The sequence below is a fragment of the Pan troglodytes genome, chromosome 7, assembly GCF_028858775.2.
Source record: "Pan troglodytes isolate AG18354 chromosome 7, NHGRI_mPanTro3-v2.0_pri, whole genome shotgun sequence".
Classification (NCBI taxonomy): Eukaryota; Metazoa; Chordata; class Mammalia; order Primates; family Hominidae; genus Pan; species Pan troglodytes.
Window position 1 is genome coordinate 19,291,064 of NC_072405.2, and position 138,692 is coordinate 19,429,755.

At 44.5% G+C, this 138,692-nt stretch overlaps 1 long non-coding RNA gene and 2 pseudogenes across 1 annotated transcript; 2 read left to right on the top strand and 1 right to left on the bottom strand.

Annotated features, from left to right (window-relative positions):
• The first annotated feature begins 13,173 nt into the window (after nucleotides 1–13,173).
• Nucleotides 13,174–15,709, top strand: LOC129135654 (small ribosomal subunit protein eS1-like; annotated as a pseudogene).
• A 24,755-nt stretch (nucleotides 15,710–40,464) lies between these two features.
• LOC134810659 (uncharacterized) lies at nucleotides 40,465–79,638 on the top strand. The gene is made up of 2 exons (XR_010159161.1): nucleotides 40,465–58,860; nucleotides 70,877–79,638. It is a non-coding gene; the product is annotated as an uncharacterized LOC134810659 (long non-coding RNA).
• Nucleotides 79,639–81,987: 2,349 nt separating this feature from the next.
• On the bottom strand, nucleotides 81,988–93,556 carry LOC129135652 (small ribosomal subunit protein eS1-like; annotated as a pseudogene).
• Between the last annotated feature and the right edge of the window lie 45,136 nt (nucleotides 93,557–138,692).

The following is a 138,692-nucleotide window of genomic DNA, read 5'->3' on the forward strand; positions in this document are numbered from 1 at the left end:
TTTCGTTGAGCAGTGGTTTGTAGTTCTCCTTGAAGAGGTCCTTCACATCCCTTGTAAGTTGGATTCCTAGGTATTTTATTCTCTTTGAAGCAATTGTGAATGGGAGTTCACTCATGATTTGGCTCTCTCTTTGTCTGTTATTGGTGTATAAGAATGCTTGTGATTTTTGCACATTGATTTTGTATCTTGAGACTTTGCTGAATTTTGGTATTTTTTAGTAGAGATGGGGTTTGCTTAATGCAGCCCCCAGTCACATACTCCCTGCTTGGTCAATCGATCACGACCGTCTCATGCAGACCCCCTTAGAGTTGTGAGCCCTTAAAAGGGACAGGAATTGTTCACTTGGGGAGCTGGGGTGTTGGAGATGTGCATCACCATGCCCAGCTAATTTTTGTATTTTTAGTAGAGACGGGGTTTCACCACGTTGATTGGCTAGGATAGTCTAGCTCTCTTGACCTCGTGATCCACCCACCTCAGCCTCCCAAAGTGCTGGGATTACAGGCATGAGCCACTGCACCCAGCCCAGAGAAGGCTTTTCATACTTGCTTCGCAGCCTCCTGCAACCTACACCAGCACCAGTCTCTCACCACCTGTGGGCTGCGCTCATCTGTGATCATCTCTCCCCAGGCCTGCTGTTCCTCGAGAAAGGAAGTTGTAATGGACAAAATTCTAGGACAGCCCCCAAGAGACCCACTCCCTTATATCTGCTCCTTGTTTCATCTCCTCTTCCTGAGTGTGTGCAGAGCTTGTGATTTGGCCAAGGGGAAGGAATTTTGCAAATGTGATTAAGGTCACACTTGCTTTGTTAAGCACATTTGCTCAGCTGACTTTGAGTTCATCCAAAGCAGGATGATCTTAGGTGGGCCTTTTAAAGGTCACGTTTCAGAGATTCAACCTTAGCCTCCAAGGAGACACAAATGGCCATGCTGTGAGCTGTCTTTTGAGGTGGCAGCTCTAGGAGCTGAGGGCCTTCGTTCAACAATTGCCAGAAAATGAATTCATTCCACAAACTGAATAAGCTTGGCAGAGGACCCTGAGCATCTGATGAGACTCCAGCTCCAGCTGACACTCTGGTTGCAGTATTGTGACCCTGAATAGAAGACCCAGTTAAACCCTGCCCATGAAAACAGATAATAACTGAGTGGTGTTTTAAGCTGCTCAGTTTGCACTGGTAAATCCACCAACAGGAAAGTAATATAGAAGTTAAGTGGGCCAGGCGTGGTGTCTCATGTCTGTAATCTCAACACTTTGGGAGGCTAAGATGGGTGGATCACGAGGTCAAGAGATCGAGAACATCCTGGCCCACATGGTGAAACCCTGTCTCTATTAAAAATACAAAAATTAGCCAGGCGTGGTGGCGGGTGCCTATAGTCGCATCTACTCAGGTGGCTGAGGCAGAAGAATCGCTTGAACCCAGGAGGCGGAAGTTGCAGTGAGCTGAGATTGCACCACTGCATGCCAGCCTGTGTGGCAAGAATGAGACTCTGGAAAAAAAAAAAAGGTCTCTCACTGTGGTCTCATAATAAAAGGACACTCCATTTCCCATCTGGCCCCTGCTCCTTAATATTAGCCCTCTGCTGTGGGGAGGAGGGGGTGACCTTCATCTCAGGTTCAAGCATTCCCAGGGCTGGCTCTTATCCCGATAAAGCCCATCATCATGAATGAATGCCTCCCTTGCAGGTTATTCTAAGTATTGTAAATAGTGCACGTGGAGCTTCCTCATGATGCCTGGGATGGTAGTGAATATTTATAGGTTTCTTTTAGTGCCTTTTTTTTTTTTAGTGTTTTCCGTAGTCCCATGTTTCTACAACCCTTAGGAACATCAGAATCGTGTGTGTGTGGGTGCTTATTAAATACACCAATTCCTGGAGCTCACTCCCAGTGACTGCCAGTCTGATGATTAGGGGCTCAGCTAGGACCTATGTTTGCAAAAGCTCCCAGGTGATCTCATGCAGCCAGCCTGGCTCTGGCTCTGGCTCTGGCTCTGGGAGCTGGGTTGGGAACTAGTCTTTGGTGCTATTCTGCTGAAACTTCAAGTTGGGCTCTTTGACTCCGTCTTGTATTGTCACCCCTTGTATTCAGATCTGTTTTTCCCCTGTATTGTAAATTCCTTGATGTCTGGGTCATCTCAGCTCATGAGCTGAGCTTTCAGTGGGTGCTCAGTGGAACAGGTGCTGAGTGAAGTCAGGCTCTAGGGAGGCCAGCGTGTGTTGGTAAGTGAGAGACAAAAATCATTTTAAAAAGAATCTTTTTGCCCTTCAGTTGTGTTTGCCATGAGTTAATGTGACTTACTCTAGTGGAAGCCAGTGCAGCTTAAGTGGAGGTCTTGCCCTGAAATGGAGCCAGGTTATGGATCAGCAAAGCTGCCAAAAGCATTTTGGGGGAATTGTTTCTGTGTCACCCTCAGTTGATTGAACTCAAGTTTTCACTCCCTTTTAACACCACGTGGGGGCCATTCTGACTTCTGCGGAGTGGGTATGATCAGATCTTCTGTAAAAGTGTCAGTGAGGAGGCTGGGCACGGTAGCTCACATCTGTAATCTTAGCACTTGGAAGGCTGAGGTGGTCAGATCACTTGAGGCCAGGAGTTTGAGACCAGCCTGGCCAACGTGGTGAAACCCTGTCTGTACTAAAAATACAAAAATTAGCCAGGCATGATGGCGCATGCCTGTAATCCCAGCTATTCAGGAGGCTGAGGCAGGAGAATCACTTGAACCTGGGAGGTGGAGGTTGCAGTGAGCTGAGGTTGCACCACTGCACTGCACTCCAGCCTGGGTGACAGAGCATGACTCTGTCTCAAAAAAAAAAAAAAAAAGTGTATGTGAGGAAACTGGGATAGAGCTTGGGGATATTGGGGGATGGAGATACTTCATCTACTGAACAAAAACCATGGGATACCAATGCTGGAGGATGAAGCATCATCCTCAGTTTCTACTAACTCAACCACGCATGAGATGGGGACTTGGTGTCCAAGAGTAGAGCCTCTTTTTAGGTCTTCAGCCTTGATCAAACCATTTCTGAATTCCTCATACACATATAATCAGGTGCTATGAGTGGTACTGATTGGATAATCTTTCTGTCGTTTCCTGTGCTAGGAAGGAAAATACATGTACAGCTAACTTCCTTGAGGGTTCGTTCTTTTGCATCAGGGTGTCTCAAACTCCTGCTCTGAAAACACCTGCAAGAGAATCATCCAGGCGGCTTGCTCGCTCTGCATGCAGGCCCTTTAGAATCAGAGTCAGAATCCCTGGGGCTGGAGCCACAAAATGAAATGACATTTCAACAAGTTTGTCATCACGTGAGAGAGAAGAGGTGAGTATTTGGATACCTATAATACAAAGTAGATTCAAAAAGAATGATGATTATTTTAAATGTTGTGTTTTTAAAAATTTAATACAGAAAAGGCTGGGCACGGTGGCTCACGCCTGTAATCCTAGCACTTTGGGAGTCCAAGGCGGGTGGATCATTTGAGGTCAGGAGTTCAAGACCAGCCTGGCCAACAAGGTGAAACCCCACCTCTACTAAAAATATAAAAATTAGCCAGGCGGTAGTGGTGCGCGCCTGTAATCCCAGCTACAGGGGAGGCTGAGGCAGGAGAATTGCTTAAGCCTGGGAGGCGGAGGTTTGGTGAGCTGAGATTGTACCACTGCACTCCAATGTGGGTGACAATTGTTTAAACACCACCAAAATGGGTTCTGAGTCCAAATATTAATATGAAGGACATTGGTGACATTGTCTCAAAAAAATTAATGAATACAGAAAAGTACAAAAAGGGAGAGAAATCACCCCAAATCTCACGACCCCAAGAAATAAACCTCCTAATATTAAGTGAACAACATTCCTTGCTATGCACAAAGATGGCTAGAGACATGAACAGACACTTCTGATCGCACAATATCAGATTTTAAAAAGAAGAAGTAGCAAATTTAATGCTGTGTAAATTTATCAGAAGAAAAAGAAATGGAAGTGAAACTGAAGGAACTGGTCAACTCAGATAAATGTAGTTTTTCCTCACTAAAAATCAGTTTCTAGAACGTCTAAGAAATCAAAGACGATGAAAAATATTAAGATGTTTTATATATATGTAGAAGTCTTTACAGCTTATTAATCATCTCATGAAAAATTTGTACAGTCACTGCAAATAAAGTCATTACAAAATCTTTACTCCTTTTGCTTTTTGCCAGCACTGACATTGACCTTTGCAGTCTCTTGACTTCATTCTGCCCTTGCATTCCTGTTGCTGTTTTCTTGAGGTCATCTTCTTCTCATGCCAGCTGTGTCTTGCAAGTCTATGTTTGAGCTCATTTTTCTTTGCATAATTCAAAGAACCAGATAGCATGCCAAAGCCCATTGTTTAACCACCACCAACATGGGTTCTGAGTCCAACTATTAATATGAAGATGACACATATTGTGGTCTTGTACATTTTGTTGTCTTTCCGGAGTGAAGGACATTGGTGACCATTTGTTTCCTCTGGAGTGGTCGATTGGTCATGAACTTCCTGGTCCAGATAGTTACTGTGCCATTCATCATGGTGGTTGATCCTCTGGTAGTTAGGGAGGAAAATAAACAAGAAGTTATATATTTAAAACCATGTTTCAATTTAAGGTTGACCACCTTCTCTTTCTGTTCTCCAATCATAGTCCTATTTTTAAATGGATTCACCTCTCATCATTAGCCTTTTGTCATGGTCATTCAATTCACAAGTTGCTTATTTTTTAATTCCTTGGCTGACTAAATTTTATTATGAAGACTTTTTTTTTTAAAGAGCTCAGAAATACTGTATTCTTTAAGTTCTTTGACATGTGATCATGTCTTTTGCCTATTTTGATTGGGCAATAATTTAGCTGGCTATAAAATTCTTGGATTATACTCTATTTCCCTTAGAAATTATAGGCACCCATCCACTGACATTTCATTGTGCTTTATTTATTTATTTATTTATTTTTGAAATGGAGTCTTGCTCTGTCACCCAGGCTTGAGTGCAGTGGTGCAATCTCGGCTCACTGCAAGCTCTGCCTCCCGGGTTCACACCATTCTCCTTCCTCAGCCTCCCGAGTAGCTGGGACTACAGGTGCCCGCCTCTGTGCCTGGCTAACTTTTTTGTATTTTTAGTAGAGACAGGGTTTCACCGTGTTAGCCAGGATGGTCTGGATCTCCTGACCTCGTGATCCGCTGGCCTTGGCCTCCCAAAGTGCTGGGATTACAGGTGTGAGCCACTGTATGAGCCCAGCCTCATTGTGCTTTGTACTAACCCCCTTTCCCTGGTCTCTTCCAGCTTGTCTTCTTCTCTCCCAGTAATTTCTTCATGAAGAGGCCATGTGCTATATTCCGTGAGATATTTCACACTCAAAGAAGACTTCTTTTATACTCTTTTGATAGTTTGTCAGGGAATCACTGTCTTGATTTATAAGAGAGTTTGTAATAAATACAGTAAAAGAGAAACACAACATATTTTGAGACATCAGAGAAGGGAGAAACCAATTCTATTAATATTTGGGGTTAGCAGGGAAGGCTTAGTTAAGAGGCAACATTTGACCTAAGTCTTGAAATAAGGGAAGGATTTGGATATGCAGTAATGTGGAGAGAGTAGAAGCAAGACATGATGGTTAGTGTTATGTATCAATTTGACTGGGTTGTGGGGTGCCCAGATATTTGGCTACACATTATTCTGGGTGTGTCTCTGAGGTATTCTGGATGAGGATAACATTTAATTGGTAGACTGAATAAAGCAGATTGTCCTCCCCAATGTGGGTGAGCCTCATCCAATCCATTGAAGGCCTGAACAAAACAAAAAGGTAGAGTCACAGAGAATTTGCTCTTTTTACCTGATTATATTTGAGTTGGGACATCAATCTTCTCCTGACTTTAGATATGGACTCGAGTTGGAACTATATCATTGGCTGTCCTGGGTCTCCAGCTTGCTGGCTGCAGACTCCAGGTCTCCTTAGCCTCCATAACCATGTGAGTCATCCCTTACAACTAATCAATCTGTCTCTCTCTATGTGTATAGCTCTACCTCTGTCTCTCTGCTCTTTCTCTGGAGAACCTAGAATAATACACAAGGTTATATTAGAGAAGAAGATGACCCAAGGAAAAGCATGGAGTCAGAAAAGTGCAAAGAGGGTTTGGGAAGACTGGGGTCCTGATGGGGAGTTTGGATTTCACTGTGTGTAGCATGGAGAATCCTTGAAAATATTCAAGAGGTGAAAATTGTATTTGTGGAAGAACACCAGGAGTATGTGAAAAGAAAAACATTCACTCCGTTTTAACTCCACTGAAGGGGGCATCAAAAGGATGCACTGGGGACATGGGTTGGAGGGTAGTTGAGGCCATATCTGGAGGATCTTTACTTCTAGGCTGAGTCTGAAGTTATCTTTCTGGGGAGTGGGAGATTACAAATCTTTGAGCTCCACTCAAGAGATGGTTTTGCTAACAATGGCAGGGCGACGGTGGTGGTGGTGGTGGCGGTGGTGGTGGGAAACTGGTAGCATGAATTCTAATTGGGCTTCTGTTATTCTAGCCGAGAAAGTTGGGGAATGGACTTTCAGTAGAATAATACAGACCTGGGAATCAACTGCGTGGAGGAGGTAGTTATAGGTGATGAGATGTCTCAGGGACAAAGTTGTGTAGAAGGAGAAAAGATACTAGTCTGGTACAAAAATAATTGCTGTTTTTGCCATTACTTTTAATGGCAAAATCCACAATTACTTTTGCACCAACCTAATTAGGATGCAAACTTCGGAGTCATCTGCAACAGAGGGATTGATGAAGATCAGCAAAGTTTGGGAACACAGGAAAGGAGCGGGGAGGTTATTGACTTGAGGGCATAGGGCATAGCAGGGATAATGAAGGTTTTTCTTGTTGGCATGTGGAGACTTAAGCATGACTATATGTTACACTCCTGGCACATACAGGGTGCAAAATATTTATGAGTGAAATGACAAGTGAAGGTGGTGAGTCATGGGAGTTCCAAGGGAATGGATGATAAAGGGAGGTCTCAAATGAGGCACAAGTGGAGAAGGTAGCTTGGGAAAGGAGAATGATGCTTCTCCTTATAAGATGGGAAAGGCAGAGGAAGAAGGTCAAGACACAGTGATCTAGGGGTGAGATGGAAGTGAGTTGAGAGAAATCAACTCTGGGCTCTGAAACCCCTAGGGATGGGTTTGGGGGGCTTTGAGATATGGAAGAGGTTTAAAGTTAATTGTTATGGCAAATATGGTTTGGAATTTATTTGTGATGCTTAAACATATTGCTGAACAGAAGTGAAGTCTACCCTAGAGTTGAATGGTGAGATTATTTAGTGGAACTACCAGATCCATGTTGTGATTCTTCCCAGTGTCATTCAGCAGCCGTTGGGCAGTTGCTAGGCAAGTCATCAATGGGGTATGGAGATTTTCCAGGTGGGTGTGGTTGAAGGCAAGGAAGAACGCGTTTAGGAGCACATTACAAGAAGGTGACTGTAAGGTTCAGGCTGAGCAGGAAGGTAAAGCAAGAAGGAAACATGAGGTTGTGAAGAGAAGTTTAGAGGGATGAGGAGGCAGGAGAGGTGAACAGTTGCAGGATGTAGCTAGAGTGGCGATGTTAGATCTAGGGGCCAGAGAGCTTTACAATGATGATGAAGATCAAAGGGCATTAGAATCAAGCTATAAAGAGCCACTGTTTGCTGTTGGGATGTGAGGATGCTGCAGGTGGATGTCTGCACATTGATGGTGAGAACATGGTCACCCTGGCCCTGCTGGGTCTTTGCTAAAGAGACTGTGCTCTGTTCTTGGGGCCGTTTTCATCACCTGATTAGAGCAGTGGTCCCCAAATGGTGTTCTTTTGATCATCTGTATAAAATGTTCATAGGTCAAGGATAAAATGGAAAAACAGAAAATGTCACAGAAATGTGCCCACTGGTGAAAGACCACCAGCTGTCCTTTTTGGAGGATTGTTCTTTATTCTAAAAATGTATATATTCTATTCTATTACAACATTTTTGTATTTGCATTTTTTTCTCCTTTATGAAATGCCATGGGGTAGAAATTTGTAATGTATCCAATTCTCCTGTCTTCATGCATTGCCCTGTGGTGGGGGAGGGGTTGTGGCTAGTACTGGCCAAGAGGCTGGGGGCAGAGGTGCAGTGTTAGACTTCTAGCCTGGAGTATTTAATTCCTAGTACAAGACTGTCTAGCATTCTTCTCCCTCTGTTCCCTGCTTGGTGATACTCGAGGTATTGCAGCCCCCATTAGCCTTAGTCTTAGGGCAAGTTTGATGGGAAACAGAGCACCCCACACCTCCCTGCAGATGTAGCATGAGTGAGAAAAACAACTTCTGATGTTTGAAGTTACCAAGATTTTGGAGTTGTTTGTTATTGCAGCAAAACCTCACCTATTCTGACCAATCATGGTGGAATTTCTGTGTGTATGTGGGTGTGTGTGTGTGTGTTTGTGTGTGTGTGTGAAACTGGTAGTTTAAAAAAGTTCCTTCTTACCAAAAAGAAAAAAAAGTAGCAACCTTATGTTGGTTCTCAAATTAAAAAAATATTTTTACTGGTTTATAAAATAGAAAAATCTGAGAATCTGTAGCTTAGAGAACTACAGTGTGGGATGTCTATAAAGGCCAGGTTATTTTATCAGCTCCTAACACCCCTTAATAGAAGCTTAGCCAAGACTTGGACTATTTCAGCCTTTCCCATTCCACATTCCATGGACTCTTGAAGAGACATTGATGAAACGGTGCAGCCATGAACCACCCTCACTCAATCCTAGTGGCAGAACCCCCCCTTTTACTGCAGAATGAGCTTCTTGCTACAGTGATACTTGAAACCCTTAGATATATCCTGTACTAATTATATTAAAACACGACCAATGCTTTTGCTTTGTTGTCCCCCAAATTAAACACCTTAATCAAGAGAACCCAGAGAATTGGATTTAGTGTGATCGATTCCAAACTGTCAGTAAGAACACAATGAGGTTATATTTTTCTCCAGTTCAAATAAAAGAAAATTGACAATAAAATGCTGATCAATACGTGTAGCTCAGGAGGTAGAGCCTGCTTTGAGACGCAGAAGTGTTTGTTTTTTTTAGATCTATATTCTTCAGTAAAGAAAAAATCCATCTCTCTTTCCTAGAGGGGAAGACTTTCAGAGCTGGGCTTGGCAACAGCCTATCAGAGGCTGAGTTAAACAAATAGGTACCTCCCTGGAGTGAATGGTGCATTTCTCCTATTTGGGGAACCGTGCTTTTATGGTGGAGTTTGCTTTCTGTCTTGGTCTCCGGATGTGTGTATCTGTGTATTGATGTCTGCATGTAAATGGCAGTGTATACCTGTGTGGGTGTGTACAGAATTCCCATGTGAATCTCAGCTTTGTGGGGATCTCCAGGTCTTGAGCCCAGCAGATGCCAGTTGAAGAAAAATCACTTGAAAATGAGACAGAAAGAATGGAAACTAAATCCTAGCTCTAAAGGCACCAGGCTGATTAAAAACAAAACTCTGGATCTTCTTTGTTTTGGACTCTACCTACCTCCAAATGACATTTCTGTTTCCTATGAAATGATTAGAATGACAGAGATCCTGAGCACGAAAGAGCAGATACTGTGTGATTCTGTGTATGTCAGGCTGTCAGCTGTGACGCTGCTGACATTTCGGCTCAGCAATTTCTCTGTTGTATGTGTGGGGGTTCCCTGTGCATTTCAGGATGTTGCGCGGCATCCCTGGATCCCTGGACTCACTGGATGTAGTAACACAACTTCCCCCAAGTACAGACAACCCCCAATGTCTCCAGATATTGCCTAATGTCCCCAGGGAGCAAAATAGCCCCATCTGAGAACTGCTGCTTTCATAAATTACGATGTCTGGTGAAATAGGTAGAGGGTGTTTGTAGTCAGGGGTTAGTAGAGATGGAAGAGACCCCAGGAACATCCTGGAAGGGGCTGTAATGTTCTGTTTCTTGAATTGGGTGTCGGTAATATGGAGACGTTCATTTTTTTTTTTTTTTTTTTTTTTTTTTTTTTTTTTTTTTTTGGCAGGATCTTGCTCTGTGACCCAGGCTGGAGCACAGTGGCACCGTCTTGGCTCACTGCAGCCTTTCCCTCCTGGGCTCCAGCAGTCCTCCCACCTCAGCCTTCCTGAGTAGCTGGAACTACAGGCAGGTGCCATCACTGTTGCCTAATTTTTTATTTATTTATTTTTTGTAGAGAGGAGTGTCTCACTATGCTGCCCAGGCTGGTCTTAAGCTCCTGGGCTCAAGCAATCTGCTCACCTCGGCCTCCCAAAGTGCTGGGATGACAGTCATGAGCCACTGCGTCTGGCCAGTATGTTCAGTTTGTAAGAAAAGTACTGTGTTGACCTCTTCTATGTGCACATTTCTTTAAGTAATAATTCAATAAAGCGTTTAGAAAAATTGGTCATAATAGGAGTGATTTGTAGAGTGATTGGCATGAAAGCTGATCACCTTAATTTGAAATACTCTGAAATGAGTACCAGGGGCCACCAAGTGGAACTTTTCAAGGTGTCATAGCCAAGGATAGGAGTGTGCTGTGTTCATCTCTGCATAAAGGATTTGCTGGTTACATGGAAGGATGAAGCCTCCTTCTGAGGACAGAGGCAGCAAGGCAAGTGGAAGCCCAAAGCATTGAGCTTTCTAAATGGACTTTGCTAAAATCTTGTGGATGACTCATGCTCTTAACATACACCCATGTACATATTGTCCATATAAACATTAATTCTGTAACAAGCCCCACACATAAGGGTATTTTTTTCTTTTGAGACAGTCTTGCTTTATTGCCCAGGCTAGAGTACAGTGGCATAATCGTGACTCACTGCAACCTCCACGTCTTGGGTTCAAGCAATGCTTGTGCCTCAGCCCCCCGAGTAGCTGGGACTACAGTTGCACAACACCATGCCTGGCTAATTTTTGTATTTTTAGTAGAGACAGGGTTTCACCATGTTGGCCAGGCTGGTCTCAAACTCCTGGCCTCAAGTGATCTGCCCACCTCAGCCTCCTAAAGTGTTGGGATTACAGTTGGGAGCTACTGTGTCTCCAGCCACACTTAAGGTTTGAGTTGAGATAGAGAAACTCTGGCAGGACTGAGGAATTTGGCCACAGTCTCTGGGAAATATGCACAATTTCTGGAATCTTCTCTACTTGCAGAATTCCCACTTTCTATCTGTCTCCTATTTATTCAACAAATTTGTATGGAACCAGAGTGTGTCTAGAACTTGCCAGGCGTGGAGGATAAAAGATGACTGAGGTCGGGCATGGTGGCTCATGCCTGTAATCCCAGCACTTTGGGAGGCCAAGGCAGGCGGATCACTTGAGGTCAGGAGTTTGAGCACAGCCTGGCCAACATGATGAAACGTCTCTACTAAAAATACAAAAATTAGCCAGGCATGGTGGCACGCACATGTAGCCCCAGCTACTTGGGAAGCTGAGGCAGGATAATCGCTTGAACCCAGGAGGCAGATGTTGCAGTGAGCTGAGATCACCCCACTGCATTCCAGCCTGGGAGACAGAACGAGATTCCATGTCAAAAAAAAAAAAGATGACTGAGATACAGACTCCATCAGAGTTGACTCTGACACAAATTTGGTAAGAGCCCAAGGTCTGTTTGGGCAAGCACCTTGATTGGCTTCATCCTGCAGCCTCTACTAGAATGAAGAGCACTTTTTCCTTTACTCATGAAAATGTTTTGTGCTTCGTACCTACAAGTACAATTTGTGTTAATTCTGCAAAATTTGCCACATAACTCTGCCTGTATTCTTAGCATTTTTCCTTTGAGAGATTTCTCAGCACATCATCTTTGGACTATGTGGAATTGGAAATTTACTTATAGTCAAAAACAAGTACAGGAAAGTCAGTTCTTAGTCAAGAGTTAGGTTTTCAAAGACAGTGGATAAAATAAACAATGTAGTACAGTCAAGATTATACGTGCAAATCGCCTCATCATTCATAAAGTTTAGCCGTCAGTCTTACCGTGGCTCACCAGGTCCAATCCATACTTCTTCCTCCACGATTGGAGCAGAGGGTGATTTTTTTTTTTATGAGCAACTGATGAAGTCATTTAGAGACAATTTGCAGTAGGAGCCCTGTGTACTAGAGACCAATCAATGTGCCCTCATGGCACCATTTCTGCCTCTCTCCCTCTTTGTTCTTGCCAAGTACCCATAGTTCATTTTCCATAGATTAAAAGAGCCCAAGTTGGGCGTATACCTAGGAGTACAATTACTGGGTCATTTGGTAACTCTATGTAGAATTGTTTCGGAAGTTGTTAAACTGTTTCTCACAGTGGCTACACCATTTTAATTCCTACCAGCAGTGTATGAAAGTTCTAGTTTCTCTGCATCCTCACCAACACTTGTTATTTTCTGTATTTCTTTTTTTTTTTGAGACAAATTCTTTCTCTGTCACCCAGGCTGGAGTGCAGTGGCACAATCTCAGCTCACTGCAACCTCTGCCTCTCAGATTCAAGTTACTCTCCTGCCTCAGCCTCCCGAGTAGCTGGGATTATAGTCACCTGCCACCATGCTTGGTTAATTTTTGTATTTTTTTTAGTAGAGACACGGTTTCACCATGTTGGCCAGGCTGGTTTCAAACTCATGGCCTCAGGTGATCCACCTGCCTCGGTCTCCCAAAGTGCTGGGATTGCAGGCATGAGCCACCACACCACGCCAATTTTCTCTATCTTCAATTCTAGCCATCCTTATGGGTATGGAGTGGTATCACATTGTGGTTTTGATATCTGTTTCCCTGATGATGAATTTCATTGAGCATCTTTTCATGTGCTTATTGGCCACTTGTATGTCTTCTTTGGAGATGTGCCATATTTTCATATTCAAAAAGGAAAGCACAGGTCCACACAAAAATTTGTACATGAATAATTACAGTAGCATCACTCATAATAACCCACAGAGGGAATTAATCCAAATGCCCATCACCAGATGAAGAGATACACCGATTGTTGTCTACCCACATGGTGGAATATTATTTGACCACAAAAAGGAGGAAAGTACATATGCTACAGCGTGGATGAACCTTCAAAACAGATGAAAGATCACATTCTACATGATTTCATTCAGATGGAAATCTATAGAAATAGGAAGTCGATTAGTGGTTGCTTAGGGCTGGTAGGGGCATGGGAGGATAGGGGGTGTTAGCTAAAAGGTAAGAGGTTTCTTTTTGAGGTCATGAAATGTTCTAAAATTGACTGGTAATGTTTGCGTGTATCTCTGAATATATTAACCATTGAAATGTAAAAAAACTCAAAGAAAAAACAGCCCAAGATGCAATTTTATTCAACACTTGATTGGCTTTAGAAATAGATTCCAGGCTGGGCACGGTGGCTCACACCTGAAATCCCAGCACTTTGGGAGGCTGCGGGGGGAGGATTGCTTGAGGCCAGGAGTTCCAGGCCAACCTTGGCAACATGGCAAGACCCTGTCTGTACAAAAAAGAAAAAATAAATATCAGCTGGGTGCAGTGGCTCACACCTGTAATCCCAGCACTTTGGGAGGCTGAGGCGGGCAGATCACCTGACATCAGTTCAAGACCAGCTTGGCCAACATGGTGAAACCCGTTCTCTACCAAATATAGAAAATTTAGCCTTTTGGTACTCCAAGCAGCACCATGGCGGTTGTTAAGAACAAGTGCCTTATGAAAGGTGGCAAAAAGGGAGTTAAGAAGAAAGTAGTTGGTCCATTCTCTAAGAAAGATCAGTATGATGTGAAAGCACCTGCTACATTCAATATAAGAAATATTGGAAAGACTTGGTTACCAGGACTCAAGGAACCCAAATTGCATCTGATGGTCTCAAGGGTCTTGTGTTTGAAATGAGTCTTGCTGATTTGCAGAATGATGAAGTTGCATTGAGAAAATTCAAGCTGATTACTGAAGATTTTCAGGGCAAAAACTGCCTGACTAACTTCTATGGCATGGGTCTTACCTGTGACAAAATATGTTCCAAGGTTGAAAAACGTTCAACAATGACTGAAGCTCATGTTGATGTCAAGACTACCGATGGTTACTTCTTTCATCTGTTTTGTGTTGGTTTTACTAAAAAACACGACAATCTGATACTGAAGACCTCTTACGCTTAACACCAACAGTCTGCCAAATGCAGAAGAAGATGATGGAAATCATGACCTGAGAGGTGCAGACAAATGACTTGAAAGAAGTGGTCAATAAATTGATTCCAGACAACATTGGAAAAGATGTAGAAAAGGCTTGCCAATTTATCCTCTCCATGATGTCTTCATTAGAAAAGTAAAAATGCTGGAGAACCCTGGGTTTGATAGGCATGGAGCTTCGTGGTGAAGGTAGTAGTTCTGGAAAACCCACTAGGGACGAGACACATGCTAAAGTTGAATGAGCTGATGGATATGAACCACCAGTCCAAGAATCTGTTTTAAGTTCAGACTTAAAACAGTGGCAAATAAGAAGTCCTATTTGTGAAAAACAAACAAGAAACAACAATGAAAAAAAGCAAAATTAGCCTGGTGTGGTGGTGCATGACTGTAATCCTAGCTACTCAGGAGGCTGAGGCACGAGAATCACTTGAACCCAGGAGACAGAGGTTGCAGTGAGCCAAGATTGCACCATTGCACTCCAGCCTGGGCAACAGAGTGAAACTCTCTCCAAAAAGAAACAGGAAAAAAAAAGTATCGGGGCTTGGTGGCATGCGCCTGTATTCTCAGCTACTCTGAAGGCTGATGTGGGAGGATAGCTTGAGGCCAGGAGTAATTTGAGCCTGCAGTGAACTATGATTGTGACACTGCACTCCAGCCTGAACTGGAGAGCAAGACCCTGTCTCTCATACATACATACATACATATATGCATACATGCATACATACATACACACATGCGCACATACATACATACCCAGCCTCTACCTCTGGTGATTCTGACTCAGTAGGGTGGGGTATCCCCTAGGGATCCTGCTGTTCAGCCTGGTCTGGGATCCACTTTTCATTGGGAACTGAGACACTGGCTGTGAGCCTTTCTGTCCTGTGATGTAGAGGTCATGGCGACGCAGGTTCAGGCTTAAGGACACCTGACTGTGCGTTAGGTATTATGCTGAACATCATCTCTTACTCTCACAGCAACATCCTTAGAAGGTTAATGATGTGTCCCCGCTCTACAGATGAGAAACTGAGCTTTCAGAGGAGTTTAGCTTGTTCAAAACTTAGTCTTCCTATTGGAAACTTTGTACCCTTTGAGCAGTGTCTCCTATCCGCTACCTTTCCTTCACCCCAGCCCCTGATAACCACTGTCCTACTCTCTATTTCTGTGAGTTCAACTTCTTTAGATTCCACATATAAGTAAAATCATGCAGTATTTGTCTTTCTGTGCCTGGCTTATTTCACTTAACACAATGTCTTTCAGATTCATCTATGTTGTTGAAAATGACAGGATTTCTTTCTTTTTTAAGGGTTAATAGTATTCCGTTGCGTGTATATAGTACATTTGCTTTATCCTTTCATCAACTGACGGACACTTAGGTTGATTCTATATCTTGGGTATTGTGAATAGTGCTGCAGTGAACATAGGAATGTAGGGATCCCTTCGACATATTGATTTCGATTTTTTTTTTGTCTATACCCAGAAGTTGGGTTGCTGGATTATATGCTTTGAAATCTATAGCACAGCAGCGTGACTATAGTCAATAATAACGTATCTTTCAAAATAACTAAGAGGCTACATTTCAAGTGTCTCATCATAAAAATTGTCATTAAATTAGGGGATGGACATGTTAATTAGTTTGATCTAATCATCCCACATTGTATACACATATCAAAACATCACATAAATGTGTACAATTATGATTTGTCAATTAAAATAACGTTAGTTAAAAAAATAAGTAACTTGTTCAAAGCCCCAGTTGGGATTGATGGAGCTTGGACATGCACCAAGGCTGTTGCTCTCAGGCCCACAGAGTCCTTGGTCCACGAATGTTGAAGCCCTACCTGAGATTTCTACTGAGATCAGTGTAGGGATTCAATGCCTCAGAATCATCCCATCCTCCAGGGCCCACAAGTCCATGACCGTTGCCTCTACCCCCAACCCTGCTGACCTTAAATGTGGCCCCTGCTTTCATTTCCAGGAGCATACAACACTTACACCAAGCATTGATGGGTTTTATTGACTTCATTTGAGATTGGGGCCGTGGAGAGGGTCCCATGATCCTTGCTTGGTGTTGGCCAACTCATTGACTTCTGTATTTGACTTCACCCTTCCGTTTTCTACTCACCTCCTCTGTCATGGATTGCTCTGGGAATTCTGAGCCCTAGTTCCTTTATTTTGCAGATAACCTTCACTCTTCTCTGCAACGAATCCCAAAAGTATGTAGTTCAGCTGACTGCAAGGTGCTTGACACGCAAGAGGCTCCACAAATGGGATTCGGCCTCTGGAACGTGGTGGTAGTTCCAGATTTATGTGTATGTTACTTTGTTTTTCCCTATAAAATATATTCTTTAAACTATCAAGCTCTTGGTTCCTGGATGCAGTCCTTTGCTGGTGGCAGTTGGCTGGGTACTGTCACTGGGGAGAAAAGCTGCCCACTTAGAGAAAGAGAAACTGGTTCTCTTTAAGAGGCAGAGGAAGTTTTCCAGTGCCAGTTTGTTTGGAGGCAAAATGGCTGTTGTATTAAAATTGCCCAAACTTGGGCTGGTGCCTTGTGTGTTTAGAGCTCAAAGCCACGATTGTTTTCATTTTTTTTTTTTTTTTTTTTTTTTTTTGGTGGTCGGGTTTACATCCTTTTACTTGGTAGGTTTCTGCTAATAGCTTCAACCTCAAGAGTGCCATTATACAGACACTAATAGCACCTACTATGTGTCAGGCTTTGGAGATAATATAATGATGAACAAGATAAACATGGCACTTGGAAAAGAGAGTCTATTTCCCACTCTCAGCCCACCCCAAAGAGAGGCCAGAATTGGGCTTCCAAAGATCTCAGATGCCCTTGCAGCACCTCCCTGAAGAGGTCGGGTGAAGCTTTGGTGTCTGAAGAGAATTTGGCTGGACAATCCCCAAGGTTTGGAACGATGGGAAAGAGCTGCCATCTGTGTTTAAGGTGAGAAGGAGGGAGTGGCTGGATATCAGAGGAAGCCAAGATGAAGAGAAGGTTTTTGTGAGTTCCTATGCATAGTGGAGACCTGTTACAGTGAGGGTCCCTGGGGCTGAGCCTGTGGGTCAGTGGAATGATGCTGTGAGGAGGGTCTTGTTATAGCAGATGGCCCAAAAAAGGCTGATGGATCATGAGCAGCTGGAAGAATGGAGAGTTCGGGGGAAGTAGTTCCTACCTGGCTTTCCAACAGTGTGTAAGCCCAGAATTCTTACATAAGCCCATGGAGAAGGGAAAGCAATGATGGTAATGACAAGATTGAATTCTCCACCTGCCAGGCATCCAGGGACTCAGAGCAGATTTAACTGAAGTTACAGAAATAGGAATGTGACATTTCCTACATCCGGATGTGCTGGAGCAAAATGTATTCCCTCTCTGGTTTGTGAGGAAGGAGAATGCTAACAGACAAGACTCCAGGTTTTCGCTCTTAAACCTGGTGCCTAGAAATGCATTTTCTACTGGATGTAGACAGAAGCTCCATATAGACATATCCATCGCTGCATCTCTCATGCCTTGTGTTCTCCCTAATTTTCCCTTTTTAACCCACAGAGGAAGAAATTTCAAGCACCACTTCTGGCCTCTCAAGAGTGAGTTTGGTGGCCAGGTGGGGTTATTCATGCCTGTAATCTCATAATGAAGGGGTGGCCTGCCCCTCCACACCTGAGGGTATTTCTAGTCAGGTGGGATGAGAGACAAAAAAGAAATAAGACACAAAGTATAGAGAAACAACAGTGAGCCCAGGGGACCGGCGCTCAACATACCAGCGACCTGCACTGTCACCGGTCTCTGAGTTCTCTCAGTTTTTATTGATTATTATCTTCATTATTTCAGCAAAAAGGAATGTAGTAGGAGGTCAAGGTGATAATAAGGAGAAGGTCAGCAACAAACATGTGACTAATAGAATCTATGTCATAATGAAGTTGAACGGAAGGTACTATGACTGGACATGCACGCAAGCCAGATTTATGTTTCTCTCCACCCAAACATCTCAGTGAAGTAAAGAATAACAAGGCAGCATTGCTGCAAACATGTCTCACTTCTCACCATAGGGCGGTATTTCTCCCATCTCAGAATTCAACAAATGTACAATCGGGTTTTATACCGAGACATTCAGTTCCCAGGGGCAGGCAGGAGACAGTGGCCTTCCTCTATCTCAACTGCAAGTGGCTTTCCGCTTTGACTAGTCCACCTCAGCACAGACCCTTTATGGGTATCGGGCTGGGGGACCATCAGGTCTTTCTCATCCCACGAGGCCACTTTTCAGACTATCACATGGGGAGAAATCTTGGACAATACCCAGCTTTCAAGGGCAGGGCTCCCTGCGGCTTTCCACAGTGCATTGTGCCCCTGGTTTATTGAGACTAGAGAATGGCGATGACTTTTACCAAGTATATTGCTTTCAAACATTTTGATAACAAGGCACGTCCTGCACAGCCCTACATGCCTTAAACCTTGATTTCATACAACACATGTTTTTTTGAGCTCCAGGTTTGGGCAAAGTGGCTGGGGCAAAGCTACAGATTAACAACATTTCAGCAAACAATTGTTTAAAGTACAGGTCTTTTTCAAAATGGAGTCTCTTATGTCTTCCCTTTCTATGTAGACACAGTAACAGTCTGATCTCTCTTTCTTTTCCCTACATATCCCCCTTTTCGTTTTGACAAAACCACCACCATCATCATGGCCCCTTCTCGCTGGTCGCTGTATCTCTGGAGCTGCTGAATACACCTGTAGACTAAAAATAGAAAGGACAGACATACAAGGATTAATATAAAATTTGCAATAGTGGAATTTCCGGTGGTTTTATCCCAAGTGACAGGCGGCAAGAGGACGGTGTGGGTACTTCGGCACCCAGGCAGTCTCCCACCTCCTTTGTGTCTTAGTTGCTGTTTCTCATAGTTTTCAGTCTTTCTCCTCACCTGCTGACTCACACCTTTTATCTCTTTGTCTCCCTTCTCTTATGGTCTCTCTCTCTCTCTCTTTTACACTATCTCTCTCCCCAATCTCACTTTCTGTGTCTGTCTCTGATCTCTGTCTCTTTTTCTTTCTATTCTTCTCCCTGGCTCTCCACATGTGCCATTTTCTTGGTGGATGGTAACTTCATCTCTTCTTCTGATATCACCATTTTGTTCACCCTGCGAGTCGATGATGGTCGATTGCGGGTTTTCTGTCTCTGCGGAGGCACTTTCATTTGCATCTCTGATGGGTTCATTGTAGAACTTCAAATGTCTAGTGGGTATCCAAACAGGAAGCTGATTTTCTTCTGGTGAAACATGAGCAAAACCTCTCCCCCATGTTATCACCTTACCTATTTCCCATGTTTTGTTTTGTTGTCTTTCCACCAAATCAGTTTTCCCTCATGTGGGCTGTTCTTTTCACCAGTAAAATGTTCTGCAGAAGTAGTGGTCTCATTTCTATGTATGTCTAGAAAATCTAAAGTATAGAGTGTTAGATTAAGTTGTATCTGGGAACTGTTATACTCCTTACTGTCTTTTTCCTTTTTTTTGTTTAACCAATTGAGCTTTGAGTGTTCTAAGCAGGACAGGTAAGATCTACGTCTGGCACAGCCAGCCAGGTCTCCTTACCCTCGGCCTCCCTTTCTGCCTGTGACTGAATGGGTATGTCAGGGTCGAGTAGGGGATCCAGGAGGAGGAAGCCTCATTAACTTCCATCCTGCAGCAATTGATGGCCACCCAACTTGAACAGTGGGGGCTTATCACCTCATGTACTAAGACCGGAGATAGCTGATGCCAAGGTTGGCTAAATTAGTAGCTTGAGATGTTAGGTTTTTCTTTTGAGGTTTCTATGCTGCTATTGTCTTCTGCTCTTGGTCAGAGAGGCTGCCACAATCCGCATGTCAAGTCCTCCTGTGACAATATCCAGACACAGCAAGGAAGAGGTACAGTGTGTTCCTGCATGTTTCTTAAAAAAATATTTTTGATAGAGAATAATTGTACAGATTTTTGGGTTCCATGTGAGGTTCTGGTACATGCATGCAATGTGTAATGATCAAATCAGGGTCTTTAGGATATTAATCACCTCAAACATTGATCATTTCTTTGTGTTGGGAATATTTCAAATCTTATTGCTATTTAGAAATATACAATAAATCCATTTATCAGGATACAAAATCTATGTACACACATCAGTAGCAGTGCTATACACCAACATCTACCAGGCTGAGAATCAAATCAAACCCTTTTATAATAGCTGTAAAAATAAAATACTTAGGAATATACCTAACCAAGGAGGTGAAAGACTCCTACAAGGAAAACTACAAAACACTGTTGAAAGAAATCATAGATGACAAAAACAAATGGAAACACATTCCATGCTCATGGATGGGTAGACTCAATATTGTGAAAATGACCATACTGCCAAAAGCAGTCTACAAATTCAATGCAATTCCTATCAATATACCATCATCATTCTTTATAGAACTGGAAAAAAGAAATGCCAAAATTCCGTTGGAACTAAAAAAGAGTCTGCACAGCCAAAGCAAAACTAAGCAAAAAGAACCAATCTAGAGGCATCACATTACCCAACTTCAAACTATATTACAAGACTATAGTCACCAAAACAGTATGGTGCTGGTATAAAAATAGGCACATGACCAATGGGACAGAGTAGAGAAGCTAGAAATAAAGCCAAATACTTAACAGCCAGCTGATCTTCGACAAAGTAAACAAAAACAAAGTAGGGAAAGTACACCCTATACAACAAATAGTGCTGGGATAATTGGCAAGCCACATGTAAAAGAATAAAACTGGATCCTCATCTCTCACCTTATACAGAAATCAACATAAGATGGATCAAGGACTTAAATCTAAGGTCTGAAACCATAAACATTCTAGAAGATAACATTGGAAAACGCTTCTACACATTGGCTTAGGCAAATAGTTCATGACCAAGAACCCAAAAGCAAATGCAACAGAAACAAAGATAAATAGATGTGACTTAATTAAACTAAAAGCCTCCTGCACAGCATAGGAAATAATCAGCAGAGTAAACAGATCACCCACAGAGTGGGAGAAAATTTTCGCAAACTGCATCTGACAAAGGACTAATTGTCCAGAATCTACAGGGAACTCTAATCAGCAAGAAAAAATAATCCCATCAAAAAGTGTGCCAAGGACATGAATAGACAATTCTCAAAAGAAGATATACAAATGGCCAACAAAAATATGAAAAAATGCTCAACATCACTAATTACCAGGGAAATGCAAATCAAAATCACAATGCAATACTACATGTAAAATAAACAAAAATAGGGCCGGGTGCGGTGGCTCACGCTTGTAGTCCCAACGCTTTGGGAGGCCGAGGTGGGCTGATCAGGAGGTCAGGAGTTTGAGACCAGCCTGACCAACATGGTGAAACCCAGTCTCTACTGAAAATACAAAAATTAGCTGGGCATGGTGGCAGTTGCCTGTAATCCCAGCTACTCAGGAGGCTGATGCAGGAGAATTGATTGAACCCGGGAGGCAGAGGTTGCAGTGAACTGATATGGCACCATTGTACTCCAGCCTGGGAGACAGAGCAAGACTCCATCTCAAAAAAAAAACAAAACAAAACAAAACAAAAAAAAAACCAAAAAAAGCAAAAATTGGTGTTGACACGGACGTGGTGAAAGAAAATGCTTTTACACTGATGGTGGGAATGTAAGCTAGTACCAGCACTATGGAAAGCAGTATGGAGATTCCTTAAAGAACTATAAGTAGATCTACCATTTGATCCAGCAATCCCACTGCTAGGTATCTACCCAGAGGAAAAGAAGGCATTATATGAAAAAGATACTTTTGCACACATGTTTACAGCAGCAAAATTCACAGTTGCAAAACTATAGAACCAGCCCAAATGCCCATCAATCAATTAGTGGATAAAGAAAATGTGTATATTATATATATATATATACACACACACACATACATATATACCATAAACACAAATATACACATTCACAAATATACACATATATATACCATAGAATACTACTTAGCCCTAAAAAGGAATGAAATAATGGCATTCATAGCAACCTGGATGGAGTTGGAGACCATTATTCTAAATGAAGTAACTCAGGAATGGAAAACCAAACATTTCATGTTCTCACTCGTAAGTGGGAGCTAAGCTATGATGATGCGAAGGCACAAGAATGAAACAGTGGACTTTGGGGGCTCAGGGGGAAGGTGGGAGGGGTTGAGAGATAAAAGACTGTGCATTGCGTAAACCGCTTTGCTGATGGGTATGCCAAAATTTCAGAGATCACCACTAAGGAATTTATCCATGTAACAAAATACCACCTGTTCCCTAAAAACTATTGAAATTAAAAATATATATATACAACAAATTGTTGTAGTCACTTTCTGTGATAATGAACACTAGATCTTATTCCTTCTATTATATATTTTTATACCCATTAATCAACTTCTTTTCAAACCCCTCCTACTCCCAGCCTCTGGTAACTATCATTCTATTCTTTATCTCCATGATATCAATTTTATATAGCTCCAGGGCACACAAGTCCATAATTGCAGTCTCTATCCCTGATCCTACTGACCTGAAACATGGCCCCCACTTTGATTTCCAGGAGCATAAACTGCTCATATAAGTGAGAACATGCAATAGTTTTCTTTCTGTGCATGGCCTAGTTCACCTAACTTTATGACCTTTAATTCCATCCATTTAGCTGAAAATGACAGGATTTCATTTCTTCTTTATGGCTGAGTACTATTCTCTTGTGCGTATATTCCCATTTTCTTTATCCATTCATCCATTGATTGACACTTAGATTGATTCCATATCTTGGCTACTGTAAATAGTGCTGCAGTAAATATGGGGGTACAGATATCCCGTTGATACACTGATATCCTTTTTTTTGGGGTATATACCCAGGAGTGGGATTGCTGGATCATATGGTAGATCTGTTCTTAGTTTTTTGAGAAATCTCTGTACTTTTTTTCATAGTGGCTGTACTAATTTACATTCCCACCAACAATATACGATAATTTTCTTCTCTTCACATTCTTGCCAGCATTTGTTGTGCTTTGTCTTTTTAATAATAGCCATTCTAACAAGTGTGAGATGATATCTCACTGTGGTTTTGATTTGCATTTCCGTGATGATTAGTGATGTTGAATATTTTTTCATAAACTTGGTGATTTGTATATCCTCTTTTGAGAAATGTCTGTTTATTTTTTGATAGTTTCTTTTGCTGTGCAGAAGCTCTTTCATTTAATTAGATCCCATTTTTCAATTTTTGCTTTTGTGGCAATTGCGTTTGGCATCTTCACCATGAACTCTTTGCCCATCACTATGTACCGGATGGTATTGCCTAGGTTGTCTTCCAGGGTTTTTATAGTTATGGGTTTTACATTTAAGACTGTAGGCCATCTTGAGTTAATTTTTGTATATGGTGTAAGGGAGGGGTGTTGTCTTTTCACTCTGTTGATTGTTTTCTATGATATGCAGAAGGTATTTAATTTTATATAATCCCATTTGTCTGCTTTTGTTGCTTGTACTTTTTAAGTGTTAGCCATACAATCTTTGTTCTGAAGCGTTTCTCCTGTGTTTACTTCCAGTAGTTTTATAGTTGTGGCTGTTACATTTAAGTCTTTAATTGATTTTGAGTTTATTTTTGTAAGTGATGAGAGATAAAGGTCTAGTTTTATTCTTCTGTGTTTGGATATCTAGTTTTCCTGGCACCATTTAACGAAGAGGGTGTCTTTTATTCAATGTACGTTCTTGACACCTTTCTTGAAAATCAGCTGTAAATATGTGGATTCATTTCTGGATTCTTTAGTCTGTTTCCTTTGTTTTTGTGTCTGTTTTAATACCAATACACGCTGTTTTGGTTACTATAGCTTTACAGTATATGTATATATATATATATTGTTTGTTTGTTTGTTCGTTTTTTTGAGACAGAGTCTTTCCTTGTCACTCAGGCTGGAGTGCAGTGATGCAATCTCGGCTCACTGCAAGCTCCGCCTTCCGGGTTTACGCCATTCTCCTGCCTCAGCCTCGGCTAATTTTTTTTTTTTTTAGTAGAGACGGGGTTTCACCGTGTTACCCAGGATGGTCTTAATCTCCTGACCTCATGATCCACCCGCGTTGGCCTCCCCAAGTGCTGGGATTACAGGCGTGAGCCACGGCGCCCAGCTGCTTTGCAGTATACTTTTAAATCAGGTAGTGTGAGGCTTCTAGCTTTGTTCTTTTTGCTCAGTTTTGCTTTGGCTATTTGGGGTCTTCTGTGGTTCCATATGAATTTCAGGGGTTATTTTTTTTTTTCCTGTTTCTGTGAAGAATATAATTGATAGGGATTATACTGAATCTCTAGATTGCTTCGGGTAGTATGGTCATTTTAACAGTATTAGTGATTCCAACCCATGAGCATGAGATGCTTTTCTATTTGTTTGTGTCCTTCTCAATTTATTTTATCAGTTATTTGTGGTTTTCATTGCAGAGGTTTTTTTTTTTTTCTTTTTCCCCATCCTTGGTTAAGTTTATTCCTAGGTATTTTATTTTTGTAGCTATTGTAAATAGAATTTCTTCCTTGGTTTCTTTTTTCGCTAGTTTGTTACTGGTATATAGAAACATTACTGATTTTTGTATGTTGATTTTGTGTCCTGAAGCTTTACTGACTTATACATCTGTTTTTTTAAAAATTTTTTGTTTTTTATTTTTTGAGATAGAGTCTTTCTCTGTTGCCCAGGCTGGAGTGCAGTGATGCAATCTTCACTCACTGCAACCTCCGCCTCTGGGTTTCAAGCGATACTCCTGCTTCAGCCTCCCATGTAGGTGGGATTACAGGCACCTACCACCATGCCTGGTTAATTGTATTTTTAATAGAGACAGGATTTCACCATGTTGGCCAGGCTGGTCTCAAACTCCCAAGCTCAGGTGATCCGCCCACCTTGGCCTCCCAAAGTGCTGGGATAACAGGCATGAGCTACCATGCCCAGCCTAATTTATCCATTTCAAGAGTTTTTGGTGGAGTCTTTAGGTTTTTCTGTTTACAAGTATAAGATTATGTCATCTGCAAAGTGAGACAATTTGACTTCCTCTTGTCTAGTTTGGATGCCTTTTATTTCTTTATCTTGTCTGTTCACTCTGGCTTGGATGTCCCATACTGTGTTGAATAAGAGTGGTGAAACTGGGCATCCTTGTCTTGTTCCAGTTCTTGGAGGAAAAGCTTTTCATTTTTTCCCAGTGAGTAGGATGTTAGCTGTAGATTAGTCATATATGCCTTTTCTTAGGTTGAAGTGTTCCTTCTATGCATAATTTGTTGAGAGTTTTCATCATGAAGGAATGGTAAGTTTTACCAAGTGATTTTTCTGCATCTGCTGAGATGATCAGATAGTTTTTGCCTTTCATCTTGTTGATGTGATGTATCACATGCATTGATTTTGTGTATGTTAAGCCATCTTTGCATTCCTGGGATAAATCCCACTTGATCATGGTATATTATCTTTTTCATTCATCATTAGATTTGGCTTGGTAGTATTATGCTGAGAATTTTACCATCTGTGTTCATTAGGAATATTGACCTGTAGTTTTCTCTTTCTGTTGTGTCCTTGTCTTGATTGGATATCAGGGTAATGCTGGCCTTATACAATGAGTTAGGAAGAATTCCCTCCTCTTCAATTTTTAGGAATAGTTTGAGAAGAATTGGTGTTTGTTTTTCTTTATAAACTGGGTAGAAATCAGCATAAAAGCCTAGTCTAGGGCTTTTCTCTTTGGAGAGACTTTTTGTTACTGATTCAAACCTGCTATTCATTTTGAGTCAGTTCAGGTTTTCTGTTTCTTCCTAGTTCAATCTTGGTAGGCTGTGTATGTCTGGGAATTTATCCCTTTCCTCTAAGTTTTCCAACTTGTTAGGGTATGGTTGTTCATAATAGCCTCTAATGATCCTTTTTATTTCTTTGGTAACATTTGTAATGTCTCCTTTTTCATTTCTGATCGTATTTATTTGGGTCTCCTTTCTTTTTTTTTTTTTTTTTGGTTAGCCTCACTAGTGGTTTATCAATTTTGTTTAACTTTTCAAAAAAACAACTTTTCTCTTGTTGATTCTTTGCATTTCTTTTTTGTCTCTGTTGCATTTGGTTCTGCTGTTATTTTTTTTTTCTTTCTACTAATTGTGTGTTTGGTTTGTTCTTGCTTTTGGAGTTCCTTGAGGTGCATCGTTAGGTTGTTTATTTGAGATCTTTCTACTTTTTTAGTGTAGGCATTTATTGCTATAAACTTACCTCCTAGTACTGCTTTTTTCTGTATCCCATAGGTTTTGCGTGATGTGTTTCCATTTTCTGTTTAAAAAATTTTTTTGATTTCCATCTTAATTTCTTAATTGACCCAATGGTCATTCAACAGCACATTTAATGTTCATGTATTTGTACACTTTCCAAATTTCTTCTTGTTATTGGTTTCAAGTTTTATTCCATTGTGGTCTGAGAAGATAGTTGATATGATTTTAATGTTTAAAATTTTGTTGAGCCTTGTTTTGTGTCCTAATATATGGTCTATCCTGGAGAATGTTCCATGTGTTGATGAGATGATTGTGTATTCTGCTGCTGCTGGATGAAATATTCTGAAAATATCTGTTAGGTCCATTTGGTCTAAAGTGCAGCTGAAATCTAATGTTTCTTTGTTGATTTTATGTCTAGACGAACTGTCCAATGCTGACAGTAGGATATTGAAATTCTCAACTATCATTGTATTGGACTCTATCTCTCCCTGTAGATTTAATAATATTTGCTATGTGTGTCTGGATGCACTTGTGTTGATTGCATGCACATTTAGAATTGTTATGTTTTACTGCTTAATTTTTCCCTTTATTACCATATAATGACCTTCTTTGTCCTTTTTACAGTTTTTGACTTAAAGTCTGTTTTATCTGATGCAAGTTTAGCTACTCCTGATTACTTTTGATTTCTGTTTGTGTGGTATATTTTTTTCTATCCCTTCATTTTCAGTCTGTGTGTGTCTTTACTAGTGAAGTGAGTTTCTTGTAGATGTTGTTGGGTCATTTTTTATCCAGTAAGCCTGTCTGTATCTTTTAGGTAGATAATTTAACACATATTTGAAGTTATTATTGATAGGTGAGGACTTATTCCTGTCATTTTGTTCATTGTTTTCTGGTTATTTTGTATATTCTTTTGATTTGGTTTGGCTGTGTCCCCACTCAGATCTCATCTTGAATTCCCATGTGTTGTGGGAGGGACCCAGTGGGAAGTAGTTGAATTATGGGGGCAGGTATTTTCCATGCTATTCTTTTGATAGTGAGTAAGTCTCCTGAGATCTGATGGTTTAAAAGGAGGAGTTTCCGTGCTCAAGCTCTCTCTTTGCCTGCTGCCATCCCTGTAAGATGTGACTTGTCTCTCCTTCACTTCCACAATGATTTTGAAGCCTCCTCAGCAACAAAGAACTGTAAGTCCATTAAACCTCTTTCTTTTGTAAATTTCCCAGTCTTATATGTGTCTTTATCACCTGTGTGAGAATGGACTAATACAGTAAATTGGTACCAGAAGTGGGGTGTTCCTAAAAGATACCTGAATATGTGGAAGTGACTTTGGAACTGGGAAACAGGCAGAGGTTGGAGGGCTCAGAAGGAGACAGGAAAATATGGGAAAAGTTGGAAGAGATTTCCTAGAGACTTGCCTAAAATGCTTATGGTTATATGGACAATAAAGTCTAGGCTGAGGTGGTCTCAGATGGAAAGGAGGAACTTGCCGGGAACTGGCACAAAAGTGACTCCTGTTATGTTTTAGCAAAGAGACAGGTGGCATTTTGCCCCTGCTGTAGAGATTTGTGGAATTTTGAACTTGAGAGAGATGATTTAGGGTATCTGGTAGAAGAAATTTCTAAGCAGCAAAGCATTCAAGAGATGACTTGGGTGCTGTTAAAGGCCTTCAGTTTTATAAGGGAAGCAGAGCATAAAAGTTTGGAAGATTTGCAGCCTGACAATGCAATAGAAAAGAAAATCCCATTTTCTCAAGAAAAATTCAATCTGGCTGCAGAAGTTTGTTTAAGTAACGAGGAGTCAAATGTGAATCTCTAAGACAATGGGGAAAATGTCTCCAGGGCATGTCACAGAGCTTCATGGCAGCCCCTCCCATGAAAGGCCCAGAGGCCTAGGAAGAAAAGATGGTTTTGTGGACTGGACCCAGGGACCCCTGCTGTGAGCAGTCTCGGGTGCCTGAGTCTTAGCCACTCCAGCTGCAGCTAAAAGGAGCCAAGGTACAATGTGGGCTGTGGCATCAGAGGGCGCAAGCCCCAAACCTTAGCAGCTTCCACATAGTGTTGAGCCTGTGGGTGCACAGAAGTCAAAAATCGTGGTTTGGGAACTGCTGCCTAGACTTCAGAATGTGTATGGAAATGCCTAGTTGTCCAGGCAGGAGTTTGCTGCAGGGGCAGGGCACTCATGGAGAACCTCTACTAGTGCAGTGCAGAAGGGAAATGTGGGGTCGGAGCCCCCACATAGAGTCCCTACTGCAGTACCACCTAGTGGAGCTGTGAGAAGAGGGCCACAATCCTCCAGACCCCAGAATGGTGGATTCACTGACAGCTTGCACTGTGTGCCTGGAAAAGCTGCAGACACTCAATGCCAACCCATGAAAGGAGCCAGGAGGGGGTTTATACCCACAAAGCCACAGGAGTGGAGTTGTGGCCTTTTTTCTCCCAAAGCCATGGGAGCCCACCTCTTACATCAGCATGACCTGCATGTGAGACATGGAGTCAAAGGAGATCATTTTGGAGCTTTGAGATTTCACTGCCCCACTGGATTTTGGGCTTGCATGGGGCCTGTAGCCCCTTTGTTTTGGCAATTTTGTCACATTTGGAATGACTGTATTTACCCAATGCCTATATCCCCATTGTATCTAGGAAGTAACTAACTTGTTTTTGATTTTACATGTTCATAGGCGGAAGGGATTTGCCTTGTCTCACATGAGACTTTGGACTGTGGACTTTTGAGTTAATGCTGAACTTAGTTAAGACTTTGGGGGACTGTTGGAAAGGCATAATTTGTTTTGAAATTAGATTAGGCAAGGGCCAGGGGCAGAATGATATGCTTTGGTTGTGTGCCCACCCAAATCTCATCTTGAATTCCCACATGTTGTGGGAGGGACCTGGTGGGAAGTAATTGAGTCATGGGGGTAGGTCTTTCCCATGCTGTTCTCGTGACAGTGAATACGTCTCACAAGGTCTGATGGTTTTAAAAAGGGTAGTTTCCCTGCAGAAGCTCTCTCTTTGTCTGCTTCCATCCAGGTGAGGCATGACTTGCTTTTTCTTGCCTTCTAACATGATTGTGAGTCTTCCTCAGGTACGTGGAAATGTAAGTCCATTAAACCTCTTTCTTTTGTAAATTGCCCAGTCTCAGTCAGGTATGTCTTTATCAGCAGTGTGAAAACAGACTAATACACCTTTGTTCCTTTTTTCTCTCATTATTTATTGTTGCAGTTTGGTGGTTTTCTTTAGTGGTGACGTTTGAATCCTTTCTCCTTTGTGTGTCTGCGCTACCATGAGTTTTATACTTTCATGTATTTTCATGATGGTAGATATTGTTCTTTTGCTTCCCAGTGTAGGATTCCCTTAAGCATTTTTTTGTAGGACCACAACAAACAAGACACAAACAAACAGTGTTTTGCTGATCTGGGAAATATTTTTTCTCTTTTTTAAGCACTGGAGTCTCACTCTGTCACCCAGGCTGGAGTACAGTGGCATGATCATAGCTCACTGCAGCCTTGAACTCCTGGGCTCAAATGATCCTCCTGCCTCAGCCTTCTGAGTCTCTGGAATTGCAGATGTGAGCCACTGTGCCAGTCTCCTTCATTTGTGAAGGATAGCTTTGCTGGTTATAGCAATTTTGCCTTACATTTTTTTTTTTTTAACTTGTAGTATACATCCCCTTTTCTCCTAGCCTGTAAGGTTTCTGCTGAGAAATCCCCTGTTAGCCTGATGGAGATTCTCTTATAAGTGACTTGATGCTTTTCTCTTGCTGTTTTTAGCATTTTCTCTTTGTCTTTTGACAATTTTACCATAACGTCCTTGGAGAAGACCTTTTTGAGTTGTGTTTATTTGGTAATCTTTGAGATTCCTTTATTTGGAAGCTTTCAGGAAGTGTTCAGTTATTATTTGATTAAATAGGTTTTCTATGCTTTTACCCATCTCATCTCCATCCAGAACTCCCAGAATTTCAGTTTTTGGTCACATATGTGTCCCATATGTCATCTAGCCTTGCTTCATTCTTTTTTCTTTCTTTTTGTCTGACTGGATTATTTTAAAAGACTAGTCTTCAGGTTCAGAAATTCTTTGTTTTGCTTGATCTAGTCTATTGTTAAAGCTATCAATTGTCTTTTGTATTTCTTTCAATGATTTCATCTCTTCCAGGATTTGTGTTTGGTTCTTTGTTATGCTGTCTATCCCTGTTGAATTTCTCATTCAGATCATGAATTGTTTTCCTGATTTTTTTGTATTCATTATCTGTGCTCTCTTATATCTCCCTGAGTTTCTTTAATATCATTATTCTGAATTTTTTTCAGGCATTTCATAGATTTTCTTTTCATTGAAATCTGTTGCTGGAGAATTATTGTGCTTCTTTGGAGATTTTATGTTTCCTTTTTCATATTTCTTGCTTCCTTATGTGACTATCTGTGCCTCTGACATAGCAGTCACTTCTTCCAATTTTCTGGGTTGGCTTTTATATGGGAAAGACCTTTTCTTATAGCTGTATCTACAGTGTTCATTGGATATCACACTTTGGCTTTGATTCTGGGTGGGTACAGTGGTATAGGCTGCATATGATTTCTTCAGCTGTAATTGGCATGAGTGATGTCTGTGAGTTATTCAGTGGCTTAGACTGCAGTTTTTTGTTTGTGTGTTTGTGATTGAGATGGAGTCTAGCTCTGTCACCAGGCTGGAGTGCAGTGACACAATCTAAGCTCACTGCAACTTCTGCCTCCCAGGTTCAAGCGATTCTCCTGCCTCAGCCTCCTGAGTAGCTGGGACTACAGGCACCTGCCACCACGCCCAGCTAATTTTTTTATTTTTAGTAGAGACGGGGTTTCACCACGTTGGCCAGGCTGGTCTTGAACTCCTGACCTCTTAATCTACCTGCCTCAGCCTCTCAAAGTGCTGGGATTACAGGTGTGAGCCACCGTGCCCAGCCAGACTGCAGTTGTTATTGGAGGCTGTGGTGAGTCTTTGCTGAGGATGGGGTTGCCTGGAAGTCTTGTCCTTCAGCATCAATGGTAGTGGTGGTGGACCAGGTGTGTCAATACTAGGGACCATGGGCAGTGTATGTGGGCACTGATGATAGCCTGTCTGCATGGGCCAATCCCTGGGCCTCCAGTTGGCTTCTTTGGTTGCTGGCAGTGGCAGCACTGGGCCAGGTGGGCAGGTGCACCACTGGGCTCCTGGGTGGTGTGTGTGGCAGGCTGATCTCTAGTTCTCCAGGTGACGTGTGCAGCTTCTGGTGGTGGGTAGGCAGGTGTTTCCTCAGGCCTCTCAGTAGTAAGTGTGAGCGCTAGCTCTGGAGGCAGTGTGAGTCAATCTCCAGGCCCCCAGATGGTGCATTCAGGCACCAGCATATTCCTATGCATTTCTTGATAAAAGTATTTTTCAGAAAACCTGAGCATATGTCCTATTAATACAACTTACCCTCATCAGCTCTGCATGAGATGAAGGGGGATTTCCCTCAGTAGAACAGTCAGAATGGAATCACAGTCTTGTTTTGAGCCACTCACTGGTATGTGGGGGTAGGCTAAAATGATAAGCTCAGAATCTAAACCTTAGACTAGGGAATGGCTAACTTTTTCCATAAAGAAGCAAACGGTAATATTTTAGGCTTTTGGTCTAAGTAACCTCTGTTTCAGTGACGCAGTGGTGCCATCGTAGTTTAAAACATATGTAGACAAGGCATAAATGAATGGACCTGGTTTTATTCCAGTAAAACTTAATTTATACAAGCAGTCAGAGGGCCGGATTTGGCCCTTGGTCTATAGTTTGCCAACCCTGTTTAGACCAGTCACAATTTATTCCCTGGGGCTGGGCCAATTTTTTCTAAAAAAAAAAAAAAAGAAAGAAAGCAACCCGCTGTCAGAATAAAATAGGGTTTCTATTTAAAAAGAAGAGGCTGGGTGTGGTGGCTCATGCCTAATCCTAGCACTTTGGGAGGGTGAGGCAGGAGGACTGCTTGAGGCCAGGAGTTTGAAACCAACTTGGGCAATATAGTGAGATCCTGTCTTTGCAAAGAATAAAAAAATTAGCCAGGCATGGTGGCACATGTCTGTAGTCTTAGCTACGTAGGAGGTTGAAGGGCAAGATCAGGGGAGCCCAGGATTTTGAGGTTACAGTGAGCTCTGACTGTGCCACTTGTACTCTAGCCTATGCAAAGAATAAGACTCCATTTCAAAAAAAAGAAAAAAAATGGTTTGTTGGGGTGGGTTGGAGAAGAAAGTATTTCTGAATTTCTGGGTAGGTAACTGGTAGTGTCAGGCCAAACTAGCTCTACAGTCTTATTCATTATAAATAAAGGCAACTAGAAGATCTCCACCTAGCTATTAAAAATTGGTTAAAATCTACAGAGATAAAGATGGTGACCCTTGTATCAGTTAGTTATTGTCACAAAATGCTGCATAACAAGTCACTCCAAATCTCAGTGGCGTAATACAACAGTCATTTATTTTCACGGATCTATGGGTCAGATGAGGATTGGTTAATCTAGCATAAGCATGTCTGGGAAGCTCTACTTTGCTCTTGGTGTCTCTTATCTTCTGCTGGAAGCAGCAGTCTGGCCTGGGCTTGTTGTCATGGTGATAGCAGGAGTGAGTGAGCACAAATGAATGCACACTTTCCAAGTTTTTGGTCATGCAGATTAATATTCCAGTGGCCAAAGCTAGACACATGACTAAACCCAACATTAGGGGCTGGAGAAATATACTGATTCTTCAGTGGGAGGAACTGCAGAGACAAATGGCAGAGTCTTGGATACAGGGAGGACATGGATCCATTAATGTACCTTAATCAACAACAACCTTCTAACCACCAATACAATTAAATAAGTATTTGTTGAAAGCACATGTGCCTGAATGCTTCTGGCTGCAGCCCAGGCAATGGGGGCCTGACTGGGGAGGGACAATAGCAGGGACTCGATGTCCTGCAGGTCTGCATGTAATTGTGTACGGCCGACTCCACATTGGTCATGGCTGATTTGCTTTGTCCTGCGACCCCAAGGAGCAACGATTGGCTGATTTTATTTCTGAACAGTTTTGACAAAGTTGTTTTCAGGAGCCCAGGAAGCAAATCAATTGTAGATTTGAATTTTGCAGGGGGTCAGAATTGTTTAATATATATATAGTCTTTTACATGCTGATAATTATTTCCATACCACAAAGAAGGCTAGCTATTAGGAGGCTGCTGTTCAATTCCTTTGCCCCGTGAGCTATGAGCTGTGTCTATGTGGGGGGCACTCACTTGTTAGAGATATTTCCCTTCAGAATAACATTAGCCAATATTCTAAATAAATGCAGGAAATTAAATAGTCTTCCCCAGACAGGTACTTTGCCCTTCTGAAGTGAATTACACATTCTAAAATAAAACACAGTCACATTAAAAAACCAAAAGGTCTTTGTGTTAGGTTGGTCTGGCATCAGCAAAGATATTTTCCTCCAGAGTAGAAGATCCTTGTAATGCACGATATTGCGTGTGGCAGCCCCACATCTCGTTTCCTTTTGTTGTTGTTGTTGTTTTTAACTAAAAGAGTTGACAATTTTATTTTCACATTTCCCAATACAAATGGAAACTGCATCTTTTTTGGTCCCACTTCTCCCCTCCAAAACTATTCTCTTTGATAGGGCAAGGGGGCAAGACTTCCTTATGCTGTTAAGAAAACCCGGCATCACAGCAGCATGATCTCCTGGTGAAGGGAGCAGGTAAATATAAAATTCATATAGGCCGGGCGCAGTGGCTCACACCTGTAATCCCAGCACTTTGGGAGGCTGAGGCGAGCGGGTCACGAGGTCAGGAGATTGAGACCATCCTGGCCAACATGGTGAAACCCTGTCTCTACTAAAATAAAAAAAATTAGTCGGGCATGGTGCGCACGCCTGTAGTCCCAGCTACTCAGGAGGCTGAGGCAGGGGAATCGCTTGAACGCAGGAGATGGAGGTTTCAGTGAGCTGAGATCGTGCCACTGCACTCCAGCCTGGGCGACAGAGGAAGACTGTGTCTCAAAAACAAAACATTACAAACAAAGAAAACACAACAATAATAACAACAAAACAACACTGATATAATGAGGCCTCCCCTCTATCCTTATCTGTCTGGTTGAGTCATTCTGGGCTGACTGGGCACCATCATGAGATAGGCAGGAGGTCTCATCATTGGGCACCCAGGCATCACATGCATGTTGCCTTCCATGGGTGGCCTCATTCCAGGAGCAGGTCCCACTGGCATCATCCCAGGAGGAGAAGGGCCCATCATTGGCATCATGGGAGGGCCCCCCATATGGGGTGCTGCCATCATTCTGAGATGTGCGAGAAGTGTCCAATACACATTAGATTGTGAAGACTTAATATAAAAAGAAAGCAAAGTATTTTGTTAATGTTAAAATATTTTATACTTGTAGACCTGGTATTTTGGATAGATTTGTTTAAATCTGTGATATTATTCCAATTACCTTCACTTCTTTTGTTTTACTTTTAAAAATGTGGTTACTACAAAATGCAAAAGTAAATATGTGGCTTCCATCATCATATTTCATCACATTTAGTGTGGACCCTGAGGATCTAGGGGAGTTATGAGCCTTAAGTTGAGGGTGACCCAGGTCAACATGAATTGCTCTGAAAGAGAAGCAAAGGGCATAAAGAGAACGTATAAATGGAGAGAGGGAGTGAGGAAAGGCTTTCTTTCTTACACAGTCTGGCACTTCTTCAAAAGCTTAAACACAGAGTTCTATGACCCAGCACTTCCACTCCAGTTTATGAAAGAAATGAAAATATATGTCCGTGCAGAAACTTGTACACAAATGCTCATAGCAGCATTATTCTTAATAGCGCCAAAGTGAAAACAACACAAATTCTTGTCTACTGATGAGTGGAGAAATAGAACATGGTTTGACCATGCAATGGAATATTATTCAGTCATCAAAAGGAATGAATACTAACACGTGCTACAACATGGATGAACTATGAGAATATTATGCTAAGTAGAAGAAACCAGTCACAAAAGGTCACATATTAGAAGATTTCATTTATATGAAATGTCCAGAACACGCAAATCTATGAAGACAGAAACCCTGTCTCTACTAAAAATACAAAATTAGATGGGCGTGGTGGCATATGCCTGTAATCCCAGCTACTCGGGAGGCAGGAGAATTGCTTTAACCCGGGAGGTGGAGGTTGCAGTGAGCCGAGATTGTGCCACTGCACTCCAGCCTGTGACAGAGTCTCTATCTCAAAAAAAGTAGATTGTCAGGACTTAGTGGGAGGAGGAAATGGCAGGCACCTGCTCATGGATACAGGGTTTCTTTTGGAGTGATGAAATGTTTTAAAATTGATCATGATGGTGGTTGCCGAGCTCTGTGAATGCACTGAAACTATTGATTTGTTTACTTTAAATTGGCAAAGCATACGGTACCTGAATTGTAATAGTAACATTAAAAAATAAAATCTTCCTTGAAGAGATGACACTTAAGGAGAGGCCTAGGTGGTGGGATGAGTTCACTATGTGGAGAAATGAGGAACAGCATTTCAAGGTGAGGAACAGCATAGTGAAGTCCCTGAGGTTGACAGGCATAGAGCAGATTTAAGGGACTTTTGTTTTTGAGACGGACTTTCACTCTTGACGCCCAGGCTTGGGTGGAGTGGTGCGATCTTGGCTCACGGCAACCTCTGCCTCCCGAGTTCAAGCGATTTTCCTGCCTCAGTCTCCCGAGTAGCTGGGATTACAGGTGCCATCCACCATCTTCCTTGGTGGGAAAATTCTCCAAGGGAACATAAATGCTTCTACTATCTAGTTTGTCTCTTTGAGAATTAAAACTTTTTATTTTTCATTCCAGTAGCTTTTGGGGTACAGTTTGGCTCTTTGAGAATTGCATACTAATTAATTTTAGGGGCCATCTGTACACATCTCTATATTCCTGAAACATGGTAGAAACAGCCAGCAGTCAGGCGACAATCTACCATGACTACTAAAATATCCCCAAAGTAAACACTAGATGTGATCCACTAGGTTTAGTGGAGGTGGCTGGCTCGAGAGTTGATTATATTTATTATTGTCACTGTGGTGATTATGGCCACAACATTGTGATGCGTGTTGGTCTTCTTTTGGTGAGTTGCAGTTTGGAAGGAATAAATCCATTTTTTTTTTTTTTTTTTTTGAGTCTTGCTCTGTCACCCAGGCTGGAGTGCAGTGGTGCCATCTCAGCGTGCTGTAAACTCTGCCTCCCAGGTTCAAGTGCTTCTTCTGCCTCTATGGCCAGGCTGGTCTTGAACTCCTGACCTTAGGTGATCCACCTGCCTCAGCCTCCCAAAGTGCTGGGATTACAGGCGTGAGCCACCATGCCCGGCCCCATTATTCATTTAACCAATATCTATTGAGCACATTGGGTGTGGTGGAGGATGAACTGCAGGGGAGAGAGGAAGCCTCCTCCTGCCACTATGTTTTCAAGTTGTCCTAATACTCCACCATGACACGCAGGCTTGTGGGTCCCAGAGCTCCAGAAGCATCTCCCGACCACAACATCCTGACCCAGATTCTACTGAAAAATACGCGAGTCTAGGAGAGCCATCTCTGACACTTCCCTTCTTTTGAACGGCTGATCTGTCAGTCATGGGGAGCCCTTATGAAAGTGCAGTGTGTTTTGTGAAATTTGAGGTTGATCAAAGAATACCATTAAACTTTGTTAAGAAATCTACATATTGATGACATATGCAGTGGGGTGGAGGTGGGGAAATTCCGAAATACCTTTTAGGAATTATCTCAGAAGGAGGTAATAGTCAGAACTCTTGGTTGTCAGTGACAGAAACTCGTCTTACTAGTCTGGAGTGGAAAAGGGATCATGTTTTTCTCCGCATTCCCCAACCCCAACCCCAAGCAGATCCTGAAAGAGGGACAGGATTGCAAGTGGATTATTTAGGAGATGATTCCAGGGATCACCAATAGGGGAGTGAGGAATTGATTCATGGAAAGGCAGGAGGCCACACAGAGGGCTTCAATGAGCAGCTTACCACTCCAGGCAACTAGGATTTGACCCCACTGGGGACCTCTGGGAAGTGATGTGGAATACATTTCAAAGTTGTTCCATCCAGGGGGCAAAGATATTGAAACATTTATATCCTGGCTCCCATCCGTCACTGGCTGTGGACTGGTCCCAGGGCATCAGCTCTCTGGCTTTGCTTTCTTCTTCTTCTTTTTTTTTTTTTTTTTTTTTTGAGACATAGTCTTGCTCTGTCACCCAGGCTAGACTGCAATGGCATGATCTCGGCTCACTGCAACATCTGCCTCCCAGGTTCAAACGATTCTCTTGCCTCGTATTCCTGAGTAGCTGGGATTACAGGTGCCTGCCACCATGCCTCACTAATTTTTTTTATTTTTTGTAGAGACGGGGTTTTGCCATGTTGGTCAGGCTGGTCTCGAACTCCAGACCTCGTGATCCACCTGCCTCGGCCTCCCATTGTTGGGATTACAGGAGTGAGCCACTGCGCCTGGCTTCTGTGGCTTTTCTGACATACTCTATGCCTGACTTTGAGAAAGCCCTCAGGTGAAAGTCTTGGTTGTATGCAGTAGCAAGCATGTACTAGAATGATGAAAACCAAGGGGCTTACCACAAGATCTCTCTCTCTATCTCTGTCTCTAGCTTTGTCTGCATACTGGCTTAATTTCTTCTTACTCAAGCCTTTTCTCCATAAGGTGAGAAACGTGGCCACAAAAGCTCCTGTATTTCTCACTACACACAATTCCTGTCGTCACAGAGAATGATTAACTTGGTCTAGTTTCAGTTTCGAAAAATATTCAAGGGAAGAATTCTGATTGGCCAATTTAGGCCAGATTCTCATCCCTGAACCAATCAACTGAGGACAGAGGGGTGGAGTCATTTGAGAACATGGCAGCCCCCATGAGAGCCACATGACTGGAGTAGGAAGTGTGAGTCTCTATAGAGGGGAGGGTTGCTAGGCTGAAAAGGCAATAGATGTCTGCAGTGAAAGGAATAGATCAGGAGATACATTCTGTTAAACCTGTTAATTATTTGAAAAAAAGAGAAACTTTCAATATACTGTCACAGTATATGTGAGCCAGTGGCTCACGCCTATAATCCCTGCACTTTGGGAGGTTAAGGTGGGCAGATCAGAGGTCAGGAGTTTGAGACCAACCTGACCAACATGGTGAAACCACGTCTTGTGCACCTGTAATCCCAGCTACTCAGGAGGCTGAGGCAGGAGAATTGCTTGAACCAGGGAGGCGGAGGTTTCAGTGAGCTGAGATCATGCCACTGCCCTCCAGCCTGGGCAACAGAGTGAGACTCCTCAAAAAAAAAAAAAAAAAAAAGTTACACTGTGGTTCCCCCAGCATGATTTATCAGAAAGGAAAAACTTACAATATGTGTATTTCCTATGCACAGGCTACTCCTATGAATTGAAATTCTTAAATTCCAAAGATTAATTATAATGTTTCTCAAGACACATAAACTGTTAGAATCTGCTTATAATGAGGCTGAAGTTGAGTAAGAAGAGAACTGGCATTTAGGACACTAATTTTCTTCTGTCGAGTACCGTCAAGTTTTGGTTCTGCCTGGAAGTAGATGCACCTCAAGGGAGGGTTGCATGTAAAGCTGTGTGTGTGTGTGTGTGTGTGGTAGTTTCCAAAGATGGGTACAACTTTCTGCACATGCTCGTGCAGTATAATTGAACCAATCTTTCCTTTAAGAGGTAGAGTTTATACTCCTCTACATGAATCTGGGCTGCCTATGACTTGCTTTGGCCAGTGGAATGCTGCCAAAGTGATGGTGAACAACTTCTAGCCGTGAAAGGAAAATAAACCTTGGGGCCTCAAGATCAGTAAGCTAGGCTGGGCTCGGTGGCTCACGTCTGTAATCCCAGCACTTTGGGAAGCTGAGGCGGGCAGATCACCTGAGGTCAGGAGTTCAAGACCAGCCTGGCCAACATGACAAAACCCCGTCTCTACTAAAAAATATGAAAATTAGCCAGGCGTGGTGGCAGGCGCCTGTAATCCCAGCTACTTGGGAGGCTGAGGCAGGGAAATTGTTTGAACCCTGGAGTTGGAGATTGCAGTGAGCCGAGATCGTACCACTGCACTCCAGCCTGGGCAACAGAGCGAGACTCTGTCCCCCCACCCAAAAAAAAGTTACTAAGCTAAAGAGAAAAGTCAAGCTGGGAACTGCTTAGGGGAAACCTGCCTCCCATTCTATTCAGTCACCCCTTTGCTCACTGAGATAAATGTATATCTGATTGCCTCATTTGGAGAGGCTAATCAAGAACTCAAAAGAATGCAACCATTTGTCTCTTAACTACCTATGACCTGGAAGCCCCTTCCCTTTGTCTCACCTTCACCTTCACCTGGAGTTGTCCCGCCTTTCCAGACTGAACCAATGTATATCTTACACATATTGATTGATGTTTCATGTCTCTCTAAAATGTATCAAACCAAGCTGTGTCCCTACCACCTTAAGCACATATTGTCAGGACCTCCCGAGGCTGTGTCACAGGCATGCGTCCTCAACCTCGGCAAAACAAACTTTCTGAATTAACTGAGACCTCAGATTTCTGGGGTGCAAATAGTCTTAGGCTTTGAGAGCCTTCTGGTAGTTTCCATATTTTTGCCCTCTTGGATGCTGGCACCAAGCAAACCTTGGCTATCCTGCTTAAAGGGACATTTGAAGAGGGGTTCTGGAGGGCGAGGGGCCACATGGAGGACAACAAGGTTCCCCGGCTGACAACCAGCACCAACTGACAGGCACATGCATGAGGCCGTCCTGGATGCTCCACCCAGCTGGTCCTCCAGCTGCAGGTAGCCACACAAATGAGCCCAGGTTAAACCAGCCAGGAAGTCCCCATGCAACTCACGGGGTCATGAGCAATAATGGCTTGTGGTGGTTTAAAGTTTCTAATTTTAGGTGCAATAGGTAACTGAAACAGCCCACAAGGGTGTGAGCCTGTGGAGGGTGCATTTCCCACCTGCTGAAGCTTCTCAATTCCCAGGATCCAATCCAGATAAGACTCCTGTTCTCAGTGTCCTTGATGGAAATGGCAATGAACTTTTGCAGATTGGACCATCTCAGGGGAATCCCAAAGATCGGAAACTATTTTCTTTCTCAGAATCTTCCACACAGTATTGAGCCTTAGGAATTTCTAAGAAGGATCTGGAATGAAAAAAAAAATCTTTTGAAAAGGTATTTGTATAGCTTCACTTCAGCAAGATTCATGGTGGGTATTAGACTAAGTGCTGGTGTTAAGCCAAACCATGTTTTTCAAAGACTCATCTGGCCTCAAGTTTGGCAGGATCAGAGTGGCCTCCCAGGATCTATCCCATCCTCAGAAGAGTTGGTTCAACTGGCATGTACCCAGATCTCTTTGAGCTACGATGATACTCCCTTGAGTCAAAGGCTGCCACATCACATCTCCTTTAAGTCCCCCTAAGTACGACCCCAGAAGTATTGACAAAATAGTGCTATTCCTGAAGATTTCAGGAGGACATAAATGAAGAGACTAAACTGCAAGGTACCAAAACTTCCATCTTTGCTAAAGACCCTCATCCAGGCTGGGCACGGTGACTCACGCCTGTAATCCCAGCAATTTGGGAGGCCAAGGCGGGTGGATCACCTGAGGTCGGGAGTTCAAGACCAGCCAGACCAACATGGAGAAACCCCATCTCTACCAAAAATACACAATTAGCCGGGCGTGGTGGCACATGCCTGTAATCCCAGCTACTAAGGAGGCTGAGGCAGGAGAATCGCTTGAACCTGGGAGACGTAAGTTGCGGTGAGCTGAGATCGTGCTATTGCACTCCAGCCTGGGCAACAAGAGTAAAACTCCATCTCAAAAACCAACAAACAAAAAGCTCTTATCCAATGGTCATGCCACTCTATCTGGCCATGTAATTTCTCCTCCTGGCTTTCTGTAGCAACAGCCTTCTGGGGAACCTCACTCTGTCTTTCAAAACCCCTTCACCTTGTACCCTTCATCAGCAAAGTACTTAGCTCAACATGTATGCCTCTGGGGGTACTCATCCACATGCCATTTCAGGATATTTCCAGCAACATCATCTTCACTACCCCAGGATGGCATTTTAGAGTGGATTGCATGCCTGCTGGATGTGTTGTACTTGAACGAGTTAGAGAAAATGCCACACTTTGAGACAAATTAATAGTCTGTTCATTTAGCCGATGGCTAAGAAATGGCTAACGTTTTAAGTTCTCTCGGCCTCGAAGAAGGGGCTAGATTTTCTTTTATACTTTGGTTTAGAAAGGGGAGGGGGGTCTAGTTAAAACAAGTTTACAGAAGTAGGCAGAAAAGTTAAAAGGATAAATTGTTGCAGGAAAGTAAAGAATTCTAGGTCTAGGGGCTTTAAGACTATTATGAGGTGATAGAAGCGGGGCTTTGGGCGCTATCAATTGGACGAATTCCTGGGTACTGCGGATATTGCTCGCCACAGTATCTTATCAGTTAATTGCATTCTTCGATGTGCTGGGAGTCAGCTTGCACAAGTTAAGTCCTTGAGGAAGGGGCTGCCAGTGAAAGAGCCAAGATGGAGTCTCTCTGGCTCTCTTAGCTAAGGGAGAGTCAATTCAGTTGGAAACAATGCTAGGTGATTCAAAGAAAGGGAAAGTCTAAGAACAGGGTTAGTAAAAATAAGGTTGGGCATTACATTCCTCACTTGTGTTTTTGGGGAACCAAATCGTTGATTTTTCAGTTATAACAAGGGGGTTATATTGAGTCTTAAGATACATAAGTTCGACAGAAGCTAAGCGTTGTTTTACAAAATTAAGAAACTAATTTAATATACAAGGTCCAAAAATTAAACTTAATAGTAAGGACGGGGAGGGGGTCTGTCTAACTTAGTAATTAGAATAGTTAGCTCTGGGTTCTAGTTGAACATGTTTTAATACTGGGGGATGTTATTTTCTTGTTCTTGTTGGCGCTTATCTAGATTTTCTTGCACTTTCTGGAGTGTATCTTTTATGACTAAGAATGGTGGAGGAACAGTTAAATCAACTTTCTCAGGGTGTTTCTGGAACATAGGGTTACTTAGATCAGTTAAAGGCCTGATTGGCTTGGGTGGGCTTTATGAGACTAGGGTTTTTTTTTGGATGGTGAACATAGACTTAACATTAAATCCTGGGATATAAAATCTTAATCTTCATGACATGCCATGATACTATTGAGTTAAATTAAGGTCATGGACAGTTATAGTAAGAGGATTACAATTTTTTCTAGTATATAATTTAGGATGAGAAGCATGACTTATGGAAAGAGTTGAAGATCTGGTTGATCTTTTAGAGTAGGTGGCTAAAGTTACACATGTCTAATCAGGGCAGAAAAACTGATAAGTATTTTGACAGCTAGCATCAGGGTGATTTCTAGGACAGAGGTAAAAGTCAATATTTTGGAGTCTTTTTTCTGCACTTTTGGAGCTTCTACACTTAGTTTGGCTCTTGGAGTGTCTGAATCTTGCTGAAAGGTCGACACTTCCTGCTCCTGGAACTGGCAGATTGTGTTGCTTTTCGTGGGTATGGGCTGGCTTTGGGAACAGTACAAATAAGTCAACTGCAAAAGAGACTTGGAGGTACTGGCCTTCTAAGTGGTGTTTGCAAATACACTTCCTGTTGTGAAAGAGGTGAGGAGAAAGGAGTAGGAAGGCACAGAGGATGTAACGGGCAAAAACAAATAAGTGGGGTAGATAAAAAGAATGAATCTAATGGCTTCACCTAACTTAGGTGCAGTTTTAAGGGGACTGACTTAGGCCTGGAGACTTATGTTTTTAGCTGGGCTCTTTTGGCCTTTTTGATGCGGGAGTGATGAATGTAAGCAGGAATGCCATCTACTTTCAGAGCAGTTGGCGTCGTGAGGATGACGGTGTGAGGTCTTTTCTAAGCAGGAGTGAGTCTTTCTTTTTGGAACTTTTTAACAAACACTAGGTCTTCTGGCTGGAACGAATGGCAGGACTTTGGTCAGGAATTGGATTGGGATGGGCTCCTGGAACAAGTGGCAGGAGAATATCTTGTACCTGTTGGAGAGACTATAGGTACTGTAATCAATTAGTTTGTGATATTTCTGCTAATTTGGCATCTGTTAGCTTAGGCAAGATAGGCGGTGCCTTATTATACATGATTTCAAAAGGTGAGAAATTAGCCTGGTAAGGGGTGCACCTTACTTTAAGTAGGGCTAAAGGAAGGAGACTTACTTAATTTACACTGTTTTTTTAAGATTAATTTTGTAGGAATGTTTTTTAGGGTGTGGTTCATGCGTTCTACTTGCCTGGAGCTCTGGGGTTGATAGGCACAGTGAAGCTTCTATTGAATGTTTAACGCCTTACTGACTGACTGAGCTATAGGCGAGGTGAAGGCTGCTCTATTATCAGACTTTATGGCAGCAGGCAGCCTATATTGAGGGATGATTTCATTGAGTAAAAACTTAACTACTATGTTGGTGGTTTCATTTTCGGTAGCAAATGCCTTAGTCTATCTGGAGAAGGTGTCTACTAGTACTAGAAGGTATTTGTACTTAGCCTGGTGTGGTTTGACTTCTGTAAAGTCAATTTCTTACTTTTTTCTTGGCGACTTTTTTCAGAGACAGTGGCCTGGACTGGGTTTAGGACTTTGTTTGGCATTTACGTGGGCGCAGGTTGTGCACTGGAGAGCTGCTTAATCTGTTAGGCTTTGAAGACGGGGGATCTTAAAATGGCTCTGGAGGAGCTGAGGTAGCTTTGCTCTTCTTAAATGGGTGGTAGACTGTACCTAACTGATTAAAGTTTCTTTAAGAGTTCAGGGTATGAAGATTCTAGAGTCAGGAAGAATCTACTAACTTTCCTGATTTTTATTGGCTCTCAGATCCGAAGCCCGTTGTTGTTGTTGTTGTTGTTGTTGAGTATACGGGATGGTCAGGCAGATCTGGCTGTGGAAAGGAGACTGTTGGCAGAAAGTTTAGAGGCGTGACTGAAAGTCTCGCTGCGACCTGAGCTGCTGAATCAGCTTTCTGATTACTATGGGCAACGGCCGTGTTTTCTTTTTGATGTCCTTTGCGGTGGATCACAGCTACCTGCTGAGGTGAGTAGCCTGCTTTCCTGGTAGATGGCTTTATGTACATGCACAGTAGCAAAGGCGTACTTGCTGTCAGTGTAAATGTTAATACATTTATTCTTACTTTATCGGAGAGCCTGAGTGAGGGCGATCAACTCAGCCTTTTGTGCTGAGGTGTTCGCTGGTAAACCTTGAGCTTACAACACATGTGTCTCCGTGGTAACAGCTGCACTGGCTCTTCATATTTCCTGCTTGAGGAAGCTGCTACTGTCTGTGAACATGGCAGCATCTGCCTTTTCTAGGGGCACAGCTTGAAGATAAGATAGGCCAGTTTCGATAGTTTCTAACAGTTCTTGACAGTCATGAGCAGGAATAGTGGAGTCTGAGTGAGGAAGTAGAGTAGCTGGATTGAAACACTTTGTGGGAGAGAAAGTCAAACGAGGCTGATCTAACAGTAAACTTCGATACTGCAAGATGCGAGCATTTGACATCTATTTGCCAGAAGCATTTTGTAGTAAGGTCTTTACGGCGTGAGGAGCTGTAAGGGTTAAATTTTGGCTTAGAGTTAACATCATCTTCTTGGGCCAGGCTTGCTGTAGCCGCTACGGCTCACAGACAACTTGGTCATCTAGAGGCCACAGGATCTAGCCTCTTAGACAAATAGGCCACTGGGCGGCTTTAGGGTCTTAGAGTCTGAGTAAGCACGTCTTTAGCAACTCCTTGGCTTTTATGGAGATATTAGGGAGGGCTAAAGCAGGGGCTTCAGTTAATGCTAAATTAAGGGGCTATTTCATTCTGTACTTCTTGGATAGCTGCCACTACAATTTTTGTCTTTTGAATGCTTTACAGCGGCCTTTTCAGCTGCCTGTGTTGCTTGTTTTTGTTTTTTAAGCTTTTGATTATCAAAAACTTTTTGGACTATTTCTAAAAGCTGACTGATATTTATTCTAGAAAATCTTTTTAGTTTTTGGAGTTTCTTTTTAATATCCTAGGCTGCCTGAGCCACAAATGCTAAATTAAGAGCAAGGCTATTTTCGGGAGCTGCCGGGTCAAAAGGGGTGTAAATCCGATAAGCCTCCTGGAGGCGCTCTAAAAACGTTCTTGGTGACTTATCGGGCCTTTGGACAACTTCGGTCGTCTTAGACAAGTTTATGGGTTTCTGAGAGGCTCTTTTAATACTTGACAGGAGATACCGGTGAAAATCGTCTAAAGCTCTCTTTCTACTTGAGGAATGTGAGTCCTGGTTAGGCTGGGTGGAGGGAAAGACCTCCTCAAGGAGGTCTCTAGCTTCTTCTTCCGGTCCATTGGCTGATGTGAGGAAGTACTTTTTGGCTTCTTTTTGGATACGTTCCTTCTTTTCAGAGGTGAAAAGGGTTAAAAGCAGCTGTTGGCAATCATCTTAGGTGGGCGGGTGGGTCCGGAGTACAGACTCTGTCAGAGAGGTCAAAGCCTGGGGCTTTTCAGAGAAGGGAGGATTATGGGTTTTCTAATTATATAAGTCAGAATTAGAAAAAGGGACACAAACTAAGAAGGGTGCTGAGCGCTCGTCACTTGGAGGGACTTGTGCCTCTCTCAGTGGTAGTAGAGGGGCTACTTCTTCCTACCACGGTCATGATTGAGAGGCAATGGGTGGCGAGACTACAGGGGACGTCGTCGAGGAGACATGGGATAACTTTAAGGGAGAAGGCTGGTTGTAAGGAGGTGGGACTGGGTGAGGGAGACTCCCCTCTTCTTCAGAGGGAGGCAGTACAGGGGAAGCTGAACCGGCTGAGGGTCGAGGCGAAAACGCGGTCTGGCTTAGGAGGACCTTGGAGGTAGAATTATGAATGGTGCATGAATGGAGCCATGGAGAGTGGATTCTGACTAAAAGTAGCTAACGTAGGGAAACTGATCAGGGTGGCTAGGAGTTTCTGTAACAACCTGCCACACAGCTTGAACAATTGTGAGGTTCAATGACCCTTCAGGGGCCACTTGACTTTAAACTTTGGCCATTTTATTTTGCACAGTGTCTGGAGCTTGCCTTTTTTAAGGCGGACTTTATAATCCTCTGAACTGAGAGAAAAATTCTGCAGCATACATTGGAGAGGGCTTTAACTTTACAAGGCTGGGAGGAAGTGTTTCTTATTTTATTTTATTTTATTTTTTGAAGGCAATTTAATAAGATTTGAGCATAGATATTAAACTTAGCATGGACAGAGAAACTTATTTCTTGGGGGACTGGCGTAGTGAAAGAACAGAATCAATATGACTAGAAAGAGCAGAAAAACTTACAACAGCTAATACTACTTGCTACATTACTGTAGCTTTAAGATTGAGGGAGGAGGACTAGAGCCAGCCTGAGATCTTCTGGGTCAGTTTGATCTAGGCATTCTTCTTCTTCTTCTAGATCTGCACTTTAAATACTTTTGGTGTCTTTATGACTTAAACGCAAATAGCTTAAACTTAGCTTTTTCTTTTAAGGGTTTAAGGAGTAAGAGCAGAGCCAAGTCCTGGAGACGGTAAATTTGCTGTCGCACCGTAAAACGAGATGTGCGGGATAGGGGGCAGGGACAAGGCGGAAAAGGACTACTCGGATCATTTTTAAGTAGGGACAGTAGCCACAGAGGAACAGAGTAAGAATCTAAATGAAGTAAAGCACTACGGGCGTACATTTCTTTACACGGTGTTCTACTTAAGGGCACTGGAAAAGTTACAGAATGACAAGAGAGGTGAGCAAGGAAATCTGTAGGGTGGCTGTTTTGAACTCACTACTGGTTTAACTTAGAGGAGGTCTAATCACTTGGACGTGGAGTATGACGATCTAAATACTTACAACTTTCATGGTGCTAGAAATCTTAATCAGGCAAATGTTTTTCACACTTGTTCTTGTAACAACACTTGACTTGCTTCTGGCAGAAAAAAAAGGACTGTAGTGGCCAGCCTAAAAGGTTGATGAGAAATTTAACCTCCTGTGACAAAAAATCAGCTCTAAGGACTTAGAAGAAGTTTTTACTTAGACGTCTTGGGCAATATCAACGTCTTGACATGCAAAACTTTGACAACTACTAACAAGACAATAGACACTGAACAGAACAATCAATATAAAACAAACAATTGACTTTAGGGCATGTAAACAGTTATGACAGTTTCTTCCTTTTTTTTTTTTTTTTTTTTTAGACAGACAAGGGGAGGGTTTCCTTTGATGGGATCAGTCAGATGCCTGCCTGGCCGCTCCCCCTGAGGGGACTTGGGCTCCTCTTAGCATTGGCAGGCAGGTATAAACTTGCGGCTCAGATCAAGCTATGCCTGATGCTGCCTTAAGCCTTATGAGGTCGCCACGGAACCGCAGGTGAGGGCCCACTTGAACTCCGTAGCTTTCGCGGTGGAGCTACAAACTGCAGGACAAGCGCAAGCCCTTGTCCTCCCTCATTCATTCATTATTCACAAAGAGTTTATAACAGTTTTTTTTTTCTTTCTTTCTTGGAGATTCTTCAAGAAACTTGAATAAGAGAAAGATGAGAGATAGAAAAAGAGAGACAGAGAGTGACCGGTCTGCCAGAAACCAGGACTCAGTCCTCCAGCATCCTGGGATGTGAACTGAGTCAAGGGAGGGCCCCTGTCAGGGCCACTTCCCTCCTAGAAAGAGACACAGAGGTGCCTAACAGAAAACCAGGGCTCTACCTTCTAGCGTCCTAGAGAAACAGGTAGAGTCAAAAGAGGGACACCCTCATCAGGGCCGCTTCCCTCTTACTAGAACTGAAGTCAAATCTGACCTACGTGACCTCAGGGTCAGAAGTCGAGGACTCAGAGGTGGAATTTTTATGGGCACCCACACGGTAGTCGATAAGCTCTCCTCTGGAAGACGCTCACCTTTCGAGGACCTGAAAATTCTTTTTTAGGTGGCACCCCCCTACAAGCCGGCCGTGAGCCCGGAGGGAGCCCGGGTCTCGCCTGATGTCGTTTCTCGCTGGGGCCTCCAAGTGTTGTACTTGAATGAGTTAGAGAAAATGCCACACTTTCACATGAATTACGAGTCTGCTTATTTAGCTGTGGGCCAAGAAATGGCTAAGTCTTAAAGTTCTCTTGGCTCCGAAGAAGGGGCTAGATTTTCTTTTATACTTCAGTTTAGAAAGGGGAAACGGGTCTAGTTAAAAGAATTTTACAGAAGTAAAGTAGGCAAAAAAGTTAAAAGGATAAATTGTTACAGGAGAGTAAACAGTTCTAGGTCTAAGGTCTTTAAGACTATTACAAAGTGATAGACGTGGGGCTTTAGGCATTATCAATCGGACAAATTCCTGGGAACTGCGGATATTGCTCGCCCCACAGTATCTTATCAGTTAATTGCATTCTTCGATGTGCTAAGAGTCAGCTTGCACAAGTTAAGTCCTTGAGGAAGGGGCTGCCAGTGAAAAAGCCAAGATAAAAGCTGTCCCCGGTGTTAGAGGTGGGGCCTGATGGGAAGAGATTGGATCATGGGGGTGGATTTCTCATGAATGATTTAGCATCATCCTTTTGGTCCTGTCCTTGCAATAGTGAGTGAGTTCTTGCAAGATCAGGTTGTTTACGAGTGTGTAGCACCTCCCTCCTTACTCTCTTGCTACCGCTTCACCTTCTGCCATCATTGTAAGTTTCCTGAGGCCTCCACAGAAGCTCAGCAGATGTCAGTGTCATGCTCCCTGTATAGCCTACAAAACTGCGAGCCAATTAAACCTCTTTTCTTTATATATTGCCCAGTCTCAGGTATTTCTTTATAGCATGAGAACAGCCAAATCCAGCAGCCATAGACAATATGTAGCAAATGTGCATGGCTGTGTTTCAATAAAACTTTATTGACAAACACATGTGCAAGCAGGTTAGATTTGGCCCATGGGCCATAGTGTCCCAGCATCTACTCTGGAATATTCTGTTCAGCCTGGATGGATATCTCTAGGTTTTTTTTTTTTTTTTTTTTTTTGAGACAAAGTCTCACTGTTGCCCAGGCTGGAGTGTAGTGGTGCAATCTTTGCTCACCACAACCTGTGCCTCCTGGGTTCAAGCAATTCTCCTGCCTCAGCCTCCCAAGTAGCTGGGATTACAGGCACCTGCCACCACACCTGGCTAATTTTTGTATTTTTTAATAGAAATAGGGTTTCACCATGTTGGCCAGGCTGGTCTCAAACTCCTGACATCAGGTGATCCACCCACCTCAGCCTCCCAAAATGCTGGGATTACAGGTGCCCGCTACCACACCTGGCTAATTTTTGTATTTTTAGTAGAGATGTGGTTTCACTATGTTGCCCTGGCTGGTCTCGAACTCCTGATCTCAAGTGATCCACCTGCCTCGCCCTCACAAAACGCTGAGATTACACGTGTGAGCCACTGCAGCTGCCCTCTAGATTTTTTTTTTTTTTTGACCATTGCTTATTTGGTTTGACTTTCATTTTCTTCCCCATTGTGGTAGTCATTTTCTGAATGCCTGTTAGTTTGTCCATCTCTCTCCTCTGTAGTCCCTAGAGTCAGATGAACTCCTCTGCAGGTGCAATGGTGTAACACTCTCTAGTGCTGAATTTTGAGCAGGAGAAAGAGAGCAAGAGTGACCACTACCTTTGGAAACACTGGCCTCCTGAGAATTTGGTGTCTCCTCTGCAAAGGTTGCATACCTGTTAACCCACAGGCCGGAGAGAGAGACAAGCCAGAATCATGATCTGTTGAGCTTGAGTTTAATATTTGATGCACAGAGATCACTGAGTTTTTTGATAAGAATTAGAGGGGGAAGAAATGGCCACAGAGAACAATTTCTATCTCCAGGTGAGGATTCAGGAGATAATTCTGTGAACAGAACTTCCAGAGAACCGAGATGGGGGAAATCGCTGGTATTAGAAGAGTGAAAATGTCAGTAAGTATGGCTACGACTGTGCTCTTAGAGGCAAAAGAAGAAAATGAGACTGCCAGGCATGAATAATGAGAAATCTTTGATGGAATTAGCCATGCAGAACAGATACTAAATGCATCCTCATTCTTCTCATAGTCAAAAGTTTTTGCTTAAGCTGGATGGGAAAAAGAGAATCCCATTTCACTAAGTATAAAAGAGGGGATTTTAGAGAAGGTCTCAGAAGAAAGAGATGTGGGGGTTTGGTGAAACTCACCAGAGGCTGAACCCTCTCCAGCATAACACAGGGATTGGGAGGAGCGGGGCGGCATTAGGCCAGGTGCATAGCCCAGTGCTGCTCTCTCTGGACTTTCTGCTCTCTCTGGACTTGTTTGCTAGCGGAGCTTATCGATTTACATAATTTTCAGTGCCATTTCTCAGCTAATGAGTCCTGAACTTTTGTCTTGTGGCTAGACTTCTCTTTGAAACAGCAGTCTTAAACACACAACTTCTTTATTGTTTTTTCCACTTGTCAACTCATGAACACCTCAACCTTGTTACATCCAAAGCCAAACTCATGGCTTGGAGTGGTAGGTGATGGCTGTAATCCCAGTGCTATGGGAGGCTGAGGTGGGAGGATTACTTGAGGCCAGGAGTTTGAAGCCAGCCTGGAAAACACAGTGAGACTCCCTATCTACAAAAAAAAAAAAAAAGCTAGGCATGGTGATATGCATCTGTAGGATCTGTAGTCCTGCTACATGGTAGGCTGAGGCAGGAGGATCACTTGAGCCCAGGAGTTTGAGGCTCAAAGAGCTATGATTGCACCAATGCACTCCAGCCTGGGTGACACAGCCAAAGACCCTGTCTTAAAAAAAAAACCCAAAGCCAAACTCTCTTTTTCCTCCTCCTTCTCCATGGGCTCTGTCCATGCCATCTCTGTTCTGTAAATGGCACCACCCCTGCTGAGCTGCTCAAGGTGGTCATAACTCATGTGTTGTGCTAACTCTGCTTTTGCCTTCTTCTCCAAGTCCTGTGATTCTAAACTTTATCCAACTTGTCCACTCTCTGTAGCTTCACTGTCATTATCTTTGCCTAGGACACTGCTATCTCAGCTGGGCTACAGCAACCTCCTAACTGGTCTTAACTGGTATTCTGCACCTGCTCTCCATGCTCAGCAATCCATTTCCTACCTGGCAGCTTCAGTGATCTTAAGGCGTCCATTGAGTCTCATCCCTGCCTTTCCTGCCCATGGTACATAGAATAAAATCGAGACCCCGAGTCTTCTGCCTGTTCCTGCCACCTCTCCAGCCCTCTCCTATCTCCTGCCCTTAGCCTACTCTATTTCAGCCACTATGGCCTCCTTTTGTTTTCTTGGACTTTCAAACTTTTTTCCACAACATGGCCTTTGCACTTGCTGCTTCAGCCTGGAATGATTTTCCTCTGCACCTCCCCAAATTAGACCATCCTTTAGGTGTCAGCTAAAATGGTGCTTCCACAGGCAGCTCTTCCCTGACTCTGCTCTTCTCCACCTTAACCTCTTATTGTTTCCTGTTGTGGGAAGTCAGGGACCCCAAATGGAGAGGGACTGGCTGGAGCCATGGCAGAGGAACATAAATGGTGAAGATTTCATGGACATTTATCAGTTCCCAAATAATACTTTTATAATTTCTTATGCCTGTCTTTAATCTCTTAATTCTGTTATATTCATAAGCTAAGGATGTACATCACCTCAGGACCACTGTGATAACTGTGTTAGCTGTACAAATTGATTGTAAAACGTGTATTTCAACAACATGAAATCAGTGCACCTTGAAAAAGAGAATAACAGCAATTTTTAGGGAACAAAGGAAGACAACCATAAGGTCTGACTGCCTGCAGGGTTGGGCAAAAAGAGCCATATGTTTGTTCTTGCAGAGAGTCTATAAATGGATGTGCAAGTAGGAGAGATATCGCTAAATTCTTTTCCTAGCAAGGAATATTAATAGTAATACCCTGGGAAAGGTATGCATTCCTGGGGGAAGTTCTATAAATGGCCGCTCTGGGAATGTCTGTCTTATGCGGTTGAGATAAGGACTGAGATACGCCCTGGTCTCCTGCAGTACCCAAAGGCTTACTAGGGTGGAGAAAAACTCCGCCCTGATATATCTGTGGTCAGCCTGGTGCCCTGCTCTTGAACCCTGTTTTCTGTTGTTTAAGATGTTTATCAAGACAATACATGCGTGAATGAACATAGACCCTTATCAGTGGTTCTGCTTTTGCCCTTTGCTTTGTGATCTTTGCTGGACCCTTATCAGTAGTTCTGCTTTTGTGCTTTGTCCTGTTCCCTCAGAAGCACGTGATCTTTGTTAGACCCTTAGTAGTAGTTCTGCTTTTTGCCCTTTGAAGCATGTGACCTTTGTACCTACTCCCTGTTCTTACACCCCCTTCCCTTTTGAAGCCCTTAATAAAAACTTGCTCATCTGAGACTCAGGGGGGCATCACGGTCCTACTGATGTGTAATGTCACCCACAGAAGCCCAGTTGTAAAATTCCTCTCTTTGTAGTGTCTCTCTTTATTTCTCAGCTGGCTGACACTTATGGAAAATAGAAAGAACCTACATTGAAATATTGGTGGCAGGTTCCACCTATACTTCTTTCATGGATTTACTTATTTTTTGTTTGTCCCCCTCTGTATCCTAGAAACTCCTGGAGGGCAGAGGCATGCCTGCCATCTTCATCATTGCATTACCACCACCCAACACTATCAGGGGGACCTGCCCTGATCATCAACTCGGTTCTTTTCTACTTTCCTAAGTGCTGAGTGGCTTGAGAAATAAAAGGACAGAGTACAAAAGAGAGAAATTTTAAAGCTGGGCATCCGGGGGAGACATCACACATTGGTAGGATCCATGATGCCCCACAAGCCACAAAAACCAGCAAGTTTTTATTAGGGAGTTTCAAAAGGGGAGAGAGTATATGAATAGGTGTGGGTGACAGACATCAAGTACTTAACAGGGTAATAGAATATCACAAGGCAAGTGGAGACAGGGTGAGATCACAGGACCACAGGACGGAAGTGAAATTAAAATTGCTAATAAAGTTTTGGCACCATTGTCATTGATAACATCTTATCAGGAGACAGGGTTTTGAGATCAACCCGTCTGACCAAAGTTTATTCCAAAATTTATTAGGCGGGAATTTTCTCTTCCTAATAAGCCTGGGAGTGCTATGGGAGACTGGAGTTTATTTCACCTCTGCAATCTCAACCATAAGAGACAGGTACGCCCCGGGGGGCCAGTTCAGAGACCTACCCCTAGGTGCGCATTCTCTTTCTCAGGGACGTTCCATGCTGAGAAAAGGAATTCAACGATATTTCTCCCATTTGCTTTTGAAAGAAGGGAAATATGGTTCTGTTCTGCCTGGCTCACCGGCGGTCAGAGTTTAAGGTTATCTCTCTAATTCCCTGAACAATTGCTGTTATCCTGTTCTTTTTTCAGGGTGCCCACATTTCATATTGCTCAAACACACATGCTGTACAATTTATGTACTTAACGCAATTATTACAGGTCCTGAGAAGATATACATCCTTCTCGACTGACAGGATTAAGAGATTAATGACAGGCATAGGAAATCACAAGGGTATTGATTGGGGAAGTGATAAGTGTCCATGAAATCTTCACAATTTATGTTTAGAGATTGCAGTAAAGACAGACATAAGAAATTACAAAAGTATTAATTTGGGGAACTAATAAATGTCCATAAAATCTTCATAATCCACGTTCTTCTGTCATGGCTTCAGCCGGTCCCTCCGTTTGGGGTCCTGACTTCCCGCAACATCTCTCCCTTTCTTTTTATATAAATGTGCCATGGCGATGAAGGCTTGTTCGTTCTCTCGATTTTGACACAGGATTACTTGACTGGTACGGCACACTAAAAGCAAGCCGATTAAGCAGAGAAACATAATTCCAAAATTTACTACAGTGGAGCCCCCAGTAGATTTAATCCAAGTTGTGGGGTTTAATCCATAAAGATTTTCTGCCACCTGATCTAACGCCTGAGCTCTAGGCACGATGGATAAGTGAGCTTGGGAGGCTTCAAAAATTTGTTTTTTTAATTTAGTAGTTTTCAATGATAAATTATCTTTTCTACCTAGAAGGTGTCCTTTGACCATTTCCCATGAATGATCAGTCTTGTTATAGGAATAGGGGTGATGCAGAAATCCAAAGTATTCCAATTGCACTGCATTTGCATGCGATGTTCCAGACTCATTACCTGATCTCCAAGCCAAATAACAGAATGTCTTAAATCATTAATTTGCTTTGCCAATCTTTGATCGATGCCTTGTTGAGAATTCCACATTTGGGTGGAGTTGGCTTGCCAATCATTAACAAAATGAGCCGTTTGAATAGACTGGTGTAATTCCATTCCGGCAGTGGTGGCCATTGCAGTGACTGTAATTAGGCCCATGATAACAGCGATTAAAGTGAAAACAAATATCTTAGATCTTTTTAGAATTCGTTGTACCACTTCATTAATTAAATGTATTGAGGGGGAGGATTCCCAAGGTCTAGGTAAAGTTATCGGAATCCAGATTCCTTCTCAAGCTCGAACCAACTTTACACTTTTCCTGGAGTCAAAATGGGAGTTAATACAAGTGTATAGATGACAATTGACGCATTGGACAGTTTGATTATTCATCCAAATTTTGATATTTCCTACCAATAGCATGTAAGGAGGCTCAACACAACTCTGTATGGGAACAGTCAGGTAGGAGGTAAGTAAAGCAGAATGTCTGGGTCTACGTTGATACTGAGAGAGTGGGACGGTAGTGGGAACAACAGTCAAAATAGTTTTTCCTTCCCATACTCGCAGTCCAGACGTGGCAATAGCCAATTTCCAAAGTTCTGGGTGTTCTGGGCTCAGAATAGGGAGTATCATAGGAGGCCTGGTGGGGGGCGGGGGTAATGCCTTTATCTTCCCATTTTAAGGGAAAGAATGAGCTGATCCTTGTATGCAAAGTAGAATGATGATTCTCTTTCTCCTGATAAGAAATAAAATAAGTAGCCTCCAGGCATTCCCTTCCACAGAGGAGCAATTGTTTTTTAAATAGTCCTTTGGTGCCCAGTCTATTACTAAACCATATGAGTCATTTTTTAATATTACTGCATGTGAGTTAACACAATCTTCCCAAATTAAAGTTTTAGATGGTCCCTCAAAATGTTTAGGGCATGGTTTTCCTGCAGGTTTATACTGAAAGTATGGGGTACCTCCCATTACTCCTCCTTTCATTTGTTGTAAAGGAGAAAGGGAGAGGCCAGAGGCCAAATGTCCCATTTTATCTGTAGCTGATGTTTCTGAAAGATAAGCAGCCCAGAACTGAGTTTCTAGATGGATGCAACCAGGTGCATGTCCGAGGCACAGAGAGGGGTATTTATAACGCATGGTAACATTAAATGCAGTGCCTTCTTCTCCTGGTTGAGCAGGGCAAGGGTCGTCTATGGCTCCAGGCATCCACACACTATCATTAGTGTAGATTTCTGCGGGAGCATCTATCCGGGTGAGAGGGCGAATAAGTGGAGGAAAAGGCACCTAAGCCCAAGAAGAATAATTATGTGTAGCAGGTAAATCAGTGTGAGAGGAAACTGGTGAGACAGAAAGTATAAGGAGGAGAATCATTAAATAAAACCTAGTGTAAGCGAGATGGAGTGCTGAAGGAGAAAGAGAAGAACAGAGGGATGTTATTTTCAGGCTAATAGAAATGGTGAGATATTTAGGTTTGTAAGGAGAAAAAGAAAGGTAATCAGGAGAAGTGTGATTAGTTAGATGGGTCTCCACTGTCATCAGGGAGGATTGATTTACACCCATTGTGATTTGGTGTGCCTGTTTCTGAGGAGTCGGCACAGATCTCACCACATCTGAAGGCAGTCTCTGACACAGACGTCTCTTCACTGTGGTTTTGACTGTCAGTATTCACAAGAAGCTTGAGTCTTCTGGTGGGTACCCAGACAGGGGATTGATGATCTCCTGGTGAAACACAAGCATATCCTCTTCCCCACGTTAAGTAGAATAAGAGACAATATTTAAAGGTTTGGGGAAATCCTGTAAGGCAGTAATCACAGCAATTAACTCCGCCTTTTGAACAGAAGTATAAGAGGTAGAAAGAAGTTTGTCTGCAGGACCTATATAGCCAGGATTGCCATTACCAGAGCCATCAGTGAATACTGTAACGGCCTCAGGAATGGGTTGATTTTTGGTTAATCGAGGAACCACCCAAGACGTTATTTTTATAAAATCAAACAATTTGTTTTTTTGGATAATGATCGTCAATAACACCAATAAAATCAGCCAAGTGAATTTGCCACAGTACAGAATGCTGAAAGGCAGCTTGAACTTCGAGCTGATTTAAAGGAACTACAATTACACTTGGATCAAATCCAGAAATTTGAAGTATTCTGCACCGAACCTGTCCAATTAATATGGCTATTTGGTCTAGATAAAGTTTTTGACACAGAATGAGGAAGAAAACACCATTCCACTAAATCATTATGTTGAACTATTAGTCCAGTAGGAGAGTGTAATGAAGCAAAAACCAGAAGCTGAAAAGGCTGAAATGTCTGTACTCTAGATAACTGGGCAGTCTGGATTGTTTCCTCTACAAATTCCAGATCCAGTACATAGGTCGGAATGCCTAAAGTAGGTCTTAAATAATTAATGTTACCCAAAAGTTTTTGGAAGTCATTTAAAATTTTTAAAGAATCTCTCCTAATTTGAATTTTTTGAGGTTGAATACATTGTTTATCGACCACCATTCCTAAATATTGAACAGGAGTGGTCTGTTGAATTTTATCCTGAGTAATGTGTAACCCAGCCTCTGTAACACAGCGGCTCAAAATTTGGTAACAGTCAATTAATTTTTTATCAGTGGGGGCAGAACTTAAAATATCATCAAAATAATGAAGAATATAGGCCTCGGGAAATCGGGCTCAAACTGGTGAAAGCACTTGTCCAACATAAAGCTGGCAGATTGTAGGGCTATTTGGCATTCCCTGAGGAAGTACTTTCCATTGATAATGAGCTACAGGCTCCTGATTATTGATAGATGGTACAGTAAAAGCAAATTTTTCACAATCCGATTTATGTAAAGCGATATGAAAAAAAAAAACTCTTTAAGATCAATAAGTATGAGAGGCCAATCTTTAGGTATTAAAGCAGGGGCAGGCATGCCGTGTTGTACGGCCCCCATAGGTTTAATTACAGCATTAATGGCCCTTAAATCGGTTACCATCCGCCATTTGCCTGATTTCTTTTTTACTAGAAACACAGGAGAATTCCAAGGGGAAAGAGAAGGTTCCACATTTCCAAGTTGTAACTGCTCAGAAACCAATTGATTTAAAGCCTCCAGTTTTTCTTTAGAAAGCGGCCACTGCTGAATCCCAGGGCCACTTGTCTTATCTCCTTTGTTTAAAAGGATATTAGGTAGTAAAAGCAATTGAGCTTGTTGAACAGTAGTAAAAGAAACAGGAGCTTGGGCTGGGGAGTGTAATTTATCCCAAGCTCTCATACACACTTTTGTTACTTGTTCTGTGGTAAGAGTATCAAAGTTTAATTGGGCATAAGCATCAGAGAAACTATCGGAGCCTATGAGCTGAGCCTGAGTAATTAGAATGCCATTACTCCGATTTAGCTGAGCCTGTAAACAGGCCTCCTCTGACCACCAGGCTGAGATGGACTTAGAACAGATTTTGCCAAAAGATCACAGTCTGAAGGAAGCAAAACGACCTCAGTATAAAAAGTGTGCAATACCATTTGAACATAAGGAAAAGTAGGACCATACTGAGTACAAGCATCCTTAAATTGTTTTTAAAAAGGTAAGATTGAGCGGCGCATATCGACGCAGACTGGTTGAGGAACTGAAATGACAGGAGGGTGAGGGGCTGTAGTGGATGGGGGAGGGCCTGGAGAATGACAGGTAAATTGTAGTTTGGTCCCAGAGCCATTATTTAATGCTGGAGGTTTGAAGAGAGAAGAATTAGCATATTTATGGTACCGGGCTTTGTGAGTCACAGCCGCAGGAGTTTGAAGTACCAGCTTTTCGTGAGAAGAAGTAAGAAAAGTAGGGGGAAACTTTAAGCCAAAGTTACCAGTTAGAAATCAAATTTTCAGAATCGTTAGGGTGGGGAGGAGTAGCTGAAGGGAGAGTCTGAACGAAGGCCATGTGGGAGAGGAAGGTTGAGAAAAAGGCAGAGAAACTGAGGAAAAGGCAGAAAACTGTGGCAACTGCAGGGGTTCACGAGATTGGCAAGCCACGAAGATGGCACGCACCAAGCACCCCAAACAGTGATGGGAACATAATACCCGGCCGAGACCAGTTTTCGGAATGCTTTACGGACACAATCACACAATTTTATATACACCGTTCCTTTTTCAGGAAACCAAGAACAGTATTTTTCTACTGCCTTGAATAGAATGATCATATTTTTCATGGTTACCGGTTTTAACAGGAGTTTGTTAGATTACACATGACCCATAGTTAACCCAGACCTTACACAGATTACTCACCACTCGTCGGGCAGTTGAACACGCTTATCTGTGGACCAAGCCGATTGACGTTTCACCGCACCTACCAAAGGGAATCCGGTTTCCTCATGCACTTAGGAAAAAAGAAAGACCACGTGGGCGCCAGATATCGGGGGACCTGCCCCGATAATCACGTAAGTTCTTTTCCATATTCCTAAGCGTCGACTGGCTTGAGAAATAAAAGGACAGAGTACAAAAGGGAGAAAATTTAAAGCTGGGCGTTGGGGGAGACATCACACATTGGTAGGATCCGTGATGCCCCACAAGCCACAAAAACCAGCAAGTTTTTGTTAGGGAGTTTCAAAAGGGGAGGGAGCATATGAATAGGTGTGGGTGACAGACATCAAGTACTTAACAGGGTAATAGAATATCACAAGGCAAGTGGAGACAGGGCGAGATCACAGGACCAGAGGACCCAAGTGAAATTAAAATTGCTAATGAAGTTTTGGCACCATTGTCATTGATAACATCTTATCAGGAGACAGGGTTTTGAGATCAACCCGTCTGACCAAAGATTATTAGGCGGGAATTTTCTCTTCCTAATAAGCCTGGGAGCGCTATGGGAGACGAGTTTATTTCACCTCTGCAATCTCGACCATCAGAGACAGGTACGCCCCGGGGGGCCAGTTCAGAGACCTACCCCTAGGTGCGCATTCTCTTTCTCAGGGACGTTCCATGCTGAGAAATGGAATTCAGCGATATTTCTCCCATTTGCTTTTGAAAGAAGAGAAATATGGTTCTGTTCTGCCTGGCTCACCGGCGGTCAGAGTTTAAGGTTATCTCTCTAATTCCCTGAACAATTGCTGTTATCCTGTTCTTTTTTCAGGGTGCCCACATTTCATATTGCTGAAACACACATGCTGTACAATTTATGTACTTAACGCAATTATTACAGGTCCTGAGACGATATACATCCTTCTCGACTGACAGGATTAAGAGATTAAAGTAATGACAGGCATAGGAAATCACAAGGGTATTGATTGGGGAGGTGATAAGTGTCCATGAAATCTTTACAACTTATGTTTAGAGATTGCAGTAAAGACAGGCATAAGAAATTACAAAAGTATTAATTTGGGAAACTAATAAATGTCCATAAAATCTTCATAATCCACGTTCTTCTGTCATGGCTTCAGCTGGTCCCTCCGTTTGGGGTCCCTGACTTCCCACAACACAGCACAGTGACTGGCACAAAAGAGTTGCTCAATAAATAAATCAGGATGAATAGATAAATTCACGGATAGGCACTTTGAACTACAGATGAGCTTAAATACTTTGTGTTTTTCTTAGTCAAACATGTGCAATTAAGCATGTGATAAATGTTATGATGACCATACCTGTGTCTTGCCTGATGTTCTTTGCAATCACTAAATGAATTCAATTGTTCCTGTTTTGACAGTTCTATTTTCAACCTAATGATCTGTTTATTTTAACTTCTGGCTGTTGGCTTTGTTTGGGTTTTTTAGCCTGACAAAGTGGTAGATATTGGTATTTGCTCTTTTGTTTAAATGTCATGAACTTTAAAAATGCCTTTGCTTTTGGTAAGAAACCCTAGTTAGGACACCCTAGCGGTCAGGATGATTTGGGTTCTGGTGCAGTAACAGCAATCCCCAAATCTCAGTGGCCTCATGCAGTGAGGTATTTGTTTGTTTGTTTCTGAGACAGGGTCTCACTCTGTCACCCAGACTAGAGTGCAGTGGTGCAATCTCAGCTCACTGCAACCTCTGCCTTCCAAACTCAAGTGATTCTCCTGCCTCCTGAGTAGCTGGGATTACAGGCCCATGCCACCACTGTCTGGCTAATTTTTGTACTTAGTAGAGACAGGATTTCACCATGTTAGCCAGGTTGGTCTTGAACTCCTGACCTCAAATGATCCGCCCGCCTTAGCCTGCCAAAGTGCTGGGATGACAGGCATGAGCCACCATGCCTGGCCACAGTGAGGCTTATTCTTGGTCACTTTGCATGTCTGGGCTGTGTTAGGGCATTGTGGGGTGGTCTGTTCATTGTGTTCACTCAGGGATCCAGGCTGACAAAAGCCCCATCTCTGCATGTGTCCTTGATCACCACTTCAGGGGAAAGGGAATGTGGTGGATCATAGAGCCTCTTAACACTTCCAGCTGGAGGTGACTCAAGTTGCTGCTGCTCATGGTTCATTGGACAAAATGGATCACAGAGTCATGGGCAACTTCTCTGTGCCTGGAAGGGGAAACAAAATATGAATAGCCACATTGATTTTCCCTAGATATTACACAGAAGGCCTCATTTAAACACAGTTACTTATTTGTGTTTTGAAGCTAATTGTAGTCCATCAAACTTCACAGAAGATATGTGCACTTCCAAGCTATTATTAAGCACAATTTTTTTTTCTTTTTTTTTTTTTTTTGAGACAGAGTCTCACTCTCTTGTCCAGGCTGGAGTGCAGTGGCATGATCATGGATCGCTGCAACTTCTGCCTCCTGGGTTCAAGTGATTTTCATGCGTCAGCCTCCCAAAATGCTGGGATTACAGACACCCACCACCACGCCTGGGTAAGTTTTGTATTTTTAGTAGAGATGGGGTTTCACCATGTTGGCCTGGCTGGTCTGGAACTCCTGACCTCAGGTGATCCACCTGCCTCGGCCTCCCAAAGTGCTGAGATGACAGGCGTGAGCCGCCGCGCCTGGCCTTGAGTATGATTTTTGATTTGGAAGTTCAGAGTTAGGGTTTTAGTCTGAGGACTGTATGATGTGAAGGTGAAAAGCAGAGCTTGGCTGTGAGTTTGCTGGGATTCCTGTGCTGCTTCTACAGCTCTTTGGCTGTGTGACCGTCACTTTTGGCAAGTTCCTTTACCTTTCTATGTGTTGGTTTCCTCATCAATAAAATGGAAAAACTAATCATAATCATAATAGCTATTGGTGTTGGGATAGCCCAGTGGTTGACACATAAGGACTCAAACATACTTTTTTGAGACGGAGTCTTGCTCTGTTGCCAGGCTGGAGTGCAGTGGTGCAATCTCGGCTCACTGTAACCTCTGCCTGCTGGGTTCAAGCGATTCTCCTGCCTCAGCCTCCCTAGTAGCTGGGATTACAGATGCCTGCTACCACTCCCAGTTAATTTTTGTATTTTTAGTAGAGACGGGGTTTCACCATGTTGTCCAGGATGCTCTCGATCTCTTGACCTCATGATCCGCACACCTCAGCCTCCCAAAGTGCTGGGATTACAGGTATGAACCGCCGTGCCCAGCTCAAAAATACTATTATTAATTTTGGGGGGCAGTTATTATATTTTGTGAAAATCGGAGTTCAGTATCTTGTAACACTGAGTTGGGATCTATCCCTGAAGGAACAGGCTTCTAAAGAGGAAGGCATCGAGAGAGGGGCAAAATTTTAGTGGACGCTGTAATGACTTTAGGTATATGGACCTGGGGCAGAGTTCTAGCTGGGGCCACCAGGTAGCAAGGTGGACTTTGCTAAATTCTATCACTTTCCTGAGCCTCAGCCTCACTTGTTACAAATGGGGTTAAAGCATCCCTCTTTCAGGGCTAAGATAAAGATGATTAAGTAAGAGGGAATGAAAGCAACTTCCATCAGTGGTCAAAAGTATTCATTTAATTTTTTTTTTTTTTTTTTTTTGAGATTGAGTCTCTCTCTGTTGCCCAGGTTGGAGTGCAGTGGCATGGTCCCGGGTCACTGCAACCTCCACCTCCTGGGTTCAAGTGATTCCCTTGCCTCAGTCTCCTGTGTAGCTGGGACTACAGGTGCACGCCACCACGCCTGGCTAATTTTTGTATTTTTAGTAGAGACGTGGTTTTACCATGTTGGCCAGGATGGTCTCGACCTCCTGACCTTGTGATCCACCCACCTTAGCCTCCCAAAGTGTTGGGATTACAGGCATGAGCCACCATGCCTGGCCCATTTAACTTCTATATTACTTTCCTGTTGGTGGATTTACCAGTGCAAACTGAGCAGCTTAAAACACCACCCAGTTATTATCTGTTTCCATGAGCCAAGGGTCTGGGCAGGGTTTAACTGGGTCTTCTATTCAGGGTCACAATACTGCAAACAGAGTGTCAGCTGGGGTCTCATCAGATGCTCAGTGTCCTCTTCCAAGCTTATTCAGTTTGTGGACTGAATTCAATTTCTTGCAATTGTTGAACGAAGGCCCTCAGATCCTAGAGCTGCCACCTCCAAAGACAGTTCACAGCATGGCCATTTATGTCTCCTTGGTGGCTAAGGGTTGAATCTCTGAAACTTCACCTTTAAAAGACTCACCTGATTAGGTCTGGCCCACCTAAGATCATCCTGCTTTGGATGAACTCAAAGTCAGCTGAGCAAATGTGCTTAACAAAGCAAGTGTGACCATAATCACATTTGCAAAATTCCTTCCCCTTGGCCAAATCACAAGCTCTGCACACACTCAAGAAGAGATGATACAGGGAGCAGATATAAGGGAGTGGTTCTCTTGGGGGCTGTCCTAGAACTCTGCCCATTACAACTTCCTTTCTCGAGGAACAGCAGGCCTGGGGAGAGATGATCACGGATGAGAGCAGCCCACAGGTTGTGAGCACCAGGTGCTGGAGTAGGATGCAGGAGGCTGACAAGCAAGTATGAAAAGCCTTCTCTGGGCTGGGTGGAGTGGCTCACACCTGTAATCCCAACACTATGGGAGGCCGAGGTGGGCGGATCACGAGGTCAAGAGATCGAGACTATCCTGGCCAACCAACATGGGGAAACCCCGTCTCTAATCAAAATGCAAAAATTAGCTGGGAGTGGTGGCACACGTCTCTAACAACCCAGCTCCCCAAGTGAGCAATTCCTGTCCCTTTTAAGGGCTCACAACCCTAAGGGGGTCCACGTGAGAGGGTCGTGATCGATTGACCAAGAAGGGAGTACGTGACTGGGGGCTGCATTCAGCAAACCCCATCTCTACTAAAGCAAACCCCATCTCTACTAAAATAGCAAAATTCTGCAAAGTCTCAGTATAAAAATCAATGTGCAAACATCACAAGCATTCGTATACACCAATAACAAACAGAGAGCCAAATCATGAGTGAACTCCCATTCACAATTGCTTCAAAGAGAATAAAATACCTAGGAATCCATCCTACAAGGGATGTGAAGGACCTCTTCAAGGAGAACTATAAACCACTGCTCAACGAAATAAAAGAGGATACAAACAAATGGAAGAACATTCCATGCTCATGGGTAGGAAGAATCAATATCGTGAAAATGGCCATACTGCCCAAGGTAATTTATAGTTTCAATGCCATCCCCATCAAGCTACCAATGACTTTCTTCACAGAATTGGAAAAAAACTACTTTAAAGTTCATATGGAACCAAAAAAGAGCTGGCATTACCAAGTCAATCCTAAGCCAAAGAACAAAGCTGGAGGAATCAGGCTACCTGACTTCAAACTATACTACAAGGTACAGTAACCAAAACAGCATGGTACTGGTACCAAAACAGAGATATAGACCAATGGAACAGAACAGAGGCCTCAGAAATAATGCCGCATTATCTACAACTATCTGATCTTTGACAAACCTGGCAAAAGCAAGAAATGGGGAAAGGATTCCCTATTTAATAAATGGTGCTGGAAAAACTGGCTAGCCATATGTAGAAAGCTGAAACTGGATCTCTTCCTTACACCTTATACAAAAATCAATTCAAGATGGATTAAAGACTTAAATGTTAGACCTAAAACCATAAAAACCCTAGAAGAAAACCTAGGCAATACCATTCAGGACATAGGCATGGGCAAGGACTTCATGTCTAAAACACCAAAAGCAATGGCAACAAAAGCCAAAATTGACAAATGGGACCTAATTAAACTCAAGAGCTTCTGCACGGCAAAAGAAACTACCAGCAGAGTGAACAGGTAACCTACAGAATGGGAGAAAATTTTTGCAATCAACTCGTCTGACAAAGGGACCTATGACTTTCTTATAACCAAGAGAATATGGCAGAGGTGATGGGATGTAGTGATTATGTTAGATAGGATGTTAAGTTGTCTTGCTAGGAGGTTATCTTGCTGGCTTTGAAGATGTGAGCTGCCATGTCATGAGTGGCCAGATGGAGAGGCCCATGTGGCAAGAAGCTGAGGACAGCAAGAACCTGGGGCCCTGATTCCAGCAGCCTGCAAGGAACTGAATGCTGCCAACAACCAGATGAGACGGGAAGCAGATCAATCACCAGTCAAGCCTCCAGATGAGAACTGAGCCCTGGCTGACATTATGGTTGCAGCCTTGCACTGAACCCAGCTGAGTCACGCCTGGATTCCTGACCCACAGAAACCACGTAGTGATAACTGTGTGCTGTCTCAAGCCACAAAATTTGCAGTAATATTGTTGCACAGCAATAGATAACTAATATAAAAACTGTCCTACATCATGTACATTACTGAGTGAAATGTAGGACCTGGATTTAAGCTCTGATTTCAGAGTTGTGGTCTCAGTCTCCCCAGGGAGACCTGTCCTGGGAGACAGTTATGCCAGGCTGTGATGCTGTGATGATTGTTCTCTTCCTACCCAGAAGCTTTCAATAGGCATGTCAAGCATGTGACCCCAGCTACATATACCAAATGTATTTCTGACAAATGCCAGGACATCGTGAGCTTTCTTGTTTTACTGAGAGCTCCATAAAGGAAGGATCATCTCTGTCTCTCTTTTTTTTTTTTTTTAAGAGTCTCACTCTCACCCAGGCTGGAGTGTAGTGGTGCGATCTCGGCTCACTGCAGTCTCTGCCTCCTGGGCTCAAGGGATTCTCCAGCCTCAGCCTCCTGAGTAGGTGGGATCAAAGTTGTGCATCACCGCACCCAGCTAATTTCATATTTTTGGTAGAGACGGGGTTTACTCATGTTGGCCAGGCAGATCTTGAACTCCTGGCCTCAAGCGATTCGCCTACCTCGGCCTATCAAAGTGCTGGGATTACAGGCATGAGCCAATGCACCTGGCCTGTCTTTTTTATGTTATGTCCATGTGAAACAGCCCAGTTGTCAGCACACAAAGGGGTCCAAATGTGAAAGGAAAGGGCAAACACAGGGGAAACCTAGGGGTGTTCAGAAGTAGTTCCCAGGTCATTGTCTGTTTCAATATGTACAGTCCTGGGCCCCACGCACATGATTCTGTCTTGGCAGGTCAGAGTTAGAGATGGGGAGCTACCTGGTTACGAGGGATCCCAGTGCATTTTGAGACAGCTGGTTGTTAAGACTGCATTGTAAAAATTACAACCCAAAGATGTGAAGGGAAACAGAAAGACATTGGCAGGCTAGAAAACAACACAAGTAAAACATGAACAAGTTCATTCCAGAAGGAGATTCTCAATGACAGCTGCACATCAGAATCACCTGGGGAGATTTTAAAACCCCAGTGCCCGGGCTCTGCAGCCCAGATCAATTATTACAGAATCTCTTGGGGATGAAACATGGGCATCAGTATTTTTGTGTGTGTGTGTGTGTGTGTGTGTGTGTGTGTGTGTGTGTGTGTGTGTGTGTGTGTGTTTGAGACGGAATCTTGTTCTGTCACCCAGGCTGAAGTGCAGTGGTGCGATCTCAGCTCACTGCTACCTCTGCCTCCCGGGTTCAACCCATTTTCCTACCTCAGCCTCCCAAGTAGCTGGGATCACAGGTGTGCACCCCCACGCCTGGCTAATTTTTGTATTTTTAATAGAGATAGGGTTTCACCATGCTGCCCAGGCAGGTCTCGAACTCCCAGCCTCAGGTGATCTGCCCGCCTTGGCCTCACACAGTGCTGGGATTACAGGCACGAGCCATTGCTCGTAGCAGTATTTTTTTAATGAGGCAAAATTCACATAACATAAAGTCCCTGTATGAAACCATACACTTCAGTATCATTAAATACATTCACAATATTAAGCAATCATCATCTCTGTCTAGTTCCAAAACATTTTCATTAACACCCCCGCCCCCCCAAAAAATAACCCTGTATCCATCAAGCACTCTCCATCCCCTCCCCTTTCCCCCAGCTCCTGGCAACCACTTACCTGCTTTCTGCCTCTATAGATTTGCCTATTCTGGGCCTTTCACATAAATGGAATCATGCAATATATATAATAACCAAAAGGTAGCAACAACCAAGATGGCCATTTGGTTGACGAATGAACAAACAATATGTGCTGTATCTATACAATGGAAATATTGGTGCCTACTACATGTGGATGGACCTTGGAAACATCATGCTAAGTGAGAGAGAGCCTTGGTATTGTCTCTTCTCCCCAGGAGATTCCAAGATGCAGCCAAGGTTGAGACCCCCTGACAAGCAATGGATATGATTGGGTGCAGATGAAATAAGGCAGCCAGGGGCAGGAGGGACGTCTCATTGAAGATGATTATTTGTGGATGCCTGGCAGGGGTGGGGATGAGGTATGATAACAGCAACCCCAATCCAAACACTGCGTGACCGATTTTATCTTCAGCCAGCTGATATGCCTCATGGGGTTTGGACACAGGACAACTCTGCCTCCCAGGTTCAAGCAATAACACCTGCCTCAGCCTCTTAAGTAGCTGGGATTACAGGCATGTATCACCACGCCTGGCTAATTTTTGTATTTTTAGTAGAAACGAGGTCTCGTCATGTTGCCCAGGTTGGTCTCGAACTTCTGGCCTTAAATGATCCACCCACCTCAGCCTCCCATAGTACTGGGATTACAGGCATGAGCCACAGTGGCAGCCTCCAAATTGTATTTGAAGTTTGACTTTCCACCTCCAGAAAATCCAACCTTTTCCCAAGTCACAGTGGGACACCCCGGAGTTAATTTGAGAGAAATATGCTTTTAAAAGCAACTCCAGGCCAGGCGCAGTGGCTCACGCGTGTAATCCTAGCACTTTGGGAAGCTGAGGCGGACGGATCACGTGGTCAGGAGATCAAGACCATCCTGGCCAACATGGTGAAACCCCGTGTCTACTAAAAATACAAAAAATTAGCCGGGCATGGTGGCACTTGCCTGAAAGCCCAGCTACTAGGGAGGCTGAGGCAGGAGAATCGCTTGAACCAGGGAGTCAGAGGTTGCAGTGAGCCGAGATCGCGCCACTGCACTCCAGCCTGGCGACAAGGAGAGATTCCGTCTCAACATAGATAAATAAAACCCTCCAATATGAACACCAAACTAGAATCATTCCACTGACTTCCCTCCGCCAATCAGGGGGAGTTATGGTGATGGTGCATGAGTGTCTATTTGCATTGAGTCTTAATGGAAAAAAAGGTTGTGTCACTCAAACGAAAAACAAATCACAGCCCAGACTGGAGCTGTGGATGAATAGCATGGCTGAGTGTTGGTACAGGCTTTCCACAGCAATATTAAAACTGAAAAAATCAGCAATGAAGCTCCCAGCCACATTTCTGCCAAATGATTTGGGGGAAAACAACAGAGGCACTCCTCAACTTTTCCTTCGCTGCACAAAGTGGGTTTGGCTGGAAATGCCAAGTGTACTTGTTGCTGGGATCTTTCAAATGAAAGCAAGCTGGGAGTCAACCTCCTGCAGCCGCAGGCCAGAAATGGGTTTAGACCAAACTAGTATAGTAACACTGGTGCACATCTAAACAGATTTAACTCACTCCCAGCAATCCAGATTAATTTAATATGCTTTCTTATTGGCATTCTGCATTTTTCATTAAAGCAAATAAACATCCATCCCTCTGTGATAAGTTAGGGCAAAAAAAAAAATTCATATGTTTAGGGCATAGGGAAGGAGGAGTTGTTGGCTGTTAAAAAAAAATACTGCAAATGGCCTTTGAAAGTCTAGACATCTTCATCATAAACACAAACATTCCTCTTCACAAAGGGACCTCAAGTAACCTTAGGCTGGAGGGCCCACTTGAGTATGTTTTTCTTCTCATTCTTTCTTACCTTCCCTCCAGCCAACCCAACCCACATTCAGTGACCAAGTCACGTGGGTTTTACCTCCTATATCTTTTCAGATCCGTTCACTGCTCAGCCACTCTCCTGACACCACCATAAACCAAGCCACCATCACCTCCAACTGTTTGACTGCAAATGCCTCCTCACTGGCCTCTGTCTTCCCCTGGTCCTGTGACAATCTGCACTCCGGTCGGATCATTACGTTAGGAGATCCAGACCATTCTCCCTAACACGGTGAAACCCCGCCTCTACTAAAAATACAAAAATTTTAGCTGAGCGTGGTGGCGGGCGCCTGTAGTCGCAGCTACTTGGGAGACTGAGGCAGGAGAATGGCGTGAACGCGGGAGGTGGAGCTTGCAGTGAGCCGAGATCGCGCCACTGCACTCCGGCCTGGGCGACAGAGTGAGACTCCATCTCAAAAAAAAGAAAAAAAAAATGAATAAAAGGTCACCTTTACTGAGCCCACCCTATCTCATTCCATCCCTACATCAGTCCTTTATTTCACCAGTGGGGAAGCTGGGACACAGAGTAGTTAGGTGGGATGCCCAAGGTGGGACCACTCGTGTGAAGTTTCCACACAGTAATGTGAGACCCTCCATGACCTAGCCCCTCTCTTTCTCCAGCCTCATTTCCTGATTCTCTCGCTTGGCCTGCAGGCCTCAGCCACACAAACTTCTTGAAAGTCCCTTAAATCTGGCTGAGCGCAGTGGCTCACACCTGTAATCTCAGCACTTTGGGAAGCTGAGGCGGCTGGATCACCTGAGATCAGGAGTTCGAGACCAGCCTGGTCAACATGGTGGAACCCCATCTCTACTAAATATCCCAAAATTAGACAGGTGTGGTGGATGGCACCTGTAATCTCAGCTACTCGGGAGACTGAGGCAGGAAAGTCGCTTGGACTCGGGAGGCAGAGGTTGCCGTGAGCCAAGATCGCACCACTCCACCCAAGCCTGGGCGTCAAGAGTGAAAGTCCGTCTCAACAAAAAAAGTCCCTTAAATCTGCTCTATGCCTATCAACCTCAGGGACTTCACTATGCTGTTTCTCACCCTGAAATGCTGTTCCTCATTTCTCTACATAGTGAACTCATCCCACCCCCTAGGCCTTTCCTTAAGTGTCATCACTTCAAGGAAGATTTTACTTTTTTAATATAACTATTAAAATATAATTCAGGTACCGTATCATTTGCCCATTTAAAGTGAACAAATCAGTGGTTTCAGTGCATTCACAGAGCTCGGCAACCACCATTATGATCAATTTTAAAACATTTTCATCACCCCAAAAGGAAACCCTGTATCCATGAGCAGGTACCTGCCATTTCCTCCTCCCACTAAGCCCTGACAATCTACTTTTTTTGAGATAGAGTATCTGTCACAGGCTGGAGTGCAGTGGCACAATCTCGGCTCACTGCAACCTCCGCCTCCCGGGTTCAAGCAATTCTCCTGCCTCCCGAGTAGCCGGGATTACAGAGATGTGCCACCATGCCCATCTAATTTTGTATTTTTAGTAGAGTCAGGGTTTCTATCTTCATAGATTTGCGTGTTCTGGACATTTCATATAAATGACATCTTAGAATATGTGACCTTTTGTGACTGGTTTCTTCCACTTAGCTTAATATTCTCATAGTTCATCCGTGTTGTAGCCCGTGTTAGTACTTCATTCCTTTTGATGACTGAATAATATTCCATTGCATAGTCAAACCATGTTCTATTTCTCCACTCATCAGTAGACAAGCATTTGTGTTGTTTTCACTTTGGCGCTATTATGAATAATGCTGCTATGAGCATTTGTGTACAAGTTTCTGGACGGACATATATGTTCATTTCTTTCATAAACTGGAGTGGAAGTGCTGGGTCATAGAACTCTGTGTTTAAGCTTTTGAAGAAGTGCCAGACTGTGTAAGAAAGAAAGCCTTTCCTCACCCTGTGAGACTGAGCTCCCTCTCTCCATTTATACGTTCTCTTTAAGCCCTTTGCTTCTCTTTCAGAGCAATTCACGTTGACCTGGGTCACCCTCAACTTAAGGCTCATAACTCCCCTAGATCCTCAGGGTCCACACTAAATGTGATGAAATATGATGCAAGCCACATATTTACATTTGCATTTTGTAACAACCACATTTTAAAAAGTAAAACAAAAGAAGTGAAGGTAATTGGAATAATATCACAGATGTAAACAAATCTATCCAAAATACCAGGTCTACATGTATAAAATTTTTTAACAATAACAAAATACTTTGCTTTCATTTTATATTAAGTCCTCACAATCTAATGTGTATTTGACACTTCTCGCACATTTCAGAATGATGGCAGCAGCCCATATGGGGGGCCCGCCCATGATGCCAATGATGGGCCTTCCTGCTCCTGGGATGATGCCAGTGGGACCTGCTCCTGGAATGAGGCCGCCCATGGGAGGCCACATGCCTGTGATGCCTGGGTGCCCAATGATAAGACCTCCTGCCCGTCTCATGATGGTGCCCAGTCAGCCCAGAATGACTCGACCAGACAGATAAGGATAGAGGGGAGGCCTCATTGCATCAGTGTTGTTTTGTTGTTGTTATTGTTGTGTTTTTTTGTTTGTAATGTTTTGTTTTGTTTTTGAGACAGAGTCTTCCTCTGTCGCCCAAGCTGGAGGGCAGTGGCATGATCTCAGCTCACTGAAACCTCCACCTCCCGGGTTCAAGCGATTCCCCTGCCTCAGCCTCCTGAGTAGTGTGGGACTACAGGCGTGTTCACCATGCCCGGCTAATTTTTTTTATTTTAGTAGAAACGAGGTTTCACCATGTTGGCCAGGATGGTCTCAATCTCCTGACCTCGTGACCCGCTCGCCTCAGCCTCTGAAAGTGCTGGGATTAAAGGTGTGAGCCACTGCGCCTGGACTATATGAATTTTATATTTACCTGTTCCCTTCACCAGGAGATCATGCTGCTGTGATGTCGGGTTTTCTTAACAGCGTAAGGAAGACTTGCCCCCTTGCCCTATCAAAGAGAATAGTTTTGGAGGGGAGAAGTGGGACCAAAAAAGATGCAGTTTTCATTTGTATTGGGAAATGTGAAAATAAAATTGACAACCCTTTCAGTTAAAAACAAAAAAAGAAAAGGAAAGAAGATGTGGGGCTGCCATATGCAATACCGTGGATTTCATGGATCTTCTACTCTGGAGGCAAATATTATCTTTACTGAAGCCAGACCAACCTAACACAAAGACCTTTTGTTTTTTTAATGTGACTGTGTTTTATTTTAGAATGTGTAATTCACTTTAGAAGGGTAAAGTACCTGTCTGGGGAAGACTATTTAATTTCCTGCATTTATTTAGAATGTTGGCTGATGTTGTTATGAAGGGAAACAGCTCTAACAACTGAGTGCCCCCCACATAGCCACAGCTCATGAGTTCACGGGGCAAAGGAATTGAACAGCAGCCTCCTAATAGCCAGCCTTCTCTGTGATGTGGAAATAATTATCAGCATGTAAAAGACTATATATATATTCAACAATTCTGATCCCCTGAAAAATTCAAATCTACAACTGATTTGCTTCCTGGGCTCCTGAAAACAACTTTGTCAAAATTGTTCAGAAATATAATCAGCCAATCGTTGCCCCTTGGGGACGCAGGATAAAGCAAGTCAGCTATGACCAATGTGGAGTCGGCCATGCACAATTACATGCAGACCTGCATGATATCGAGTTCCTGCTATGGTCCCTCCCCAGTCAGGCCCCCATTGCCTGGGCTGCAACCAGAAGCATTCAGGCACAAGTGCATTCAACAAATACTTATTTAATTGTATTGGTGGTTAGAGGGTTGCAATTGATTAAGGTACATTAATGGATCCATGTCCTCCCTGTATCCAAGACTCTGCCATTTGTCTCTGCAGTTCCTCCCACTGAAGAATCGGAGTATATTTCTCCAGTCCCTAATGTTGGGTTTTGTAATGTGTCTAGCTTTGGCCACTGGAATATTAATCTGTATGACCAACAACTTGGAAAGTGTGCATTCATTTGTGCTCACTCACTCCTGCTATCACCATGACAACAAGCCCAGGCCAGACTGCTGCTTCCAGCAGAAGATAAGAGACACCAAGAGCAAAGTCGAGCTTCCCAGACATGCTCATGCTAGATTGACCAATCCTCAGCTGACCCATAGATCCATGAAAATAAACGATTGTTGTATTAAGCCACTGAGATTTGGAGTGACTTGTTATGCAGCATTTTGTGACAACAACTAACTGACACAAGGGTCACTGTCCTTTATCTCTGTAGATTTTAACCAATTTTAATAGCTAGATGGAGATCTTCTAGTTGCCTTTATTTATAATGAATATGACTGTAGAGCTAGTTTGGCCTGACACTACCAGTAACCTACCCAGAAATTCAGAAATACTTTCTTCTCCAACCTGCCCCAACCAACCTTTTGTTTGTTTGTTTGTTTTTGGGTTCTCCCTCTTTGCCTAGGCAAGAGTACAAATGGTACAGTCAGAGCTCACTGTAGCCTCAAAATCCTGGGCTCAAGTGATCTTCCCCTTCAGCCTCCTATGTAGCTAAGACTACAGACATGTGCCACCATGCCTGGCTAATTTTTTTATTCTTTGCAGAGAGAGGGTCTCACTATATTGCCCAAGTTGGTTTCAAACTCCTGGCCTCAAGCAGTCCTCCTGCCTCACCCTTCCAAAGTGCTAGAATTATAGGCATGAGCCACCACACCCAGCCTCTTCTTCTTTTTAAATAGAAACTTTATTTTATTCTGACAGTGGGTTTCTTTCTTTCTTTTTTATTTTTAAGAAAAAGTTGGCCCAGCCCCAGGGAATAAATTTTGACTGCTCTAAACAACTATAGACCAAGGGCCAAATCTGGCCCTCTGACTGTATAAATTAACTTTTACTGGAATAAAACCAGGTCCGTTGATTTATCCATTGTCTACATACGCTTTTAGGCTACGATGGCACCACTGCGTCACTACAACAGAGGTTATTTAGACCAAAAGCCTAAAATATTACCGTTTGCCTCTTTATGGAGAAAGTTTGCCATTCCCTATCTAAGGTTTAGATTCTGAGCTTATCATTTTATCCTACCCGCCCTCACCAGTGACTGGCTCAAAACAAGTCTGTAATTCCATTCTGACTGTTCTACTGAGGGAATTCCCCCTTCTTCTCATGCAGAGCTGATGAGGGTAAGTTGTATTAATAGGACATACGCTCAGGTTTTCTGAAAAATACTTTTATCTAGAAATGCATAGGAATATGCTGGTGCCTGAATGTACCATCCGGGGGCCTGGAGATTGACTCCCCTGCCTCCACAGCTGGTGCTCACACTTACTACTGAGAGGCCTGAGGAAACACCTGCCTACCCACCACCAGAACCTGCATAGGTCACCTGGAGAACTAGAGATCAGCCTGCCACACACACCACCCAGGAGCCCAGTGGTGCACCTGCCCACCTGGCCCAGTGCTGCCACTGCCAGCAACAAAAGAAGCCACCTGCAGGCCCAGGGATTGGCTCACACAGACAGGCTATCATCAGTGCCCACAAACGCTGCCCATGGTCCCTAGTATTGACACACCTGGTCCACCGCCACTACCACTGATGCTGAAGGACAAGACTTCCTGGCATCCCCATCCTCAGCAAAGCCTCACCACAGCCTCCAATAACAACTGCCGTCTGGCCAAGTGTGGTGGCTCACGCCTGTAATACCAGCACTTTGAGAGGCCGAGGCGGGTAGATCACGAGGTCAGGAGTTCGAGAGCAGCTTGGCCAACATGGTGAAACCCCGTCTCTACTAAAAATACAAAAATTAGCTGGTCATGGTTGCACGTGCCTATAGTCCAGGCTACTCAGGAGGCTGAGGCAGGAGAATTGCTTGAACATGGGAGGCAGAGGTTGCGGTGAGCTGAGATTGTGCCACTGCACTCCAGCCTGGTGAGAGAGTTAGACTCCATCTCAACAACCACAAAAAAAAAAAAACAAAAAAAAAACAAAAAAACACTGCAGTCTAAGCCACTGAATGACTCACAGGCACCACTCATGCCAATTACAGCTGAAGGAATCATATGCAGACTATACCACTGTACCCACCCAGAATCAAAGCCAAAGTGTGATATCCAATGAACACTGTAGATACAGCTATAAGAAAAGGTCTTTCCCATATAAAAGCCAATCCATAAAATTGGAAGAAATGACTGTTATGTCAGAGGCACAGATAGTCACATAAGGATGCAAGAAATATGAAAAAGGAAACATAACATCTCCAAAGAAGCACAATAATTCTCCAGCAACAGATCCAATGAAAAGAAAATCTATGAAATGCCTGAAAAAATTTCAGAATAATGTTATTAAAGAAACTCAGGGAGATACAAGAGAACACAGATAATGAATACAAAAAAACAAAAAACAAAAAACAAAAAAAGAAAACAGGAAAACAATTCATGATCTGAATCACAAATTCAACAGAGATAGACAGCATAACAAAGAGCCAAACACAAATCCTGGAAGACAATAAATCATTGAAATAAATACAAAAGATAATTGACAGCTTTAACAATAGACTAGATCAAGCAAAACAAAGAATTTCTGAACCTGAAGACTGGTCTTTTAAAATAATCCAGTCAGACAAAAAGAAAGAAAAAAGAATGAAGCAAGGCTACATGACATATGGGAAACATATGTGACCAAAAACTGAAATTCTGGGAGTTCTGGATGGAGATGCGATTGGTAAAGGCATCGAAAACCTATTTAATGAAATAGTAACTGAAAACTTCCTGAATGCTTCCAAATGCAGGAAGCTCAAAGATTACCAAGTAAATACAACTCAAAAAGGTCTTCTCCAAGGCACATTATGGTAAAATTGTCAAAAGACAAAGAGAAAATGCTAAAAACAGGAAGAGAAAGGTATCAAGTCACTTATAAGAGAATCTCCATCAGGCTAACAGGGAATTTCTCAGCAGAAACCTTACAGGCTAGGAGAAAAGGGGATGTATATTACAAGTAAAAAATAAAAATAAAAAAAGTAAGCCAAAAATACTATACCCAGCAAAGCTATCCTTCACAAATGAAGGAGACTGGCATAGTGGCTCACATCTGCAATTCCAGAGACTCAGAAGGCTGAGGCAGTAGGACCATTTGATCCCAGGAGTTCAAGGCTGCAGTGAGCTATGATCATGTCACTGTACTCCAGCCTGGGTGACAGAGTGAGACTCCATTGCTAAAAAAAAAATAGTAATAATAAAAGAGAAAAAAGTATTTCCCAGATAAGCAAAAGACTGTTTGTTTGTGTCTTGTTTGTTGCGGTCCTACAAGAAATGTTTAAGGGAGTCCTACACTGGGAAGTGAAAGAACAATATCTACCATCATGAAAATACATGAAAGTATAAAACTCACTGGTAGTTCAGACACACAAAGAACAAAGGATTCAAACATCACCACTAAAGAAAACCACCAAACTGCAACCATAAATAATGAGAGAAAAAAGGAACAAAGGTGTATTAGTCTGTTTTCACACTGCTGATAAAGACATACCTGACTGAGACTGGGCAATTTACAAAAGAAAGAGGTTTAATGGACTTACACTTCCACATAACTGAGGAAGCCTAAGAATCACGTTGGAAGGCAAGAAGCAAGTCATGTCTCACATGGATGGCAGCAATCAAAGATAGAGCTTCTGCAGAGAAACTACCCTTTTCAAAACCATCAGACCTTGTGAGACGTATTCACTATCATGAGAACAGCATGGGAAAGACCTGACCCCATGACTCAATTACTTCCCACCAGGTCCCTCCCACAACATGTGGGAATTCAAGATGAGACTTGGGTGGGGACACAACCAAACCATATCATTCTGCCCCTGGCCCTTCCCAAATCTCATATCCTCACATTTCAAAACCAATCATGCCTTCCCAACAGTCCCCCAAAGTCTTAACTAAGTTCAGCATTAATTCAAAAGTCCACAGTCCAAAGTCTCATTTGAGACAAGGCAAATCCCTTCTGCCTATGAGCATGTAAAATCAAAAACAAGTTAGTTACTTCCTAGATACAATGGGGGTATAGGCACTGGGTAAATACAGTCATTCCAAATGGCAGAAAATTGCCAAAACAAAGGGGCTACAGGACCCATGCAAGCCCAAAATCCAGTGGGGCAGTGAAATCTCAAAGCTCCAAAATGATCTCCTTTGACTCCATGTCTCACATGCAGGTCATGCTGATGTAAGAGGTGGGCTCCCATGGCCTTGGGAGAAAAAAGGCCACAGCTCCACTCCTGTGGCTTTGTATGGTTTAGACCCCCTACTGGCTCCTTTCACGGGTTGGCATTGAGTGTCTGCAGCTTTTCCAGGCACACAGTGCAAGCTGTCACTGAATCCAGCATTCTGGGGTCTGGAGGATGGTGGCCCTCTTCTCAAAGCTCCACTAGGTGGCGCTGCAGTAGGGACTCTATGTGGGGGCTCCGACCCCACATTTCCCTTCTGCACTGCCCTAGTGGAGTTTCTCCATGAGTGCCCTGCCCCTGCAGCAAACTCCTGCCTGGATATCTAGGCATTTCCATACAACTTCTGAAATCTAGGCAGCAGTTCCCAAACCTCAATTTTTGACTTCTGTGCACCCACAGGCTCAACACTATGTGGAAGCTGCTAAGGCTTGGGGCTTGCACCCTCTGAAGCCACAGCCCACGTTCTGCCTTGGCGCCTTTTAGCTGCAGCTGGAGTGGCTAGGACTCAGGCACCCTAGGCTGCTCACAACAGGGGTCCCTGGGTCCAGCCCACAAAACCATCTTTTCTTCCTAGGCCTCTGGACCTTTGATGGGAGGGGCTGCCATGAAGACCTGTGACATGCCCTGGAGACATTTTCCCCATTGTCTTGGGGATTCACATTTGACTCCTCGTTACTTAAACAAACTTCTGCAGCCAGATCGAATTTTTCTTGAAAAAATGGGATTTTCTTTTCTATTGCATTGTCAGGCTGCAGATTTTCCAAACTTTCATGCTCTGCTTCCCTTATAAAACTGAAGGCCTTTAACAGCACCCAAGTCATCTCTTGAATGCTTTGCTGCTTAGAAATTTCTTCTATCAGATACCCTAAATCTCAAGTTCAAATACCCTATCAGATACCCTAAATCGTCTCTCTCAAGTTCAAAATTCCACAGATCTCTACAGCAGGGGCAAAAAGCCACCAGTCTCTTTGCTAAAACATAACAGGAGTCACCATTGTGCCAGTTCCTAACAAGTTCCTCATTTCCATCTGAGACAACCTAAGCCTAGACTTTATTGTCCATATAACAATCAGCATTTTGGGCAAGTCTCTAGAAAATCTCTTCCAAATTTTCCCACATTTTCCTGTCTCCTTCTGAGCCCTCCAAACTGTTCCAACCTCTGCCTGTTTCCCAGTTCCAAAGTCACTTCCACATATTCAGGTATCTTTTAGCAACACCCCACTTCTGGTACTAATTTACTGTATTAGTCCATTTTCACACAGCTGATAAAGACACATTCAAGACTGGGAAATTTACAAAAGAAAGAGGCTTAATGGGCTTACAGTTGTACATTGCTGGGGAGGCTTCAAAATCATTGCGGAAGTCAAGGAGAGGCAAGTCATATCTTACAGGGATGGCAGCAGGCAAAGAGAGAGCTTGAGCAGGGAAACTCCTCCTTTTAAAACCATCAGATCTCATGAGACTTATTCACTATTAAAAGAATAGCATGGGAAATACCTGCCTCCATGATTCAACTACTTCCCACTGGGTCCCTCCCACAACACATGGGAATTCAAGATGAGATCTGAGTGGGGACACAGCCAAACCATATCAAAAGGATATACAAAATAACCAGAAAACAATGAACAAAATGACAGGAATAAGTCCTCACCTATTAATAATAACTTCGAATATGGGTTAAATTACCTACCTAAAAGATAGAGACAGGCTTAATGGATAAAAAATGACCCAACAACATCTACAAGAAACTCACTTCACTTGTAAAGACACACACAGACTGAAAGTGAAGGGATGGAAAAAGATACACCACACAAACAGAAATCAAAAATAATCAGGAGTAGCTAAACTTACACCAGATAAAACAGACTTTAAGTCAAAAACTGTAAAAAGGACAAAGAAGGTCATTATATGGTAATAAAGGGATCAATTCAGCAACAATGTATAACAATTCCAAATATGCATGCAACCAACACAAGCGCATCCAGAGACATATAGCAAATATTATTAAATCTACATGGAGAGATAGAGTCCAATACAATGATAGTTGAGAACTTCAGTATCCTACTCTCAGCATTGGACAGTTCATCTAGACATAAAATCAACAAAGAAACATTAGATTTCAGCTGCACTTTAGACCAAATGGACCTAACAGTTATTTTCAGAATATTTCATCCAGCAGCAGCAGAATATACAATCATCTCATCAACACATGGAACATTCTCCAGGATAGAACATAGGTTAGGACACAGAACAAGGCTCAATAAAATTTTAAAAACTAAAATCATATCAAGTGTCTTCTCAGACCACAATGGAATAATACTTGAAAACAATAAGAAGAAGAAATTTGGAAACTGTACAAATACATGGACATTAAACATGCTATTGAATAATCATTGGGTCAATGAAGAAATTAAGATGGACATCAAAAATTTTTTTTAAACAGAAAATGGAAATACATCATGCAAAACCTATGGGATACAGCAAAAGCAATACTAAGAGGAAAGTTTATAGCAATAAATGCCTACACGAAAAAAGTAGAAAGATCTCAAATAAACAACCTAATGATGCACCTCAAGGAACTCAAAAAGCAAGAACAAATCAAACACACAATTAGTAGAAAGAAAAAAAAATAAATAACATAGCAGAACCAAATGCAACAGAGACAAAAAAAAAATGCAAAGAATCAACAAGATAAAAGTTGGTTTTTTGAAAAGTTAAACAAAATTGATAAACCACTAGTGAGGCTAACCAAAAAAAAAAAAAAAAAAAAAAAAAAAAAAAAAAAAAAAAAAAAAAAAAGAAAGTAGACCCAAATAAATACAATCAGAAATGAAAAAGGAGACATTGTAACTGTTACCAAAGAAATAAAAAGAATCATTAGAGGCTATTATGAACAATCATATGCTAACAAATTGGAAAACCTAGAGGAAAGGGATAAATTCCCAGGCATACACAGCCTACCAAGATTGAACTAGGAAGAAACAGAAAAATGTGAACTGACCCAAAATGAATAGCAGGTTTGAATCAGTAACAAAAAGTCTCCCAAAAGAGAAAATCCCTAGACTAGGCTTTTATGCTGATTTCTACCCAATTTATAAAGAAAAACAAACACCAATTCTTCTCAAACTATTCCCAAAAATTGAAGAGGAAGGAATTCTTCCTAACTCATTGTATAAGGCCAGCATTACCCTGATATCCAATCAAGACAAGGACACAACAAAAGGAGAAAACTACAGACCAATATTCCTAATGAACACAGATGGTAAAATTCTCAGCATAATACTACCAAGCCAAATCTAATGATGAATGTAAAAGATAATATACCATGATCAAGTGGGATTTATCCCAGGAATACAAAGATGGCTCAACATACACAAATCAATACATGTGATACATCACATCGACAAGATGAGAGGCAAAAACTATCTGATCATCTCAGCAGATGCAGAAAAATCACTCAGTAAAACTTACCATTCCTTCATGATGAAAACTCTCAACAAATTACGCATAGAAGGAACACTTAAACCTAAGAAAAGGCGTATATGACAAATCTACAGCTAACATCCTACTCACTGGGAAAAAATTGAAAAGCCTTTCCTCTAAGAACTGGAACAAGGGAAGGATGCCCACTTTCACCACTCTTATTCAATACAGTATGGGACATCCAAGCCAGAGTGATCAGACAAGATAAAGAAATAAAAGGCATCCAAATGGACAAAAGGAAGTCCAATTGTCTCACTTTGCAAATGACATAATCTTATACCTGTAAACAGAAAAACCTAAAGACTCTACCAAAAAACTCTTAAAATAAATTAGGCTGGGCATGGTAGCTCATGCCTGTAATCCCAGCACTTTGGGAGGCCAAGGTGGATGGATCACCTGAGGTTGGGGGTTTGAGACCAGCCTGGCCAACATGGTGAAACCCTGTCTCTACCAAAAATACAATTAGCCAGGCATGGTGGTAGGTGCCTGTAATCCCAGCTACTTGGGAGGCTGAAGCAGGAGAATCGCTTGAACCTGAGAGGTGGAGGTTGCAGTGAGCCAGGATTGCACCACTGCACTCCAGCCTGGAAAACAGAGTGAGACTCTCAAAAAATAAAAAATAAAAAACATTTTTAAAAACGGATGTATAATTCAGTAAAGCTTCAGGACACAAAATCAACATACAAAAATCAGTAATGTTTCTATATACCAGTAACAAACTAGCTAAAATAGAAATCAAGGAAGAAATTCTATTTACGGTAGCTACAAAAATAAAATACCTAGGAATAAACTTAACCAAGGATGAGGAAAAAAAAAAAACGAAAAAAACCTCTACAATGAAAACCACAAAACACTGATAAAATAAATTGAGAAGGACACAAACAAATGGAAAGGCATCTTATGCTCGTGGGTTGGAATAACTAATACTGTTAAAATGACCATACTACCCGAAGCAATCTAGAGATTCAGTATAATCCCTATCAGTTATATTCTTCACAGAAACAGGAAAAAAAAAAACCTCTGAAATTCATATGGAACCACAGAAGACCCCAAATAGCCAGAGCAATACTGAGCAAAAAGAACAAAGCTAGAAGCCTCACACTACCTGATTTAAAAATATACTGCAAAGAGGCCGGGCGAGGTGGCTCAAGCCTATATCCCAGCACTTTGGGAGGCCAAGGCGGGTGGATCACAAGGTCAGGAGAACGAGACCATCCTGGCTAACACGGTGAAACCCCGTCTCTAATAAAAAAAAAAAAAAAAAAAAAAAAATTAGCCAGGCGTGGTGGCGGGCATCTGTAGTCCCAGCAGCTACTCGGGAGGCTGAGGCAGGAGAATGGCATGAACCCGGGAGGAAGAGCTAGCAGTGAGCAGAGATCACGCCACTGCACTCCAGCCTGGGCGACAGAGCAAGACTCCATCTCAAAAAGAAAAAAAAAAAAAACATATATATATGTGTATATATGTATATATGTATGTTATACGTATATATGTATGTATATACGTATATATGTATGTATATACGTATATATGTATGTATATACGTATATATGTATACATACGTATATATGTATGTATATACGTATATATGTATATATGTGTATATACGTATATATGTATATATACACGTATATATGTATATATGCACATATATGTATATATACACGTATATATGTATATATACGTGTATATATATAAGTATGTGTGTGTGTGTGTATATATATATGTATATATATATATACATATATATATATTACAAAGCTATAGTAACCAAAACAGTGTATATTGGTATTAAAACAGACACAAAAACAAAGGAAACAGACTAAAGAATCCAGAAATGAATCCACATATTTACAGCTAACTGATTTTCAAGAAAGCTGTCAAGAACATGCATTGAATAAAGGACACCCTCTTCATTAAATGGTGCCAGGAAAACTAGATATCCAAACACAGAAGAATAAAACTATACCCTTGTCTCTCATCACTTACAAAAATAAACTCAAAATCAATTAAAGACTTAAATGTAACAGCCACAACTATAAAACTACTAGAAATAAACACAGGAGAAACGCTTGAGAACAAAGACTGTATGGCTAACACTTAAAAAGTACAAGCAACAAAAACAGACAAATGGGATTATATTAAACTAAATACCTTCTGCATATCAAATAAAACAATCAACAGAGTGAAAAGACAACACCCCTCCCTTACACCATACACAAAAATTAACTCAAGATGGCCTACAGACTTAAATGTAAAACTCATAACTATAAAAACGCTGAAGACAACCTAGGCAATACCACCCGGTACATAGTGATGGGCAAAGAGTTCATGGTGAAGATACCAAACGCAATTGCCACAAAAGCAAAACTTGACAACTGGGATCTAATTAAATGAAAGAGCTTCTGCACAGCAAAAGAAACTATGAAAAAATAAACAGACATTTCTCAAAAGAAAATCTACAAATCACCAAGTTTATGAAAAAATATTCAACATCACTAATCATCACGGAAATGCAAATCAAAACCACAATGAGATATCATCTCACACTTGTTAGAATGGGTATTAAAAACGCAAAGCACAACAATTGCTGGTAAGCATGTGAAGAAGAGAAAATTATTGTATATTGTTGGTGGGAATGTAAATTGGTACAGCCATTACGAAAAAAAAGTACAGAGATTCCTCAAAAAACTAAGAACAGATCTACCATATGATCCAGCAATCCCACTCCTGGGTATATATCCAAAAAAAGATATCAGTGTATCAACGGGATACCTGTACCCCCATATTTACTGCAGCACTATTTACAATAGCCAAGATATGGAATCAATCTAAATGTCAATCAATGGATGAATGGATAAAGAAAATGGGAATATACACACAATAGAATAGTATTTAGCCATAAGAAAGAATGAAATCCTGTCATTTTCATCTAAATGGATGGAACTAAAGGTCATAACGTCAGGTGAACTAGGCCATGCACAGAAAGAAAACTATTGCATGTTCTCACTTATATGAGCAGCTTATGCTCCTGGAAATCAAAGCGGGGCCATGTTTCAGGTCAGTAGGGTCAGGGATAGAGACCACAGTTATGGACTTGTGTGCCCTGGAGCTCTATAAAATTGATATCATGGAGATAAAGAGTAGAATGATAGTTACCAGAGGGTGGGAATAGGAGGGGTTTGAAAAGAGGTTGATTAATAGGTATAAAAATATATAATAGAAGGAATGAGATCTAGTGTTTATTATCACAGAAAGTGACTACAACAATTTATTGTATATTTCTTTTTTTTAATTTCAATAGTTTTTAGGGAACAGGTGGTATTTGGTTACATGGATAAGTCCCTTAGGGGTGATCTCTGAAATTTTGGCATACCCATCAGCAAAGCCGTTTACCCAATGTATAGTCTTTTATCTCTCACCCCCTCCCACCTTCCCCCTGAGCCCCCAAAGTCCACTGTTTCATTCTTGTGCCTTCGCATCATCATAGCTTAGCTCCCACTTACGAGTGAGAACATGCAATGTTTGGTTTTCCATTCCTGAGTTACTTCATTTGAAATAATGGTCTCCAACTCCATCCAGGTTGTTATGAATGCCATTATTTTATTCCTTTTTAAGGCTAAGTAGTATTCTATGGTATACATATATATAACACATTTTCTTTATCCACAAATTGATTGATGGGCATTTTGGGCTGGTTCTATAGTTTTGCAACTGTGAATTCTGCTGCTGTAAACATGTGTGCAAAAGTATCTTTTTCATACATTGACTTCTTTTCCACTGGGTAGATACCTAATAGTGGGATTGCTGGACCAAAAGGTAGATGTACTTCTAGTTCTTTAAGGAATCTCCATATTGTTTTCCATAGTGCTGGTACTAGCTTACATTCCCACCATCAGTGTAAAAGCGTTGTCTTTCACCACATCCATGCCAACATCAATTTTTGTTTTTTTTGTTTTGTTTTGTTTTGTCTTTTGTTTTTTGTTCTTTTGAGATGGAGTCTCACTCTGTCACCCAGGCTGGAGTACAATGGTGCTATATCAGCTCACTGCAACCTCTGCCTCCCGGGTTCAGGCAATTCTCCTGTCTCAGCCTCCTGAGTAGCTGGGATTACAGGCAACTGCCACCATGCCCGGCTAATTTTTATATTTTCAGTAGAGACTGGGTTTCACCATGTTGGTCAGGCTGGTCTCAAACTCCTGACCTCGTGATCCGCCCACCTTGGCCTCCCAAAGTGCTAGGATTACAGGCGTGAGCCACCGCGCCCGGCCCTCTTTTTGTTTATTTTACACGTGGTATTGCATTGTGGTTTTGATTTGCATTTCCCTGGTAATTAGTGATGTTGAGCATTTTTTCATATGTTTGTTGGCCATTTGTATATCTTCTTTTGAGAATTGTCTATTCATGTCCTTGGCACATTTTTTGATGAGATTATTTTTTTCTTGCTGATTAGAGTTCTCTGTAGATTCTGGACATTAGTCCTTTGTCAAATGCAGTTTGTGAAAATTTTCTCCCACTCTGTGGGTGATCTGTTTACTCTGCTGATTATTTCCTATGCTGTGCAGGAGGCTTTTAGTTTAATTAAGTCCCATCTGTTTATCTTTGTTCCTGTTGTATTTGCTTTTGGGTTCTTGGTCATTAACTCTTTGCCTAAGCCAATGTGTAGAAGCATTTTCCAATGTTATCTTCTAGAATTTTTATGGTTTCAGACCTTAGATTTAAGTCTTTGATCCATCTTGTGTTGATTTTTGTATAAGGTGAGAGATAAGGATCCAGTTTTATTCTTCTACATGTGGCTTGCCAATTATCCCAGCACTATTTGTTGTATAGGGTGTACTTTTCTTACTTTGTTTTTGTTTACTTTGTCGAAGATCAGTTGGCTGTTGAGTATTTGGCTTTATTTCTAGGTTCTCTACTCTGTCCCATTGGTCATGTGCCTATTTTTATACCAGCACCATGCTGTTTTGGTGACTATAGCTTTGTAATATAGTTTGAAGTTGGGTAATGTGATGCCTCTAGATTGGTTCTTTTTGCTTAGTTTTGCTTTGGCTTTGCAGACTCTTTTTTAGTTCCAAATGAATTTTGGCATTTTTTTTTTTTCTAGTTCTATAAAGAATGATGATGGTATATTGATAGGAACTGCATTGAATTTGTAGACTGCTTTTGACAGTATGGTCATTTTCACAATATTGAGTCTACCCATCCATGAGCATGGAATGTGTTTCCATTTGCTTGTGTCATCTATGATGTCTTTCAACAGTGTTTTGTAGTTTTCCTTGTAGGGGTCTTTCACCTCCTTGGTTAGGTATATTCCTAAGTATTTTATTTTTGCAGCTATTATAAAAGGGTTTAATTTGAATCTCAGCCTGGTAGATGTTGGTGTATAGCACTGCTACTGATATGTGTACATAGATTTTGTATCCTGATAAATAGATTTATTGTGTATTTCTAAATAGCAGTAAGATTTGAAATATTCCCAACACAAAGAAATGATCAATGTTTGAGGTGATTAATATCCTAAAGACCCTGATTTGATCATTATACATTGCATGCATGTACCAGAATCTCACATGGACCCCATAAATGTGTACAATTATTCTCTATCAAAAACTTTTTTTAAGAAACATGCAGGAATACACTGTACCTCTTCCTTACTGTGTCTGGATATTGTCACATGAGGACTTGACATGCGGATTGTGGCACCCTCTGTGACCAAGAGCAGAAGACAACAGCAGCATAGAAACCTCAAATGAAAAACCTAACATCTCAAGCTACTAATTTAGCCAACCTTGGCATCAGCTATCTCTGGTCTTAGTACATGAGGTGATAAGCCCCCACTGTTCAAGTTGGGTGTCCATCAATTGCTGCAGAATAGAAGTTAATGAGGCTTCCTCCTCCTGGATCCCCTACTCGACCCTGACATGCCCATTCAGTCACAGGCAGAAAGGGAAGCACAGGGTAAGGAGACCTGGCTGACTGTGCCAGACGCAAATCTTACCTGTCCTGCTTAGAAAACTCAAAGCTCAATTGGTTAAACAAAAAAAGGAAAAAGACAATAAGGAGTATAGCACTCCCCAGATGCAACTTAATCTAACACTCTATACTTTAGATTTTCTGGACATACATAGAAATCAGACCACTACTTCTGCAGAACATTTTACTGGTAAAAAGAAAAGCCCACATGAGGGAAAACTGATTTGGTGGAAAGACAACAAAAACAAAACATGGGAAATCGGTAAGGTGATAACATGGGGGAGAGGTTTTGCTTGTGTTTCACCCGGAGAAAATCAGCTTCCTGTTTGGATACCCACTAGACATTTGAAGTTCTACAATGAACCCATCAGAGATGCAAATGAAAGTGCCTCTACAGAGACAGAAAATCCGCAATCGAGCATCATCGACTCGCAGGGTGAACAAAATGGTGATATCAGAACAGATGAAGTTACAATCCACCAAGGAAACGGCACATGTGGAGAGCCAGAGAGAGGAAGGGAAAGAAAAAGAGACAGAGATCAGAGAGAAACACAGAAAGTGAGACTGGGGAGAGAGATAGTGTAAAAGAGAGAGAGAGAGAGACCGTAAGAGAAGGGAGACAAAGAGATAAAAGGTGCGAGTGAGCAGGTGAGGAGAAAGACTGAAAACTAGGAGAAACAGCAACTAAGACACAAAGGAGGTGGGAGACTGCCTGGGTGCCGCAGCACCCACACCGTCCTCTTGCCCCCGTCACTTGGGTTAAAACCACCGGAAATTCCACTATTGCAAATTTTGTATTAATCCTTGTATGTCTGTACTTTCTATTTTTAGTCTACAGGTGTATTCAGCAGCTCCAGAGAGACAGCGACCAGCGAGAAGGGGCCATGATGATGGTGGTGGTTTTGTCAAAACGAAAATGGGGATATGTAGGGAAAAGAAAGAGAGATCAGACTGTTACTGTGTCTACATAGAAAGGGAAGACATAAGAGACTCCATTTTGAAAAAGACCTGTACTTTAAACAATTGCTTTGCTGAGATGTTGTTAATCTGTAGCTTTGCCCCAGCCACTTTGCCCCAACCACTTTGACCCAATCTGGAGCTCACAAAAACATGTGTTGTATGAAATCAAGGTTTAAGGCATGTAGGGCTGTGCAGGACGTGCCTTGTTAACCAAATGTTTGCAAGCAGTATACTTAGTAAAAGTCATCACCATTCTCTCGTCTCAATAAACCAGGGGCACAATGCACTGTGGAAAGCCGCAGGGACCTCTGCCCTTGAAAGCTGGGTATTGTCCAAAGTTTCTCCCCATGTGATAGTCTGAAATATGGCCTCGTGGGATGAGGAAGACCTGACGGTACCCCAGCGCGACACCCATAAAAGGTCTGTGCTGAGGTGGATTAGTCAAAGAGGAAAGACTCTTGCAGTTGAGATAGAGGAAGGCCACTGTCTCCTGACTGCCCCTGGGAACTGAATGTCTCGGTATAAAACACGATTGTACATTTGTTCAATTCTGAGATGGGAGAAAAACCGCCCTATTGTGGGAGGTGAGACATGTTTACAGCAATGCTGCCTTGTTATTCTTTACTCCACTGAGATGTTTGAGTGGAGAGAAACATAAATCTGGCTTACATGCACGTCCAGTCATAGTACCTTCCCTTGAACTTCATTATGACATAGATTCTATTGCTCACATGTTTGTTGCTGACCTTCTCCTTATTATCACCCTGCCCTCCTACTACATTCCTTTTTGCTGAAATAATGAAGATAATAATCAATAAAAAACTGGGGGAACTCAGAGGCCGGTGCCAGTGCAGGTCCTTAGTATGCTAAGCGCCGGTCCCCTGGGCCCACTGTTGTTTCTCTATACTTTGTCTCTGTGTCTGATTTCTTTTCTGTCTCTCATCCCACCCGACAAGAAATACCCACAGGTGTGGAGGGGCAGGCCACCCCTTCAGTATGAGATTAGAGGCATGAATAACCCCACCTGGCCGCCTAACTCACTCTTGAAAGGCCAGAAGTGATGCTGGAACTTTCTTCCTCTGTGGGTTAAAAAGGGAAAAGTAGGGAGAACACAAGGCATGAGAGATGCAGCGATGGATATGTCTATATGGAGCTTCTGTCTGCATCCAGTCGAAAAATGCATCTCTAGGCACCAGGTTTAAGAGCGAAAACCTGGAGTCTTGTCTGTTAGCATTCTCCTTCCCCACAAACCAGAGAGGGAATCCATTTGCTCTAGCACACCCGGATGTAGGAAATGTCACATTCCTATTTCTGTAACTTCAGTTAAATCAGCTCTGAGTCCCTGGATGCCTGGCAGGTGGAGAATTCAATCTTGTCGTTACCAGCATTCCTTTTCCTTCTCCATGGGCTTATGTAAGAATTCTGGGCTTACACACTGTTGGAAAGCCAAGTAGGAACTACATCCCCCGAACTCTTCATTCTTCCAGCTGCTCATGATCCATCAACCTTCTTTGGGCCACCTGCTATAGCAAGACCCTCCTCACAGCATCATTCCACTGACCCACAGGCTCAGCCCCAAGGACCCTCACTAGAACAGGTCTCCACTATGCATAGGAACTCACAAAAACCTTCTCTTCATCTTGGCTTCCTCTGATATCCAGCCACTCCCCCACTTCTCATCTTAAACACAGATGGCAGCTCCTTCCCATCGTTCCAAAACTGAGGGATTGTCCAACCAAATTCTCTGCAGACACCAAAGCTTCACCCGTCCTCTTCAGGGAGGTGATGCAAGGGCATCTGATATCTTTGGAAGCCCAATTCTGGCCTCTCTTTGGGGTGGGCTGAGAGTGGGAACTAGACTCTCTTTTCCAAATGCCATGTTTATCTTGTTCATCATTACATTATCTCCAATGCCTGGCACATAGTAGGCACTACAGACTGACACATAGTAGGTGCTATTAGTGTCTGTATAATGGGCCTCTTGAGGTTGAAGCTATTAGCAGAAACCTGCCAAGCAAAAAGATGGAAAACCAACCACCAAAAAAAAAAAAAAAAGAAAAGAAAAGAAAAGAAAACAATCGTGGCTTTGAGCTCTAAACACACAAGGCACCAGCCCAAGTTTGGGCAATTTTAATACAACAGCCATTTTGCCTCCAAACAAACTGGCACTGGAAACCTCCCTCTGCCTCTTAAAGAGAACCAGTTTCCCTTTCTCTAAGTGGGCAGCATTTCTCCCCGGTGGCAGTACCCAGCCCACTGCCACCAGCAAACGACTGCAGCCAGGAGCAAAGAGCTTGATAGTTTGAAGAATACATCTTATAGGGAAAAACAAAGTAACATCCACATAAATCTGGAACTACCACCACTTTCCAGAGGCCGAATCCCATTTGTAAATTCTCTTGCGTGTCAAGCACCTTGCAGTCAGCTCAACTACACACTTTTGGGATTCATTGCAGAGAAGAGTGAAGGTTATCTGCAAAATAAAGGAACCACGGCTCAGAATTCCCAGAGCAATCCATGACAGAGGAGGTGAGTAGAAAAGGGAAGGGTGAAGTCAAAGGAGAGAAGTCAATGAGTTGGCCAACACCAAGCAAGGATCATGGGACCCTCTCCACGGCCCCACATCTCAAATGAAGTCAACAAAACCCATCAATGCTTGGTGTAAGTGTTGTATGCTCTTGGAAATGAAAGCAGGGGCCACATTTCAGGTCAGTAGGGTCGGGGGTAGAGGCAGCAGTCATGGACTTGTGGGCCCTGGAGGATGGGATGATTCTGAGACATTGAATCCCTACACTGATCTCAGTAGAAATCTCAGGTAGGGCTTCAACATTCGTGGACAAAGGACTCTGTGGGCCTGAGAGCAACAGCCTTGGTGCATGTCCAAGCTCCATCAATCCCAACTGGGGCTTTGAACAAGTTATTTTTTTAACTAACGTTATTTTAATTGACAAATCAGAATTGTACCCATGTATGTGATGTTTTGGTACGTGTATACAATGTGGGATGATTAAATCAAACTAATGAACACGTCCATCCCCTAATTTACCGACAATTTTCATGATGCGACATTTGAAATGTGCCCACTTAGTTGTTTTGAAAGATACATTATTATTGACTATAGTCACGCTGCTGTGCTATAGATTTCAAAACATATAATCCAGCAACCCAACTTCTGGATATAGACCAAAAAAAAAAAAAAATCAAAATCAATATGTCGAAGGGATCCCTACATTCCTGTGTTCACTGCAGCTCTATTCACAATACCCAAGATATAGAATCAACCTAAGTGTCCATCAGTGGATGAAAGGGTAAAGCAAATGTACTATATACACACAACGGAATACTGTTAACCCTTAAAAAAGAAAGAAATCCTGTCATTTTCAACAACACAGATGAATCTGAAAGACATTGTGTTAAGTGAAATAAGCCAGGCACAGAAAGACAGATACTGCATGGTTTTACTTATATGTGGAATCTAAAGAAGTTGAACTCACAGAAATAGAGAGTAGGACAGTGGTTATCAGGGGCTGGGGTGAAGGAAAGGGAGGGGATGGGAGTCACTGGTCAAAGGGTACGAAGTTTCCAATAGGAAGAATAAGTTTTAAACAAGCTAAACTCCTCTGAAAGCTCAGTTCCTCATCTGTAGAGCACGGATACATCATTAACCTTCTAAGGATGTTGCTGTGAGAGTAAGAGATGATGTTCAGCACAATACCTAACGCACAGTCAGGTCTCCTTAAGCTTGAACCTGCATCGCCATGACCTCTACATCTCAGGACAGAAAGGCTCACAGCCAGTGTCTCAGTTCCCAATGAAAAGTGGATCCCAGACCAGGCTGAATAGCAGGATCCCTAGGGGATATCCCACCCTACTGAGTCAGAATCACCAGAGGTAGAACCTGGGTATGTATGTATGTGTATGTGTATGTGTATGTGTGTGTGTGTGTGTGTGTGTGTGTACAAGAGACAGGGTCCCGCTCTGCAGTCCAGGCTGGAGTGCAGTGTCACAATCATAGTTCACTGCAGCCTCAAATTACTACTGGCCTCAATCCATCCTCCCGTCTCAGCCTTCAGAGTAGCTGAGACTACAGGCGCATGCCACCAAGCCCGGATACTTTTTTTTTTCTTCCTTTTGGAGAGAGTCTCACTCTGTTGCCCAGGCTGGAGTGCAATGGTGCAATCTTGGCTCACTGCAACCTCTGTCTCCCGGGTTCAAGTGATTCTCATGCCTCAGCCTCCTGAGTAGCTAGGATTACAGGCATACACAACCACACCAGCCTAATTTTGCTCTTTCATTGTTGTTTCTTGTTTGTTTTTCACAAATAGGACTTCTTATTTGCTACTGTTTTAAGTCTGAACTTTAAACGGATTCTTGGACTGGTGGTTCATATCCATCAGCTCATTCAACTTTAGCATGTGTGTGTCTCGTCCCTAGTGGGTTTTCCAGAACTACTACCGTCACCACGAAGCTCCATGCCTTTCAAATCCATGGTTCTCCAGCATTTTTACTTTTCTAATGAAGACATCATGGAGAGGATAGATTAGCAAGCCTTTTCTATAACTTTTCCAATGTTGTCTGGAATCAATTTATTGACCACTTCTTTCAAGTCATTTGTCTGCACCTCTCAGGTCATGATTTCCATCATCTTCTTCTGGATTTGGCAGACTGCTGTTGCTGAGCATAAGAGGTCTTCAGTATCTGATTGTTGTGTTTTTTAGTAAAACCAACACAAAACAGAAGAAAGAAGTAACCATCGGTAGTCTTGACATCAACATGAGCTTCAATCATTGTTGAACGTTTTTCAACCTTGGAACATATTTTGTCACAGGTAAGACCCATGGCATTGAAGTTAGTCAGGCAGCTTTTGCCCTGAACATCTTCAGTAATCAGCTTGAATTTTCTAAATGCAACTTCATCATTCTGCAAATCAGCAAGACTCACTTCAAACAGAAGACCCTTCAAACCATCAGATGCAATTTGGGTTCCTTGGGTCCTGGCGACCAAGTCTTTCCAGTATTTCTTATATTGAACATAGCAGGTGCTTTCACATCATACTGATCTTTCTTAGAGAATGGACCAACTACTTCCTTCTTAACTCCCTTTTTGCCACCTTTCATAAGCCACTTGTTCTTAACAACCGCCATGGTGCTGCTCGGAGTACCAAAAGGCTAAATTTTATATTTTTGGTAGAGATGGGATTTCAGGATGTTGGCCAAGCTGCTCTTGAACTCCTGATGTCAGGTGATCTGCCCGCCTCTGCCTCCCAAAGTGCTGGGATTACAGGTGTGAACCACTGCACCCAGCTGTTATTTATTTTTTCTTTTTTTGTACAGACAGGGTCTTGCCATGTTGCCAAGGCTGGCCTGGAACTCCTGGTCTCAAGCAATCCTCCCACCACAGCCTCCCAAAGCACTGGGATTTCAGGTGTGAGCCACCATGCCCAGCCTGGAATCTATTTTTAAAGCCAATCAAGTGTTGAATAAAATTGCAACTTGGGCTCCTTTTTCTTTGCATTTTTTACATTTCAATGGTTTTCAATATATTCAGAGATATACACAAACATTACCAGTCAATTTTAGAACATTTCATGACCTCAAAAAGAAACCTCATACCCTTTAGCTAACACCCCCATCCTCCCATGCCCCTACCAGCCCTAAGCAACCACTAATCGACTTCCTATTTCTGTAGATTTCCATCTGAATGAAATCATGTAGAATGTGATCTTTCACCTGTTTTGAAGGTTCATCCACGCTGTAGCGTATGTACTTTCCTCTTTTTTGTGATCAAATAATATTCCACCATGTGGGTAGAAAACAATAGGTGTATCTCTTCATCTGGTGATAGGCATTTGGATTAATTCTCTCTTTGGGTTATTAGGAGTGTTGCTACTGTAATTATTCATGTACAAAATTTTGTGTGGACCTGTGCTTTCATTTTTGAATACAAAAATATGGCGCATCTCCAAGGAAGACATACAAGTGGCCAACAGTCACATGAAAAGATGCTCAATGAAATTCATCATCAGGGAAACAGAAATCAAAACCACAATTAGATACCACTTCATACCCATAAGCATGGCTAGAATCGAAGATAGAGAAAATTGGCCTGGTGCAGTGGCTCATGCCTGTAATCCCAGCACTTTGGGAGACCGAGGCAGGTGGATCACCTGAGGCCAGGAGTGTGAGACCAGCCTGGCTAACATGGTGAAACCCTGTCTGTACTAAAAAAAATACAAAAATTAGCCAGGCCTGGTGGCAGGTTCCTATAATCCCAGCTACTCGGGAGGCTGAGGCAGGAGAGTAACTTGAATCTGGAGGCAGAGTTTGCAGTGAGCTGAGATTGTGCCACTGCACTCCAGCCTGGGCGACAGAGCAAGTCTTTGTCAAAAAAAAAAAAAAAAAAAAAAAAAAAAAAAAAAAAAAAACCCAGAAAATAACAAGTGTTGGTGAGGATGCAGAGAAACTAGAACCTTCATACACAGCGGTAGGAATTAAAATGGTGTAGCCACTGTGAGAAACAGTTTAACAACTTCCCAAACAATTCTACATAGAGTTACCAAATGACCCAGCAATTGTACTCCTAGACATAGGCCCAACTTGGGCTCTTTCAATCTATGGAAAATGAAGTATGGGTACTTGGCAAGAACAAAGAGGGAGAGAGGCAGAAATACTGCCATGAGGGCACATTGATTGGTCTCTAGTACACATGGCTTCTACTGCAAATGGTCTCTAAATGACTTCATCAGTTGCTCAGAAAAAAAATCACCCTCTGCTCCAATCGTGGAGGAAGAAGTATGGATTGGACCTGGTGAGCCACGGTAAGACTGACGGCTAAACTTCATGAATGATGAGGGGATTTGCACGTATAATCTTGATTGTACATCAAATCTTGATTTTTTATTTTATCCACTGTCTTTGAAAACCTAACTCTTGACTAAGAACTGACTTTCCTGTACTTGTTGACTCTAAGTAAATTTCCAATTCCACATAGTCCAAAGATGATGTGCTGAGAAATCTCTCAAAGGAAAAATGCTAAGAATACAGGCAGAGTTATGTGACAAATTTTGCACAATTAACAGAAATTGCACTTGTGGGTATGAAGCACAAAACATTTTCATGGGTAAAGAAAAAAGTGTTCTTCATTCTAGTAGACGCTGCAGGATGAGGCCGATCTAGGTGTCTGCCCAGCCAGACCTTGGGCTCTTACCTAGTTTGTGTTAGAGTCAACTCTGAGGGAGTCTGTATTTCGGTCATCTTTTTTTTTTTTTTTTTTGACACGGAATCTTGCTCTGTCTCCCAGGCTGGAATGCAGTGGTGTGATCTCAGCTCACTGAAACATCTGCCTCCTGGGTTCAAGCGATTCTCCTGCCTCAGCTTCCCAAGTAGATGGGACTACATGTGCATGCCACCATGCCTGGCGAATTTTTGTATTTTTAGTAGAGACGTTTCATCATGTTGGCCAGGCTGTGCTCAAATTCCTGCCCTCAAGTGATCCGCCTGCCTTGGCCTCCCAAAGTGCTGGGATTACAGGCATGAGCCACCATGCCCGATCTCAGTCATCTTTTATCCTCCACGCCTGGCAAGTTCTAGACACACTGTGGTTCCATATAAGTTTGTTGAATAAACAGGAGACAGAAAGTGGGAACTCTGGAAGTAGAGAAGATTCCAGAAATTGTGCATATTTCCCAGAGACTGTGGCCCAATTCCTCAGTACTGCCAGAGTTTTCTCTATCTCAACTCAAACCTTGTGTGTGGGCCCAGGCGCAGTGGCTCACACCTGTAATCCCAACACTTTAGGAGGCTGAGGTGCACAGATCACTTGAGGCCAGGAGTTTGAGACCAGCCTAGCCAACATGGTGAAACCCCGTCTCTACTAAAAATACAAAAATTACCCAGGCATGGTGTTGTGCACATGTAGTCCCAGCTACTCAGGTGGCTGAGGCACAAGCATTGCTTGAACCCAGGAGGCGGAGGTTGCAGTGAGTCACGATTATGCCACTGTACTCTAGCCTAGGCAATAAAGCAAGACTGTCACAAAAGAAAAAAAAAAAAAAACCCTTAAGTGTGGGCCTTGTTACAGAATTAATGTTTATATGGACAATATGTACATGGGTGTATATTAAGAGCATGAGTCATCCACAAGATTTTAGCAAAGTCCATTTGGAAAGCTCAATGCTTTGGGCTTCCACTTGCTTTGCTGCCTCTGTCCTCAGAAGGAGGCTTCATCCTACCATGTAACCAGCAAATCCTTTATGCAGAGATGTACACAACACACTCCTCTCCTTGGCTATGACACCTTGAAAGGGTCCTCTTGGTGGCCCCTGGTGCTCATTTCAGAGTAGTTCAAATTAAGGTGATCAGCTTTCATGCCAATCACTCTACAAATGACTCCTATTATGACCAATTTTTCTAAATGCTTTATTGAATTATTACTTAAAGAAATGTGCACATAGAAGAGGTCAACACAGTACTTTTCTTACAAACTGAACATACTGGCCAGACGCAGTGGCTCATGCCTGTCATCCCAGCACTTTGGGAGGCCGAGGTGAGCAGATTGCTTGAGCCCAGGAGCTTGAGACCAGCCTGGGCAACATAGTGAGACAACCCTCTCTACAAAAAATAAATAAATAAAAAATTAGGCAACTGTGGTGGCACATGCCTGTAGTCCCAGCTACTAGGGAGGGCTGAGGTGGGAGGACTGCTGGAGCCCAGGAGGCAGAGGCTGCAGTGAGCCATGACGGTGCCACTGGGCTCCAGCCTAGGTGACAGAGCAAGATCCTGCCTCAAAATCAACAACAACAACAAAAAAAACTGAACATCTCCATATTACTGACACCCAATTCAAGAAACAAAATATTACAGCCCCTTCCAGGATATTCCTGGGGTCTCTTCCATCTCTATTAACCCCTGACTACAAACAGCCTTCACCTATTTCACCTGACATTGTACTTTATGAAAGCAGCAGTTCTCAGATGGGGCTATTTTGCCCCCTGGGGACATTAGGGAATATCTGGAGACACTGGGGGTTGTGTCTACTTGGGGAGAGTTGTGTTACTGCATCCAGTGAGTCCAGGGATCCAGGGATGCCGCTCAACATCCTGAAATGCACAGGGAACCCCCACACATACAACAGAGAAATTGCTGAGCCAAAATGTCAGCAGTGTCACAGCTGACACCCTGATATACACACTATCACACAGTATCTGCTCTTTCGTGCTCAGGATCTTTTTCATTCTAATGATCTCATAGGAAACAGAAATGTCATTTAGAGGTAGGTAGAGTCCAATACAAAGAAGATCCAGAGGTTTTTTGTTTTGTTTTGTTTTGTTTTGTTTTGTTTTTTAATCAGCCTGGTGCCTTTAGAGCTAGGATTTAGTTTCCATTCTTTCTGTCTCATTTTCAAGTGATTTTTTCTTCAAATGGCATCTACTGGGCTCAAGAACCGGAGATCCCCACAAAGCTGAGATTCACATGGGAATTTTGTACACACCCACACAGGTATACACTGCCATTTACTTGCAGACATCCACCCACAGATACACACATCCGGAGACCAAGACAGAACGCAAACTCCACCATAAAAGCACGGTTCCCCAAACAGGAGAAAAGCACCATTCACTCCAGGGAGGTACCTATTTGTTTAATTCAGCCTCCGATAGTCAGGCTGTTGCCAAGCCCAGCTCTGAAAGTCTTCCCCTCTAGGAAAGAGAGATGGATTTTTTCTTTACTCAAGAATATAGATTAAAAAAACAAACACTTCTGCATCTCAAAGCAGTCTCTACCTCCTGAGCTACACATATTCATCAGCATTTTATTGTCAATTTTCTTTTATTTGAATTGGAGAAAAATATAACTTAGTTATGTTCTTACTGACAGTTTGGAATCAGTTACACTAAATCCAATTCTCTGGGTTCTCATGATTAAGTTGTTTAATTTGGGGGACAACAAAGCAAAAGTATTGGTCGTGTTTTAATTTAATTAGTACAGGATATATCTAAGGGGTTGCAGTATCACTGTAGCAAGAAGCTCATTCTGCAGTAAAAGGGGGGGTTCTGCCACTAGGATTGAGTGAGGGTGGTTCATGGCTGCACCGTTTCATCAATGTCTCTTCAAGAGTCCATGGAATGTGGAATGGGAAAGACTGAAATAGTGCAAGTCTTGGCTAAGCTTCTATTAAGGGGTGTTAGGGGCTGATAAAATAACCTGGTCTTTATAGACATCCCACACTGTAGTTCTCTAAGCTACAGATTCTCAGATTTTTCTATTTTATAAACAAGTAAAAATATTTTTTTAATTTGAGAACCAACATAAGGTTGCTATCTTTTTTTTCTTTTGGGTAAGAAGGAACTTTTTTAAACTACCAGTTACACACACACACACACACACACACACACACACACACACACACACAGAGAGAAATTCCACCATGATTAGTCGGAATAGGTGAGGTTTTGCTGCAATAACAAACAACTCCAAAATCTTGGTAACTTCAAACATCAGAAGTTGTTTTTCTCACTCATGCTACATCTGCAGGGAGGTGTGGGGTGCTCTGTTTCCCATCAAACTTGCCCTAAGACAGAGGTTAATGGGGGTTGCAATACCTCGAGTATCACCAAGCAGGGAACAGAGGGAGAAGAATGTTAGGAGTCTTGTACTAAGAATTAAACGCTCCAGGCTAGAAGTCTAACATTGCACCTCTGCCCCCAGCCTCTTGGCCAGTACTAGCCACATCCCCTCCCCCACCACAGGGCAATACATGAAGACAGGAGAATTGGATACATTACAAATTTCTACCCCATTGCATTTCATAAAAGAGAAAAAAAATGCCAATACAAAAATGTTTTAATAGAATAGAATATATACATTTTTAGAATAAAGAACAATCCTCCAAAAAGGACAGCTGGTGGTCTTTCACTGGTGGGCACATTTCTGTGACATTGTCTCTGTTTTTCCATTTTATCCTTGACCTATGAACATTTTATACAGATGGCCAAAAGAACACCATTTGGGGACCACTGCTCTAATCAGGTGATGAAAACGGCCCCAAGAACAGAGCACAGTCTCTTTAGCAAAGACCCAGCAGGGCCAGGGTGACCATGTTCTCACCATCAATGTGCAGACATCCACCTGCAGCATCCTCACATCCCAACGTCAAACAGTGGCTCTTTATAGCTTGATTCTAATGCCCTTTGATCTTCATCATCATTGTAAAGCTCTCTGGCCCCAAGATCTAACATCGCCACTCTAGCTACATCCTGCAACTGTTCACCTCTCCTGCCTCCTCATCCCTCTAAACTTCTCTTCACAACCTCATGTTTACTTCTTGCTTTACCTTCCTGCTCAGCCTGGACCTTACAGTCACCTTCTTCTTGTAATGTGCTCCTAAACTCTTTCTTCCCTTCCTTCAACCACACCCACCTGGAAAATCTCCATACCCCATTGATGACTTGCCTCGCAACTGCCCAAGGGCTGCTGAATGATACTGGAAAGAATCACAACATGGATCTGGTAGTTCCACTAAATAATCTCACCATCCAACTCTAGGGTAGACTTCACTTCTGTTCAGCAATATTTTTAAGCATCACAGATAAATTCCAAACCATATTTGCTATAACAATTGACTTTAAACCTCTTCCATATCTCAAAGCCCCCCAAACCCAGCCCTAGGGGTTTCAGAGCCCAGAGTTGATTTCTCTCAACTCACTTCCATCTCATCCCTAGATCACTGTATCTTGATCCTCTTCCTCTGCCTTTCCCATGTTATAAGGAGAAGCATCCTTCTCCTTTCCCAAGCTACCTTCTTCACTTGTGCCTCATTTGAGACCTGCCTTTATCACCCGTTCCCTTGGAACTCCCATGACTCACCACCTTCCCTTGTCATTTCACTCATAAACATTTTGCACCGTGTATGTGCCAGGTGTTTAACATATAATCATGCTTAAGTCTCCACATGCTAACAAGAAAAACCTTGATTATCCCGGCTATGCCCTCAAGTCATTACCCTCCCCGCTCCTTTCCTGTGTTCCCAAATTTTGTTGATCTTCATCAATCCCTCTGATGCAGATGGCTCCGAAGTTTGCATCCTATTAGGTTGGTGCAAAAGTAATTGCGGATTTTGCCGTTAAAAGTAATGGCAAAAACAGCAATTCTTTTTGTAGCAGCCTAGTATCTTTTCTCCTTCTACCAAACTTTGTCCCTGAGACATCTCGTCACCTATAACTACCTCCTCCATACAGTTGATTCCCAGATCTGTATTATTCTACTGAAAGTCCATCCCCCAATTTTCTTGGCTAGAATAACAGAAGCCCAATTAGAATTCATGATAACAGTTTCCCACCACCACCACCACCACCACCATCGTCGCCCTGCCATTGTTAGCAAAACCATCTCTTGAGTGGAGCTCAAAGATTTGTAATTTCCCACTCCCCAGAAAGATAACTTCAGACTCAGACTAGAAGTAAAGATCCTCCAGATATGGCCTCAACTACCCTCCAACCCATGTCCCCAGTGCATCCCGTTGATGTCCCCTTCAGTGGAGTTAAAATGGAGTGAGTGTTTTTCTTTTCACATACTCCTGGTGTTCTTCCACAAATACAATTTTCACCTCTTGAATATTTTCAAGGATTCTCCATGCTACACAAAGAGAAATCCGAACTCCCCATCAGGACCCCAGTCTTCCCAAACCCTCTTTGCACTTTTCTGCCGCCATGCTTTTCCTTGGGTCATCCTCTTCTCTAATATAACCTTGTGTATTATTCTAGGTTCTCCAGAGAAAGAGCAGAGAGATAGAGGTAGAGCTATACACATAGAGAGAGACAGATTGATTTGTTGTAAGGGATGGCTCACATGGTTATGGAGGCTAAGGAGACCTGGAGTCTGCAGCCAGCAAGCTGGAGACCCAGGACAGCCAATGATATAGTTCCAACTCGAGTCCACATCTAAAGTCAGGACAAGATTGATGTCCCAGCTCAAATATAATCAGGTAAAAAGAGCAAATTCTCTGTGACTCTACCTTTTTGTTTTGTTCAGGCCTTCAATGGATTGGATGAGGCTCACCCACATTGGGGAGGACAATCTGCTTTATTCAGTCTACCAATTAAATGTTATCCTCATCCAGAATACCTCAGAGACACACCCAGAATAACGTGTAGCCAAATATCTGGGCACCCCACAACCCAGTCAAATTGATACATACCGCTAACCATCATGTCTTGCTTCTACTCTCTCGCCATTTCTGCATGGCCAAATCCTTCCCTTATTTCAAGGCTTAGTTCAAATGTTACCTCTTAACTAAGCCTTCCCTGCTAACCCCAAATATTAATAGAATTGGTTTCTCCCTTCTCTGATGTCTCAAAATATATTGTGTTTCTCTTTTATTGTATTTATTACAAACTCCCTTATAAATCAAGACAGTGATTCCCAGACAAATTATCAAAAGAGTATAAAAGAAGTCTTCTTTGAGTGTGAAATATCTCACGGAATATAGCACATGGCCTCTTCATGAAGAAACTACTGGGAGAGAAGAAGACAAGCTGGAAGAGGCCAGGGAAAGGGGGTTAGTATAAAGCACAATGAGGCTGGGCTCATACAGTGGCTCACACCTGTAATCCCAGCACTTTGGGAGCCCAAGGCCGGTGGATCATGAGATCAGGAGATTGAGATCATGCTGGCTAACACGGTGAAACCCCATCTCTACTAAAAATACAAAAAAGTTAGCCAGACATGGAGGTGAGCGCCTGTAGTCCCAGCTACTCGGGAGGCTGAGGAAGGAGAATGGTGTGAACCCGGGAGGCAGAGCTTGCAGTGAGTCGAGATTGCACCACTGCACTCAAGCCTGGGTGACAGAGCAAGACTCCATCTCAAAAATAAAATAAAATAAAATAAAGCACAATGAAATGTCAGTGGATGGGTGCTTATAATTTCTAAGGGAAATAGAGTATAATCCAAGAATTTTATAGCCAGCTAAATTATTGCCCAATCAAAATAGGCAAAAGACATGATCACATGTCGAAGAACTTAAAGAATACAGTATTTCTGAGCTCTTTAAAAAAAAAAGTCTTCATAATAAAATTTAGTCAGCCAAGGAATTAAAAAATAAGCAACTTGTGAATTGAATGACCATGACAAAAGGCTAGTGATAGGACTATGATTGCAGAACAGAAAGAGAAGGTGGTCAACCTTAACAACATAAAACAACCTAGAAATAACTAGTTTCCAGAAGTAAAGGGAGGGACTGTAGGAAGTAGAAGTGCTAATGCCCTTTATTAAGTCAATTAATCAGGTCTAAAATTGAAACGTGGTTTTAAATATATAACTTCTTGTTTATTTTCCTCCCTAACTACCTGAGGATCAACCACCATCATGAATGACACAGTGACTACCTGGACCAGGAAGTTCATGACCAATCGACCGTTCCAGAGGAAACAAATGGTCACCAATGTCCTTCACCCCGGAAAGGCAACAAAATGTACACGACCACAATGGATGTCATCTTCATGTTAATAGTTGGACTCAGAACCCATTTTAGTGGTGGTTAGACAATCGTCACCCACATTGGAGTACAGTGGTACGATCTCAGCTCACCAAATCTCTGCCTCCCAGGCTTAAGCAACTCTCCTGCCTCAGCCTCCCCCGTAGCTGGGATTACAGGCACGCACCACTACTGCCTGGCTAATTTTTATGTTTTTAATAGAGATGGGGTTTCACCTTGTTGGCAGGCTGGTGTTGAACTCCTGACCTCAAATGATCCACCCGCCTTCGCCTCCCAAAGTGCTAAGATTACAGGCATGGGTCACCGTGCTCAGCCTTTTCTGTATTAAATTTTTTTAAACACAACATTTAAAATAATCAAGTCATTCTTTTTGAATCTACTTTGTATTATAGGTATCCAAATACTCACCTATTCTCTCTCACATGATGACAAACTCGTTGAAATGTCATTTCATTTTGTGGATCCAGCCCCAGGGATTCTGACTCTGATTCTAAAGGGCCTGCATGCAGAGCGAGCAAGCCGCCTGGATGATTTTCTTACAGGTGTTTTAAGGGCAGCAGTTTGAGACACCCTGATGCAAAAGAACGAACCCTCAAGGAAGTTGGCTGTACATGTATTTTCCTTCCTAGCACAGGAAATGACAGAAAGATTATCCAATCAGTACCACTCATAGCACCTGATTATATGTGTATGAGGAATTCAGAAATGGTTTGATCAAGGTTCAAGACCTAAAAAGTAGCTTTTCTCTCGGACACCAAGTCCCCATCTCATGCGTTGTTGAGTTAGTAGAATCTGAGGATGATGCTTCTTCCTCCAGCATTGGTATCCTATGGTTTTGTTGTTCAGTAAATGAAGTACCTCCATCCCCCAACATCCCCAAGCTTAATTCCAGTTTCCTCACATACACTTTTTGTTTTGTTTTGTTTTTGAGACGGAGTCTCGCTCTGTCACCCAGGCTGGAATACTGTGCAGTGGTGCAACCTCAGCTCACTGCAACTTCCACCTCCCAGGTTCAAGTGATTCTCCTGCCTCGGCCTCCTGAGTAGCTGGCATTACAGGCATGCACCATCATGCCTGGCTAATTTTTGTATTTTTAGTAGAGATGAGGTTTCATCATGTCGTCCAGGCTTGTCTCAAACTCTCTGCCTCAAGTGATCCACCTACCTCAGCCTCCCAAGTGCTAAGATTACAGGTGTGAGCCACCGTGCCCAGCCCCCTCACTTACACTTTTACAGAAGATCTGATCATACCCACTCCGCAGAAGTCAGAATGGCCCCCACGTGGTGTTAAACCGGAGTGAAAACTTCAGTTCAATCAACTGAGGGTGACACAGAAACATTTCCCCCAAAATGCTTTCGGCAGCTCTGCTGATCCATAACCTGGCTCCATTTCAGGGCAAGATCTCCACTTAAGCTGCACTGGCTTCCACTAGAGTAAATCACATTAACTCATGGCAAACACAACTGAAGGGCAAAAAGATTCTTTTTAAAATGATTTTTGTCTCTCACTTACCAACACACGCTGGCCTCCCTACAGCCTGACTCCATTCAGCACCTGTTCCACTGAGCACCCACTGAAAGCTCAGCTCATGAGCTGAGATGACCCAGACATCAAGGAGTTTACAATCCAGGGGAAGAACAGACCTGAATACAAGTGATGACAATACAAGACAGAGTCAAAGAGCCCAACTTGAAGTATCAGCAGAATAGCACCAAAGACTAGTTCCCAACCCAGCTCCCAGCGCCAGAGACAGAGCCAGGCTGGCTGCATGAGATCAGCTGGCAGCTTTTGCAAACCTAGGTCCTAGCTAAGCCCCTAATCATCAGACTGGCAGTCACTGGGAGTGAGCTCCAGGAACTGGTTTATTTAATAAGCACCCACACACACGATTCTGATGTTCCTAAGGGTTGTAGAAACATGGAACTATAGAAAACACTAAAAAAAAGAAAGGCACTAAAAGAAACCTATAAATATTCACTACCATCACAGGCATCATGAGGACACTCCACGTGCACTATTTACAATACTTAGAATATCCTGCAAGGGAAACATTCATTCATGACGATGGACTTTATTGGGATCAGAGCCAGCCCTGGGAATGTTTGAACCTGCGCTGAAAGTCACCCCCACCTCCCCACAGGAGGGGGCTAACATTAAGGAGCATGGACCAGATGGGAATTGGAGTGTCCTTTTATTATGAGACCACAGTGAGAGACTTTTTTTTTTTTTTTCCAGAGTCTCGTTCTTGCCACCCAGGCTGGCGGCCAGTGGTGCAATCTCAGCTCACTGCAACTTCTGCCTCCCGGGTTCAAGTGATTCTCCTGCCTCAACCTCCCGAGTAGCTGGGACTATAGGCATCCGCCACCACACCTGGCTAATTTTTTGTATTTTTAATAGAGACAGGGTTTCACCATGTTGGTCAGGATGGTCTTGATCTCTTGACCTCATGATCCGCCTACCTTGGCCTCCCAAAGTGCTGGGATTACAGATATGAGCCACCACGCCTAGCCTCAGACTTTCAAGTAAAGCCACAATGGACCACCGAGCTTAGACATCAGGGCTAACATGGAATCTCTGTCATTACATCTCGAGATCTTATTATCTTTGCTCAAAGAAAAAAATAATCACAATTGACATTTTGAGGACAAGACATCTGAATGTAAACTTGATCTTAGAGGATATTAAGGAATTACTGGTAAATTGATTAGGTATGACAATGATCATATAAAAAATGCCCTCATGTTTTTAGAGGGAAAGTAAATTACGTAGGGGTGAATATCAGGATGCAATTACATAACTACTGTAAACTATTTTGTAAATACTTCAGAAAAACAAATGGAGTAAATATTGCAAATGTTAATAGTTTTTAAATCTATGTGATGGGTATATGATAGCGCATTAAACTGCTGTCTCTGCTTTTATGTTTATTGAAATTTTTGTAATAATAATAATAATAATAAAAACTTGGCCAGGCACAGCAGCTCATGCCTGTAATCTCAGCACTTTGGGAGGCCGAGGTGGATGGAGGACTGCTTGAGCCCAGCAGTTTGAGACCAGCCTAGGCAACATGGTGAAACCTCATCTCTAAAAAAATAGGCAAATTAGTCAGGCCTGGTGGTGTGCACCTGCAGTCCCAGCTACTCAGGAGGCTGAGGTGGGAGGATCAACTGATCCCAGAAGGTCAAGGCTGTAGTGAGCCAAGGTCACGCCACTGCACTTCAGCCTGGGCGACAGACCCTGTCTCAAACAAACAAGCAAACAAAAACCCTCTTGATCCCATTTCCCAAGAAAGTGATTTTTTTGAGATCTTACCATCTCCTGGCTTGGTGCAGAGTACAGGAAATCGAGACAAAGTACAGCACACAAGGAATAAGGAGGGAGGGAAGCGTGGGGGAGGCTGACACCATGGACTCTCCCAGCTCAGTCGACCCATGCGCCTTGCTTCATGGAAGAAAGGAATGGAAGATGAAGCATGCCTTTCACACACAGTGACCTTCCTCACTAGTAAATGTGCCTCCAGAAGTGTTCAAGAACTGAGTGCCAGAGCCAGGCTGGCTGCATGAGAATCACCTGTGAGCTTTTGCAAACATAGGCCCCTACTGGGTCCAAATGTATTCATCTCTTGGAGAGGAGGAGAGAGGCAGAACAAGGAAAAGGATGGGAAGAAACCAGCCTTGTGCACAGGAGGATGCTGGGATTCCTCCTGCAAGTTTAGCGCAATGCAGCCTATTTTACAAGGTCACAGAAGCTCAGAGATGTAAACCTGCCCAGGTTCTCATAGCTTGTAACTGGCAAAACAAAACCCACCCAAGTCTCTGTCTCTAGAGATATTTCCACATGCTTCAACTCTGGAGCTGTCTTAGTTGTAAAGACAGATTTCACTCCTCACTCACTTTTGTTTGCAGATATTGCCTAAAGTCCCTTGTGAATATTTAGGTCAGGGCTTTTTTTTTCTTTTTTTTTTTTTTTGAGTTTTTTGTTTGTTTGTTTGTTTGTTTTTAAAAAAGCAATCTTGTAGAAAGAACCCAAAGTGGCTCCCCATTTTAAGACCCTGCAAACAGGGAGACCAGAGTCTGGAGTCCTGGTCTGATTTCCACACTTTCCTTAGATTTCCCTGTGTGTAAAATCCAACAACAATCATTGACAAATTGCCTCCCCCAGGGGAGAGACGGAGGAAGTGTTAACTTTGCTTTTTTCTTTCTTTTTTTCAGACAGAGCCTCACTCTGTTGCCCAGGCTGGAGTGCAGTGGTGCAATTTTGGCTCACTGCAACCTCTGCATCCTGAGCTCAAATGATTCTTGTGCCTCAGCCTCCCGAGTAGCTGGGACTACAGGCAGATGCCACCACACCTGGCTAATTTTTGTATTTTTAGTAGAGATGGGGTTTCACATATTGGCCAGGCTGGTATCGAACTCCTGGCCTCAAATGATCCACCCCCCTCAGCCTCTCAAAGTGCTAGAACTACTATAGGTATGAGCCACCATGCCCAGCCACTTTGCTATTTTTTTAATAGACAGCTTCGAGGTCCAGTATGATTTCACAGATTAGGAAACATCACAGGCAAAGAACACTTTGTATTCAAATACTAGAATGTTTTCATTTTCAAAGAGCTCTCACCTGCCATCTAATCTTGTCTTCCTAGCAGTCCTGGGAGAGAAGCAGATGTGGTTTCCAATCCCACTTTCCAAAGGAGGAGACTGAGGCAGAGGCTTTGCAGATACACAGAGGACATGTGAGGACAGGTGAAGGTCATGATCATTGTCAGCGCCCTCCCCCAACTTGACATTCCCAGACCTAGTGGACTTCCAAACAAAGGAGACAGAAGAACTCATCAATCAATTCTGCCATGGGTGCCAGGACCCAATTTTTCCCTGGCTAACTTGGTCACATCCTGTGTGGGATCTCCAACTACTACCCATCCCACAAGTCTCAGCTAAAACAGGAATTCAACGGGGAACATTTTTCTGAAGCTCCAGGATTGGGCTAGGCCCTCTCCATGGCTCTCTGACCTTCCCCTACTGCAGAACGTAGCACCTGTATGTCACTATTTGTTCAAACATGTGTCTTTCGTATGCTCTCCACGTTATCTGCAGCATCTGCCAAGAATAATAATGAATGGTAAAACCTAATCTCTATTGAGTGCCGATGATGCACTTTTAATGTGACATCTTATTTAATCCTCACTACATGTGCAAAAGTAGACGCTATTAATAGCCAATTTTCAGATAAGAAAGTCAAAGCACAGTTTCTATAACTTACCCAAGCAGCTAGCTAGGAGGCAGTTCAGTTTGAGCCCAGGGATTCATATTCCAGAGATCATGTTCTCAATTACTAGAGCAGGTACCTCCCCGGAATCTAGCAGGTGGTTAAGGAGTCTTTGTGGAATAAATGAACAGAAGGACAACAGATGGATGGATACATAGGTGGATGGGTGGATAATGGGTGGGCGGGCAGGTGGACGAATGAATGGATGGTTGAGTCAGTGAAGGGATGGCTGAGTGGGTGGAGAAATGGCTGAGTGGGTGAGGGGTTGGAGGGATAAATGTATGGATGGGTGGGTGGATAGATGGTTAGATGATTGAATGGGTGGATAGATGCATGGGTGAGTGCATGGACAGATGGGTTGGTGGGTGGGCAGGTGGATGATAGCTAGGTGCATAAGAGAGTGAGATGGATGGATAGATGGGTGGGTGGGTAGATAGATGGGTGGTTGGTTGGATATATCCATGTCTGGATGGATGGATGGATGGACGGATGGAAGGAAGGAAGGAAGGGTGGATGGATGGATGGACAGATGAACAGATGGACTTGGGCATTTATTCGGGGTCCTCCAAAGAATTGAGTGATTTCCCTAGGGTGTCTCATCACCCGCAGGTAGGTGGGCAAGGAGGCTTGCCTCTGTAATACTCATGATTATGGGTAGTGCTCAGCCTTAGTCACCACTCTCAGAACACTTTATTGACTAGGAAAGTCAAAACTGGCATTGATAACTAATGCAAATTGCAGCTATAACTAACAGAAAATGTTGAGCTGATGACAGCTGGGCAACCAAAAATCAATAACTTGGCTGTGTCATATTACTGCCATGCTGGGCAGGTAGAACCAGGGGTTCCTTAATCCCTCCATCACATTAAGGATGCTTATCAAGACTTCCTCAACCATGGGGACAGGGATATTATCAAATACTTGCAGTTCACCCCAAAAGGCTCACCTTCTTCATTCCACCTGCACATGACCTTCAGCGCAAAGACATTTCCAGTCCTCCAGGTCTGCCCTTCTTCCAGCCTTTGAATTAACCCTCATGACTGCCTGCCCATTAAGTGTCTTCACCTTTCATCACACAGCCTTTTCCAAGGCTTTCCTTCAATCCAGCCCTCACTAAACGCTGGAACTGTTGTTGACAAAATCCAGAACAAGCTGGCTGGGGGATACAGGTGGGAAGCAGGCTGTAGTAATGGGGAAAAATTCTAAGCAATCTCGAACACAGAAAAGAAACTGAACAAGTAAGAGAGAGGCAGTAAAGAGAAGAAGTGTGAATTTTGCATAACTGAAGCTGAAGAAGAGCGGGGAGCATGGCAGACCACAAGATAAATATGATATAGACTCCTTTTTAAAAAAGGATAAACATAGACCCTTTCCTACTGACAACTGTGCTTCAATATTGCTAAGGTCTTTACTAAAGGCAAGTCAGAAAAACTGAGTATTTTACGCAATACAGTAAGAAGGCCCGTAGCCAAGTAAGTTCCTGACACCACCTTCTAGGATAACCCCTGAGATTCTGGTTACACCTGTCCTAAAGTTGTCTCTCACTCCTGCTGTTGGAGAACTACCATGAGAGAAGAACAATAGTGAAGGGGTTAAGAGTGTGCACCCAGCGACCAGCCAGATGGCTTCAAACCATCACTATCTAATACCGAGCAAGTTACATAATGTTCCCGAGCCTCAACTTTCTCATCTGTAAAATGGGTATGCTGTCATTCATTAATCAAATTCTAGGTGAGGATATACTAAACACCAGAGACACAAATGAGAATCAGAACAGGCATGTCCCTGGCCCTTACGGTGACCACAGTCTTGAAGGGGAAGGATGACACACACAGAAATAGGAAGCCGTAGCTGAGATAGTGGCTACCACAGAGAGGCACCTGGTGTCATGAAAGCAGATAACAGGGGGTTGCTGTGACTGAGTCAGTGTGGCCAGGCGTCACTGAGGATGTAGTGACTCCACTGTCAGATGAGACGGTGACCAGGTGAAGAGGCAGGGAGAGGGAAAATTTTTCCAGGCAGAAAGAGCAGGATGTGCAAACACCCTGTGGCAGGAAAAGAACAAAGGAAGTGCAAGAGCCTGAAAGAGGCCAGAGAGAGCAAGTGAACATGTGGATAATCATAGCACCCACCTCATACAGGACTTGCAAGAAATCGAGACCCTGTCTGTAACAGATTCAGCAATGACTAAATAGAAATTGTCTCCTAAAAGCACACGATGAGGCTCCTTGGTGGTATTTCCCACATGAGGCTGCCACGCACTCAGAGGCCAGGTTCAACCTGACTGTAGACAACCTCCGAGCCAGCTGGACACACATACACCCTCAGTCTCAGGATACCCAGGACAGAGTCCTGGATGCTTGAAGTCATGATAAGTATCCAGAATGACACGGAATTACACCCAGGCGTGGTGGCTCACGCCTGTAATCCCAGCACTTTGGGAGGCTGAGGTGGATCACCTGAGGTCAGGAGTTCAAGACCAACCTGGCCAACATGGTGAAACTCCCTCTCTAGTAAAAACAGAAAAATATTAGCCGGGTGTGGTTGTGGGTGCCTGTAGTCCCAGCTACTCAGGAGGCTGAGGCAGGAGAAACGCTTGAACCCAGGAGGCAGAGACTGCAGTGAACCGAGATTGCACCATTGCACTCCAGCCTGGGCAACAAAAGTGAAACTCCATCTCAAAAAAGGAAGAAAAAAAAAAGAATGACACAGAATTTGCTAATAGGGGAGAAAGGGCTTTCTTCAAAGCTGGGCCTGGTTTCTACAGAGAGTCTTTCAGATGAAAATTAAGCAACTATTTGCAAGCAGCTCTTTGCAAGCACCTCAGAGGAGAACCCCTCACCCTGATGAATCAGGCACACAGGCGGATCCAAGACAACTGGCTGCATGCATGTGAACAAGCCTATGGTGGAAATGCAGTGCTTTATTTGTTTGGGGTGGTTTAATCACGAGGAGGGAGAAGCTTCTAAAGCAGCATTCAGAGGTGGCTGTGGCCTGGGTTTTCTGGAAGGGGGAGGCGGTGAGGATGAGGGCTTCCATTTAATCTGCAGGCCCCTTGCAGAAGGAGCTGGGGAAAGCTTTGCAGCCATCTGTACACTGTTTGCCATCTTGTCTGGCTGGGCAGCCGAGCTCCAGATGGGGGCAGATGGGATAGCTCTTTTCACCGTATTTGGAGAGAGATGGCAGGGAAGTCAGCCCCCATGGAGAAGACAGGAGCACACAGGTGCTGGACAGTGCTGCCTAGGCCCCTGCGCTGAAGTGTCCAACCCCACAGCCTCTAGGTGCCACTAAAGCGGCCCAAGAGGATCTTCTATGTCCATCTCCATCCTGACACCTACAGACACTTAGAGAGAGTCCTTCAAATGGGAACTCACAAATGCACACTGATAACCCCCACACGGAACTCTCATACGTCGCAACTGAAAAGACAGGATGCCAGTTAAACTTGAATTTCAGATAAACAACAAATCATTTTTTAGGGTAAGAAGGTGCCAAATATTGCATGGTATATATTTGCACCAAAAAAAAAAAAAAAAAAAAAAAAAAAGGTTAATGAGAAATTCAGGTTTAATTGGACCTCCTGTATTTTACCTGGCAAGCCTAACCCTGCATAAACACAACCTCGAGCTTGAAACTCACAGAGAAGCCACAGCCGTGCTCACACACGTGCACAAACCCATATGCCTTTCAGAGTCAAGGTCTGTGATGAGGGTCCCCACACTTGCACACTTCCCTGTCCTCTGTCTGGGCTCAGAGTAAACAGAGGGTCACCTGGCATCCAGGTCTAAGCTGGGTTTGGAGGTGTCCTAATGAAGCAGGATGCTGACCTGCACTTCCCCAGCTCAGCCGGGGCTGCAGCCAGGCCTAGCTTCCAGTCTCGGGCCTAGAACACACAGGACAGCTCCAGACCTTGGCAAGAAGGCTTCATCTCAAGGGCCACTGGTTCAGAATCTATTAGAAGCCCCACTTCTTTCCTCTGTTTCTGCTGCCATTGCCCCAGTCTCTGACCCTGACACTCAATCACTCTATAAACACAGCAGGTACTAGGGGTGGCTCTGGGCTCGGCACTAAAGACAATGCCCATGGTAAAGCCACAGTCTAGCAATGGCAGTCAACCACGTATCAGCAACAGCCCTGCCCCACACGTGCTGACTGCGCACAGGGCCGGCGCTGTGAACGTGCTCTCAACAGTGATCTCACTGAACCCTCATGGCAGCTCTAGGATGTAGACAGTAGCATCACATTATCCCCATTTTACTTTTGAGGAAACTGAAGCCTGAAGGCGGCAAATGCAGGCCTCGAGATTTGCAGTAACATTGCCAGGAATGTTTGAGAAAGCAAAATTCTCCAGAGTGAGGCAGTCTGCCAGAGCTCAGAAGCCAGAGTCCCTGTTAGCAGGGGCTGGGGGGACTGTGGGGTGGGGACAGACAAGCAGGTAGGGGCTGGACACCCCAGGACACCAGGGTGCAGACTGGTGTGAGTAAAAGAAAGAGAGGCGGTCGTGCCATCATCTGCAGAAGATGATGTCTACAGAGGACAGTACCATGTGAGCACTTGGGGAGCCGGATGACTGGATGGAATTTTGCACAGGATGCAAATTAAGCACAGATCCCCCTCTGACCTAGACAGCCCACCTCCAGGAACATCTCACAGAAATGCAGGCACAGAGCACCAAGTGATGTGTGTGAGGAAATTCATCAGAACACCGTCTGTGATTGGGAAAAGGCGGAAACCATCCAAAGACGTATCGGTGCAGGGCTGGTTAAACGAAGCATGGTGCATCCACACGTCAGAATAACTGCTGGGAGAAGAAGGTGGTACCCAGGTTCCAACGTGAGACAATGTCAAAGACATGCTGCCTGAAAAGCAGGCTTTCCAAAGAATAAATACGGCATTATTCCATTTTTACTTTTTAAAAAAATTACAATAAACACTTATATGCAAATACATGTGCTTGCGTGTACAGAGGAAAAAGATGTGGACAGGAACAGAAAACCAAACTCTGCGGGTTGTCACTCATAAGTGGGAGTTGAACAATGAGAACACATGGACACAGGGAGGGGAACATCACACACCGGGGCCCGTCGGGGGTGGGGGACAAGGGGTGGGAGAGCGTTAGGACAAATACCTAATGCATGCGGGGCTTAAAACCTAGATGACGGGTTGATAGGTGCAGCAAACCACCATGACACATGTATATCTATGTAACAAACCTGCACATTCTGCACATGTATCTCAGAACGTAGAATAGAAAATAAAAAGAAATCAAAGAAAAAGGTGTGGAGAGGTATACCCCAACCCTTCCCAGTGTTACCTCTGAGACGCAAGATCAAAAAAAGCGAATCAAGAGGATGTTTAGTTTTTGTTTTCTATATAACTTTTTTTTTTTTTGGAAACATAGTCTCGCTCTATTGCCCAATCTGGAGTCCAGGGACACAATCTCGGCTCACCGCAACCTCCTCCTCACTGCAACCTCCTCCTCACTGCGACCTCCTCCTCACCACAACCTCCTCCTCACTGCAACTTGCTCCTTCTGGGTTCCAGTGTTTCTCTTGCCTCAGCTTCCCAAATAACTAGCATTACAGGTGCTCACCACCAAGCCCGGCTAACTTTTCTATTTTTTGTAGAGACAGGGTTTCACTATTTTGACCAAGCTGGTCTCAAACTCCTGGCCCACCCGCCTTGGCCTCCAAAAGTGCTGAGATAACAGGTGTGAGCCACCATGCCTGGCCTGCATTGCTTGAATTCTCAGACCACATGGACCCTCTCATCTGGCCCAATTGCAAGAGTCCAAGGCAGGAAAGGCAGAAGGCAGGGGCTTACCCCTCCATCAGGACAACATAGAACAGAGTCAAAAAAGAAAAACATGAATGGATCAGTCAAAGGGCCATGCACATGCCCTCCCAGGCACCTACACCTTGCAACTTAAGCCAACAAGCTTTCAAGCCACAGCGTCTTCCTTCCTAGAGACTAGCAAGGACACAAGCCCTGGCCAGGCCCATTCAGGAGGATGGTCTGAGGGATAAGGTGGGGTGCACAGTCAGGGGTAGCAGGAGGAAAGGGGGACACGAAGCCAAGGAAACCAGGGCACCCCATGCTTCCTGAAGGCCACCAGAACAGGGCACCACACAGAGACCCTGTGTACCTCTTTCTACAACAGCCTGAACACAAGGAAAAGGAAAACAAGGAAAATACACAAAGCTCAGCCTCACCTGGAACAGGTTAAATAAAGGTGTGTGACTTTGTCTTCATGTCCTTTGGAATTGGAAATCCAAACTTCCTCTTCTGTGCCTTTAAGGTCCTGGCTGCTGCCCCACAGCTCCCTTCTCTTCCCTCCTTCTTTTGTCCTGACTTTTTTTTTTTTTTTTTTTGAGGTGGAATCTTGCTCTGTTGCCCAGGCTGGAGTACAGTGGCACAATCTCAGCTCACTGCAACCTCCATCTTCCGGGTTCAAGCAATTCTCGTGGCTCAGCTTCCCAAGTAGCTGGTATTATAGGTGTCACCATGTCTGGCTAATTATTGTATTTTTAGGAGAGACAGGCTTTCACCATGTAGGCCAGGCTAGTCTCAAACTCCTGGCCTCAGGTGATCCACCCACCTCGGCCTCCCAAAGTGCTGGGATTACAGGTGTGAGCCACCATGCCTGGCCCTCTTGTCCTAACTCTGCCATCTCTTTGCAGTCTCCCCTGAGCAGCTTTCCCTTGGCCCGCCCTGCCCCCCTCCAGAACTGTACTCTCAAACCACCCCCAATGCCCCCTGGCCCTGGCTCCTGCCCCGGGGCTCTGATCCTCAGCTGGTGAGTTCTAGAGGGTCAGAGGAAGCCAGACTCCCTAGAGAAGCTAAGGCAGGAGCCCTGTACTGGGATGTGGGTAATCTGACCCCTTCCAGCTGGGGCCAAATAGAAGGGGGAAAGGCTGCCCCCAGAATACGGGGCCCTCAGAGGCCCTGGGGATCTGTGCTGGCAGTCAGGAGGACTGTCACCTCTGTGCAGTTGCCTGCAAGGAGGGCTGTGCAGGAAGCTGCATGTTGCTCAGAGAACAAAAAAAGGAAATGAAATGCACCATCTTGTTATTAGCAAGAGCTTTTGAGGCAGACACTTAAATATGCATGCCTAGACATTGTAAAACTTGGGGGAAATGTTAATTTCAATAACGCCAGTTCTTGAGCTTGCAGAAACCATTCTTTTATCTCCCTTCCTAGTCATTTGGGGGCTCCATCCCTCAGAGTGGCAGCGCCAAGACAGCCGGCCTCACTGGGTTTTGTAAGCTGTGCAAGGTGAGATCCCAAGCCCTTATCTGGAGACCCATCTTAGGAAAACGTTAGAACAGGGCAACAAGTTGCCATTTCCTCCCTCCTTTCTCTTCCCCATACAAAAATCAGAAAGCACACTAGCCCAGTGCCCAGCCACAGTGATGAGGAAACCCCACTCAAAATCCTGGGTTGTGCCCCTGATACCAAAGATCTGCAAAATTGGGACTCACCTGCTGGAACCCTAGCCCAGACTTGTGTACATTTCAGGGGTCGCTGGACTCATGGCCGCCTGTGACGTCAGGGTGGTACAAGTCCTCTTAATCTAAGACTGTCGGGGTACAAAGATAAGCATTTTTTTCCCTTTTTCTTGAGAGCCAGATGGTAAATAGTTCAGCTTTGCAGGCCATAGGTCTCTGTCCCAACTATTCAACTCTCCATTGTAGCAGGAAAGCAGCCACAGACAATATGCACTGAAATGGGTGTGGCTGTGTTCCAATAAAACTTTATTTGTATGAACAGGCAGGGAGCTGGTTCTGGCCTGTGGGCTACAGCCTGCCTCCTCTGCTACAGCGTGATCTCCAAGGACCGATCCGTCTTGTAGATCAGCAGCTGGCACACAGGAGCTGCTCAGATACTTGAAGGAGGAACGGAGAAGGCAAACAGCCCCCAGTATGCAGACGTGAGGGTCTCCCAGCAGCACCATCCTTTGCCATCTCATGCCGAGGGACAAAGCCAGAGCAGGGCTCTCCACCAAGGCTGGGTTCTCCTCCAAGGAAATGTGATAACAAGACAGAAAGCACTGTGGAAGGATAGGGGCTTTGCAGTCCCACAAACCACAGTTTGCAAGACCAGGAGCATCCTGCACTTCCTTGCACACATCCTGGGTGGGTGCTGGAGCATCTAGACTTAGAATGAATCTTCTCCCCCTCCTTCCCCAACTGGCCTCCATTAAACTTCCAGCAACAATGTAGTGTATGTACACAATGGAATACTATTCAGCCTTCGAAAAGAAGGAAATCCTGCCATTTGAGACAACATGGATGAGCCTGGAGGATACTATGTTAAGTGAAATAAGCCAGGCACAAAACGACAAATACCACATTATCTCACTTACATGTGGAATCTAAAAAAGTTGAACTCAGCCAAGCATGGTGGCTCATGCCTGTAATCCCAGCACTTTGGGAGGTTGAGGCTGGCAGATTGCTTGAGCACAGGAGTTCGAGACCAGCCTGCATAACATAGCAATAGCCCATCTCTACAAAAAATACAAAAATCATTGGAGCATGGTAGTGCATGCCTGTACTCCCAGATACTCAGGAGGCTAAGGTGGGAGGATTGATTGAACTTGGGACGTCAAGGCTGCAGTGAGCCAAGATCACACCCCTGCACTACAGCCTGGGCAATAGAAGGAGACTGTCTCAAAAAAAAGAAAGAAAAATAAAAGAAAAAAGTTGAATTCATAGAAGCGGAGTAGAATGATGGTTGCCAGAGTGGGGAAGTGGGCAGATGCCAAAGGACACAGAATGTCATTTTTAGAGAAGAATAAGTTCAGGAGATCCGTGGGACAACATGGTACCTATAGTTAATAACAACATATCATACGCTTGGAAATCACTAAGAGAGTAGATTTTTTAAGTGTTCTCACCACAAAAAAATAAGTCTGGGAGGTGATATGTTATTTACCTTGATTTAGCCATTTCATAATGTATACATACTTCAATCACATCATGTTGTATACCCTTTTGTACATAATTTTTGCCAATTCAATAAATTCAACAACTCCAATAAACAAGACATTCTCTTTACAAAAATAATTATTAAATATAAAATTCAGAATTCTATTGTATTTATTTATTTTTGAAACAGAGTCTCGCTCTGTCACCCAGGCTGGCTGAAGTACAGTGGGGTGATCTCGGCTGACTGCAACCTCTGTCTCCCAGATTCAAATGATTCTCCTGCCTCAGCTTCCCAAGTAGCTGGGATTACAGGTGTGTGCCATCACACCTGGCTAATTTCTGTATCTTAAGTAGAGACAGTTTCGGCATGTTGACCAGGCTGCTCTCGAACTACTGACCTTGGGTGATCCGCCAGCCTCGGCCTCCCAAAGTGCTGGGATTACAAATGTAAGCCACTGTGCCCGGCCAGAATATAAAAGATGGTTTAATTCAACTAAAACATTAAAACATTGATTATTTCTATAAGTGTTAATTGTTCTAATATGTTTTGGTCAAAATAGTCTCCTTACCTATCCACAATTAAGTGGTTAATTGACATTTGATTGGATTCTGATGAAGTTTTCAAATCATGATTGACTTTTCCAATGTATAGTAAAATGTGCTTGAAAATATTTCATAAAAATTAATATTTAAAAATGGTCAGGCATGGTGGCTCATGCCTGTAATCCCAGCACTTTGGGAAGCCAAGGTGGGCCGATCACTTGAGGTCAGGAGTTTGAGACCAGCCTGGCCAAACCTCATCTCTACTAAAAATGCAAAAGTTACTCGGGCATGGTGGCGTGCACCTGCATTCCCAGCTACTTGGGAGGCTGAGGCAGGAGAATCGCTTGAACCTGGGAGGTGGGCTCCCCAGGCTTAGAGCAAAACCCCCATCTTGTCTGTCTCCACTCTCATCCCAGGCAATCGCGGTCATTTCCATAGCCTCAACCACTATCAACCTGGGATGCCTCCCAAACCCGAGTCTCCAGCCCAAATCTGCCTTCCTAGCCCCAGACCCATCTGTCCTGGCACACATTGCCCCCTGGGTCCCAAGCAACCTCAGCCAATGAGTCCAACGTCAACTTCCTGTCCTTGCCTGACACTGCCAGCCCTGAGATCAGACCTGACCATTCACCTCCAGTACCTGATAGGTCCGACAGTCCTTTGGAACATATCCCACGAACATTCCCCAAACCAGGCACCGGACTCCACACATCAACATCGTCACGTGAGTCACCAGCATCCCTGGCAGGGACCCCTGTCCCAGCCTCCAACTCATCTCATTCCTGTCCCTTGAGTTCTGTGTCACAATCCAGAGGCCACGAGAAGAAAAATGACAACCTTAATGAAATTAAAAGAATTGAGAAGACATCTCCGTATGGTCCAAAGTCTTTCCAACTGAGAAACACATATCAAGATCCAGCCTGCCAGCCCTGGGGTTAAATGTTCCTGAAATAATTAAAGCCCAGGGCAACACAGTCCCCATTCCAAAGTACTCCCAGCATAGTAAGACTTGCTTCCCTGGATGGGCTCGAAATATCCAGTGTGTACCCTGCCCCTCTCTGTTGTAGCTAACAGGAATGTGCTTCATGTCTTCTTCCTGCACGAAGGACCATCCACCAACCTGTGCAGGCAGCACTTTTGGCCAGGGGAGGATGCAAGAACTTCCCACCATTTCCCACTTACACACTGCATTCCTCAGGAGCCTGCCTCACAAATTACAAGAGCGCCACAGCAGACACAACATGTTCCGGCAGGTGGCCATGTCTTCATGTCAGCTTGAAAGATCGTCACCAGGGAAATATCTATATCTCGGCAGACAGAGCTTCAGCCTGTGTAGTCCAGCTGTGCTCAAATGGAAATCCAGAAACCCAGATGTTGGTCCAAACAACCTGTCTCAGGGAGCTGGCTCTGCAGGTCCCCAGCGTGGGAGTGAACCGGGTGGGCCACCTGCCCTGCCTGCCCACATCCCTGCTTCCTGGAATCCTGGACCCTGAGAACCAGGGGGACATGGTGGGGAACAGGCAAGTCTTGTGCAGAAAGCCAAGATGCCACCCAAATCCACTCTGCAGTCTAGGTGGGTGATATTCTGCTCCGCACCACACCAGTACATAAGGGGATGGAAGATGGACTCTAGACAACCCAAATGTAGAAAGATATTGCCCAAGTATTTTGTGCTTTGTCTGTGTTACAATGCTTTGCCCAGCCCAGGGTGGTGGCTCACACATGTGATCTCAGCACCTTGGGAGGCCGAGCTGGGCGGATCATCTTAGGTCAGGAGATTGAGACCAGCCTGGCCAACATGGTGAAACCCCATCTCTACTAAAAATACAAAAATTAGCCAGGTGTGGTCGTGGGCAACTGTACTCCCAGCTACTTGGGAGGCTGAGGCACGAGGATCACTTGAGCCCAGGAGGTGGAGGTTGCAGTGAGCGGAGATCATGCCACTGCACTCCAGCCTGGGCAACAGAGTAAGACTCCATCTCAAAAAAAAAATAAATAAAAATAAATAAAAGCTATGCCCAGCATTTTCAATGTACTGTCTTATTATCTCAGTAAATCCCATGTAACCTTCCTATGAAAGTGTATCTCATTTATCTCCATTTCATAAATGAGAAACCTGAGGCCCCTGGAGTCGTATTAATTTTCCAAGACTGCATTGCTGATAAAGAGTACAGCAGGGACCCAAGCTTGACACTCTCACCCTCAAACATTTCCACAAGTGTAGACCAATGGCTCTCAGCTGGAGTGGTTTGGCTCACGTACAACTCCCTTGCTCCATGGCATTTGAAACTGTCTGGAGACATCTGGGGTAGCCATAACTGGGAGGGTAGAATGGTACCTAGAGGATGGAGACCACAGATGCTGCTAACCATCCTACAATACACAGGATGGCCTCCCCAACACCACCACCACCATGAATGGTCTGATCCCGAATTCATGTGACTGTGCCAAAGCTGAGAAACCCAGGTTTCTCCTCAGCAAGAAGGGAAAATACCTGCAACGTGGATGCACCTCTGAAGGAATCCCTCTGCAGGAGCCCCAAGCTGAGAATAACCTTCCTGATCTGGTTTCAACCCTGGATGCTTTCAACTTGTGTGTACATCAGGGATTTCAGGGACTCCAGTGAGTTATTACCCTCGAATGCTCGGTTCTGCCTGACAACCCAGAAATCTCTGACAAGATGCCTGGTCTTGGGGAAGGCTCAGCAAGTGGTTGAGGTTGATAACCAAATACCTAGGAGAGAATTTTCTCTCCCTCCAGGAGGAGCTGTAGGTCAGACACACCCTGGGATCATTCACAAGTTGTCAATAAAGGCTTGGGGAGGGCCAGGTTTTCTAGGCCTTCTCAATGGGGTCGGTGATTGTGGATACAAAGGAAGCCTGTGAAACTTCTGATATTGGCAGGAAATCAATGCCCCCCACCCTCCACCCCCCCAGGTCCCCACCATAAACACATGCCCTGCAGCAGGACTTGGCACTCTGGGGATCCTGGGGTCCCGATTTATCTGCTAAAACATCCTATAGCCACCACCGAATAAAGCAACCTCTTGCCACCCAACCACAAGAGCACAGTATGGGAGCCACCCCAAGGAACACCAAGTCACATTAAAACCTCAGCCATCCAGAGCACCAGGCCTGGTGATGAGAAAGAACATTTTATCCTTAAAGGCATCTGAATGCTCATGCTGCTTCTTGCAGAGAAAAGTCCAAAATAATCTGCTATTAAAGAACAAGGATGGTTTTGACATTTTAACCAAGCTAATGGTCTACGCAGACAAAATCTCATAAAAGGGCACTCTGTTCTTCTTGATCCACTCAGACATGGCCTGTGAGTGAGGAAACGGGCTCTCCTCCTCAAAGAAATCACTGCTGATCCTCGTACCAGCCTGACACTGCTTCATGGGTTCTTTAGAAAGTGTATTCCCATAGAAACTAAAAAGGAAGAGGAATGTGTCTGGTTTGCATTGTGGACAGCAGTGGGCTTTGGGTCAAATTTTAAGTTTGAAAATCAAGATTCCCTCTTTTTGAAGGGCCGCTGGACTGAGAAAATACAGACACCGTGAAAAGAGGGTGCCACGTTCAGATTCAGGAAACAAGGATGGTTTCTGTTCAGTTCCTCCATCATCCTTCAGGTCATGCGATTCCCATTTCCCTCTGTGGACCAAACAGTTCAGTGGGGTTTCTGCCTTTTAAATATTTCATTATCAACATATCATCCTTTTAGCCTCCAGAAAGCATTTTAACATGGAGATTCTGGCTTAAGACTCTTGTGGGTCTCTCTGTCTCTCTCTCTCTCTCTTTTCCTTGAAACAGGGTCTCACATTGTCACCCAGGCTGGAGTGCAGTGGCATGATCACAGCTCACTGCAGACCGACCTTCCAGGCTCTAGCAATCCTCCCACCTCAGCCTCCAAAGTACTTGGGACTACAGGCACACACCACTATACTTGGCTTTTGTTTTGTTTTGTTTTGTTTTTGTTTTTGTTTTTGTTTTGGTAGATATGAGGCTTCACCACGTTGCCCAGGCTGGTCTTAAACTGCTGGGCTCAAGTGATCCCCCCTTCGCCCTCGAAAAGTGCTGGGATTATTGGCTTGAGCCACCACGCCTGGCCAAGGACCTTGTCTCTTGTGATGCACCCCAGAACAAAACATCGCTGCAAAAACACACTAAGGCATGAGTTTCAGTCCTAAGTCCCATTTATCCACCATACACTATGTGCCAGGCACAATGCTAAGTGCTTCTATGGACGAGTTTCCCTTAATCTCAGCAGTAACAACCGCAGGCACTGGGGTCTCTAGACCGATCCATTTGCCAGTGAAGACAGTAAGGCTCAGAGAGGGTAAGTGGCTTGTGCCATGTCAGCCAGCGAAGGAGGGGCAGAACCAGGATCCAAACCCCAGCCGCCTGGCTCCAGACTCGCGTTCCCAAGGTCCCAATACGCTTGGTCACCCCACTGCATTCTAGTATCCTGGTCTTTGGCAGAGTCCACGTAAAAGAAGGAGGTAGAGGGAGTGAGAGGGACTTTACGCAATAAAGTTTCCTGGTGTCACACTGCCACCGTAATTGTGTCCCTGATCAGGACCTCTCCCTTCTCATCCTTTCCGTGATCGGCCCTGGAAAACCTTCCAGAGAACTGTCCTCCTTCTCCCGGGATCTCAGAGAAAATTCGCCTGAGCTCAGTGTCCAGGTGACCCAAGCTCTGAATGCGGTAACGTGCACAGGGAGATGAGGATGTCACCATGAGCAAGCCTCCCAGACAGCATCCAGGAGCAACCCCAAGACTGGGCAGGGTGGGGCTCTGATGCAGCCCACGGCGAGGAGGGCTGCCCGTGCTGCCTAAATGGGTTCAGAATGAAGGCCGCCCTCTCTCCCATGTGGGACTCATTAACCACGAATCCAATTATTAAGACAAGCTCAGCTGAGCAAATGGTCAAACATAAAAACATGTGGAAGGAACAAAGAGGTCAACCCCATTATCCATCAAAAACCATCAAGGTGGCGGCCCTCACTGAGGGGTACAGCTCTCCAGCGGGCCCTCATCTGCCCTCCAAACTCACGTTCCTCCCCAGTGGAAGGCCAGCAAAGCCACACAGGAAGAGTTGGGGTAGGAAAGCAGAAAGTGAACCCCAGGAGGCCAGGCTGGCCACGCAGCCCCATCCCACACACACAGGCCCGGTGACTCAGGGGCCCACGTGTGCAGGAAACCGGGAGCTCATAGGGACAGCGCCCCGGGGGATGCAAGGAACTTTGCCTCTCTGTCCCTCTCTGTAGGGATGGAAAGAGAACGATTTCTGGGATGGAAGCCATCTGCCTCCTCTCAATTCTCGCTGCCCAAATAGAAAGGGAAAAAAAAACCAGGAAGATGCGGGACAGGTGAGGAGCTGCGTGAGCGCCGCCAGCCCGCAGCCCAGCAGAGCAGGGCTTGGCCAAGCCTGGCGCCAGGGACTTCCCCCTGCCCCCACCACAGGCCCCTCGCCAGGTGAGAGGCACCGACAGAGTCCCAGATAGATGCCCCAGACAGGATGCCCAGGGCAACCCCCGCCCCTTCCCCTGCTGGGAGCCCCCAGGACGCGGGGCTCCCCCTCCCCTTTGGCTAGCCGCAGAGTCCAGCGGGTCTCCCAGCGAGGGACGTCGTGGGAGAATCAGGAAGTCGAAGCCACACAGCCGAGAAGGGGCAGCTGGCGTCTCGGAGGCCGTCACGAGCTGTCACTCCGCGCCCGCAGGAGTTGCCGCTCAGTAACCAACTTCAACCCGGGGCCAGCCACGGAGAATCCCGCCGCCTCTACCCCACGTCCCCGGCACCTCCGCGCCCCCGGCACCCCCGGACCCCCGCGCCCGCGTCACTTACTCCTCTGCCGTCGCCACCTGTCTGGGTGCCGGTCTCCTCCCTGCCCGGCCGCGGCGCGTCCTCCCCGTCCTCGCAGTCCTGGGGCTGTGCGCTTCCCCCCTCCAGCAACAGCCGCAGCCTCTTCTCCTAGGGAGGAACGTCGTCCTCCTCCCCCCTGGGCCGGCCATCCCTGCCTCGGGGCTTGCCAGTGGCTTCGGACCTGCCGGAAGGGCTGCCATGGCTCCAGGGGCTCTGCCTGCACTTGGGGAAGAAGAAGCACCCGGCGCGAGCGGCCTCTCGGCGGAGCTGGGGCGTCTGAGCGCGGGCTTGCTGGGTCCGCGCGGCGCGGAGCTGGGCATCCGGGCCGGCGCGGGCTCCTCCTCGGGCCGCTTCTGGCTCCCTGGCGCCCACTGCTGGCCGCTCCCGTGCACCGCGGACACGCCGGACCCGGGCCTGGGCCGCTGTCACCTGTTCAGGCCCAGGCGGTCCCTGTCCCTTGCCCTTGGCCAGGCCCGCTCTGGCCAGGCCCTGCATCTCCTCCCCGCGCCAGCCAGGTTGCAACCCGGTGGTCTCCCTGACCAAGGAGGAGAGAAGACAAGGGACACCCCGAGAGGGTGGACATCGGCCACAGCCACCTTGTCTTTGCTCTTACCCTGTGTCTTCCATGATTTGGAGGTGGTGGGAAACCCGAGGCTGCTCAAAACTCGTGGAGAATTCCTCCTGCAGGATGACATGAATGCACCTTCCCATTGCCTACCAACAGATCATTTTTGAGCATCACTGTGGACAAGACGTAGTGATGGGGGAGGGGATATTGTGGTGAACATGACAGGCATTGCCTTCATCCAGTGGGGCTCAGCGCTGGGTGAGAAGTCACTGAGAATGAACATTTTCAATTCGGCCAAAGGAGGCCAAGGAGAAGTGCTGGGGCCATGGGAACTGAAAAAGACAGGAGGCTAGCCGGTCTTCCAGCTGGGAGAGGGCCAGCAGCAGCGGCTGTTCCAAACGAAGCAACAGCTGAGAGAGGTCTCAGAGAGTTGTTCTCAGCCCAGTGGAGGGTGTTCAGGCAGAGGGAACAGCGTGTGCAAAAGCCCAGAGGCTGGGAAAGAAGCAAAAAGAGGACTGTGGGGCTGGAGCGTGCTGGGCAAGGTGCGAGAGGCGTGGTGGGTGGACAGATTGCCTGGGACCCAGCCGTGCAGGGGCAGAGGAGATAGGGGATCCTTGCAGACCCCCAGCCGGGGCTCAGGCACAGAGACAATGCAGGTGGACAAAGGGAGGAGACGAGGAGAAATATTTTGGAGGCATGTCCTGATGAATGAGCCCAGGATGAACCCTTAGTGTCAGTGTGGAGCTCCTTCCTTGGCTGTGTGATGAGCTGAACCCAGAGGTATTTTCTGGACATCGAAGTGCTACACCCAGAGTCCAGGACAGGCTAAGTGAGCACCAGCAGCTCCTGGCCCACCTCAAAAGCAGGAGAGACAGGGGAGACTGGGGAGGCCGGGGTGGAAGGGGAAGCCAGGAAGGCAGGAGAGGCCAGGGAAGCAGAGGAGGCCAGGGAGGCAGCGGAGGCAGGAGAGGCTGGGGAGGCTGTGTCCTTTCCATGATTCTGCCCAAGATCCTAGGCCCCTGTACTCCCTGAGCTTCCCCACCCCAAGCTCTGGAACCATGTTGCACAATGGTCTCCCCACTAAGCTCCTGATGGCGACCCCTACACTGCTGTGCTCCCTATTTCAACCCTAACAGCTCTCACAGTGGGCAGCACATAGTAGGTGCTCAGGAAACACTGGTGGGAAAGCACATGGTTCTGCTCAGCACCTTCCTCTCTCCTCCAGTTCTCCCCTGTCATGAAATAATTCTGATAACGACACATGGGCTTTGAGACCCTCTTCTATTACTTTCCATATGCTAATCCATCTATACTTCACAGCAGCCCTGGGGGTGGGTGCAATGAGGATGCCCATTTTATAGAGGACGAGACTGACGTATAAAGAGGGTAAGTGACATAGGCACACTACAGGGGCTGGGGCCAAGTGATCAGAGCACTCAATCCCCAAAGGCAAGGTGGATGCAGTTACCATAAAAGACAGCAGAGTCAAAGCTGCAACCAGAATAGCCTGACTCGCAGAGACCTATGGTGCCTGCTGATCTTGGCATTCCTAGAAGTGAAATAGATAAGAAGCCTGCCACATTTTTACTTGATCTGTGTTTGCAGAAGAGTTCTAGGTCATGTGAGCAGAAGTCTAATCTGAATCACAAAAACAGTCACACTCTCCATTCAATTTCCAGACATAAGCCAGTTCACAGACTCGGAGTCCCTTGTCTGAATGGGAAGCCAGGTCCCCTCCAGAAAGGACTCTGCTCCACTGTCAAAAATTTATACTGTCAATCTTTCTCCCAGCCTGCCCCCAAGGGAATACACAGCCTTTTACCAGGATGACTGAACAGGAGAAAAGGAACTAATGAGACCTGTGCAAGATCACTGGACACAGGCTCTGAACTGGCACTAGGCTGAGACTAGGGTCTACCAGTCAGAATAGGCATTTTGGAGGTCAGGTGAATGTTGGTGCAAGTTCATGTCATGGTAGATCCATTGGGTCCCCAAATCCATCCTCTGGTTATATACAAAGCGGCAATGCTGAGATTCAAATTCACGGCGTCCAACATAGAGGCTGGGCTCTTACTCATGAAACATTCTGACACTAGTAACCAATTTAAAAATGCAAACACCTTCTGGGTCTAGCCAGAGTCCTCCAAACAGTCATGTAAATTGGTCCTGCCGAGGATTTCCTCCCACCCCCTGCTAAGAGGCAGTTGCAAGGAGAGACTAGGGAAGGGCATTGGGTAACTTTGTTGCTAAAAGCTCTTCTGGATAAAGACGTTTGGGAAAAGAAGCAAATAGAGTTCAGCAGAAGAGGTAAGAAAGTAAGTTTATGTTTGGCCAGGCACGGTGGCTCACGCCTGTAATCCCAGCACTTGGGAAGGCCGAGGCGGGCAGATCACGAGGTCAAGAGATCCGACTATCCTGGCCAACATGGTGAAGCCCCGTCTCTACTAAAATTCAAGAATTAGATGGGCATGATGGCGCACGCCTGTAGTCCCAGTTACTCGAGAACCTGAGGCAGGATAATCACTTGAGCCCAGGAGGTGGATGGAGGTTGCAGTGAGCGGAGATCATGCCACTGCACTCCAGCCTGGGCAATAGAGTAAGACTCTGTCTTAAAATAAAATAAAAATAAATAAATGCTATGCCAAGTATTTTCCATGTACTGTCTTATTATCTCAGTAAATCCCATATAACCTTCCTATGAAAGTGTATCTCATTTATCTACATTTTATAGATGAGAATACTGAGGCCCCTGGAGTACTATTAATTTTCCAAGACCTCATTGCTCATAAAGGGTACAGCAGGGACTCAAGCTCGACACTCTCACCCTCAAACATTTCCACAAGTGTAGACCAATGGCTCTCAAGTGGAGTGGTTTTGCTCACGTACCACTCCCTTGCCCCACAGCATTTGAAACCACCTGGAGACATCTGGGGTAGCCATAGCTGGGAGGGTAGAATGGCACCTAGAGGATGGAGACCACAGATGCTGCTAACCATCCTTCAATACACAGGACGGCCCCACCACCACCACGAATGGTCTCACCCCAAATGTTGTAACTGTGCCAAAGCTGAGAAACCCAGGTTTCTCCTCAGCATAAGGAAAATCCCTGCAACGTGGATGCACCTCTACAGGAGCCCCAGGCTGACAATAACCTTTCTGATCTGGTTTCAACCCTGGATGCTTTTACCTGGTGCGTCCATCAGGGATTTCAGGGACTCCAGTGAGTTATTACCCTCGAATGCTCGGTTCTGCCTGACAACACAGAAATCTCTGACAAGATGCCTGGTCTTGGGGAAGGCTCAGCAAGTGGTTGAAGTTGATAACCAGATACCTAGGAGAGACTTTTGTCTCCCTCCAGGAGGAGCTGTGGGTCAGACACACCCTGGGATCATTCACAAGCGGTCAATAAAGGCTTGGGGAGGGCCAGGTTTTCTAGGCCTTCTCAATGGGATGGGTATTTGTGGATACACAAGAAGCCTGTGAAACCTCTGATATTGGCAGGAAATCAATGCCCCCCACCCTCCACCCCTCCCCACATCTCCACCATAAACACATGCCCTGCAGGGCAGGACTTGGAACTCAAGTGCTCCTGGGGTCCCGATTTATCTGCTAAAACATCCTATAGCCACCACCGAATAAAGAAATCCCTTGCTACCCAACCACAAGAGCACAGCCTGGGAGCCACTCCAAGGAACACCAAGTCACATAAAAACCTCAGCCATCCAGAGCACCAGGCCTGGTGATAAGAAAGAACATTTTATCCTTAAAAGCATCTGAATGCCCATGCTGCTTCTTGCAGAGAAAAGTCCAAAATAATCTGCTATTAAAGAACGAGGATTGTTTTGACACTTTTACCAAGCTATTGGTCTACGCAGACAAAATCTCAAAAAAGGGCACTCTGTTCTTCTTGATCTACTCAGACATGGCCTGTGAGTGAAGAAACGGGCTCTCCTCCTCAAAGAAATCACTGCTTATCCTCACACCAGCCTGACACTGCTTCATGGGTTCTTCAAAGAGAGTATTCCCATAGAAACTAAAAGGGAAGAGGAATGTATCTGGCGGGCATTGTTGACAGCAGTGGGCTTTGGGTCAAATTTTAAATTTGAAAATCCAGATTCCCTCTTTTTGAGGGGCCGCCGGACTGAGCAGATACAGACACCGTGAAAAGAGGGTGCCACGTTCAGATTCAGGAAACAAGGATGGTTTCTGTTCAGTTCCTCCATCATTCTTCAGGTCATGCGATTCCCATTTCCCTCTGTGGACCAAACAGTTCAGTGGGGTTTCTGCCTTTTAAATATTTCATAATCAACATATCATCCTTTTAGCCTCCAGAAAGCATTTTAACATGAAGATTCTGGCTTAAGACTCTTGTGGGTCTGTCTGTCTCTCTCTCTCTCTCTTTTCCTTGAAACAGAGTATCACTTTGTCACCCAGGCTGGAGTGCAGTGGCATGATCACAGCTCACTGCAGACCGACCTTCCAGGCTCTAGCAATCCTCCCACCTCAGCCTCCAAAGTACTTGGGACTACAGGCACACACCACCATAGCTGGCTTTATTTTTTATTTTTTTATTTTTGGTTGATATGAGGCTTCACCACGTTGCCCAATCTTGTCTTAAACTCCTGGCCTCGAGCGATCCTCTCACTTCGACCTCTCAAAGTGCTGGGATTACTGGCTTGAGCCACCATGCCCAGCCAAGAACCTTGTCTCTTGTGATGCACCCCAGAACAAAACATCACTGCAAAAACACACCAAGGCATGAGTTTTAGTCCTAACTCCCATTTATCCACCGTACACTAGGTGCCAGGCACAACGCTAAGTGCTTCTATGGATGAGTTTCCCTTAATCTCAGCAGTAACAACCCTAGGCAATGGGGCCTGCTGACAGATCCATTTGCCACTGAAGACAGTAAGGCTCAGAGAGGGTAAGTGGCTTGTTCCATGTCAGCCAGCTAAGGAGGGGCAGAACCAGGATGGAAACCCCAGCCGCCTGGCTTCAGACTCGCATTCCCAAGGTCCCACTACGTTTGGTCACTCCCCTGCATTCTGGTATCCTGGTCTTTGGCAGAGTCCACGTAAAAGAAGGAGGTGGAGGGAGTGAGAGGGACTTCACGCAATAAAGTTTCCCGGCGTTACACTGCCACTGTAATTGTGTTCCCGACCAGGACCTCTCCCTTCTCATCGTTTCCGTGATCGGCCCTGGAAAACCTTCCTGAGAACTGTCCTCCTTCTCCCGGGATCTCAGAGACAATTCACCTGAGTTCAGTGTCCAGCTGACCCAAGCTCTGAATGCAGTAACGTGCACGGGGAGATGAGGATGTCACCATGAGCAAGCCTCCCAGACAACATCCGGGAGCAACCCCAAGACAGGGCAGGGGGGGCTCTGATGCCGCCCACGGCGAGGAGGGCTGCCCGTGCTGCCTAAATGGGTTCAGAATGAAGGCCGCCCTCCCAACTTCAAACCGGGGTCGGTCACGGAGCCTCCCGCCACCTCTACCCCGCGTCGCAGGCACCCCCGCGCCCCCGGCACCCCCGGACCCCCGCGCCCGCGTCACTTACTCCTCTGCCGTCGCCACCTGTCTGGGTGCCGGTCTCCTCCCTGCCCGGCCGCGGCGCGTCCTCCCCGTCCTCGCAGTCCTGGGGCTGTGCGCTTCCCCCCACCAGCAACAGCCGCAGCCTCTTCTCTTCGGGAGGAACGTCGTCCTCCTCCCTCCTGGGCCGGCTATCCCTGCCTCGGGGCTTGCCAGTGGCTTCGGAGCTGCCGGAAGGGCTGGCTTTGGATCCGGGGGCTCTGCCTGCACTTGGGGAAGAAGAAGCACCCGGCGCCAGCGTCCTCTCGGTGGAGCTGGGGCGTCTGATCTAGGGCTCCGTGGGTCCGCGCAGCGTGGAGCTGGGCATCGGGGCCGGCGCGGGCCCTTCCGCGGGCCGCTCCTGGCTCCCTGGCGCCCTCTGCTGGCCTCTCCCGCGCACCGCCGCCACGCCGGGCTGGGGCCTGCGCCGCTCTCACCTGTCCTGGCCCAGGAGGTCGCTGTCCCTTGCCTGTGGCCAGGCCCACTCTGGCCAGGCCTTGCACCTCCTCCCCGCCCCAGCCAGGTTGTACCCCGATGGTCTCCGTGGGTCCGCGCAGCGTGGAGCTGGGCATCGGGGCCGGCGCGGGCCCTTCCGCGGGCCGCTCCTGGCTCCCTGGCGCCCTCTGCTGGCCTCTCCCGCGCACCGCCGCCACGCCGGGCTGGGGCCTGCGCCGCTCTCACCTGTCCTGGCCCAGGAGGTCGCTGTCCCTTGCCTGTGGCCAGGCCCACTCTGGCCAGGCCTTGCACCTCCTCCCCGCCCCAGCCAGGTTGTACCCCGATGGTCTCCCTGCCCAAGGAGGAGAGAAGCCAAGGGACGCCCGGAGAGGGTGTACACCGGCCACAGCCACCTTGTCTTTGCTCTTACCCTGTGTCTTCCATGATTTGGAGGTGGTGGGAAACCCGAGGCTGCTCAAAACTCGTGGAGAATTCCTCCTGCAGGATGACATGAATGCACCTTCGCATTGCCTACCAACAGAACTTTTTTGAGCATCACTGTGGACCAGGCTTGGTGATGGGGGAGGGGATATTGCAGTGAACATGACAGGCATTGCCTTCATCCAGTGGGGCTCAGCGCTGGGTGAGAAGGCATTGAGAATGGCCTTTGTCAATTCGGCCAAAGGAGGCCAAGGAGAAGTGCTGGGGCCATGGGAACTGAAAAAGACAGGAGGCTAGCCGGTCTTCCAGCTGGGAGAGGGCCAGCAGCAGCGGCTGTTCCAAACGAAGCAACAGCTGAGAGAGGTCTCAGAGAGTTGTTCTCAGCCCAGTGGAGGGTGTTCAGGCAGAGGGAACAGCGTGTGCAAAAGCCCAGAAGCAAAAAGAGGACTATGGGGCTGGAACGTGCTGGGCAAGGGGCGAGAGGCGTGGTGGGCGGACGGATTGCCTGGGACCCAGCCGTGCAGGGGCAGAGGAGATAGGGGATCCTTGCAGACCCCCAGCCGGGGCTCAGGCACAGAGACAATGCAGGTGGACAAAGGGAGGAGACGAGGAGAAATATTTTGGAGGCATGCCCTGATGAATGAGCCCAGGATGCACCCTTAGTGTCAGTGTGGAGCTCCTTCCTTGGCTGTGTGATAAGCTGAACCCGGGGGTATTTTCTGGACATCGAAGTGCTACACCCAGAGTCCAGGACAGGCTAAGTGAGCACCAGCAGCTCCTGGCCCACCTCAAAAGCAGGAGAGACAGGGGAGACTGGGGAGGCCGGGGTGGAAGGGGAAGCCAGGAAGGCAGGAGAGGCCAGGGAAGCAGAGGAGGCCAGGGAGGCAGCGGAGGCAGGAGAGGCTGGGGAGGCTGTGTCCTTTCCATGATTCTGCCCAAGATCCTAGGCCCCTGTACTCCCTGAGCTTCCCCACCCCAAGCTCTGGAACCATGTTGCACAATGGTCTCCCCACTAAGCTCCTGATGGCAGCCCCTACACTGCTGTGCTCTCTATTTCAACCCTAACGGCTCTCACAGTGGGCAGCACATAGTAGGTGCTCAGGAAACACTGGTGGGAGAGCACGTGGGTCTGCTCAACTCTTTCCTCTCTCCTCCAGCTCTCCCCTGTCATGAAATAATTCTGATAATGACACATGGGCTTTGAGACCCTCTTCTATTACTTACCATATGCTAATCCATCTATACCTCACAGCCGCCCTGGGGGTGGGTGCAATGAGGATGCCCATTTTATAGTGGAGGTGACTGACGTATAAAGAGGGTAAGTGACATAGGCACACTACAGGGGCTGGGGCCAAGTGATCAGAGCACTCAATCCCCAAAGGCAAGGTGGATGCAGTTACCATAAAAGACAGCAGAGTCAAAGCTGCAACCAGAATAGCCTGACTCGCAGAGACCTATGGTGCCTGCTGATCGTGGCTTTCCTAGAAGTGAAATAGATAAGAAACCTGCCACATTTTTACTTGATCTGTGTTTGCAGAAGAGTTCTAGGTCAGGTGAGCAGACGTCTAATCTGAATCATAAAAACAGAGTCACAGTCCCGCGTCAATTTCCAGACATAAGCCAGTTCACAGACTCGGAGTCCCTTGTCTGAATGGGAAGCCAGGTCCCCTCCAGAAAGGACTCGGCTCCACTGCCAAAAATTAATACTGTCAATCTTTCTCCCAGCCTGCCCCCAAAGGAATACACAGCCTTTTACCAGGATGACTGAATAGGAGAAAAGGAACTAATGGGACCTGTGCAGGATCACTGGACACAGGCTCTGAACTGGCACTAGGGCGAGACTAGGGTCTACTAGTCAGAATAGGCATTTTGGAGTTCACGTGAATGTTGGTGTAAGTTCAAGTTATGGTAGATCCATTGGGTCCCCAAATCCAACCTCTGGTTATATACAAAGTGGCCATGTTGAGATTTAAATTCAGGGTATCCAACTTAGAGTCTGGGCTCTTATTCATGAAACATTCTGACACTAGTAACCAATTTAAAAATGCAAACACCTCCTGGGGCTAGCGAGAGTCCTCCAAGCAGTCATGTAAATTGGTTCTGTAAAGGATTTCCTCCTACACACCCCCCCACCCCAAACTGAGAGCCAGTTGCAAGGATAGACTAGGGAAGGGCATTGGGTAACTTTGTTGCTAAATGTCTTCTGGATAAAGAAGAGCTTTATCCAGGAAAAAGAAGCAAAATAGAGTTCAGCAGAAGTTGAGAAAAGAAGCAAATAGAGTTCAGCAGAAGAGGTAAGAAAGTAAGTTTATTTTTGACCAGGCATGGTGGCTCACGCCTGTAATCCTAGCACTTTGGGAAGCCAAGGCGGGCAGATCACGAGGTCAAGAGATCAAACCATCCTGACCAACATGGTGAAGCCCTGTCTGTACTAAAAATTCAAAAATTAGCTGGCCATGATGGCACACGCCTGTAGTCCCAGCTACTCGGGAGCCTGAGGCAGGAGAATCACTTGAACGCAGGAGGCAGAGGTTGCAGTGGGCCGAGATCATGCCACTGCATTCCAACCCGGTGACAGAACAAGACTCCATCTCATAAAACAAAACAAAACAACCAAAAATAAAGCTTATTTTTAAGCCTGAACAAGTGTGGTGGTTTAGGGGTTCTGCAAACACAGCCCCAATCAGGCTACAGTATGTAGTGGCAGCAATATTTACATCCAGTCACTCCTGGCCGGCTGAGCCAATTTTCAAAACGCCCTTGCACGGCTGCGCAGAGCGGCTGGCTCCACTGGCAGCCGGCAGAGCCATAACTCACACTGACACCACTGCCCTCAAACCCCTTAGGTAAGCACTTTTTTTGAGACGGAGTCCTGCTCTGTCATCCAGGCTGGAGTGCAGTGGCACAATCTCGGCTCACTGCAAGCCCCGCCTCCTGGGTTCATGCCATTCTCCTGCCTCAGCCTCCCAAGTAGCTGGGACTACAGGCGCCTGCCACCATGCCCGGCTAATTTTTTGTATTTTTCGTAGAGACGGGGTTTCACCGTGTTAGCCAGGATGGTCTCAATCTCCTGATCTTGTGATCTGCTTGCCTCGGCCTCCCAAAGTGCTGGGAGTACAGGCGTGAGCCACCGCGCCCTGCCTGGTAAGCACTTTTAATCAATGCGACAGAAATAAACATTTGCTGCAGAGCGGCAATGTGCAGGGAGGAACATGCTTCCACTCAGGCTCAGAAAGCAAAACCTGGTTGTTTACATCTATGCAAGAGCTCACAGCAAAACCCCTCTGTGTGGCTGCCAGCCTCACACACTCCCCCAAAGGGGTGAGTTTCTCTTTCCATGTTAATCTATGCTCTGACGTGCCATCTGTCAACCACCACACGATTGTCAGTTGACATTTCAAAGCATCTTTGCCCTGTGAATGGTCACCAGCCTTGCCCTGCAAGCCCCCAGTTGACATTGAACTTAAATGAGAGAGAAAACAGGTTTTGGGGTGGATTTCAGTTCAGCATCTTGGAGTCTCTGTGTGGACATGAAATCTTTCTCCCCAGCTGTGGGCTGCATCTTTGTTTGTCATCTGGCTTGGTTCTTGGGGACTTGGAAACTCTTAGGCACCTTTGCAATTTGTCAAGAAGCTGCACGGCCCTTCCAACAAAAGCAAGGAATAGGAACAGAAGCCCAAGGCTTCAGATCAAGGTGCAACTTAAAGTAGCCTCAGTGTAAAAGCAAACAAGAGTCAGAGGGATGCCTAAGGCAGAGTCTAGTTCCCAGGGCAGCTACAAGGCAAAGAGAAAGAGAGAGAGGGCAGAGACAGAAAGACAGAGAGAGATGGGAGGAGACATGAGGCACCCAGGCCTCTGCATCAAAATCCCTACAAGAGGGGCCTCCTAAAAATGCAGGAGGCTGAGGTGGGTGCACACAGAAGTTCAAGACTAGCCTGGGAAACTTAGCAAGACCGTGTCTTTACAAAAAATACAAAAATTAGCCGGGTGTGGTGGTGTATGTCTTTGGTCCCAGTTACCCAGGAGGCTGAGGTGGGAGGATGGCTTGAGCCCAGGAGGTAGAGCTGCAGCGAGCTGAGATAGAACCACTGCACTCCAGCCTGGGCAACAGAGTGAGACTTCATCTCAAAAAAATTTAAAAAGTTTTTAAAAAGGATCACCCTGGATACTTCAATGGGTAATAAGAAGGTAAGAGCAGAAGCAAGGAGACCAGCAGGGAGATTCTGCAGGTGGGAGTCCACAGAGGCTCAGACCAGGCTGGCGCTGAAGACTGGCTGAATTCTGTATATATTTTGATGATGAAGCAACTCACCGACTCTTGAAGAGTGGGCTCTAGGAGACTGCATTTTTAACAAGCTCTCAGAGGATGCTAATGCAGGCTGAAGTGGAAGAACTGCTTTAGGTGAAGCTTCTGTTTCATCCTTGGGGAAGTACCTACTGACTTTTCTCTAAGCCACCTCAAAAGAGGTGCTAGACAAGATGTGCTCCAATGTCTGAACATGTGTGCACAGCTCTAGAGCCAACCTCAGGACACTGAGTCAAAGGTTAGGAGTACAACAGTGAACAACCACTGTCCTCTTTTCAATGAGCTTTGCATTTAATGAGAGAAATAAAAAGCAAAAAAAAAATCATTTTCAACTCAGAATGGTAAGAGTTATGGTGACAGTATGCCTGGGCAATGGGAGCACATAGAAGGGGCACCCAATCGGCCAGGTGCAGTTGTTCATGTCTGTAATCCCAGCACTTTGGGAGGCCAAGGTGAGTGGATCACTTGAGGCCAGGAGTTCGAAAACAACCTGGCCAACAGAGTGAAATCCTGTCTTTACTAAAAATACAAAAAAATTAGCCAGATGTGGTGGTGATCACCTGCAATTCCAGATACTCAGAATGCTGAGGTGGGAGAATTGCTTGAACCCGGGATGCCGAGATTGCAGTGAGCCAAGATCGCGTCACTGAACTCCAGCCTGGGTGGCCAGAGCGAGACTCCGTCAAAAAAAAAAAAAAAAAAAAAAAAAGCCCGGAGGTGGGTGGGCATGCAATCTCTATCAGGTGGTGAGAAATCCTTCTCCACCACAGGACTCCTCAGTTGAAGACTAGAAATTGGTAGGAACTAGCCAGGTCGATAGGAGAGGTGTGGAAGATCATTCCCAGCAGAGGGAAGAGCATGTGCAAAAATCGAGACGTGAGAGGGTAAGGAGCTGAGAGATGTTCATATAATTGTAAAAAGTGACTAATGTAGAGGTAAGTTGGAGCCAAATCTTAAAGGCTCTTTGTCGTGTTTATCCTGTAGACAAAGGGAGACAGTAGATGTTTTTAGGCAGGGGAGCAATGATCCACTTTGTGCTAAAAGAAGATCAGTCTGGCTGAAGGAGAGTGGGAGGTGAGTAGACCAGGTAGGAGGCTGCAATACACCAAGTGAGACAAGATGGTTGGCTGGACCAAGGCTGTGGCAGTGGGGATGGAGAGGAGACAGTAGACTAACTTAACTGAGAAAGAGGGAGGAATGAAGGATGAGACCTAGGTGATTTGGAAGCTGGGGGGATGGTGGTGTGAATCTAACGTGGTGAGCCCAGGCAGAAGAGGAAATCAGGAGAGGAAAGGTAAGACGAGGTCAATGCAAGACAGACAGCCAAGTGGAGATAACAACTGGGCCGTTGGATTCATCAGCCTGGAGTTATACAGAGAGCTCTGGAATGGAAATAAAGAGGAAAGGACTTTGGGAATAGGTGAATCCTCCCAGAATAATGTGTAGAGAAAGGAGAATAGAACACAGGGGACAGAAAAAGGGAAGAGATTTGTTATTAAAACCAACCATCCATCAGACATCTTCCAATAAAACGCTTGATAGAGGTTTCCTCAGTGTGAGTTATTCAGGACCAGAGCTAAAGACCATATTCCCAATAAAATCACTGCTGGGAAGGTCTTCATGAAAACATTTAATGCTGCTTTTAAAACAACAACAACAAAAAGGCTTTAGCTACTGCACAGACCCTGGAGCAATGTTTCGGCAAGAGTCTATCAAACATGAATCTAATGTGACTCAAGGAGGTGTCATATCAAGTGTAAAAGTCCAGTTCCAATGTCCATAAGAGCCTTTCTGCCAGGTACAAGACACTAATCCTGTTGAAGTGATTTTCTATTGATTAATAGGCTGGGAATACACAGGTTGTTGGTTTTGGAGATTTCCCTCCCTGTGCCTTCATGCCAGCTGTGAAAGAGTCAAAAGGCTCCTAACTGTCAAAATAAAAATGACACTTGGTCACAGAGGAAACAGATTATAGGTCAATCACATTGATGACTTTTTAACTATGAGAAGCCATTAATGTTATTGAATAAGTAAATCTGTTTGCATAAGCAGATTTTTATAGGCTGCTGGGAATAAAGGTTTTCCTAAGTGGGTGATCTGTGCAACGATAGCCTTTGGGTCTCTGATGGAACAGCTCTGATGAGGAAATGTTCCTTTAATTATGTGGAAGGCCAATTACCACGTTATAGCCACATTGTTTTGCAGATTGCATATAATTTCACCATTACCATAGCTTCAGCACTGTAATTCTGGAGAAAATTCGGGCACCAAGGAGACACTTGAGGCACACTATGCTGGAGACAAAGATGTTTTAGCGAATTCAATTTAAGCTTCAACGTTAGAGTTATTTTGTTGAATAAAACATAATGCAATAATGAGCTTGTGTATGTCAACTCTATAGTGGAGGTAATAATAGCTAGAAAGAGCACGTCCAGTCTCCTCTTTTTAATGCTCATTGAAGTAATACATAATGCTACAGAGAGAACCTTTCTCTAATATGTGCTTCATCTCAGGCTAAGGGTGTTTTTTGCAACTGTGCTTAATGAAAAAAAGATAAAGGATCTAATTTGGGAGCCATTCACAAAAGTGCTACCACTTGATGTTTTTTTATACTCTGAGATTTCTTATTCTCAGTGCCTACCAGGAATGGACTTTCTGGAGAAGCTCAGATTAATCACTCCTTATGAGAAGTGACAGCGTGCTGGCAGCCCTCACAGCCCTCATTCACTCTCGGTGCCTCCTCTGCCCGGGCTCCCACTTTGGTGGCACTTGAGGAGCCCTTCAGCCCACGGCTGCACGGTGGGAGCCACTTTCTGGGCTGGCCAAGGTCGGAGCTGGCTCCCTTAGTTTGCAGGGAGGCATGGAGGGAGAGGCATGAGCCGGAACTGGGGCTATGTGCACTGCTTGCCTGCCAGCTGCAGTTCCGGATGGGCGTGGGCTTGGCGGCCGTGCACTAGGAGCTGCTGGCAGGCCTTGCCTGCCAGGGCAGCAAGGGGCTTAGAACCTGGGCCAGCAGCTGCTGTGCTTGACTTCTCACCGGGCCTTAGCTGCCTCCCTGTGGGGCAGGGCTCGGGACCTGCAGCCTTCCATTCCTTAGCCTCCCCCCTCAGTGGGCTTCTGTGTGGCCAAAGCCTCCCCAATGATCACCGCCCCCTGCTCCACGGCGCCCAGTCCCATCGACCACCCAAGGGCTGAAGAGTGTGGGCGCATGGAGGGGGACTGGCAGGCAGCTCCACCTGCAGCTCCTGTGCTGGATCCACTGGGTGAAGCCAGCTGTGCTCCTGAGTCTGGTGGGGACTTGTAGAACCTTTATGTCTAGCTAAGGGATTGTAAATACACCAATTGGCACTCTGTATCTAGCTCAAGGTTTGTAAACACACCAATCAGCACCCTGTGTCTAGCTCAGGGTTTGTAAATGCACCAATCAACACTCTGTATCTAGCTACTAGGGTGGGGACTTGGAGAACCTTTGTGTGGACACTCTGTATCTAGCTAATCTAGTGGGGACGTGGGGAGCCTTTGTGTCTAGCTCAGGGATTGTAAACGCACCAATTAGTGCCCTATCAAAACAGACCACTCAGGCTCTCTGTAAAATGGACCAATCAGCAGGATGTGCGTGGAGCCAGGTAAGAGAATAAAAGCAGACTGCCAGAGCCAGCAGTGGCAACCCACTGGGGTCACCTTCCACACTGTGAAAGCTTTGTTCTTTTGCTCTTTGCAATAAATGTTGTTGCTGCTCACTGTTTGGGTCCACACTGCCTTTATGATCTGTAACACTCACCAAGAAGGTCTGCAGCTTCACTCCTGAAGCCAGCGAGACCATGAACCCACCGGGAGAAATGAACAACTCCAGACGTGCAGCCTTAAGAGCTGTAAAACTCACCATGAAGGCCTGCAGCTTCACTCCTGAGCCAGCGAGACCACGAACTCCACCAGAAGGAAGAAACTTCGAACACATCCAAACATCAGAAGGAACAAACTCCAGACACACCACCTTTAAGAACTGTAACGCTCACCAGAAGGTTCCACAGCTTCATTCTTGAAGTGAGTGAGACCAAGAACCCAGCAATTCTGGACACACTTATACACTTGGCAATGAGAGGTCTGTATGGAGCAAGTGAAGAAATCAGCAGAGTGAAGATAGAGGGAGAACAACATGATGGGGGAAAGGCAAAGTTAGTGCCATGTTGGTTTCAATTCTGCCACTCATGAGTGAGACCCATGACCTCCTCTCTCTAGGACTCTGTTGTTCTGATCTGTAGAGTGGAGGAATAGAAGGGCCTTTTAAAGTATTAACATTTCCTGACCTATCTGTAAAACACTTTCATTCAAACTGATGGGAATCTTGACTACTTTGCCAAGAGGACATAATAATCATTAAGCTGAATGCACCAAACAACATCGCCTGAAACTATCTAAGCAAAAACTGAGAAAGTTACACAGGACAGACAAACCTCCTGTAAGAGTAAGAACTCTTCAGCACATGCTTAGTGTGTCAAAGACAATGCTGTGTTCACACCATTCCTCTTCCTGGACATGCAGAAAGACTACATTTCCCAGCCTCACTTGCAGTTAGTTTGGAACCATGTGACTGCATTTCCACCAATAGGAATGTAAGAAATCACTTCTGGGCCAAGGTTATCAAAAGCAAGTGTGAGCTGTGTTTCCTTTCTTACTATCCATAGGGCTACAAGTGAAAAACTCTGAGATGGCAGAATTAAAAGATGGAAACCTCCAGAATCTCTGAATCACTGTTGGACAAGGGCCCTCAAGGAGAATCCCTGCCCTGTACCAGACTATGCTATGGGTGTCAACCCACTGAGAGTTCAGGGTTTATTCATCTCAGCAGCAGTCTATTGTTACACTGACTAACATCCTAAGGTTTGAGAGATCTAGCATATTTTTAATTGAAGCTAGATTTAAGTTACACTGAGAACCTTATCTATTTAAAAATAAAAACTCTCCTAAAAAAAAACAAATAATCCACATTCCTTTCAACCACATGTGGCAAATTAGCAAAAAAAAAAAAACAAAAAACAAAAAAAAAACCTGACCACATATTAGGCCATAAAGAAGTCTCAACAAAATCCACTATACAATTGA